Here is a 140,740-nt window from a genome sequence, read left to right as displayed (position 1 = left end):
CTTTTTCAGAAAAAAAGTATTGCTTTCCCAATACAAGATCAATTTCCAAGCCCCACGTTGGAGGCGCCAAAAATTGTAGTGGTTTGAGCCTTAACTGAGAGTTAAAAGCTCAAATGGGGAAAAGGCTGAGAATCTCTTCCCCACTTCCCCCCCACCTCCTCCCTCCAAACAGGGAGAGGAGGGAAAAAAAAAAGGTAAGGAGCAAACCCACTAAGCAACAATCTGGAGTCAGCTTGGAAGTAGAGAGGCAAGTAATTTTTTTTTCCTTATATATATATATATATATAGCAATAACAGGGAAAAAAGGGTTCACAAGGGCAAGGAACAAAAATGGATGGGAGGGGGATAGAAAAAGAATAATACAAAACCAGTCTGTCTCTGAGGAGGCGCAGAGGCAGCAGGGAGAAGGATCAGGTCCGGCCACGTGGCTGAGGATCAGGAGAGCAGCTGCAGTAGCTCTCATCCAGCAGAGGCAGGAGCCAAAAAGGAGATCCAACAGCTATGAGGTCCTGCTTTTTTATACCCTTGCTGGGCAGGGAGGGGGAAGTGGAACAGACTCAGCTTTCCTAGGGGGGAGACGCCCTTCAGGGAGTGTAAAGTACCCGCAAGCCCTCCACCCTGCTTTCTTCTTTTGTTTTCAGAAAAAGGTGTTAACCCACCACAACCACAAACAGAGACAGACAAAGCTTCCTTTTCTCCAATAGTTCCAGGAAGATTTCTGGCACTCCTAGGCAAACACCGACAGAGTGACGGCTGTGAGGTGACATCAGCCTGGCACTGGAGCTGGGCATTCTGAGCAGATGAGGAACCCTGGGCAACACCTGCAGAGAAATCTTGGTTCCTCTGCAGAGAAGCACTGGCCTTAGAGACAAAGCTGTCTTTGATCTGGGCACCAGCTGCAGCCCAGAGTTCCAGGTATCTCTGGGTACAGTTGAGGCAGCAGCCGCCACCCCCACAGAGCCCCGCCAGCCGAACCCAGACACCCCCCGCCGGCCGCCACCTCCCCAAAGCCCCGCGCTGCCCCGCTGGCAGCCACCCCCAAAGCCCCGCGCAGCTCCAGCGGCTGCTATAGAGAAACCCCACAAAGCAGCAGAGACTAGCACTGACCTGGGACACAGAGGAGGAGCTCCGACCTCTACCAGCCACAACCCTGCACTGAGCCGTTTTAAAGCATCCGGCGCCATGTTGTTGAGGGCGGTGCTGCCACGCTGGGGGGGGCGGTGCCTGCGTTGTCACCTCACGCTCAGCTTTCCATGAGTTTTATTCCCCGCCAAGGCAACATGTTGAGTTCTGAGCACCTGAGGAGCCCTGGGGAACACCTCTACAGAAATGTTCCTCCAAGAGCTGTCAGAAAAACGTTCGTTCCCCCAGCAGGCAGCTCTGGCTTCAGAGAAAAAGCCTTCTGTGATCATTCTGTTTAGCTCAGCACCAGCTGCAGCCGTCAGTATTACCAAACTACACAGTAATGGCCTCCTCCCGGTGCCCTCCCGGTCCCAACAGTTTCCTCCCACCAAAGGACTGGGAGAGAACTGGAAGCGACTGGGAAGAAACTGGGAGGGACTGGGAGGGCACGAGGTGGAATCTGGGAGGGAAGGAGGAGGAAACTGTCAGAGACTGAAAGAAAACTGGGAGGAAACTGGTAGAGACTAAGAGGTAGTGGAGGCTCAAGTGGGAGGCACTGGGGAGAACTGTGAGAGAGCTCCGAGGGAACTGGAAGGGACTGGGAACAACTGGGGAAAAAGTCCCAAAGAGGATCCTAAATGGGCCCAAATGGCCCCAAAGTAAACAGAGCCCAAACTGGGGCGATCTGGACCAATGGAGCCAGTGGAAGCACTTCCCACCTAAACTGTACTGACCAAAGAGAGCGCGGCTCTGCTTTCCCACTCCGGGAAATCTGCCACGCTGCAAGATGAGAAGGAGACTGGGAGGGATTGAGAGGAACTGGGAAAGGACTAGGAGAGACTGGGAGGGGACTGGGAGTGACGGGGATGGGACTGGGAGGAGACTGGGAGAGGATTGGGAGGAATGGGAATGGGGATGGGGATGGGGACAGGACTGAGAAGGGACTGGAAGAGACTTGGAAGGGACTGGAAGGAGATTGGGAAGGACCGGGAGGGACTGTGAGGAATTCCAAAGGGAATGGGAGGGAATGGGAAGGAAACGGGAGGAACTGGGATGGAAATTGGAAGGACTAGGGGTGACTGAGAAGGACTGGGAAAGAACTGGGAGGGACTGAGATACCACTGGGACCCTCAGAAGTCTATGGCACCAGATGGGATCCATCCCAGGGCAGAGAGCTCTGGCAGATGAGCACCTAGCCACTGTCCAACATTTGCCACCAGTCCTGCCCTAAAGGCTCGGGCCTTTGATCTAATCCTCAACAGCCACCAGTGACACCAGAATGGGGAGAAATGCCATTTCCCCAATAGATGGAGTCACCTGCTCAGACAGCAAAAAGCAGTCTCGGGGACAGGAGGCTCTTGGCAACAGCCAGCCTGCTCTTCTGACCCGAGTGCCACAGAAGGGTATAAGAGTAGATCACCTTGAAGGCCACCGCACGGACCGCAGAGGACATTCAGGTGCTCGTGCCTAACAGAAAAGATGTGTGAAAAGCAGGTGTTGCATCACTAACCTAATGTCCCTCTGTGACCAGGGGACCTTCATCCCAATCCCATCATGGGGTGGAAAAGATTTCCTGCTGGTCGCTGTAAGGCAGGACTTTAACGCTTTCCCTAGCAAGTTTCTCTGAAAAGAAAATGGGGAATGAGACTTGAAGGAGTAAGGAGGAGATGAAGAAGATGGACTGTAGCACAGGCCATCTCACCAGCTACAGACATTTTCCCCTGCCCATGTGCTCTGTGGACTAAGAAGAGTTCCCTTCTTTTGGCGTGAAAGCACTGGCTTCAATGAAAGAGCTGGCTCCTCCTGAAGGGCAAGTATGAATGGAGCTCTCAAAGTACCACACTTCAGAGCCTCCTACTTGCTAGCACTAAGACAACTGTTCATGTAGAACGACTGGCCACTCACTTCAACAAACCCCACAGAACTGGCTCCTATCAACTCTCCAGAAGACACTGCTGCACTAGCTTGGCTGCCTGACCGGCTCAGTTCAGGTGGCTTAGGATCTCACAGGGAGTACCACAAGAACTGAGTGCCGCAAGAAGGGGCCGCTTATTCGACCAATTTGATCAGCGGAATCCAACTTTATTGAGCATCAGACACATCTTATATACAGTCTGCTATAATTATGCCCACTTGGCAACATACCATTGGTTGCTCTCTAAAAGGTTACATCATTGTTTTCACAACTCGGTGGAATTCTTCTATCCGGTCTAATTGCTCTCTTCCCCAGATCTCGCCTCCTCCTTATCTTGCTTGCCTCCCATCTCAGAGGCAGCTGGACTTCAGCATACCAAGCAATCAGCACTTTCTCACATCTCTTACTCCGCCACTATATTATCACAGAGAATTCTTCAAGGCCTGAATTGCACAGGCGTTCCTGGGACCCAAGGCCCCTCTTGCTCAAAACAATCCTCAACAACTGAGGGGACTGCAATCTTTGCAGCTTCAACTTTCCTTCTCTGCTACTTCTTTTTTCAGATGGATTTTTTTTCAAAGGGACTGCTGGACAGCAGAACACGATGGATGGCTGGGCCCCAAGAGCAGTGGGGAACAGAGTTAAACCCAGCTGGTGGCTGGCCCGGCAGAAGTGGTGTTCCCCAGCACACAGAGGTGAGAGAGTGTCCCCAGAGAAGGGCCACAAAGCTGGTGAAGGGTCTGGATAACAAGTCTTATGAGGAGTGGCTGAAGGAACTGGGACTGTTTAATCTGCAGAAGAGGAAGCTGAGGGAATTAAGGTGTGGTCTGGCTTCAGCTCTCAACTAGTTCCACGTTGAACAAGAACAGCTTGTACTCACAGAAGGCACTGGCTGCTTGGGTTCAAGGTTCCTGTAGAGCTCAGGCTATCTCTCTTCTTTAGTGAGGTCATTCTCTCACCTAGGCAGAGAGAAGAAAATGCAGCTATAAAATTAGACCACTGGAATCGTGAGACTCGTTCTGTGTGCGACTCCAGGAGAATCCAAACCTAACCTTGGAGCTGCCCTTAAGAGCTCCTCTTTAGAAAACTCTCGCTGCCGGGCCCCACAAACCCCACACCCTCTGTCAGCAAACCGGATGTACAAGCTGAAGAGTGTCAACAGAAACTGTACGTGGACAGCTCAGGAAAATCCTACCAGTCCCAGCACACCAGACCTGGAATGACCAAAGAAAGTCTGTTAACAACTGTCTGTGTGTCTGCTCATAGCTTGAGGAGTAACAGAGCAGGAACAATTCTCAAAAGGTTTTCACTGCATTCCTAGGGCACTTGAAGGATTGCCCTGGCTGTAGTTAATACCTAGAAATTCCTATCAAAATCTTTGCAGCACAGCAAGGAAACTAAAACAACCAACAAAGCACAGACTGCTTTATATTATCAAGCAGGAACTTGAAATCCTACTGGAATTGTGGGGTTTTTATGACAAATTGTGATGAATATACTGGTGATCTATGTTTAAAATTATAAGACTTAGAGTGCCCTGGGATTAAGGGTCAGGATCTTGTGAGGCCTGTTTTGAGAGCAAAGGGAAAGAAACATATCTTGCAGACTTGCAAGGATACTGTCTGGTTAGTTGGAGACATCACGGCTGAGGCGGAGCTTATCTTAAAGATAAACATTCAGACCTAGGAATTTGTTTTCTTCAGATAAGAAGCCTGCAAAATTGTGCACGTGAGAAAATGGATACATTGACCCTTACCACCCGAATGTGGGGAGAAGGGATTTGACCGCCTACTCTACGACTCATTATCACATGCCTGCCTTCTGTTTAGCATAAGTTTGCTTATGTAGATGATGTAACTATAGAAGATGAAGAAAACTATTGTAAGGCTGCTGTGGAGGTGGAGTTTTGTCCCCTCTCAAGCCCAGTGCGCTGCTTTGCTTGCCTTTTATTGCACTTTATTCCCTTTTTATGATCTTTTAGTGCCAATAAAACTGTTACCAAAAACTTTTACCTGGAGTCATCTATAACGCAAATTATTCCTGTTCTTTTTTCCTTCTTTTGGTGTCGTACCACCTAGTACACATTCACCACCTAACCGAACGTCACAGTTGTGATTCAAAGCCAAGCAAGACAAAGTGTATCGAGGGAAAGAAAAGAGAGAGAAAGCTAAAGAGTTCTCCTCCTCTTCACTTTTCCCCTTGAGAGATCCAACACTACAGGAAGGCAGGCCTGAATTTCATGAGCTCTGGGATTCAGATGAGCTCGGGAAATCATTTGGTTTGCACTTCACGGCTGTACACACACAGCTGTGTTCAGCTGTAGAATGACCTCCTTGCAACATGAAATACAGGCTTCCGAAACTGGAGCGTCTGTCCCACTGAGACTTCCACGACCCTGTGTCCAAACCCTACTGACATGTCAATTCAATTGTTCACAGCTTTTACCACAGGTCACTCTTAGCACCTGAGTTTCTGAGCCTAGATGAGACATCCTGCTGTCTGGCTCTGAGCTCAGGAGAACATGCCAAGCTGCTGGCTACCTGCAGACATCACATTGCTAGGACTGAATTGGCTCACCTTTATCTTTCCAACAGGCAGCGCCTCTCTGAATGCTGGATTCACATGAGTGTGCCTAAGGCAGATGACACAAGCAGGCTCTGTGGCCGGCACAGCCCTGAGGGCACTCGCCAGCTAGCAAACAAGCATCACACAGCAGGATGGGGGGGGAAGACAACTGGAAGGGGGAAAGTGAGAAAACTCAGGGGTAGGAATAATAGTAATACCAATAATAAGAGCAATAATAACAATAGCAGAAGTCCTAAGGAGGATAAGGAATGGAAATTAAGGCTATTGCTCACCATCAGCTGAGTGAGGTCAATCCAGTCCTGGAGAGTAGTCCACCGGCCAACCTGCCCTCCAGTCTTCTGGCTGAGCATGTGACATAGCCTTGCTAAATTAGAAAATCCTTGCTGAATATGCAATGTGCTCAGTGGGAATTAAAACGTCCCTGCATTATCAACGCTGTTTGCAGCACAAACCCAAACCCAAACCCACCCCGAGACACCCCCAGCTCCCACGGGAGCCTGCAGAGACCTCCCAAAGGGTCCGTCGGAGGTGCCCAGCTGCCTCTCCACGACCCTTGACCCTTTCAGATGGCCCCACCAGAACTTTACATATCCCCAGACCCTTTTAGGTGCCCCCAGACCTCCTCCGTCACCCCCAAAAGCCCTGCCGATGGCCCCAGACCACCTTCAGACGCCGGAAGGAACACACCTGGGAGTCCCAGGCCGGCAGCGACACCGGAAACCGCACTGCAAGCTCCCCGAATGCACCAGGACCCCTTGCCCCGCCAAAGGACGGCGGTTCGCAGGCACCCTGGGGCACAGAACGGCATCATGCACCGAATCAGGGCTCTCCGCGACCGGTCCGGCTCCAAAGCTGCTCTGCACGGCGCCCGCCCCCCCCGGCCAGAAAAGCGGGGCGCAGCCCGCGAGGAGGGCGCGTGCGCGGGACCGGACCCGCTGCGGCACAGGCGCCGTATCCATAGCGACGACCGGGACGCTGCACCTCTGGCGCGAGCAGAGCTGGGCTAGGGCGCAGGCGCCGTATCCATAGCGACCACCGGGACGCTGCCCCCCTGGCGCGAGCAGAGCCGGGCTAGGGCGTAGGCGCTGGATCCATAGCGACGCTCGAGTCAAGCTCTCCGCTCTCCGCTCTTCCCCTAAGAATTTTCGAGCATTCAGCGCAGTTAGGCTGCAGAAATTAGCTCCCCCGGGGCGGCACACGCCGCGGCACGGCTGCACTGCCGGCCATTACACACCAGGTGGCAGCATTGAGATCCCCCGGGGCGGCACACGCCGCGGCACGGCAGCACTGGCCTTAGAGACAAAGCTGTCTTTGATCTGGGTACCAGCTGCAGCTCTCAGCAGTGCCTAGCTGCAGAGCAATGGCCTGCACCTTCATCCTGATCCAGGTGGAGAGAGAACTGCCAGGAACACAGCTTCTCTGCTCCGGTTGCAGCATCCCCAGGGGCCGAGCGCAGCCTTGCTGTTAGTGAGGAACACAGCCCCTGTGAGAAGCTTCTGGGGTCAGGGGACAAACAAGGGGTTTTCCACACTGGAAACAAGGGAAGTCTCTTTGCCACCCCCTTTGCCACCACCCCTAACCCTAACCCCCTAACCCCAACCCCCTAACCCTACGTCTGCCGGCCCCTGCACCCTCACCCTGGTGCTGTCCACGACGCAAACCCTAAACCCCCTGACCACCACACTATCGTTAACCCCGACCCCAAACGCAATCCTCACCCGGACCCTAAGTTGCCCATCCGCCCCTTTGCCCATCCGCCCCTTCCCCTAATCTCTGCCTGAATAATCTCTCCTCCCTACCTCCATACTCACAAATGCTATTACTGGGCATTTAGAAAGCTTTAGCTAGCACCCCTGTCCTTCTCCTCACTTACCTGCAAAGGCTTCTAGCATGTAAAAACAAATTGCACATACTACAACACACAGTTTAGAAATATGCCATGTTCTTCCCTTAGGCAGGGGACCTTCCTTCATTTCTTTTCAGAAGGATGTTGCTACTTCCTTGCCCTGCTTTTGTTTCTTAGTTTATTAGTACTAGAAACCATATACGCATCCTACACCAAACCACAATGAAGTGCAACAAGGACTAATGCTGCAGATTCCGTGACTGGCCGTGCTCCCATTGACACCTTTCGCTTCGTCCGTCTCTGGCCACGCTCCTTGCGAAGACGTGGAACCGCAGATCGGGACTCCCGCTTGCTTTGTAGCTACTTTCAACGTCTCAGTCGTGCCCGCTCTCACTCGCACGCTCAAAGCATCAACAGAGTGTCAAACATAGGAGGAACCTCCCCTGCCTCCACACAAGCCATCCTACAATTCATTACGTCCCTAAGGGACACAGGGTTTAGGACCAACACAGTCAGTTTACAAGGTTCAGTGGCAACACTGTCAGTTCACAGGGTTCAACAGCAACACCATGAGTTTACAGGTTTCAGCAGCAACACAGACCGTTTACAGAGTTCAGCGGCAACACTTTCACTTTACAGAGTACAACGGCAACACAGTCTGTTTACACAGTTCAGCGGCGACACTGTCAGTTTACACAGTTCAGCGGCGACACTGTCAGTTTACAGAGTTCAGCGGCGACACTGTCAGTTTACAGAGTTCAACCGCCACACAGTCCACTTACAGAGTTTGGCGGCAACACAGTCCGCTTACAGAGTTCAACAGCAACACTGTCCGCTTACAGAGTTCGGCAGCAACACTTTCAGCTTACAGAGTTCAGCGGCAACACAGTAGACTTACAGAGTTCGGCGGCAGCACAGTCCGCTTACAGAGTTCAGCGGCAACGCTTTCAGTTTACAGAGTTCGGCAGCAACACAGTAGACTTACAGAGTTCGGCGGCAACGCTTTCAGTTTACAGAGTTCGGCGGCAACACGGTTTGTTACCGCTGAGCGTGGGAAGGAGCTTAGCCAGCTTCTGTTCAGATGGCTTTCCATTCTAATAAAAGACAGAAAACCAGACACGCCCAAGTCAGTGAATACTTAAAAACCCTACAACGCATGCAAAGGAAAAAGCGTTCCTTGCATATTAGACAGACACGCTGCAAGCTTACGTATTCTGCAACCCCGTGGAGCTCGTTTCAAAGCCCCTTTTCGGGCAGATGAATACCACAATTCCACACCTCTTAAACAAGAGGGCCTTGGAGTTGGAGGAGAGGGGTCAGGGTTAGCTGGCCTACTAGAGGTCATAATCCCCTCCAAGAACATACAGGCATTTCAAACCTTCTAGGTTGATACAGAAGAACCCCAGAGAGCAGAAGAGGCTTGGACTTACCTGGAGGGGAACCCAAGGACATCCAAAAAGCCGAGCAGAGAGCCGACCTCAACGGAGCCGCCGAGGGGAACTGAGCCCGGCCGAGCCCAGTCTAAAGTAGCCGGGCTTGACGGAGCTGACATCCTTCTAGGGAAAGAAAATGCTCTCTCTTTACTGACCAGTCCTACACATACAATTACTAGCCACACACCCATTCACAACTTTCGCTTCATCCGTCTCTGGCCACGCTCCTCACGAAGACGTGGAACTGCAGATCGGGACTCCCGCTCACTTCGTAGCTATTTTCTATGTCTCAGTCTTGCACACGCTCCCATTGACAACTTTCGCTTCGTCCGTCTCTGGCCACGCTCCTCGCAAAGACGTGGAACCGCAGATCGGGACTCCCGCTCGCTTCGTAGCTACTTTCTACGTCTCTGCCGTGCCTGCTCTCACCCACACGCTCAAATATCAACAGGGTGTCAAACATAGGAGGAACCTCCCCTGCCTCCACACAAGCCATCCTACAATTCATTACATCCCTAAGGGACACAGCGTTCGGCAGCCCCACAGTTTGTTAGCTTACAGCGTTCGGCAGCCCCACAGTGAGTTTACAGCGTTCGGCAGCAACACAGTTTGTTACCGCTGTGCATGGGGAGGAGCTCAGACAGCTTCTGTTCGGAAGGCTTTCCAGTCTAATAAAAGAAAGAAAAACAGACACGCCCAAATCAGTAAATATTTAATAACCCTACAACACACGCAAAGGAAAAAGCACTCATTGTGTATGACACGGACACGCTGTAAGCTTACGTATTCCAGAACCCCGTGTAGCTCATTTCAAAGCCTCTTTTCAGACACATGAATACCACACTTCTACACCTCGTTAAACAAGAGAGCTAGAGAGTTGGAGGAGAGGGGTCAGGGTGAGCTGGCCTCCTAGGGGTCTTAATCCCCTCCAAGACCATGCAGGCATTTCAAACATTCCAGGTTGATACAGAAGAACCCCAGAGAGCAGCAGAGGCATGGACTTACCTGGAGGGGAACCCAAGGACATCAAAAAAGCTGAGCAAAGAGCCAACCTTGGCAGAGCTTGGCACCACCAAGCCCCACGAGCCCGGTCTAAAGTAGCCAGGCTTGACGGAGCCACCATCCTTCTAGGGAAAGAAAATTGTCTCTCTTTACTGACCGGTCCTACACATACAATTACTAGCCACACGCCCGTTGACAACTTTTGCTTCGTCCATCTCTGGCCACGCTCCTCGTGAAGACGTGGAACCCACAGATCAGGACTCCCGCTCGCTTCGTAGCTATTTTCTACGTCTCAGTCGTGCCCGCTCTCACTCACACGCTCAAAGCATCAACAGGGTGTCAACCATAGCAGGAACCTCCACTGCCTCCACACAAGCCATCCTACAATTCATTACGTCCCTAAGGGACACAGGGTTTAGGACCAACACAGTCAGTTTACAAGGTTCAGCGGCAACACTGTCAGTTCACAGGGTTCAACAGCAACACCATGAGTTTACAGGTTTCAGCAGCAACACAGACCGTTTACAGAGTTCAGCGGCAACACTTTCACTTTACAGAGTACAACGGCAACACAGTCTGTTTACACAGTTCAGCGGCGACACTGTCTGTTTACAGAGTTCAGCGGCGACACTGTCAGTTTACAGAGTTCAGCGGCGACACTGTCAGTTTACAGAGTTCAACTGCCACACAGTCCACTTACAGAGTTGGCGGCAACACAGTCCACTTACAGAGTTCAACCAGCAACGCTGTCCGCTTACAGAGGTTCGGCAGCAACACTTTCAGCTTACAGAGTTCGGCAGCAACACATTAGACTTACAGAGTTCGGCGGGCAGCACAGTCCGCTTACAGAGTTCAGCGGCAACGCTTTCAGTTTACAGAGTTCGGCGGTAACACGGTTTGTTACCGCTGAGCGTGGGAAGGAGCTTAGCCAGCTTCTGTTCAGAAGGCTTTCCATTCTAATAAAAGACAGAAAACCAGACACGCCCAAGTCAGTGAATACTTAAAAACCCTACAACGCACGCAAAGGAAAAAGCGTTCCTTGCATATTAGACAGACACGCTGCAAGCTTACGTATTCCGCAACCCCGTGGAGCTCGTTTCAAAGCCCCTTTTCGGGCAGATGAATACCACACTTCCACACCTCTTAAACAAGATGGGCCGTGGAGCTGGAGGAGAGGGGTCAGGGTTAGCTGGCCTACTAGGGGTCATAATCCCCTCCAAGACATACAGGCATTTCAAACCTTCTAGGTTGATACAGAAGAACCCAGAGAGCAGAAGAGGCTTGGACTTACCTGGAGGGGAACCCAAGGACATCCAAAAAGCCGAGCAGAGATCCAACCTCAACGGAGCCGCCGAGGGGAACTGAGCCCGCCGAGCCCAGTCTAAAGTAGCCGGGCTTGACGGAGCCGACATCTGTCTAGGGAAAGAAAATGCTCTCTCTTTACTGACCAGTCCTACACATACAATTACTAGCCACACACCCATTCACAAATTTCGCTTCGTCCGTCTCTGGCCACACTCCTCGCGAAGACGTGGAACTGCAGATCGGGACTCCCGCTCGCTTCGTATCTACTTTCTACGTCTCTGCCGTGCCTGCTCTCACCCACACGCTCAAACATCAACAGGGTGTCAAACATAGGAGGAACCTCCCCTGCCTCCACACAAGCCATCCTACAATTCATTACATCCCTAAGGGACACAGCGTTCGGCAGCCCCGCAGTTTGTTAGCTTACAGCGTTCAGCAGCCCCACAGTTTGTTAGCTTACAGCGTTTGGCAGCCCCACAGTGAGTTTACAGCGTTCGGCAGCAACACAGTTTGTTACCGCTGTGCATGGGAAGGAGCTCAGACAGCTTCTGTTCGGGAAGGCTTTCCAGTCTAATAAAAGAAAGAAAAACAGACACGCCCAAATCAGTAAATATTTAATAACCCTACAACACACGCAAAGAAAAAAGCACTCCTTGTGTATGACACGGACACGCTGTAAGCTTACGTATTCCAGAACCCCATGTAGCTCATTTCAAAGCCTCTTTTCAGACACATGAATACCACACTTCTACACCTCGTTAAACAAGAGAGCTAGAGAGTTGGAGGAGAGGGGTCAGGGTGAGCTGGCCTCCTAGGGGTCTTAATCCCCTCCAAGACCATGCAGGCATTTCAAACATTCCAGGTTGATACAGAAGAACCCCAGAGAGCAGCAGAGGCATGGACTTACCTGGAGGGGAACCCAAGGACATCAAAAAAGCTGAGCAAAGAGCCAACCTTGGCAGAGCTTGGCACCACCAAGCCCCACCGAGCCCGGTCTAAAGTAGCCAGGCTTGACGGAGCCACCATCCTTCTAGGGAAAGAAAATTGTCTCTCTTTACTGACCGGTCCTACACATACAATTACTAGCCACACGCCCGTTGACAACTTTCGCTTCGTCCGTCTCTGGCCACGCTCCTCGCGAAGACATGGAACCACAGATCGGGACTCCCGCTCGCTTCGTAGCTATTTTCTACGTCTCAGTCGTGCCCGCTCTCACCCGCACGCTCAAAGCATCAACAGGGTGTCAAACATAGGAGGAACCTCCCCTGCTTCCACACAAGCCATCCCACAATTCATTACGTCCCTAAGGGACACAGGGTTTAGGACCAACACTGTCAGTTTACAAGGTTCAGCGGCAACACTGTCAGATCACAGGGTTCAACAGCAACACCATGAGTTTACAGGTTTCAGCAGCAACACAGACCGTTTACAGAGCTCAGCGGCGACACTGTCAGTTTACAGAGTTCAACTGCCACACAGTCCACTTACAGAGTTTGGCGGCAACACAGTCCACTTACAGAGTTCAACAGCAACACTTTCAGCTTACAGAGTTCAGCGGCAACACAGTAGACTTACAGAGTCCGGCGGCAGCACAGTCCGCTTACAGAGTTCAGCGGCAACGCTTTCAGTTTACAGAGTTCGGCGGCAACACGGTTTGTTACCGCTGAGCGTGGGAAGGAGCTTAGCCAGCTTCTGTTCAGAAGGCTTTCCATTCTAATAAAAGACAGAAAACCAGACACGCCCAAGTCAGTGAATACTTAAAAACCCTACAACGCACGCAAAGGAAAAAGCGTTCCTTGCATATTAGACAGACACGCTGCAAGCTTACGTATTCCGCAACCCCGTGGAGCTCGTTTCAAAGCCCCTTTTCGGGCAGATGAATACCACACTTCCACACCTCTTAAACAAGAGGGCCGTGGAGTTGGAGGAGAGGGGTCAGGGTTAGCTGGCCTACTAGGGGTCATAATCCCCTCCAAGAACATACAGGCATTTCAAACCTTCTAGGTTGATACAGAAGAACCCCAGAGAGCAGAAGAGGCTTGGACTTACCTGGAGGGGAACCCAAGGACATCCAAAAAGCCGAGCAGAGAGCCGACCTCAACGGAGCCGCCGAGGGGAACTGAGCCCGGCCGAGCCCAGTCTAAAGTAGCCGGGCTTGACGGAGCCGACATCCTTCTAGGGAAAGAAAATGCTCTCTCTTTACTGACCGGTCCTACACATACAATTACTAGCCACACGCCCGTTGACAACTTTCGCTTCGTCCGTCTCTGGCCACGCTCCTCGCAAAGACGTGGAACCGCAGATCGGGACTCCCGCTCGCTTCGTAGGTATTTCCTACGTCTCAGTCTTGCACACGCTCCCATTCACAACTTTCACTTCGTCCGTCTCTGGCCACGCTCCTCACGAAGACGTGGAACCGCAGATCAGGACTCCCACTCGCTTCATAGGTATTTCCTACGTCTCTGCCGTGCCCGCTCTCACCCACACACTCAAACATCAACAGGGTGTCAAACATAGGAGGAACCTCCCCTGCCTCCACACAAGCCATCCTACAATTCATTACGTCCTTAAGGGACACAGAGTTCAGCAGCCGCACAGCTTGATAGCTTACAGAGTTCAGCAGCCGCACAGTTTGTTAGTTTACAGAGTTCGGCAGCCGCACAGTTTGATAGTTTACAGAGTTCGGCAGCCGCACAGTTTGTTTGTTTACAGAGTTCGGCAGCAGCACAGTTTGTTTGTTTACAGAGTTCGGCAGCAGCACAGTGAGTTTACAGAGTTCGGCAGCAGCACAGTGAGTTTACAGCGTTCGGCAGCAACACAGTTTGTTACCGCTGTGCATGGGAAGGAGCTCAGACAGCTTCTGTTCGGAAGGCTTTCCATTCTAATAAAAGAAAGAAAAACAGACACGCCCAAATCAGTAAATATTTAATAACCCTACAACACACGCAAAGGAAAAAGCACTCCTTGTGTATGACACAGACACGCTGTAAGCTTACGTATTCCAGAACCCCGTGTAGCTCATTTCAAAGCCTCTTTTCAGACACATGAATACCACACTTCTACACCTCGTTAAACAAGAGAGCTAGGGAGTTGGAGGAGAGGGGTCAGGGTGAGCTGGCCTCCTAGGGGTCTTAATCCCCTCCAAGACCATGCAGGCATTTCAAACATTCCAGGTTGATACAGAAGAACCCCAGAGTGCAGCAGAGGCTTGGACTTACCTGGAGGGGAACCCAAGGACATCAAAAAAGCTGAGCAAAGAGCCAACCTTGGCAGAGCCTGGCACCACCAAGAGGAGCTGAGCCCCACCGAGCCCGGTCTAAAGCAGCCAGGCTTGATGGAGCCACCATCCTTCTAGGGAAAGAAAAATGTCTCTCTTTACTGACCGGTCCTACACATACAATTATTAGCGACACACCCGTTGACAACTTTCGCTTCGTCCTTCTCTGGCCACGCTCCTCACAAAGACGTGGAACCGCAGATCGGTACTCCTGCTCGCTTCGTAGCTATTTTCTACGTCTCGGTCTTGCACACGCTCCCCGCACGCTCATAACATCAGTGTCAAACATTTAAAGTACTCTGAGGAACTTCCCCTGATTCCACACAAACCATCCTACAATTCATTAAGATCTCAAGGGATCCATTTCACAGAGCGCACCATTGTTTCACAGAGCGCACCATTGTTTCACAGAGCGCACCATTGTTTCACAGAGCGCACCATTGTTTCACAGAGCGCACCATTGTTTCACAGAGCGCACCATTGTTTCACAGAGCGCACCATTGTTTCACAGAGCGCACCATTGTTTCACAGAGCGCACCGTATGAGCCGCCACAGGGAACCGAGACACGCTGCCCTCTAAGACAAAAAATCAAAGTGAAAAAAAAAAGCCCTCTCTTTATAGATAGTCAAGAATGGTATTAATTGCTATGACAAAAGGCTTTGAAATCACCCCCACTGGATCTCTTCCATTAGATGCAAAAACTTCTAGAGTTGTAGAAGCACATTCTAAGTAGAACAAAACGGATATTGCAGACATACCTATAAAAGGTGTATGAATTAAAAACCAGGGACCTTCCCTTGTGTGTAATCAGGAAGGCATTTGTCTTTTTTTTTTTTAATTTGTCGTGGACTTACTTGCTCTTTTGTTTTTACTTTGAACGCAAAGCCCTCTGAACAGAGCCCAGCAAAGCTGCTTCCCCATGCACGAAGGCAGGAGAAGCCCCTAACTGGGCTGCCACAATACCTTTCAAGGGGTTCTGATGGCATCTGAGATAGCGCCGAGGAGCCGAGCCGCCGAGCCGAGGAGCCGAGCCGAGCCGAGCCCAGCCGAGGAGCCGAGCCGAGCCCCGCACCATTTCACTTCAGAGGGCCCCGCACCATTTCACTTCAGAGGGCCCCGTACCATTTCATTTCACATCAGCATTGCAGTGCTTCATCATTTCAGAGAGCCCCACACCATTTCATTTCAGGTCAGCATTGCAGCATTTCACCTCTTTTCAGTTCAGAGAGCCCCACACCCTTTCATTTCAGGTCAGCATTGCAGTATTTCAGCATTTCATTTCACAGAGCCCCACACCATTTCATTTCACTTCAGCATTGCAGCATTTCATTTCACAGAGCCCCACACCATTTCATTTCACGTCAGCATTGCAGCATTTCATTTCAGAGAGCCCACCGTTTCATTTCAGGACATCGTTTCATCATTTCATTTCACAGAGCCCCACATCATTTCATTTCACATCAGCACTGCAGCGCTTCATCATTTCAGAGAGCCCCACACCATTTCATTTCACGTCAGCATTGCACCATTTCACCTCTTTTCATTTCAGAGAGCCCCACACCGTTTCCTTTCAGGTCAGCATTGCACCATTTCATTTCAGAGAGCCCACCATTTCATTTCAGGTCATCGTTTCATCATTTCATTTCACAGGGCCCCACACCCTTTCATTTCAGGTCAGCATTGCAGTATTTCAGCATTTCATTTCACAGAGCCCCACACCATTTCATTTCACTTCAGCATTGCAGCATTTCATTTCACAGAGCCCCACACCATTTCATTTCACATCAGCATTGCAGTGCTTCATCATTGCAGAGAGCCCCACACCCTTTCATTTCAGGTCAGCATTGCAGTATTTCAGCATTTCATTTCACAGAGCCCCACACCATTTCATTTCACTTCAGCATTGCAGCATTTCATTTCACAGAGCCCCACACCATTTCATTTCATGTCAGCATTGCACCATTTCATTTCAGAGAGCCCACCGTTTCATTTCAGGACATCGTTACATCATTTCATTTCACAGAGCCCCACACCATTTCATTTCACATCAGCATTGCAGCGCTTCATCATTGCAGAGAGCCCCACACCATTTCATTTCACTTCAGCATTGCACCATTTCATTTCAGAGAGCCCACCGTTTCATTTCAGGTCATCGTTTCATCATTTCATTTCACAGGGCCCCACACCATTTCACTTCAGGTCACCATTGCAGCATTTCACCTCTTTTCAGTTCAGAGAGCCCCACACCATTTCATTTCAGGACAGCATTGCAGCATTTCATTTCACAGAGCCCCACACCATTTCATTTCACGTCAGCATTGCAGCATTTCATTTCAGAGAGCCCACCGTTTCATTTCAGGACATCGTTTCATCATTTCATTTCACAGAGCCCCACATCATTTCATTTCACATCAGCACTGCAGCGCTTCATCATTTCAGAGAGCCCCACACCATTTCATTTCACGTCAGCATTGCACCATTTCACCTCTTTTCATTTCAGAGAGCCCCACACCGTTTCCTTTCAGGTCAGCATTGCACCATTTCATTTCAGAGAGCCCACCGTTTCATTTCAGGTCATCGTTTCATCATTTCATTTCACAGGGCCCCACACCCTTTCATTTCAGGTCACCATTGCAGTATTTCAGCATTTCATTTCACAGAGCCCCACACCATTTCATTTCACTTCAGCATTGCAGCATTTCATTTCACAGAGCCCCACACCATTTCATTTCACGTCAGCATTGCAGCATTTCATTTCAGAGAGCCCACTGTTTCATTTCAGGACATCGTTTCATCATTTCATTTCACAGAGCCCCACATCATTTCATTTCACATCAGCACTGCAGCGCTTCATCATTTCAGAGAGCCCCACACCATTTCATTTCAGGTCACCATTGCAGCATTTCACCTCTTTTCATTTCAGAGAGCCCCACACCGTTTCCTTTCAGGTCAGCATTGCACCATTTCATTTCAGAGAGCCCACCGTTTCATTTCAGGACATCGTTACATCATTTCATTTCACAGAGCCCCACACCATTTCATTTCACATCAGCATTGCAGCGCTTCATCATTGCAGAGAGCCCCACACCATTTCATTTCACTTCAGCATTGCACCATTTCATTTCAGAGAGCCCACCGTTTCATTTCAGGTCATCGTTTCATCATTTCATTTCACAGGGCCCCACACCATTTCACTTCAGGTCACCATTGCAGCATTTCACCTCTTTTCAGTTCAGAGAGCCCCACACCATTTCATTTCAGGACAGCATTGCAGCATTTCATTTCACAGAGCCCCACACCATTTCATTTCACGTCAGCATTGCAGCATTTCATTTCAGAGAGCCCACCGTTTCATTTCAGGACATCGTTTCATCATTTCATTTCACAGAGCCCCACATCATTTCATTTCACATCAGCACTGCAGCGCTTCATCATTTCAGAGAGCCCCACACCATTTCATTTCACGTCAGCATTGCACCATTTCACCTCTTTTCATTTCAGAGAGCCCCACACCGTTTCCTTTCAGGTCAGCATTGCACCATTTCATTTCAGAGAGCCCACCGTTTCATTTCAGGTCATCGTTTCATCATTTCATTTCACAGGGCCCCACACCCTTTCATTTCAGGTCACCATTGCAGTATTTCAGCATTTCATTTCACAGAGCCCCACACCATTTCATTTCACTTCAGCATTGCAGCATTTCATTTCACAGAGCCCCACACCATTTCATTTCACGTCAGCATTGCAGCATTTCATTTCAGAGAGCCCACTGTTTCATTTCAGGACATCGTTTCATCATTTCATTTCACAGAGCCCCACATCATTTCATTTCACATCAGCACTGCAGCGCTTCATCATTTCAGAGAGCCCCACACCATTTCATTTCAGGTCACCATTGCAGCATTTCACCTCTTTTCATTTCAGAGAGCCCCACACCGTTTCCTTTCAGGTCAGCATTGCACCATTTCATTTCAGAGAGCCCACCGTTTCATTTCAGGTCATTGTTTCATCATTTCATTTCACAGGGCCCCACACCCTTTCATTTCAGGTCAGCATTGCAGTATTTCAGCATTTCATTTCACAGAGCCCCACACCATTTCATTTCACTTCAGCATTGCACCATTTCATTTCAGAAAGCCCACCGTTTCATTTCAGGACATCGTTTCATCATTTCATTTCACAGAGCCCCACACCATTTCATTTCACATCAGCATTGCAGCACTTCATCATTTCAGAGAGCCCCACACCATTTCATTTCAGGTCACCATTGCAGCATTTCACCTCTTTTCAGTTCAGAGAGCCCCACACCCTTTCATTTCAGGTCATCGTTTCATCTCGTGACGTCCCACACCTGAGCCGCCGCATGTCGTCTGTTTCTTAGTTTTTAAATAGAAACCCTTTTCCCCTCCAAACGCACACCAAAACCAAATAAAACAACAATGACCGGTCCCAAACACACAAATAGTGGCCACGCTCCCATTCACAAGTTTCACTTTTAGGTTCTTTTAGCAACTTCCCCTGCTTCCCCACAGGCAATCCTACAATACATTACGTTGTTACGGGATCCCCCGATCCCACACGCTTTACCCTTATTCCTCTTTTCTGCCGAGGGGAGCCGAGCCGCCTCTCGCGTCTCTCACAGCGCTGAGGCAACTCACCCCAAGACTAAAAATCGAACTGAAAATCTCTCCCCTTTATATTGATAGACAATAATGGTATTAATTGCTATTTGAAAAGGTTTTGAAGTCATCCCCACTGGACCTCCTCTATTAGATGCAAATGCTTCTGGAATGCAGAAGCAAATTCTAAAGTAGAGCAAAACAAATGTTGAGAACATACCTACAAAAGGTGTATCAATTAAAAACAGGGGACCTTCCTTTGTGTGTATCAAGGGACATCTGTCTTTATTATTTCTTGTTTTATTTGTTGTGGAATTATTTGTTCTTTGTTTTTAATTTGAATGGAAAGCCCTCTGAACAGAGCTTAGCAAAACTCCTTCCCCCATACACAAGGGCAACAGAGGCCCCTAAGTGGGCTGTTAACACGCCTTTTAAGGGGTTCTGATGGCAACTGGGGTGGGTCTGAGGGTATCACTGGAGAATTTGGGGCCATATGGAGGGATGTGGGGAGCCTCCAGAAGGCTCCAAGAGAATCTTTTAGTCGGACCTTTAGGGTTACTTGCCGACAGCCAACCACAACAACCAGAACAGCTACTACTACTACGGTGCCTGCCACCAGACAACCACAATCACGACAACGACCACCACCACCACAACAAATACTATGGCACCTGCCGCCAGCCAACCACAACCACCGCAACGGTGCCTGCCGCCAGCCAACCACAACCACGACAACCGCCAGAAAAACAGCAACTGCTACAGCGCCTGCCGCCAGCCAACCACAGCAACCACCAGAAAAACAGCAACTACTACGGCGCCTGCCACCAGCCAACCACAACCACGACAAATACCAGAACAACGACGACTACTACGGCGCTTGCCGCCAGCCAACCACAACTAGCCCTAACCATCCCACTAGAATACCCACTGGAGACCCTCCATTGGCATCCACACGCCCCTAAATTCCCTTTGGGTAGCCCCACACCCACCACAGATGCACAGAGACCCCCTTAGGAGAGGTGGCAACACTGACCAGTTAGGGGGCTATCTCATGCTGCTGTGCATGGGAAGCGCCTCAGCCGGCCTCTGTTCAGAAGGTTTTTCATTCAAATTAAAAAAAAAAAAAAAAAAAAACACACACAAACAAAAAAAACCACAAACAACCAAGCCAATGAATATTTAAAAATCCTAGAACACACACAAAGGAAAATCCATTCTTTGTGTATTATAGATATACACTGCAAGTTTACGTAACACAGAACCCCATGTAGCTCATTTCAAAGCCTCTTTTGAGACTAATTCTGTATTTCTACACCTCGTTAAACAGGACAGCTATGGAGTTGGAGGAGGGTCAGGGTTAGCTGGCCGCTTAGGGGTTTTAATCCCCTCCAAGAACATGCAGGCATTTCAAATGTTCCAGGCTGATACAGAAGAGCCCCAGAGAGCAGAGGAGGTTGACACTTACCTGGAGGAGAGCCCAAGGAAGCCAGAAAAAAGCTGAGCAAAGAGCCATCCTCAGCAGAGCCGGGCACCACCGAGGGGAGCTGAGTCCCACTGGGCTCAGTCTGAAGTAGCCAGGCTTGCAGAGCCACCATCCTTTCAGGGAAAGAAAATGCTCTCGTTTTGCTGAAAGGTCCTAAACATACAATTACTGGCCACGCTCACATTTAAAATTTTCACTTCGTGTGTCTCTGGCCATGCTTATCACAGAACTGCAGGTCAGGACTCCAACTCGCTTTGAAGATTTTTTTCTACATCTCAACCGTGCCCACGCTCAGCTGCACGCTCCACACAAACTACGTTTCTAACATTTTAAGGTCTTTTAGGAACTTCCCCTGGTTCCACGCAGATAACACTACGATACCTTAAGTTCTCAGGGGATCCCCCTGTTCCCATATGCTTGGCCCCAGCTTCCATTTTGTATAATGCAACACAGTACCACCTTTTCAGCATAGAAAATAAGCAAAAAGCCCTATTATACACACAAAAGAAAATCCACTCTGTATTACGGAAGCACACTGTATACTTATATATTTCAGAACCCCATGTAGCTCATTTCAAAGCCTCCTTTCATACAAATCAATACTATTCTTCTACATCTACTTGAACAGGAGAGCTATGGAGTTGGATGGATTGAGACTCCCTCTCGTTTCATAGTTTTTTGGGTTTTTTTTCCTTCTGTGTCTCGATCGTGCACACTCAGCCACACGCTCTAAACAAGGTTTCTAACATTAAGTTCCTTAGGGAACTATCCCTGCTTCCCCACGGACAATGTCTACAATACTTTAAGTTCTTAGAGGATCTGCCGACCCCATACACTTAACATCTGTAATACTTCAAGTTAAGCAGTACCTGTAATAAAAGAATAACAGAAACAATGCTTATACTACTTTTGGAACTCCCTGGTTCTGACCCAAGAGCTCTTTTACCTCGGACAGCAGTTTGCCTCTCCCGTGTAAGGGGTCCCGTTACAGCTTATGCATTGCCCCTTTCCCTTCAAAGCATACGTTTTTCTGCCTGGTGGCCCTTGTCCGTTCCTGCGCTGACCTGAGAGAGTTTAAGGAGCTCTGCCCGAGAAGCCTCGGAGGGGGCACCCGGAGAGATCCCGTTCCTCGGCAGGTCCCGCTGCGGTGGCAAGAAAATGATCTGTGGAAAAAGACAAACTCCACAACTCAAATAAGTTGGAGTTTTACATGCTTTATTACAGTGCTGGACAGACGTGGGATCTCTCCTGAAGCCATGTGCCAAACAACTTCACATGCTCAGGTTATTTCTATAATACAGGAAGTGGTAGTGTTTCAGTGCCAGAAATCTACTGCCTTTTTTTGTGTTTTCTGTGGGTTACTGCGTATGTTTTTCATCTTTTTTTTAAAATCAGTCACTTAACTATCCCTTGTTGTTATTTTGCTCCTTTGATGCTCACAGTTTACCATTCTTATTTCATATAAAAGGTTAATCTTTTCCCATGTTAATTCTTATTTTATACAAAAAGGTTAATTTTTCTTATCAGGCTCAGCCAGCCTCCGTTCAGAGGGTTTTCCTTTCACATAAAAAACAATCGACAACAAAATCGATACGTTTTAAAAAGCCACTCTTTGCATATTATAGATACACACTGCACATTTATATATTTGAGAACCCCACGTACCCCATTTCAAAGCCTCCTTTCTTACAAATTAACACTGTAGTATAGATGTTTTACTTACTTTGAGCAGTGCTTTCTGGGCCAGATGTAAGCAGCTGAAGACATTTATTACATTATACAGCAAAGTTATATAGTCTAATCAGAAGGCACACGTGGCACATCTCAGTTGGGCATTTTCTACTGGCGTACGTGTAATTAAGGCATACAGTAGGTCGTAACAACAAAACTATTTTAACACGTCCAACCAAACTCTGCCCAGTTTCTCTCCTTCGGTTCCAAAGTGTTTACATTACTCTCAGAGTCAAAGGCAAAACATAGCTTTCTCTGACTCGAGCAAAGGCAAATCTTCCCCGTAGTCTTCCAAAGCTATCCCAAAACATCTTCCCACATCATACTATTCTTCTACATCCACTTAAACAGGAGAGCTTCTGGAATGTAAAAGCAAATTCTAGGGAGAGCAAAAGAGGGTTTCAAAGCATAAATATAACATGTGTATCACATAAAAACAGTAGACCTTCCTTTTTGTCTGTCACGGGAGGGGGGGTTGCCCTTCTTTGTTCCTTTGGGGTTTTTTTCTTTTTGTTTCTTAGTTTTCAATACAAATGGAAAAACCTTCAAAGAGGGCCGCACTCAGCTGCTCCCCACACACAGGGGCAAGAGAAGCCCCTAACTGGTCAGTGTTGCCACCCCTCTTAAGGGGATCGGTTGGCACCTAAGGTGCACCTGGGGGTATCAAAGGGGAAGTTGGGGGCACATAGAGGGATCAGGAGGGCCTCTGGAGAATCTCCCAAAGGATTAGTTGGATATTTAGGGTTATTTGGACCCCCGCCACAAAGGCCACTACTGCAAAGCTTTCCCCCCACCACCACAACTAACCCTAACCATCCGACTAAAATACCCACAGGAGACCTTCCATTGGTCCCCACATGCCTCTATATTCCCCTTGACTTCCCATTCAAATTAAGAAACTAAAAATAAAACCAGTGATGTTTCTTTTGTGTGTCTTGTGGGGTTTTTTAGTTTGCAAATAAGAGTCATTTCAAAGCCTTTTTGCATCCACATTACAACTGTTCTGCAATCTCTCGATTAAGAGCACAGCTTTTTCTCTGCTGGAATACCTCAGACTAACATTTTTTTCATGGGTTTTCATCCCCTCTGAGAGCATTCAGGCAGCTTTTTTGGGCAGCATCCCCCGCCCCTCACTCACCTGCTCCTCTCCTGCATCAGCACCCACCCCCATGTGGTATCATGGAAGGAAAGAGAGACAGCTGAGGGGCTGCCCCGCTTTTTATCACCCCGACCCACGGATGCCCTTGTCAGTAGGATTTGCACCTTCAGCACACAGCTGAGTTTTTGCTGCGCTTCCCTCCTCTGTGACAGCTGCTGCGCAGGTCTGCATCTCCAAGCATGTCACACCTTCTGGGATTTACTACCCCATAGTCACCTTGCAGTTGGTGCATTTCTTGCTGGCAATCAACCCATCTCTTCCATCTGTTGCTCTCATTGTTTTGTTTCAGCTTTCTGAGCCTGTGTCGGTACAAGTCCTTCTCAGGGCACCGCAAACAGAGACAGACAAAGCTTCCTTTTCTCCAATAGTTCCAGGAAGATTTCCGGCACTTCTAGGCAAGCACCGACAGAGTGACGGCTGTGAGGGGACATCAGCCTGGCACTGGAGCTGGGCATTCTGAGCAGATGAGGAACCCTGGGCAACACCTACAGAGAAATCTTGGTTTCTCTGCAGAGAAGCACTGGCCTTAGAGACAAAGCTGTCTTTGATCTGGGCACCAGCTGCAGCTCCCAGCGGTGCCTAGCTGCAGAGCAATGGCCTGCACCTTCATCCTGATCCAGGTGGAGAGAGAACTGCCAGGAGCACAACTTCTCTGCTACGGTTGCAGCATCCCCAGGGGCCGAGCGCAGCCTTGCTGTTAGTGAGGAACACAGCCCCTGTGAAAAGCTCCTGCGGTCAGGGGACAAACAAGAGGTTGTCCACACTGGAAACAAGGGAAGTCTCTTTGCCACTCCCATTATACCCATCAGAGGACTTCTGCTTGCTTACCTACCTGCTCGGTTGGAGTCTACACTGGAAGAAGTTTCAGCTCCTCGGTAAAAGCGTGGACTGAGCAGTTTCTTTTTCAGCCTTTCCTTCCTGACTGACAGATCAAACCCTACCTGGAGCCCACACAAGCCAAGCAGGAGATCCCCTACTAGGCTGGCAGGGCGAGGCTGTACCGTCGCAGCAGCCGTAGCCCTTGTGCCGACCGTGTCGCTGCTGCACGTCTTGCTTGCTCGGTTAATGAAGTGGAAAGCAAAGAGTCAATCTGTAAAGAATAAAGCAAAAAGCAAAGAACAGATCTCAGTTACTCACATTGTAAAGCTGTGAGGAGGTTAGCATGCATTCAATAAAAATACCACAAAATCATTTGTTCTCCCTTCAGCGTTCATTTAACTCACAGAGCTGTGAACTGATGCTGTCCCAAAACACACACTCAGCATCTGGTGGTACTTGGAGCACCAAGAAGAGAGTTTGGCATGCTGGGAGAACACTTCCCCACTGAGGGAAGATCTGGGGCCCCACTGGGAGACTTGGGAAGGCACTGGGAGCACTAGAAAAGGATTTTGGAGTTACTGGGAAGAAGAGGGAGAACACAGGGGCCATGCTGGGAGCAATCGGGAAAGCAGAATAGAATACAGACTTAACCAGGTTGGAAAAGACCTTCCAGAACACTGAGTCCAACCTATCACCCACCACCATCTAGTCAACCAAACCATGGTACTCAGTGCCTCATCCAGTCTTACTTTAAACACTTGCAGTGATGGTGACTCCATCACCTCCCAGGGCAGCTCATTCCTCATGAGTGCAACACAAAGCAGACTTACTTGTGGTCTTGTTCTCCAAAGCACAACGTATAGACTGCTCCTGATGTAGACATACACACACACCCCACATGTGGAGAACAGCAAGAGTCCTGCAGACAAGACTCCTAACAGGAGTGGGGAAACACTGGGTGTACAAGAAAAGAAAAAGAGATAAAGGGCCAATTCTGTTATCACTTACAGCTCCACACTTCCGTCATTATTGCATGCACTAGAAGCACAGAGTTACAGGTATCTCTAGGTACAGTTGAGGCAGCAGCCGCCACCCCCCCAAAGCCCCGCGCTGCCCCGCCGGCCGCCGCCGCCGTGGCCAGCCCCCGAAGCCTCGTGCAGCCCCGCCGGCGGCCACCCCCCCAAGCCCCGTGCAGCACCGCCTGTGGCCACCCCCCAAAGCCCCCCGCAGCACCGCCGGCGGCCACCCCCCCAAGCCCCGCGCAGCTCCAGCGGCTGCTATAGAGAAACCCCACAAAGCAGCAGAGACTAGCACTGACCTGGGACACAGCAGAAGAGCTCCAACCTCTACCAGCCACGACCCTGCACTGAGCCGTTTTAAAGCATCCGGCGCCATGTTGTTGAGGGCGGTGCCACGCTGGGGGGTGGGGTTCAGGCTGGGGGGGGGGTGATGTACTCTGAGGGGGCGGTGCCACGCTGGGGGGCGGTGCCACATGGGTGGAGGCAGTGCCACGCTGGGGGGCGGTGCCGCGCTGGGGGAGGCGGTGCCACCCTGGGGGGCGGTGCCGCGCTGGGGGAGGCGGTGCCACCCTGGGAAGGGCGGTGCCACCCTGGGGGGGGGCGGTGCCACCCTGGGGGGGGGCGGTGCCTGCTTTGTCACTTCACGCTCAGCTTTCCATGGGTTTTATTCCCCTCCAAGATTGTTGAGTTATGAGCAGCCGAGGAGCCCTGGGGAACACCTGTACAGAAATGTTCTTCCAAGAGCTGTCAGAAAAATGTGACTGAGAAGGACTGGGAAAGAACTGGGAGGGACTGGGATACCACTGGGACCCTCACAAGTCTATGGCACCAGATGGGATCCATCCCAGGGCAGAGAGCTCTGGCAGATGAGCTCCAAGCCACTGTCCAACATTTGCCACCAGTCCTGCATGACCACAGAGGTCCCAGGTGGCTGGAAGCTGCCAGTGTGATGCCATTCACGAGAAGGGCTGGAGGGAAGAATCTGGGAACTCCAGGCCTGTAAGCCTGACCTCAGTGCCTGGCAAGACTATGGAGGAGATCGTCCTGGGGGCAATCACAGCAAACCTGCAGGACGGGCAAGGGCTCAGGCCCAGCCAGCAAAGATTTGGTGGGAGGGGCAGGTCCTGCCTCACCAACCTGATCTCCTTCTATGCCCAGGTGACTGCCTGGTAGGTGTGGGGAAGGCTGTGGATGTAGTCTGCCCGGACTTCAGCAAGGCCTTTGACACTGTCTGCCACAACAACCACCTGGCCGAGCTGACAGCCCACATCCTGGACAGGAGCACTCTGTGCTGGGTTAGGAACTGGCTGGAGTCCTGGGCCCAGAGAGTGGTGGTGAATGGTGCCACATGCAGCTGGCAGCCGGGCACTAGTGGTGTCCCCCAGGGATCAGTGCTGCGTCCCATCCTGTTCGATATCTGTATTGATGATCTGGATGAGGGGAGCGAGTCCATCATCAATAACTTTGCAGATGACACCAAGCTGGGGGCAGGAGTTGATCTGCTGGAAGGTAGGAGAGCTCAGCAGAGGGACCCTGACAGGCTGGACAGATGGGCAGAGTTTGGAAAGCATGCATGGACTCCCTGGTTGGTGAAGCAGCAATTGTTTAGTGGTACAGAACAAGCAGTGTATGTAGGAAAAACCAAGCAGGCTAAGCAATTCCCTGGCATTCTTGCACCACTGCTGCTAATTGAGTTTTCTCCTTTGATATGCAGCTCTCCATTATTATCTTCATCCCATATCAGGTTGAGCTTCTCCGGCACGGAGGCGAGCATCCTTCTGTCTCGCGCTTCAGGCTGTTTACTGCAGTCAGCTCTTCTTTATCATCAGACCGTTCTTCCGTCGTCAGCAGCCTGTTGTTCTTTCCTGTCCTGAAACCTTCCATACAGACTTTCTGCTTTCCTCCAGGCAGAGTCCAAGGGCATGATATTGAACACATCCAAGTGCCAGGTTCTACACATTACCACAACAACCCCAGGCATTGCTACAGGCTGGGGTCAGACTAGCTGGAGAGGAACCAGGCTGGAAAGGGAGCGGTAAGGGAGTGGCAAAGGGCTGGGAGGGGCTCAGGACAGTACTGGGAGGTACTGGGAGGCTGTGGAAGGACTCTGAGGGGGAGGGTTACTGGGGGGGAGTGAGGAGGCACTGGGAAAATTCTAAGGGTTAACTGGGAGGTACTGGGAAGGGCTCTGAATGGCACTGGGAAGAACTCAGAGACTGTGGAAAGACTCTGGGGCAGTGTGGAGGGGCTGAGGGGGGCACTTGGGGTTATGAGGAGATACTCACATTGCTCCCAGTACTCTCCCAGTTGTCTCCCAGTTGTCTCCCAGTTGGGTTCCTGCTGCTTCCAGTTGTCTCCCATGGCTCCAGAACTGACTTCAGCTGCTGCAGGTATGGCTCCCAGTCCCTCCCAGTGCCTCTCAGCCCCTACCAGCTTCCTCCCAGACTGGGAAAGGACTGGGAGGCACTGGGAGGGGTTCAGGACAGTACTGGAAGGTACTGGGAGGCTGTGGAAGACCTCTGGTGGGGGGAAGGTTATGGGGGGGAGAGTAAGGGGACACTGGGAAAATTCTAAGGGTTAACTGGGAGGTACTGGGAAGGGCTCTACATGGCACTGGGAAGAACTCAGAGACTGTGGAAAGACTTTGGGGCGGTCTGGAGGGGCTCAGGGGGGCACTGGGGGTCATGGGGAGATACTCCCAGTGCTCCCCCAGTTGTCTCCCAGTTCCTCCCAGGGACCCCTAGTGCTCCCAGTTGGGTTCCTGCTGCTTCCAGTTGTGTCCCAGGGCTCCAGCAATGCCTCCAGCTGGTCCAGGCATGTCTCCCAGTGCCTCCTGGTCCCTACTGGTCTCCTCCCATACTGGGATAGGACTAGAAGGGATTGGGAGGTACTGGGAGAGACAGGAATAAACAGGGAGGGACTGGGAGGGGACTGGGAAGGGAGTGGGACAGTGTGGGAGGGGACTTGGAGGGACAGGGAGGGGACATAGTGGGAATGGACTGGGAGGCTGTAAAGGGCTGTGGGAGGGAAATGGGGGACTGAGGGGGGGTACTGGGAATTCCTGGGTCATGCTCCCAGTGCTCCCAGTTGTTTCTCAGTTGTCTCCCAGTGTTCCCAGTGGGGATGCTACTGTTTCCAATTGTCCACCAGGGCTCTTGCCAGGTAGTGCATGTATGACTGGGAGGGAACTGGAAAGGGATGGGGAAGGGACTGGTTGGGGACTGTGAAGGGACTTGAAGAGGACTGGGAGGGGCACTGGGAGGGGAGTGGGAGGGCCACTGGGCAGGACTGGGAGGGACTGGGGAGGAACTGGCAGGGACTGGCAAGGACTGGGAAGGGACTGAGAAAGGATTGGGAGGAAATGGGTTGAATGGGAGGGGATTGGGAAGGACTGGGGAAAACTAGGAAGGGACTAGTAGAGGACATGGAAGGGACTGGGATGGAATGGGAGGAACTGGGATGGACTGGGAGGGGCTGGGTTGGACTGGGGGGGCACTGAGAAGAGACTGGGATGGGAGTGGGAAAGGACAGGGAGGAACTGGGTGTACTGGGATGGGAGTGGGAGGGAACCGGGAGAGACTGGGAAGGACTGGGAATGCAGTGCGACGGGACTGGGAGGGGAGTGGCAAGTGACTGGGAGGGGAGTGGGGAGCCAGTGGGAGGGAAATGGGAGGGAATTAAGAAGGGAATGGGAAGGGAAAAAAGTTGGAAGGGACTGGGAATGGAATGGGTAGGGAGTGTGAAGGGAGTGGGAAGGAACAGGGAGGGCACCGGGACAAACTGGGAGGGGACTGGCAATGGCACTGGGAGGACCTGAGTGAAATGGGAGGGGACTGAGAGGGAATGGGAGGAACTGGGAAGGATGGGGAGGGAACTGAGGGGAATGGGAATGGACTGGGACAAACTGGGAGGGGACTGGTTGGGAACTGGATGAACTGTGAAGGGACTGGGAAGTGACAGTGAAGGGACAGGAAGGGACTGGGAAGGGACAGGGAGGGCACTGGGACAAACTGGGAAGGGACTGGGGGGGGGACTGGGAGGGGACTGCTTAGGCACTGGGATGGGAATGTAAAAGGGACAGGGAAAAGAGTTGGAAGGGACTGAGAAGGGACAGTGCGGGGAGTTTGAGGGACAGGGTGGACCAGGAGGGAATGGAAGGGACTGGGAGGGTACTGGGAAGGGTCTGGAAAAAGCCTGGGAGAAACTGGGAGGGGACTTGGAGGGAACTGGGAGTGGACTGGGAGGGAATGGGAGGGCACTGGGAAGGACTGGGCGGACTGGGAGGGGACCGGGAGGGAATGGGTGGAACTGGGATGGAGTGGGAGGGAACTGGGAGGGCCTGGGAAGGGACAAGGAAGGGGAGTGGGAAGAGATTGGCACAAACTGGGAGGGGACTGGGAGGGAACTGGGAAGGGAAAAGGAGAGCAGTGCAAAGGGACTGGGAAGGGACAGGAAGGGACTGGGACGGGACTGGGAAGGGCCTGGGACAAATTGGGAGGGGACTTGGAGGGAACTGGGAGGACCCAGGAAGGGACAGGGAGGGGAGTGAGAGGAAGTGGGAGGGAGTGGGAGGGAACTGAGAAGGGAATGGGACGGGCCTGGAACTAACTGGGAGGGGACTTGGAGGACCTGGGAGGGCACTTGGAAGGACTGGGAGGGCACCGGGAGGGAGTGGGAGGAAACTGGGAGTGCCTGGGAATGGACTGGAAAGGGCCTGGGACAAATTGGAGGGGACTGGGATGGAACTGGGAAGGAAAAAGGAAGGGACATGGAAGGGACAAGAAGGGTAGAAGGAGGGGACAAGGAGGGGACTGGGAGGGGAGTGGGAGGACAAGGAGGGTACTGAGAAGGAACAGGGACAAACTAGGAAGGGCCTGGAACGAAGTGGGAGGGGACTTGGAGGACCTGGGAGGGCACTTGGAAGGAATGGGAGGGGACCGGGAGGGAGTGGGAGGAAACTTGGAGGGCCTGGGAAGGGACTGGAAAGGGCCTGGGACAAACTGGGAGGGGACTGGGATGGAACTGGGAAGGGAAAAGGAAGGGACAGGGAGGGGACAAGGAGGGGACAAGGAGGGGAGTGAGAAGGGACTGGGAGGGGAGTGAGAAGGGACTGGGAGGGGAGTGAGAAGGGACTGGGAGGGGAGTGAGAAGGGACTGGGAGGGGAGTGAGAAGGGACTGGGAGGGGAGTGAGAAGGGACTGGGAGGGGAGTGAGAAGGGACTGGGAGGGGAGTGAGAAGGGACTGGGAGGGGAGTGAGAAGGGACTGGGAGGGGAGTGAGAAGGGACTGGGAGGGGAGTGAGAAGGGACTGGGAGGGGAGTGAGAAGGGACTGGGAGGGGAGTGAGAAGGGACTGGGAGGGGAGTGAGAAGGGACTGGGAGGGGAGTGAGAAGGGCCTGGAACTAAGTGGGAGGGGACTTGGAGGGAACTGGGAGGGAATGGGAGGGCCTGGGAAGGAACTGGAAAGGGCCTGGGAGGGACTGAGAAGGGACTGGGTAGGTCCTGGGACAAACTGGGAGGGAACTGGGAATGCACAAGGAAGGGCAGTGGGAAGGGACTGGGAGGGACCTGAGAAGGGACTGGGACAAACTGGGAAGGGACTGGGAAGGCCCTGGAACTAAGTGGGAGGGGACTTGGAGGGAACTGGGAGGACCTAGGAGGGCACTGGGAAGGACCGGAAAGGAATGGGAGGGGGTGGGATGGAGTGGGAGGAAACTTGGAGGGCCTGGGAAGGGACTGGAAGAAACTGGGTGGACTGGGAGGGGACTGGAAGGGGACTGGGAAGGTCCTGGGACAAACTGGGAGGGGACAGGGATGGAACAAGGAAGGGACAAGGAAGCAACACGGAGGCGACAAGAAAGGGACAAGGAAGCGACACGGAGGCGACAAGGAAGGGACAGGGAGGGGAGTGGGAAGGGACAGGGAGGGGAGTGGGAGGGAACTGAGAAGGGACAGGGAAGGGCCTGGAACTAAGTGGGAGGGGACTTGGAGGAACTGGGAGGGCACTTGGAAGGACTGGGAGGGGACCGGGAGGGCCTAGGAAGGGACTGGAAAGGGACTGGGAGGAAATGGGTGGACTGGGAGGGGACTGGGAAGGGACAAGGAGGAGACAAGGAGGGAATTGGGGAGGGACGGAGGGGAGTAGGAAGGGACTGGGAAGGGACTGGGACAAACTGGGAAGAGACTGGGACAAACTGGAAGGGGACTGGGAGGGAAGTGGGAGGGAACTGGAAGGGTAATGCAAAGGGACTGGGAGGGGAGTGGGAGAGACTGGGTGGAGTGGGATGGACTGGGATGGAACTGAGTAGGCACTGGGATAAACTTTGAAGGGACTGGGAAGGGCCTGGAACTAACTGGGAGGGGACTTGGAGGGAACTGGGAAGACCTGGGAGGGAATGGGAGGGAACGGGAAGGACTGGGAAGGGACGGGAAAGGGCCTGGGAGGAACTGGGTGGACTGGGAGGGGACTGGGACAAACTGGGAGGGGACTGGAAGGGAACTGGAAAGTAACAAGGAATGGACAGGGAGGGGAGTGGGAAGGGACTGGGACACACTGGGAGCGGACTTGGAGGGAAGTGGGAGGACCCAAGCGAAATGGGAGGGCACTGGGAGGGACTGGGAGGGCACTGGGAAAGACTGGGTGACCACTGGAAAGGGAATGGGAAGAGACTGGGAGGGGCCTGGGAGGAACTGGGTGGACAGGGAGGGGACCGGGAGGGAATGGGAGGGACTGGTAGGAAACTGGGAGGGCCAGGAAAGGGACTGGGACAAACTGGGAGGCGACTGGGAGGGCACTGGAAGGCTAATGGAAAGGGAGCGAGAGGGGAGTGAGAGGGTATTGGAAAGGGACTGGGAAGGGAGTGGGGGAGAGTGGGAGGGAATGGGTGGACTGGGTCAAACTGGGAAGGGACTGGGAAGGCCCTGGAACTAAGTGGGAGGGGACTTGGAGGGAACTGGGAGGGAATGGGAGGAGTCTGGGAGGGCCTGGGAATGGACTGGAGGAAGTGGGTGGACTGGAGGGGAATGGGAGGGACTGGGATGGAGTGGGAGGACACTGGGAACGGCCTGGAACTAAAGGGGGAGGGGACTTGGAGGGAACTGGGAGGGAATGGGAGGGCCTGGGAAGGAACTGGAAAGGGCCTGGGAGGGACTGAGAAGGGACTGGGTAGGTCCTGGGACAAACTGGGAGGGAACTGGGAATGCACAAGGAAGGGCAGTGGGAAGGGACTGGGAGGGGATTGGGATGGGACTGGGAGGGACCTGAGAAGGGACTGGGACAAACTGGGAAGGGACGAGGAAGGGCCTGGAATTAACTGGGAGGGGACTTGGAGGGAACTGGGAGGACCTAGGAGGGCACTGGGAAGGACTGGGAAGGAATGGGAGGGGCTGGGATGGAGTGGGAGCAAACTTGGAGGGCCTGGAAGGGGACTGGAAAGGGCCTGGGAGGAACTGGGTGGACTGGGAGGGGACTGGAAGGGAACTGGGAAGGGCCAAGGAATGGACAGGGAGGGGAGTGGGAAGGGACTGGGAGGGGATTGGGAAGGGACTGGGACACACTGGAAGCAGACTTGGAGGGAAGTGGGAGGACCCGAGTGAAATGGGAGGGCACTGGGAGGGACTGGGTGGACTGGGAGGAGACCGGGAGGGAATGGGAGGGACTGGTAGGAAACTGGGAGGACCAGGAAAGGGACTGGGACAAACTGGGAGGCGACTGGGAGGGCACTGGAAGGCTAATGGGAAGGGAGTGGGAGGGGAGTGGGAGGGTAATGGAAAGGGACTGGGAAGGGAGTGGGGGGGAGTGGGAGGGAATGGGTGGACTGGGTCAAACTGGGAAGGGACTGGGAAGGGCCTGGAACTAAGTGGGAGGGGACTTGGAGGGAACTGGGAGGGAATGGGAGGAATCTGGGAGGGCCTGGCAAGGGACTGGATGAAGTGGGTGGACTGGAGGGGAATGGGAGGGAATGGGATGGAGTGGAAGGACACTGGGAACGGCCTGGGAAGGCCCTGGAACTAAGTGGGAGGAGACTTGGAGGGAACTGGGAGGGAATGGGAGGGCCTGGGAAGGAACTGGAAAGGGCCTGGGAGGGACTGAGAAGGGACTGGGTAGGTCCTGGGACAAACTGGGAGGGAACTGGGAATGCACAAGGAAGGGCAGTGGGAAGGGACTGGGAGGGGATTGGGATGGGACTGGGAGGGACCGGAGAAGGGACTGGGACAAACTGGGAAGGGACTGGGAAGGCCCTGGAACTAAGTGGGAGGGGACTTGGAGGGAACTGGGAGGACCTAGGAGGGCACTGGGAAGGACCGGGAAGGAATGGGAGGGGCTGGGATGGAGTGGGAGGAAACTTGGAAGGCCTAGGAAGGGACTGGAAAGGGACTGGGAGAAACTGGGTGGACTGGGAGGGGACTGGAAGGGGACTGGGAAGGTCCTGGGACAAACTGGGAGGGGACTGGGATGGAACAAGGCAGGGACAAGGAAGCAACACGAAGGCGACAAGGAGGCGACAAGAAAGGGACAAGGAAGCGACACGGAGGCAACAAGGAAGGGACAGGGAGGGGAGTGGGAGGGAGTGGGAGGGAGTGGGAGGGAGTGGGAGGGAGTGGGAGGGAGTGGGAGGGAGTGGGAGGGAGTGGGAGGGAGTGGGAGGGAGTGGGAGGGAGTGGGAGGGAGTGGGAGGGAACTGAGAAGGCACAGGGAAGGGCCTGGAACTAAGTGGGAGGGGACTGGGATGGAACTGGGAAGGGAAAAGGAAGGGACATGGAAAGGACAAGGAGAGAAGAAGGAGGGAACAAGGAGAGGACAAGGAGGGGAGTGAGAAGGAACAGGGACAAACTGGGAAGGGCCAAGAACTAAGTGGGAGGGGACTTGGAGGACCTGGGAGGGCACTTGGAAGGACTGGGAGGGGACCGGGAGGGAGTGGGAGGAAACTTGGAGGGCCTGGGAAGGGACTGGAAAGGGACTGGGAGGAAATGGGTGGACTGGGAAGGGAACTGGGAAGGGAACTGGGAAGGGAACTGGGAAGGGAACTGGGAAGGGAACTGGGAAGGGAACTGGGAAGGGAACTGGGAAGGGAACTGGGAAGGGAACTGGGAAGGGAGTGGGAGGGGACTGGGAAGAGACTGGGACAAACTGGAAGGGGACTGGGAGGGAAGTGGGAGGGAACTGGAAGGGTAATGCAAAGGGACTGAGAGGGGAGTGGGAGAGACTGGGTAGAGTGGGATGGACTGGGATGGAACTGAGTAGGCACTGGGATAAACTTTGAAAGGACTGGGAAGGGCCTGTAACAATCTGGGAGGGGACTTGGAGGGCACTAGCAGGGGACTGGGGGGGGACTGGAATGAGACAGAGAGAAACTGGGAGGTGACTGGGAGGGAACTCTGAAGGGACTGGGAACGGACAGTGAGGGCACTGGGACAAACTGGTAGGGGACCGGGAAGGCACTGGGAGGGGACTGGGATGGAACTAAGAAGGGACTGGGAAAGGCCTGGGACAGAGTGGGAGGAGACTGGGAGGGGATTGCGATGGGACTGGGAAGGAACTGGGAGGGGATGGTGTACTCTGCAAAGGGTATGGGAAGAGAGTGGGAGGGCCTGAGTAAAATGGGAGGGGATTGGGAAGGGACTGGGATGGATAGCGAGGGGCTTGTGGGGACTGGGAAGGACTGGGAAAGCACTGGGTGGGGAATGCGAAGGGACTGGCAGGGGACTGGGAAGGGCCTTGGAGGGCACTGGGAAGGGAATGGGAACAGACCAGGAGGGGACTGGGATGGACAGGGAGGGGCTTGGAGGGACTGGAAGAGAATGGGAGGGGTCTGGAAGAGAATGGGAGGGGTCTGGAAGTGCACTGGGAAGGGACTGGGAGGGCACTGGGAAGGGACTGGGAGGGCACAGGGAGGAAAGTGAGAATGGACTGGTAAGGGCCTGGGACAAACTGGGAGGGAACTGGGAGGGGAGTGGGAGGGACTGGGTGGACTGGGAGGGAATTGGGAGGGACAGGGCAGGACTGGGAGCTTGCTGGGAGGGACTGGAAAGGGCCTGGGCGAAACTGGGAGGGAACTGTGAAGAGACTGGGAAGGTATGGGGAGGGCACTGGGACGGATTGGGAGGGAACTGGGAAGGGACAGTGAGGGGAGTGGGAGGGACTGGGTGGAACAGGAGGGAATGGGAGGGACTGGGAGGGAGTGGGAGGGACTGGGAAGGGACAGGGAGGGAACTGGGACAAAGTGGGAGGGGACTGGGAGTGCACTGGGAGGACCAGAGTGAAATGGGAGGGGACAGGGAGGGAATGGGAGGGCACTGGGAATGGACCAGGAGGGGACTGAGAGGGAATGGGAGGAACTGGGAATGACTGGGAGGGCACTGGGCGGACTGGGAGGGGACGGGGAGGGAATGGGAGGGGCTGGGATGGACAGGAATGGGGGGGGAGAGACTGGGAAGGACTGGGACGGAATGGGAGGGAACTGGGAAGGGAATGGGAAGGGACTGGGAGGGCCCGGGATGGAGTGGGATGGACTGGGATAGGACGGGGAAGGGACTGGGTGGGAATGGGATGGACTGGAAAGGATCTGGAGGGGACTGGCAAGGGACTAAGAAGAACTGGGAGGTAGTGGGAGAAATTGGGAGGGACTGGAAGGGAACTGGGAAGGGACTTGGCTGGGAATGGGAGAGTACTGCGAAGGAACTGGGATGCAGTGGGAAAGGACTGGGAATGAAACTGGGAATGGACTGGGAAGGGACTGGGACAGTGTGGGAAGGGACTTGGTAGGAATAGCAAAGCAATTGTTACAGACTGGGAAAAGCTGGGAGGGACAGGGACAAACTGGGAAGGGACTGGGAAATACTGGGGGGGACTGGGAGAACACATTGCAGTACTGGGAGCCCTTGAGGGAGATCTTGGAGTTCCTGGGAGCACTGTTGTTGCTAGGAGATCACCGAGAATGGGATCGGAGAGGTTTTACTGGCAGCACCGCGTGGGACAGGAGGTCACTCACTGTGTTCCTGGGAGGACTGGAGAGGGATTTTGCAGTTCCCGGGAGCACTGGCAGAGACTGGGTGGCGCTGGGTTCACCCTGGGATCGCTGGGCGAGTCTGGGGGCATTGGGGTCAGCCTGCAAGAGCTGGGAGAGACAGGAGAACAGCTCGTGAACTGGGAGCAGACTGCTCCCGACTGCGGCAAATCGACACCCACACCCCCCCCTCGCTGCTGCACACCCCCAGACCCGTGGCAGAGTCCTGCAGCAGGGACAAAACAACTCCAGAGAGCAGCAGAGTCTACACTGAGCTGATGCGGAGCGGAGAAAGCAGAGGGGACGAGGGTTACGCTGGCTAGGTCGGAGCCGAGGGGGCGAGGGCGGCGCCATCTTGGGAAGGGCAGGCGCTGTCACGGGGAGGGCGGCGCCATCTTGGGAAGGGCAGGCGCTGTCACGGGGAGGGCGGCGCCATCTTGGGAAGGGCAGGCGCTGTCACGGGGAGGGCGGCGCCATCTTGGGAAGGGCAGGCGCTGTCACGGGGAGGGCGGCGCCGAAGGGAGCCGAGCCGAGCCGAGGAGCCGAAGGGAGCCGAGCCGAGCCGAGGAGCCGAAGGGAGCCGAGCCGAGCCGAGGAGCCGAAGGGAGCCGAGCCGAGCCGAGGAGCCGAAGGGAGCCGAGCCGAGCCGAGGAGCCGAAGGGAGCCGAGCCGAGCCGAGGAGCCGAAGGGAGCCGAGCCGAGCCGAGGAGCCGAAGGGAGCCGAGCCGAGCCGAGGAGCCGAAGGGAGCCGAGCCGAGCCGAGGAGCCGAAGGGAGCCGAGCCGAGCCGAGGAGCCGAAGGGAGCCGAGCCGAGCCGAGGAGCCGAAGGGAGCCGAGCCGAGCCGAGGAGCCGAAGGGAGCCGAGCCGAGCCGAGGAGCCGAAGGGAGCCGAGCCGAGCCGAGGAGCCGAAGGGAGCCGAGCCGAGCCGAGGAGCCGAAGGGAGCCGAGCCGAGCCGAGGAGCCGAAGGGAGCCGAGCCGAGCCGAGGAGCCGAGCCGAGCCGAGCCGAGCCGAGGAGCCGAGCCGAGCCGAGGAGCCGAAGGGAGCCGAGCCGAGCCGAGGAGCCGAAGGGAGCCGAGCCGAGCCGAGGAGCCGAAGGGAGCCGAGCCGAGCCGAGGAGCCGAAGGGAGCCGAGCCGAGCCGAGGAGCCGAAGGGAGCCGAGCCGAGCCGAGGAGCCGAGCCGAGCCGAGCCGAGCCGAGGAGCCGAGCCGAGCCGAGCCGAGCCGAGGAGCCGAAGGGAGCCGAGCCGAGCCGAGGAGCCGAAGGGAGCCGAGCCGAGCCGAGGAGCCGAAGGGAGCCGAGCCGAGCCGAGGAGCCGAAGGGAGCCGAGCCGAGCCGAGGAGCCGAAGGGAGCCGAGCCGAGCCGAGGAGCCGAAGGGAGCCGAGCCGAGCCGAGGAGCCGAAGGGAGCCGAGCCGAGCCGAGGAGCCGAAGGGAGCCGAGCCGAGCCGAGGAGCCGAAGGGAGCCGAGCCGAGCCGAGGAGCCGAAGGGAGCCGAGCCGAGCCGAGGAGCCGAAGGGAGCCGAGCCGAGCCGAGGAGCCGAAGGGAGCCGAGCCGAGCCGAGGAGCCGAAGGGAGCCGAGCCGAGCCGAGGAGCCGAAGGGAGCCGAGCCGAGGAGCCGAAGGGAGCCGAGCCGAGGAGCCGAAGGGAGCCCAGCCGAGGAGCCGAAGGGAGCCCAGCCGAGCCGAGGAGCCGAAGGGAGCCCAGCCGAGCCGAGGAGCCGAAGGGAGCCCAGCCGAGCCGAGGAGCCGAAGGGAGCCCAGCCGAGCCGAGGAGCCGAAGGGAGCCCAGCCGAGCCGAGGAGCCGAAGGGAGCCCAGCCGAGCCGAGGAGCCGAAGGGAGCCCAGCCGAGCCGAGGAGCCGAAGGGAGCCCAGCCGAGCCGAGGAGCCGAAGGGAGCCGAGCCGAGGAGCCGAAGGGAGCCGAGCCGAGGAGCCGAAGGGAGCCCAGCCGAGGAGCCGAAGGGAGCCCAGCCGAGCCGAGGAGCCGAAGGGAGCCCAGCCGAGCCGAGGAGCCGAAGGGAGCCCAGCCGAGCCGAGGAGCCGAAGGGAGCCCAGCCGAGCCGAGGAGCCGAAGGGAGCCCAGCCGAGCCGAGGAGCCGAAGGGAGCCCAGCCGAGCCGAGGAGCCGAAGGGAGCCCAGCCGAGCCGAGGAGCCGAAGGGAGCCCAGCCGAGCCGAGGAGCCGAAGGGAGCCCAGCCGAGCCGAGGAGCCGAAGGGAGCCCAGCCGAGCCGAGGAGCCGAAGGGAGCCCAGCCGAGCCGAGGAGCCGAAGGGAGCCCAGCCGAGCCGAGGAGCCGAAGGGAGCCCAGCCGAGCCGAGGAGCCGAAGGGAGCCCAGCCGAGCCGCCGAAGGGAGCCGAGCCGAGCCGAGGAGCCGAAGGGAACCGAGCCCAGCCGAGCCGCCGAAGGGAGCCGAGCCGAGCCGAGGAGCCGAAGGGAACCGAGCCCAGCCGAGCCGCCGAAGGGAGCCCAGCCGAGCCGAGCCGCCGAAGGGAGCCGAGCCCAGCCGAGCCGCCGAAGGGAGCCGAGCCCAGCCGAGCCGCCGAAGGGAGCCGAGCCCAGCCGAGCCGCCGAAGGTTAAATAAAAGGTTAATCTTTTCCCATGTTAATTCTTATTTTATACAAAAAGGCTAATTTTTCCTATCAGGCTCAGCCAGCCTCTGTTCAGAGGGTTTTCCATTTACATAAAAAACAACCAATCGACAACAAAATCGATACGTTTTAAAAAGCCACTCTTTGCATATGATAGATACACACTGCACATACCCCATTTCAAAGCCTCCCTTCTTACCAATTAACACTGTAGTATAGAGGTTTTACTTCGAGCAGTGCTTTCTGGGCCAGATGTAAGCAGCTGAAGACATTTATTACATTATACAGCAAAGTCATATAGTCTAATCAGAAGGCACACGTGGCACATCTCAAATGGGCATTTTCTGCTGGCATACGTGTAATTAAGGCATACAATAGGTTGCAATAAAACTATTTTAACACATCCAACCTGTTATAAAATATGCATCTTTTTTTTTTTAATATATATAATCCTTCTCTTAAAACGATTTTGAATACAAAGAAACAAAAATCTCATTCTATAATATCCCTATATCAAACTCTTATCCTAACACCTTAGTACCTTAGTACAATCACTAATTACTTAATACTTATAAATACTAAATACTTACTATTCATTATGCTTACAGGTAAAACAACTATTAAAAACAAAAATAAATCTCTAAAACACATCACAATCAGAAATAATGAAATAATCATTGTTGCTTTAAATCAGAACACAACTTTCATAGACTAGAGAGGTTATCAGAACGGGGGGGAGAAAGGGGGCGGGGGAGGCGGCCGGCTAGCAAAGGCACCATAAGGACAAAGAGGGGGGGGGAAAAGGGGGGTGGGGAGAAAGCCACCGAATTCACACCAGCTGCCCTTCCAGGCAGCCTCGAGGTCAAATGTAGGATTCCCTGAAGGCATGGAGACTTCCATAGGAGGTAATAGCAGCAATTTTGAGCTACACTGATGTTTTTGAGCCTAAAACTCGAGGTGCTTGTAGCAGATGCCACTGTCTCTTCTCACTCCATATTGCTGGATGTCAGTGCATACAACTTACAGCAGCAGTTCCTAAAGTACACAATCAGTGTTTCTTACAGGCTTCTAGGACAGTCATCTTCTCCCAAGTCATGCTTTTTGCCTAAAGTGTCCCTTCTGTCCACAATTAAAACACATGGAAAAAACTTTTAAGAGTTAGTGGGGGGGTGTCCAGCAGCAGGGGGGGAGTGGGCTGCTGGTGCTATTGGCCAGGTGCCAGTGACTGCAGCTCCAGGGGTGCAGGTGAGCTTAGTGGCCATGGTGGGGGAGAGGGGCTGGGGGGCGTAGATGTCAAAGAAGAGCTTTGTTCTGGTGAAATGGCATTACTATTCTAACAGCTTTATAATGCTCTGCTAATTGATCTAAAGAATCTTTAATTAGTCCCTGTGTTGTAAGGGAAGATGTAACAATTTTCTTTACTTTTGTTGCCGCCATCCCTCCCCGCTCCCATGTCTTTTCATTCTACATTGTTGCCCTTTTTTTTCCCTCCAAGATGTAAGTAAATGACTCTGAGTATCAAGTTATCTTCTTTTGTTCTTTGATTACCCATACGTGCGCATCAACAGGAGGCACCGACCCTCAGTTTCCCCAGTCACTTACCTCTGTCCGGGGTGACCATTTGTTGTAGTATTGATGTTTTAGTTACTTCGAGCAGTGCTTTCTGGACCAGATGTAAGCAGCTGAAGACATTTATTACATTATACAGCAAAGTTATATAGTCTAATCAGAAGGCACACGTGGCACATCTCAGTTGGGCATTTTCTACTGGCATACGTGTAATTAAGGCATACAGTAGGTCATAACAACAAAACTATTTTAACACGTCCAACCAAACTCTGCCCAGTTTCTCTCCTTCGGTTCCAAAGTGTTTACATTACTCTCAGAGTCAAAGGCAAAACATAGCTTTCTCTGACTCGAGCAAAGGCAAATCTTCCCCATAGTCTTCCAAAGCTATCCCAAAACATCTTCCCACATCATACTATTCTTCTACATCCACTTAAACAGGAGAGCTTCTGGAATGTAAAAGCAAATTCTAGGGAGAGCAAAACAGGGTTTCAAAGCATAAATATAACATGTGTATCACATAAAAACAGTAGACCTTCCTTTTTGTCTGTCATGGGAGGGGGGGTTGCCCTTCTTTGGTTCTTTGGGTTTTTTTTCTTTTTGTTTCTTAGTTTTCAATACAAATGGAAAAACCTTCAAAGAGGGCCGCACTCAGCTGCTCCCCACACACAGGGGCAAGAGAAGCCCCTAACTGGTCAGTGTTGCCACCCCTCTTAAGGGGATCGGTTGGCACCTAAGGTGCACCTGGGGGTATCAAAGGGGAAGTTGGGGGCACATAGAGGGATGAGGAGGGCCTCTGGAGAGTCTCCCAAATGATTAGTTGGATATTTAGGGTTATTTGGACCCCCGCCACAAAGGCCACTACTGCAAAGCTTTCCCCCCACCACCACAACTAACCCTAACCATCCGACTAAAATACCCACAGGAGACCTTCCATTGGTCCCCACATGCCTCTATATTCCCCTTGACTTCCCATTCAAATTAAGAAACTAAAAATAAAACCAGTGATGTTTCTTTTGTGTGTCTTGTGGGTTTTTTTAGTTTGCAAATAAGAGTCATTTCAAAGCCTTTTTGCATCCACATTACTACTGTTCTGCAATCTCTCGATTAAGAGCACAGCTTTTTCTCTGCTGGAATACCTCACACTAACACATTTTTTTCATGGTTTTCATCCTCTCTGAGAGCATTCAGGCAGCTTTTTTGGGCAGCATCCCCCACCCCTCACTCACCTGCTCCTCTCCTGCATCATGACCCACCCCCATGTGGTATCATGGAAGGAAAGAGAGACAGCTGAGGGGCTGCCCCGCTTTTTATCGCGCTGGGGGAGGCGGCGCCGCGCTGGGGGAGGCGGTGCCGCGCTGGGGGAGGCGGCGCCGCGCTGGGGGAGGCGGTGCCGCGCTGGGGGAGGCGGCGCCGCGCTGGGGGAGGCGGCGCCGCGCTGGGGGAGGCGGCGCCGCGCTGGGGGAGGCGGCGCCGCGCTGGGGGAGGCGGCGCCGCGCTGGGGGAGGCGGCGCCGCGCTGGGGGAGGCGGCGCCGCGCTGGGGGAGGCGGCGCCGCGCTGGGGGAGGCGGCGCCGCGCTGGGGGAGGCGGCGCCGCGCTGGGGGAGGCGGCGCCGCGCTGGGGGAGGCGGCGCCGCGCTGGGGGAGGCGGCGCCGCGCTGGGGGAGGCGGCGCCGCGCTGGGGGAGGCGGCGCCGCGCTGGGGGAGGCGGCGCCGCGCTGGGGGAGGCGGCGCCGCGCTGGGGGAGGCGGCGCCGCGCTGGGGGAGGCGGCGCCGCGCTGGGGGAGGCGGCGCCGCGCTGGGGGAGGCGGCGCCGCGCTGGGGGAGGCGGCGCCGCGCTGGGGGAGGCGGCGCCGCGCTGGGGGAGGCGGCGCCGCGCTGGGGGAGGCGGCGCCGCGCTGGGGGAGGCGGCGCCGCGCTGGGGGAGGCGGCGCCGCGCTGGGGGAGGCGGCGCCGCGCTGGGGGAGGCGGCGCCGCGCTGGGGGAGGCGGCGCCGCGCTGGGGGAGGCGGTGCCTGCTTTGTCACCTCACGCTCAGCTTTCCATGGGTTTTATTCCCCTCCAAGACAACACGTTGAGTTCTGAGCAGCTGAGGAGCCCTGGGGAACACCTGTACAGAAATGTTCCTCCAAGAGCTGTCAGAAAAACGTTCGTTCCGCCAGCAGGCAGCTCTGGCTTCAGAGCAAAAGCCTTCTGTGATCATTCTGTTTAGCTCAGCACCAGCTGCAGCCATCAGTATTACCAAACTACACAGTAATGGCCTCCTCCCGGTGCCCTCCCGGTCCCAACAGTTTCCTCCCACCAAAGGACTGGCAGAGAACTGGAAGTGACTGGGAAGAAACTGGGAGGGACTGGGAGGGCACGAGGTGGAATCTGGGAGGGAAGGAGGAGGAAACTGTCAGAGACTGAAAGAAAACTGGGAGGAAACTGGTAGAGACTAAGAGGTAGTGGAGGCTCAAGTGGGAGGCACTGGGGAGAACTGTGAGAGAGCTCCGAAGGAACTGGAAGGGACTGGGAACAACTGGGAAAAAAAGTCCCAAAGAGGACCCTAAATGGGCCCAAATGGCCCCAAAGTAAACAGAGCCCAAACTGGGGCGATCTGGACCAATGGAGCCAGTGGAAGCACTTCCCACCTAAACTGTACTGACCAAAGAGAGCGCGGCTCTGCTTTCCCACTCCGGGAAATCTGCCACGCTGCAAGATGAGAAGGAGACTGGGAGGGATTGAGAGGAACTGGGAAAGGACTAGGAGAGACTGGGAGGGGACTGGGAGTGACTGGGATGGGACTGGGAGGAGACTGGGAGAGGATTGGGAGGGATGGGGATGGGGACAGGACTGAGAAGGGACTGGGAGAGACTGGGAAGGGACTGGAAGGAGATTGGGAAGGACCGGGAGAGGAATGGGAGGGACTGTGAGGAATTCCAAAGGGAATGGGAGGGAATGGGAAGGAAACGGGAGGAACTGGGATGGAAGTTGGAAGGACTAGGGGTGACTGAGAAGGACTGGGAAAGAACTGGGAGGGACTGGGATACCACTGGGACCCTCACAAGTCTATGGCACCAGATGGGATCCATCCCAGGGCAGAGAGCTCTGGCAGATGAGCTCCAAGCCACTGTCCAACATTTGCCACCAGTCCTGCATGACCACAGAGGTCCCAGGTGGCTGGAAGCTGCCAGTGTGATGCCATTCACAAGAAGGGCTGGAGGGAAGAACCTGGGAACTCCAGGCCTGTAAGCCTGACCTCAGTGCCTGGCAAGACTATGGAGCAGATCGTCCTGGGGGCAATCACAGCAAACCTGCAGGACGGGCAAGGGCTCAGGCCCAGCCAGCAAAGATTTGGTGGGAGGGGCAGGTCCTGCCTCACCAACCTGATCTCCTTCTATGCCCAGGTGACTGCCTGGTAGGTGTGGGGAAGGCTGTGGATGTAGTCTGCCCGGACTTCAGCAAGGCCTTTGACGCTGTCTGCCACAACAAACTCCTGGCCAAGCAGAACAGCCCACATCCTGGACAGGAGCACTCTGTGCTGGGTTAGGAACTGGCTGGAGTCCTGGGCCCAGAGAGTGGTGGTGAATGGTGCCACATGCAGCTGGCAGCCGGGCACTAGTGGTGTCCCCCAGGGATCAGTGCTGGGTCCCATCCTGTTCAATATCTTTATTGATGATCTGGATGAGGGGATCGAGTCCATCATCAGTAACTTTGCAGATGACACCAAGCTGGGGGCAGGAGTTGATCTGCTGGAAGGTAGGAGAGCTCAGCAGAGGGACCCTGACAGGCTGGACAGATGGGCAGAGTTTGGAAAGCATGCATGGACTCCCTGGTTGGTGAAGCAGGAATTGTTTAGTGGTACAGAACAAGCAGTGTATGTAGGAAAAATCAAGCAGGCTAAGCAATTCCCTGGCATTCTTGCACCACTGCTGCTAATTGAGTTTTCTCCTTTGATATGCAGCTCTCCATTATTATCTTCATCCCATATCAGGTTGAGCTTCTCCAGCACGGAGGCGAGCGTCCTTCTGTCTCGCGCTTCAGGCTGTTTACTGCAGTCAGCTCTTCTTTATCATCAGACCGTTCTTCCGTCGTCAGCAGCCTGTTGTTCTTTCCTGTCCTGAAACCTTCCATACATACTTTCTGCTTTCCTCCAGGCAGAGTCCAAGGGCATGATATTGAACACATCCAAGTGCCAGGTTCTACACATTACCACAACAACCCCAGGCATTGCTACAGGCTGGGGTCAGACTAGCTGGAGAGGAACCAGGCTGAAAGGGACCTGAGGGTGCTGGTTGACACCAGCTGAACATGAGCCAGCAGTGGCCAAGAAGGCCAAATACATCCTGGCCTGCATCAGGAACAGTGTGGCCAGCAGGAGCAGGGAGGTCATTCTGCCCTGTGCTCAGCACTGGTCAGGCCACACCTTGAGTTCTGGGTCCAGTTCCTGGGCCCCTCAGTTTAGGAAAGATGTTGAGATGCTGGAAGGTGTCCAGAGAAGGGCAACAAAGCTGGGGAGGGGTCTGGAGCATAGCCCTGTGAGGCAAGGCTGAGGGAGCTGGGGTTGCTTAGCCTGGAGAAGAGGAGGCTCAGGGGAGACCTTCTTGCTCTCTACAACTACCTGAGGGCAGATTGTAGCCAGGTAGGGTTTGGTCTGTTCACCCAGGCACCCAGTACCAGAACAAGAGGACACAGTCTCAGGCTGTGCCAGGGAAGGTTTAAGCTAGAGGTGAGGACAAAGTTCATCCCAGAAAGAGGAACTGGCCATTGGAATGTGCTGCCCAGGGAGGTGGTGGAGTCCCCATCCCTGGAGGTGTTCCAAAAAAGAACTGGATGTGGCACCTGGAGCCACGGTTTAATTGTGAGGAGGGGATAGGGATGCAGACATAGGAGGGAATTGATGAGATCTGAGGTCTCTTCAAACCTGGTTGATTATGTGAGACTGGGAGGTACTAGGAGGAACTGGGGGTTACTGGGAAGTACTAGAAGGTACTGGGAGCCTGTGGAAGGACTCTGGGGGTGGAGAGTTACTGGGGGGGAGTGAGGGGGCACTGGAGAACTATAAGGGTTAACTGGGAGGTACTGGGAAGGGCTCTGAATGGCACTGGGAAAAACTCAGAGACTGTGGAGAGACTTTGGGGCAGTCTGCAGGGGGTGAAGGGGTCACTGGGGGTTATGGGGAGATACTCACAGTGCTCCCAGTGCTCTCCCAGTTGTCTCCCAGTTCCTCCCAGTGCTCCCAGTTAGGTTCCTGATCCTTCCAGTTGTATCCCAGGGCTCCAGAACTGACTCCAGGTGCTGCAGGTATGGCTCCCAGTCCCTCCCAGTCCCTCCCAGTGCCTCTCAGCCCCTGCCAGCCTCCTCCCAGACTGGGAAAGGACTGGGAGGCACTGGGAGGGGCTCAGGACAGTAGTGGGGAGGTACTGGGAGACTGTGGAAGAACTCTGGGGGGGAATTGGGGATGCTCAGTGGGGTACAGAGGGTCACTGGGAGGCTGTGGAAGGACTTCCTCGGTGGAACTGGGAGGGCTCAGGGGGGCACTGGGGGTTACTGGAAGGTACTGGGAGGTAGTGGGGAGTACTGGGAGGCTGTGAAAGGACTCTGGGAGGGGAGGGTTACTGTGGGGGGAGTGAGGGGGCACTGGGGAAGTCTAAGGGTTAACTGGGAGGTACTGGGAAGGGCTCTGAATGGCACTGGGAAGAACTCAGACTGTGGAAAGACTTTGGGGCGGTCTGGAGGGGCTCAGGGGGGCACTGGGGGTCATGGGGAGATACTCCCAGTGCTCTCCCAGTTGTCTCCCAGTTCCTCCCAGGGACCCCTAGTGCTCCCAGTTGGGTTCCCGCTGCTTCCAGTTGTGTCCCAGGGCTCCAGCAATGCCTCCACCTGGTCCAGGTATGCCTCCCAGTGCCTCCTGGTCCCTACTGGTCTCCTCCCATACTGGGATAGGACTAGAAGGGATTGGGAGGTACTGGGAGGGACAGGAATAAACAGGGAGGGACTGGAAGGGAGTGGGACAGTGTGGGAGGGGACGTGGAGGGACAGGGAGGGTACATAGTGGGAATGGACTGGGAGGGACTGGCAGGGACTGGGAGGGGACTTTCACAGCTGTCTCCCACTTTTGTCCCAGTTGGGTTCCTGCTGCTTCCAGTTGTCTCCCAGGGCTCCAGGTCTGACTCCAGGTGCTGCAGGTATGGCTCCCAGACTCTCCCAGAAACTTCCAGCCCCTACCAGTCTCCTCCCAGACTGGGAAAGGTGTAGGAGAAAATGGGATGGACTGGGAGGCTGTAAAGGGCTGTGGGAGGGAAATGGGGGGCTGAGGGGGGTACTGGGAATTCCTGGGTCACGCTCCCAGTGCTCCCAGTTGTTTCCCAGTTGTCTCCCAGTGGGGATGCTACTGCTTCCAATTGTCCACCAGGGCTCTTGCCAGGTAGTGCAGGTAGAACTGGGAGGGGACTGGAAAGGGATGGGGAAGGGACTGGTTGGGGACTGTGAAGGGACTGGGATGGAATGGGAGGAACTGGGAGGGGCTGGGATGGACTAGGGGGGCACTGGGAAGAGACTGGGATGGGAGTGGGGAAGGACAGGGAGGAACTGGGTGTACTGGGATGGGAATGGGAGGGAACTGGGAGAGACTGGGAAGGACTGGGAGTGCACTGCGACGGGACTGGGAGGGGAGTGGGGAGCCAGTGGGAGGGGATTGGGAGGGAACTAAGAAGGGAATGGGAAGGGAAAAGAGTTGGAAGGGACTGGGATAGAGTGGGATGGATCAGGGAGGGAATTGGAAAGGGCTCAGGACAGTACTGTGAAGGACAGGGAGGCTGTTAAGGGCTCTGGGGGGGCACTGGGAGGTACTGGGAGGCTGTGAAAAGATCTGGGGGGGGAGGGTTACTGGGGGGAGTGAGGGGGCGCTGGAGAACTATAAGGGTTAACTGGGAGGTACTGGGAAGGGCTCTGAATGGCACTGGGAAGAACTCAGAGACTGTGGAATGACTCTGGAGGGGGTCTGGAGGAGCTCGGGGGCACTGGGGGTCATGAGGAGATACTCACAGTGCTCCCAGTGCTCTCCCAGTTCCTCCCAGTGCTCCCAGTTGAGTTCCTGCTGCTTCCAGTTGTCTCCCAGGGCTCCAGAACTGACTCCAGGTGCTGCAGGTATGGCTCCCAGTCCTTCCCAGTGCCTCTCAGCCCCTGCCAGCTTCCTCCCAGACTGGGAAAGGACTGGGAGGCACTGGGAGGGTCTCAGGACAGTACTGGGAAGGACTGGGAGGCTGTGGAAGGATCTGGGGCAGGGAGGGTTACTGGGGGAGAGTGAGGGGGCACTGGGAAAATTCTAAGGGTCAACTGGGAGGTACTGGGAAGGGCTCTGAATGGCACTGGGAAGAACTCAGAGACTCTGGAAAGACTTTGGGGAGGTCTGGAGGGGCTGAGGGGGGCACTGGGGGTTATGTGGAGATACTCACAGTGCTCACAGTGCTCTCCCAGTTGTCTCCCAGTTGTTCCCAGTGCTCCCAGTTGAGTTCCTGCTGCTTCCAGTTGTCTCCCAGGGCTCCAGCAATGCCTCCAGCTGGTCCAGGTATGTCTCCCAGTGCCTCCTGGTCCCTACTGGTCTCCTCCCATACTGGGATAGGATTAGAAGGGATTGGGAGGTACTGGGAGGGACAGGAATAAACAGGGAGGGACTGGGAGGGGACTGGGAAGGGAGTGGGACAGTATGGTAGGGGACTTGGAGGGACAGGGAGGGGACATAGTGGGAATGGACTGGGAGGGACTGGCAGGGACTGGGATGGAGTGGGATGGGACAGTAAGGGGATTGGGAAGGGACAGGGAAGGGACAGGGAGGGGATTGGGATGGGACTGAGTGAACTGGGAAGGGAATGAAAGGGACTGGGATGGACTGTTAGGGGCTTGGGTGGACTGGGATTGACAGGGAGGGCAGTGGTAGGGAATGGGAGGGATGGGAGGGGACTGGGAAGGAACTGGGAAGGGCCTGGGTCAAACTGGAAGGGGACTTGGAGGGAACTGGGAGGACCTGAGTGAAATTGGAGGGGACTGGGAGGGAGTGGGAGGAAACTGGGAGGGAATTGGTAGGGAACAGTGAAGGGACTAGGAGGGCACTGGAAGGGTAATGGAAAGGGAGTGGGAAAGGACAAGGAGGAACTGGGTGTAGTGGAATGGGAATGGGAGGGAACTGGGAGAGAATGGGAAGGACTGGGAGTGCACTGCGATGGGACTGGCTGGCCACGCCCCCTCCCAAATAAGGGAGGGAGAGTGAAACGGAGGAGGGCGGCTGGCCACACCCACAAAGGGAGGGCAGTGAAGAAGCGAGGTGGGGGGCTGGCCACGCCCCCCCCCAAATAAGGGAGGGAGGGAGTGAAGTGGAGGCGGGTGGCTGGCCATGCCCCCTCCCCCCACCAAGCTAAAAGGGGGAGGGAGCTTCTGGCGCGGTGCGGCCAATAGGAGGGAGGGGAAAGCGCAAAGGCGGGAAAGGGGTTAGGGGTGCGCGGCAAAAGGGGAGGGGAGGGCGGGAAAGGAATAAGGAAGGGGAAGGGAGGGGAGAGGAAGAGAGGGGGGACCAGTATGTACCAGTATGTACCAGTATGGAGCCAGGGCTAGACCAGTCTGGACCGGTTTGGACCAGTCTGGACTGGTTTGGACCAGTTTGGACCAGTCTGGACCAGTTTGGACCAGTCTGGACCAGTTTGGACCAGTCTGGACCGGTCTGGACCGTTTTGGACCAGTTTGGAACAGTATGGATCAGTTTGGACCAGTGTAGACTGGTTTGGACCGGTTTGGACCAGTCTGGAGTGTTTTGGACCGGTTTGGACCAGTCTGGACCAGTTTCAAGCGGTTTCAACCGGTCCGGACCGGTTTGGACCGGTTTGGACCGGTCTGGACCGGCTTGGACCGGTTTGGACCGGTCTGGACCGGCTTGGACCGGTCTGGACTGGTTTGGACCGGTCTGGACCGGCTTGGACCGGTTTGGACCGGTCTGGACCGGCTTGGACCGGCTTGGACCGGTTTGGACCGGCTTGGACCAGCTTGGACCGGTCTGGACCGGTCTGGACCGGCTTGGACCGGCTTGGACCGGTCTGGACCGGTTTGTTCCGGTTTGGACCGGTTTGGACCGGTCTGGACCGGTTTGGACCGGTTTGGACCGGTCTGGACCGGTCTGGACCGGCTTGGACCGGTCTGGACCGGTTTGGACCGGCTTGGACCGGTCTGGACCGGCTTGGACCGGTCTGGACCGGTTTGGACCGGTTTGGACCGGTCTAGACCGGTCTGGACCGGCTTGGACCGGTTTGGACCGGTCTGGACCGGTCTGGACCGGCTTGGACCGGTCTGGACCGGCTTGGACCGGTTTGGACCGGTCTGGACCGGCTTGGACCAGTCTGGACCGGCTTAGACCGGTTTGGACCGGTCTGGACCGGTCTGGACCAGCTTGGACCGGTTTGGACCGGTCTGGACCGGCTTGGACCGGTCTGGACCGGTTTGGACTGGTTTGGACCAGTCTGGACGAGTCTGGACCAGTATCGAGCTTGGGTGGCCACTAATGAGCTACGGTGGCCACTAATGACCCCCCCCAGCCTCTCCCTCCCTCCCCTCCTCCTCCTCTCCCCTCCCATTCTCCCTTTCCCGCGCTCCCCGTGGCCCACGTGGCGCAGCCGGCCCCACTCCACTCTCTGACATCACCGCGCGGGGCAGCCCTGGTGCCCTCCTCCCCCCTCCCGCCTGGGCGCTCCGCCCCCTTGCTCTGACGTAATCAGCAGCCATCGCCTCTCTGCCCCAGCTGCTCAGGCCACGCCCCCCGTGACATAGTCTGCGCTATTCCCCGCCCCCCCATAGCCATCCTGCTGCCCTCCTCCAGCCCCGCCCCCTCCTATAGCCATCCAATTGTCGCCCTCCAGCCCCGCCTCCAGTCCTCCAGTCCCACCTCCTGCAACCTCCCTCAGCCCTTTCCCCGCCCCCTCCATAGCCATCCTATTTCACTCAAACCCCGCCCCCTTGTGATGCAGATGCCCTCTCGTTCCCGCCCCCTCCCTTAGCCATTCTATTGCCGCCCTCTAGCCCCGCCTCCAGTCCTCCAGCCCCGCCCCCCATAGCCATCCAATTGCCTTCCTCAAGCCCCGCCTCCAGTGACGTAACCTGCACGGTCTTCCCCGCTCCCCCTCCCCTCTAGCTCCCTTCCCACCCTTTCCCTTTCCTATCCCCTCACAGTGCCGCCGCCGCTTTCTCTGCTCCCCGCCCCTCCTTTGCGCGGCCCCTAATCACGTGACGATCGCTGGGCGAATCTCGGTGCTGCGGGGTTCACCCTGGGATCGCTGGGCGAGTCTGGGGGCATTGGGGTCAGCCTGCAAGAGCTGGGAGAGACAGGAGAACAGCTCGTGAACTGGGAGCAGACTGCTCCCGACCGCGGCAAATCGACACCCACCCCCCCTCGCTGCTGGTGTTTCTTGCCCCCCCCCCTCGCTGCTGCCCACCCCCAGACCCGTGGCAGAGTCCTGCAGCAGGGACAAAACAACTCCAGAGAGCAGCAGAGTCTACACTGAGCTGATGCGGAGCGGAGAAAGCAGAGGGGACGATAGTTACGCTGGCTAGGTCGGAGCCGAGAAGGCGAGGGCGGCGCCATCTTGGGAAGGGCAGGCGCTGTCACGGAGAGGGCAACGCCATCTTGGGAAGGGCAGGCGCTGTCACGGGGAGAGCGGTGCCGTCTTGGGAAGGGCAGGCGCTCTCACGGGGAGAGCGGTGCCGTCTTGGTACCCTCACTTCCGTCTACATGCCCCCAGACCTCCTTTCTCACCCTCTAAGGCCCTTGAGGTGCTCGCAGCTCGCCTTGAGATGCCGGGGGAGATGTGGCTGGGGGGTCCTGGGACTGCAGGACACCCAATACCGGAGTGAGACCACCCCAATCCTGCGGGACCCCAAACCCTGGAACCCCCCAGAGACCTCTAACACAACACCACCACTCCCCGCCCCCTCAGCTGCTTCAGGACCCTCCAGAGACCCCCCCGGAGACCCTCCAGAGGCCGCCAGACACCTCTCGATGCCCACAAAGCCCCTCTAGACGCCCCAGAATACCTCTCTGCGCCTCCCTTCAGAGGCCACTCACACCCTTGGCAGCAGGCGACAGCAAGCAGTACCTGGCCGTGCCCACAAGGTGGGAGCAGTGAGCAGAAGAGTCAGGGGCGCTAGGGACACCGAGACTCCAGCAATGCCACACAGCAACCCACACGCTGTGGGGACCTGACACAGAGACCCCGAAACCACACTGAGGCACAGACCCCCCCACTCCTCCGTGACCCTCCAGACATGACCCAGGAGCCCCTCCAGAGGTCCCCAGACACCTCTAGATGCTCCCAGAACCCTTCACATGCCCCCAAATTCCCCTTTCATACCCCCAAGCCCACTTCAGATGACAGCAGACCCTCCTTAACAGGCCCCCAACGCTCAGCAGGTCCGGTGCTGCTGTGCCTCGGGAGCAGATCAGCTGGTCTCCCTGCAGAGCTTTTTCCAGTCAATGAAAAAACAGCACACCACACACACACATGAAAGACAATCCACTGTTTTAATTGAGAGACAGTTGCTATTTCTGTTTCAAACCACACCCCACACCCCCCCGTGGCTCTGCTCAGGATGTGCTTTTCTCCTCTAGAAGCCTTTCTACAGAACAGAGTGGGGGCACGTCAAGGCCTTTCTGCACACAAATCACTGCCCTTCTGCAATCTCTCAATAAGCAGCACCGCTGTTCCTCGGCTGGAACACCTCACACTCACTCTTACACTTTCCCGGGGCTTTCCCTCCCCTCCAAGAACGTCCTGGCATTTCAAACATTTGGCATTTCAGGTCTGCAAGCAGCCTTTGTGGGAGGCTGCCCTCACCCCTCCCTCACTGCTCCTCTGCTGTATCCTCGCCCACCCCCCTGTGGCATCACAGAAGGAAAGACAGCCGAGCGGCTACGCTCCTGTTCTTTTTATCACCCCGAGCCGGGGACAGCCTTCTGGGCAAGGTTTGCAGCTTCAGCACACAGCTGAGCTTTGCTCTCACCCATTAAACCCTTTGGTGGTTTCAGCTTCCCGAGGATGTGTCGGCACAAGTCCTTGTCGGGGCACCGCAAACAGGGAGAGACAAAGCTCCGAGATCCAGGAAGAGGACGGCTGAGCAGACACTTCTAAAGAGAGAAACTTCATCAGCTGAACCTCACACTTCTCCCAGCTTTGCAACAGCAAAGAACTTTGTGAACAACACAGTGGTGCTCCTAAGGAGGTCACCAGCTTGCAAGTTACAGGAGAAATAAAAACCTTTTTATTACAGAAGCACTGGCAAAAATTTACGGACAGGAACAGCAGACGAGGAAATTCTGCAATTGAGCTAACGATAGACATCGGGCCTAGGATCTGGCTACCCTGACAAAGGATGCCAACAGGACAGAGTGAGGCCTCAGCAGCACTCCCAAAAAGCCCCACAGAGAGCCACAGGCTCTGGCCCGTGCCCCACCTACGGGCCGGCCCTCCTGGCAGCAGCGCAACACCACCTCTTCAGGAGCCCAGGGACTGACCTCAGCCCCCTAAGGGCCAGGCAAGGTTGGTTCCTGTTAGCTGCCTAAAGCAGCCTCCCCAGCCCTGCTTACAGGGACCTTGGGCTGCTGCTGGGGACAGAAGGGGGATGGAGGGCTCCACAACTCGTCACACAGACCCCGAGTACAGGGCTGTTAAGCTGACAGGGTGCCAAGGGAACAGGCTGCCATGAAGGCAGAGACCCAGGCCCTGAACTACAGGGTGGGTCACCTTGCCGCAGCAACACGACCCAGCGGCTTCGCTGTGTCCGACGAATAAAAGGAGGAAGTTCCACAGGAACAGAAGGGAAAACCTTTTCACTGTGTGTGCCAGAGCCCTGGAGCAGGCTGCCCAGAGAGTTAGTGGAGTCTCTGGAGACATTCAAAACCTGCCCCAGGTGATCCTGCACTGGCACAGGGGTTGGACCGGATGCTATTTTGGGGTCCCTTCCAACCCCTAACACTCAGTGATTCTGTGATTAGCTATGCTGGTGACAGAGTCTCACTGAGTGCTCTTTAAAATGTTTTTCTTTTCTTTCAGCCTAGGAGTTTCATATTTAAATAGACCTTCTGCTCTGTCTTCCCCCTTCCTTCTTCCATCTTGCGTCTAAAAACTAGGAGAGCTTGATGAGGTGTATCCTGGGCGTCCCAACGTAACACATCTCAATTGCATACATGGATTTTGTAATCTTTTGCCCCATTGCTTGCACAGGGTGGATTAAGTTCATTACTTAGAGCTTGTCAGGACAGCTGTTGAAGTGTCCTGTGCAATGCAGGAGGAGTTGAATCCCATAGGAAACCACATTACTGTGCTTTGTCAGCCTGGTTATGGTCAGAAACCTCCTTCATTTTTTTTTCTCTTAAACAGATATATCACATGAGTCCCCAGAATTAATTTGCCTCTGCTCATAATTATTTCTTTAAAACTGTCTTAGAAGTGTCACTGTCCTTCCCTCTCCCTCTCTCTAGATACTGGCCTCCTGAGCCCATGGCAGACTTGCACAGAGCTACTGCGAGCACCACTCTGCACGGCCTCTGGGGGGCTTTCAAGCACAGGCACCCCTGGAGAATCCAAACCTAACCTTGCAGCTGGCCTTAGAGCTCCTCTTTGGAAAACTGTCGCTGCCAGGGCCCACAAACCCAACATCCTCTGTCAGCAACCTGGATGTAAGAGCTGAAAAGTGTCAACAGAAATTGTACTTGGACAGCTCAGGAAGATCCTTCAATGAAAGAGCTGGCTCCTCCTGAAGGGCAAGTATGAATGGAGCTCTCAAAGTACCACACTTCAGAGCCTCCTGCTTGCTAGCACTAAGACAATTGTTCATGTAGAACGACTGGCCACTCACTTCAACAAACCCCACAGAACTGGCTCCTATCAACTCTCCAGAAGACACTGCTGCACTAGCTTGGCTGCCTGACCGGCTCAGTTCAGGTGGCTTAGGGTCTCACAGAGGGTACCACAAGAACTGAGGGGACTGCAGTCTTTGCAGCTTCAGCTTTCCTTCTCTGCTACTTCTTTTTTCAGATGGATTTTTTTTCAAAGGGACTGCTGGACAGCAGAACAGGATGGATGGCCGGGCCCCAAGAGCGGTGGGGAACAGAGTTAAACCCAGCCGGTGGCCGGCCGGGCACAAGTGGTGTTCCCCAGGACACCCCTTGTGAGAGAGTGAGTCCAGAGAAGGGCCACAAAGCTGGTGAGGGGTCTGGATAACAAGTCTTATGAGGAGTGGCTGAAGGAACTGGGACTGTTTAATCTGCAGAAGAGGAAGCTGAGGGAATTATGGTGTGGTCTGGCTTCAGCTCTCAACTACTTCCACGTTGAGCAAGGACAGCTTGTACTCACAGAAGGCACTGGCTGCTTGGGTCCAAGGTTCCTGTAGAGCTCAGGTCTCTGAGACTTCTGAACAGCTGTGCTTAGCCCAAAATCAGACAGTTTCACATCACCCTGGGAAAAAAAAAAAATCCAAGAAAAGAATTCAGAAAGATTGTGCTTGAGCAAAAGAAAAGGTTTAACCGCCGCACAGCCTCCTGAGCCCATGGCAGGCTTGCAGAGCTACTGTGAGCACCACTCTGCGCGGCCTCTGGGGGGTTTCAAGCACAGGCACTCCAGGAGACTGCAGGCACTCCACAGAGACTCCAAAACCTCACTGAGAACCCCCCAACTCCTTCAGGACCCCCACAGATTCCCCAACTTAGATGCCCACAAAACCCCTTTGGAGGCACCCAAACCCCCCATCTGATACGCCCAGCTCCGTTTTAGGTACCCCCAGACGCTTCTAATGTCCCCAGACCCGCTGGTGGACCAGCCCAGAACCCCCTGACACTATCCCAGACCCTTTCAGGGGGCTCCACACCCCTTCTAGATGCCCACAAATCCCCTTCACACGCCAAAAGAAACCTTTACCTGCCTCCAAACCCCATTTGGGGCCCACTCAGACCCCTTAGCAGCGGGTGGCAGCAACCAAGTCTGTTGCTCTCACCAATTAAACCCTTTGGTGCTCTCAGCTCTCTGACCCTGTGTCAGTGCAAGTCCTTGTCAGCCGGTACCTTTGTCCTGATCCAGGCGGAGAGAGAACTGCCAGGAACACAGCTTCGCCGCTCCGCTTGCGGCACGCCTGCTGCCGAGGGCAGCCTCGTCCGCAGCCTGCCCGAGAGGAACACGGCCCCCGGGGCCGGGGGACAAACAAAAGCCTTCCACAAAGGAAACAAGGGAAGTCTCTTGGCCACTCTTCACGTGCCGAGTGCGATTGTCATGTGGAACACACCGCGGCATCTGGAATGAGTTTAAGTCCAGGTCTATGGCAGCACAGAGGTTCCTGGAATATCCCGGTACATCGATCCACAGGAGGTTGTCTTTCGGTCCCCAGTCTGATGCTTTGCAGCACAGCCATCACATCATTTCTCTCGAGTGCTTTGAACTGACAATTCATACAGGAGAATAAACCCAAACAGGAGTAAGCAGCTTGGAAAAGAACTTTGATCATCACCGGGCCCAGCAAGAGGACACAGTCTCAGGCTGCACCAGGGGAGGTTTAGGCTAGAGGTTAGGAAGAGGTTCTGCACAGAGAGAGTGATGGCCCATTGGAATGGGCTGCCCAGGGAGGTGGTGGAGTCACCATCTTTGGAGGTGTTCAGGAGGAGACTGGATAGGGTGCTTGGTTGCACGGTTTAGTTGATTAGGTGGTGTTGGATGATAGGTTGGACACGATGATCTTGAAGGTCTCTTCCAACTCGGTCTGGTCTATTCTTTTCTATTCCGTTCCATTCCATACCATTCCATTCCAACACCATCTAATCAACTAAACCATGGCACTGAGTGCCTCATCCAGTCTCTTTCTAAACACTTCCAGTGATGGTGACTCCCTGGGCACCACCTCACTGAGCAGCACATTCCAAAGGCCAATCTCTCTTTCAACCTGCTCTATTCTATTCTATGAAGACCTTCTTCCTAACATCCAGCCTAAACCTCCCCTGGCACAGCTTGAGACTGTGTCCTCTTGCTCTGGTGCTGCTTGCCTGGGAGAAGAGACCAACCCCCACCTGGCTACAACCAGAACTGAGGGGACTGCAGTCTTTGCAGCTTCAGCTTTCCTTCTCTGCTACTTCTTTTTTCAGATGGATTTTTTTTCAAAGGGACTGCTGGACAGCAGAACAGGATGGATGGCCGGGCCCCAAGAGCGGTGGGGAACAGAGTTAAACCCAGCCGGTGGCCGGCCGGGCACAAGTGGTGTTCCCCAGGACACCCCTTGTGAGAGAGTGAGTCCAGAGAAGGGCCACAAAGCTGGTGAGGGGTCTGGATAACAAGTCTTATGAGGAGTGGCTGAGGGAACTGGGACTGTTTAATCTGCAGAAGAGGAAGCTGAGGGAATTATGGTGTGGTCTGGCTTCAGCTCTCAACTACTTCCACGTTGAGCAAGGACAGCTTGTACTCACAGAAGGCACTGGCTGCTTGGGTTCAAGGTTCCTGCAGAGCTCAGGCTATCTCTCTTCATTAGTGAGGTCGTCCTGTCACCTAGGCAGAGAGATGAAAATGCAGCTATGAAATTAGACCACTGGAATCGTGAGAGTCGTTCTGTGTGCGACTCCAGGAGAATCCAAACCTAACCTTGGAGCTGCCCTGAAGAGCTCCTCTTTGGAAAGCTCTCGCTGCCGGGCCCCACAAACCCCACACCCTCTGTCAGCAAACCGGATGTACGAGCTGAAGGGTGTCGACAGAAACTGTACATGGACAGCTCAGGAAGATCCTGCCAGTCCCAGCACACCAGACCTGGAATGATCAAAGAAAGTCCGTTAACATCTCTCTGTGTGTCTGCTCATAGCTTGACGAGAACCCCCCAACTCCTTCAGGACCCCCCCAGATTCCCCAACTTAGATGCCCACAAAACCCCTTTGGAGGCACCCAAACCCCCCATCTCATACGCCCAGCTCCGTTTTAGGTACCCCCAGACGCTTCTAATGTCCCCAGACCCGCTGGTAGACCAGCCCAGAACCCCCTGACACTATCCCAGACCCTTTCAGGGGGCTCCACACCCCTTCTAGATGCCCACAAAACCCCTTCACACGCCAAAAGAAACCTTTACCTGCCTCCAAACCCCATTTGGGGGCCACTCAGACCCCTTAGCAGCGGGTGGCAGCAACCAAGTCTGTTGCTCTCACCAATGAAACCAGGATGTTAGGAAGAAGGTCTTCATAGAATAGAATAGAGCAGGTTGAAAGAGAGATTGGCCTTTGGAATGTGCTGCCCAGGGAGGTGGTGGAGTCACCATCACTGGGAGTGTTTAGAAAGAGACTGGATGAGGCACTCAGTGCCATGGTTTAGTTGATTGGAATGGGATGGAATGGACCGGACCAGGTTGGAAGAGACCTTCAAGATCATCGTGTCCAAGCTATCATCCAACACCACCTAATCAACTAAACCATGCAACCAAGCACCCTATCCAGTCTCCTCCTGAACACCTCCAAAGATGGTGACTCCACCACCTCCCTGGGCAGCCCATTCCAATGGGCAATCACTCTCTCTGTGCAGAACCTCTTCCTAACCTCTAGCCTAAACCTCCCCTGGCACAGCTTGAGACTGTGTCCTCTTGTTCTGGTGCTGCTTGCCTGGAAGAAGAGACCAACCCCCACCTGGCTACAACCTCCCTTCAGGGAGTCGTAGAAAGCAAGAAGGTCTCCCCTGAGCCTCCTCTTCTCCAGGCTAAGCAACCCCAGCTCCCTCAGCCTCTCCTCACAGGCCTGTGCTCCAAACCCCTCCCCAGCTTTGTTGCCCTTCTCCGGACACCTTCCAGCAACTCAACGTCTTGCTTAAACGGAGGGGCCCAGAACTGGACACGGGACTCAAGGTGTGCCCTAACCAGTGCCAAGTGCAGGGGCAGAATGACCTCCCTGCTCCTGCTGGCCACTCTGATCCTGATATTGGCCAGGTTGCCAGTGGCCTTCTTGGCCACCCGTGCACGCTGCTGGTCACGACCAGAAGACAGGGATCGGAAGAGTCTTTGGCCAAGCTGTAAGCCTCTTCCTAACATCCAGCCTAAACCTCCCCTGGCACAGCTTGAGACTGTGTCCTCTTGTTCTGGTGCTGCTTGCCTGGGAGAAGAGACCAACCCCCACCCGGCTACAACCAGAACTGAGGGGACTGCAATCTTTGCAGCTTCAGCTTTCCTTCTCTGCTACTTCTTTTTTCAGATGGATTTTTTTTCCATAGCGACCACCGGGACGCTGCCCCCCTGGCGCGAGCAGAGCCGGGCTAGGGCGCAGGCGCCGGATCCATAGCGACCACCGGGACGCTGCCCCTCTGGCGCCAGCAGAGCCGGGCTAGGGCGCAGGCGCCGGATCCATAGCGACACTCGAGTCAAGCTCTCCGCTCTCCGCTCTTCCCTTAAGAATTTTCGAGCATTCGGCGCAGTTAGGCTGCAGAAATTAGCTCCCACGGGGCGGCACACGCCGCGGCACGGCTGCACTGCGGCCATTACACACAGGGTTGAGCACTGAGCTCCCACGGGGCGCTATACGCCGCGGTACGGCTGCACTGCCGGCCATTACACACCGGGTGGCAGCATTGAGCTCCCCCGGGGCGGCACACGCCGCGGCACGGCTGCACTGCCGGCCATTACACACCGGGTGGCAGCATTGAGCTCCCACGGGGCCTCTGGGTACGGTTGAGGCAGCAGCCGCCACCCCCGCAGAGCCCCACCGGTCAAGCCCGGACACGCCCCCCCCCCCCCCCCCCCCAAAAGCCCCGCGCTGCCCCGCCGGTGGCCACCCCCCCAAGCCCCGCGCACCTCCAGCGGCTGCTATAGAGAAACCCCACAAAGCAGCAGAGACTGGCACTGACCTGGGACACAGCAGAAGAGCTGCAACCTCTACCAGCCACAACCCTGAAAGCATCTGGCGCCATGTTGTTGAGGGCGGTGCCATGCTGGGGGGTGGGGTTCAGGCTGGGGGGCGGTGACACGCTGGAGGGGGGGTGGTGACACGCTGGGCGGGGGCGGTGCCACGCTGGGGGGGCGGTGCCACGCGGGGGGGGGCGGTGACACGCTGGAGGGGGGCGGTGACACGCTGGAGGGGGGCGGTGACACGCTGGAGGGGGGCGGTGACACGCTGGAGGGGGGCGGTGACACGCTGGAGGGGGGCGGTGACACGCTGGAGGGGGGCGGTGACACGCTGGAGGGGGGCGGTGACACGCTGGAGGGGGGCGGTGACACGCTGGGGGGGCGGTGACACGCTGGAGGGGGGCGGTGACACGCTGGGGGGGCGGTGACACGCTGGGAGGGGCGGTGACACGCTGGGGGGGGCGGTGCCACGCTGGGGGAGGCGGTGACACGCTGGAGGGGGGCGGTGCCACGCTGGGGGGGCGGTGACACGCTGCGGGGGGCGGTGACACGCTGGGGGAGGCGGTGCCACGCTGGAGGGGGGCGGTGACACGCTGAGGGGGCGGTGCCACGCTGGGGGGGCGGTGCCACGCCGGGGGGGGGCGGTGACACGCTGGAGGGGGGCGGTGACACGCTGGGGGGGCGGTGACACGCTGGGAGGGGCGGTGACACGCTGGGGGGGCGGTGCCACGCTGGGGGAGGCGGTGACACGCTGGAGGGGGGCGGTGACACGCTGGAGGGGGGCGGTGACACGCTGGGGGAGGCGGTGCCACGCCGGGGGGGGCGGTGCCTGCGTTGTCACCTCACTCTCAGCTTTCCATTGGGTTTTATTCCCCTCCAAGACAACACGTTGAGTTCTGAGCAGCTGAGGAGCCCTGGGGAACACCTGTACAGAAATGTTCCTCCAAGAGCTGTCAGAAAAACGTTCGTTCCGCCAGCAGGCAGCTCTGGCTTCAGAGCAAAAGCCTTCTGTGATCATTCTGTTTAGCTCAGCACCAGCTGCAGCCGTCGGTATTACCAAACTACACAGTAATGGCCTCCTCCCGGTGCCCTCCCGGTCCCAACAGTTTCCCCCCACCAAAGGACTGGCAGAGAACTGGAAGCGACTGGGAAGCAGATCCGGGCTAGGGCGCAGGCGCCGGATCCATAGCGACGCTCGAGTCAAGCTCTCCGCTCTCCCCCTAAGAATTTTCGAGCATTCAGCGCAGTTAGGCTGCAGAAATTAGCTCCCCCGGGGCGGCACACGCCGCGGCACGGCTGCACTGCCGGCCAGTACACACCGGGTGGCAGCATTGAGCTCCCCCGGGGCGACACACGCCACGGCACGGCTGCACTGCCGGCCGTTACACACCGGGTGGCAGCACTGAGCACCTCCCTGGGCGTGGGCAGCAGCCGGGCCCCCACGTGGGTTTTATTTTCCAATGCTAAAAGCCTTTTAGAAGCAGAGAGGGCAGACAGGGGTCCTTTCCAAAGCTTTCTTACGCACCAGTCACTCCAAGCCCTCCCTCTCCAGCTGCAAACCAGAGGTTTGCCTCCGCCTCGCCTCACCCCAGTACTTACACTTTTAAAGATAGTGTGGTGCCCTCGGAGAATTTTCAGCACTTTAGGGGGGGGCCCCCAGCCCTCGCTCACCTGCTCCTCTGCTGCAGCAGCCCCCTGCCCCACGTGGCAGAACCAGCCCACCCACAATCCCCCCACTCCCTTTGATTCGCCCCCAGAAAGGCACAAAATAAAGCAAACTGCCCAGCCAGCACCTCCTGCCTTTCACAGCGAGGACTGAACATTGCAGCTTTGGCCAAGACTATCAGCCCAAAGGAAGGCCTGGCCCCTGAGGAGCTAAATGCAAGTGAACTGTCTGACACCACCACAGTCCTGTGAATGTTGCAAAGCAGTAGTGCATGCAGTATAATAATTCGAAAGTTAAGGGCTGCTCAAGCTTTACACAAAGTATCCTATTCAGTTTTGGGTTCCACTTAACACAAAGTAAAAGTGTAAAAGGTCAGAGGGAAAGCCAACTCTACCTCTGAACTACAGCAAGAAATACTGGAATCAAGGGGCCCTTTCTTCTGCTACTAATAGATGAAGAGAACATGAAAACTGATGGGCTAAACCAACAGGGCAAGATTAGAATAACTAGTAGAGAGAACGGAAGATACAAAGCTTCAACTACATCTGTTTAGCAACGACTCCTACCAGATAACTTCCATGCCATAACTTTACTGAATTCAAACAAGCCAGCTGGCGAAGCGTCTCGCTTACAGGCGGCCGACGAGGACACGCGCAGAAGGAAGAGGCGAGGGAACAAGTCCTGAGCTTTGCTGCAGGCTGTCCTGCGGCTTCCCCTACCGACTCTTTCCCGTACACCACCGCAGAATGAGTTGGGTGAATTTTGTCTCAAACCCATTAAACCCTTTGGTGGTTTCAGCTTCCCGAGGATGTGTCGGCACAAGTCCTTGTCGGGGCACCGCAAACAGGGAGAGACAAAGCTCCGAGATCCAGGAAGAGGACGGCTGAGCAGACACTTCTAAAAGAGAGAAACTTCATCAGCTGAACCTCACACTTCTCCCAGCTTTGCAACAGCAAAGAACTTTGTGAACAACACAGTGGTGCTCCTAAGGAGGTCACCAGCTTGCAAGTTACAGGAGAAATAAAAACCTTTTTATTACAGAAGCACTGGCAAAAATTTACGGACAGGAACAGCAGACGAGGAAATTCTGCAATTGAGCTAACGATAGACATCGGGCCTAGGATCTGGCTACCCTGACAAAGGATGCCAACAGGACAGAGTGAGGCCTCAGCAGCACTCCCAAAAAGCCCCACAGAGAGCCACAGGCTCTGGCCCGTGCCCCACCTACGGGCCGGCCCTCCTGGCAGCAGCGCAACACCACCTCTTCAGGAGCCCAGGGACTGACCTCAGCCCCCTAAGGGCCAGGCAAGGTTGGTTCCTGTTAGCTGCCTAAAGCAGCCTCCCCAGCCCTGCTTACAGGGACCTTGGGCTGCTGCTGGGGACAGAAGGGGGAATGGAGGGCTCCACAACTCGTCACACAGACCCCGAGTACAGGGCTGTTAAGCTGACAGGGTGCCAAGGGAACAGGCTGCCATGAAGGCAGAGACCCAGGCCCTGAACTACAGGGTGGGTCACCTTGCCGCAGCAACACGACCCAGCGGCTTCGCTGTGTCCGACGAATAAAAGGAGGAAGTTCCACAGGAACAGAAGGGAAAACCTTTTCACTGTGTGTGCCAGAGCCCTGGAGCAGGCTGCCCAGAGAGTTAGTGGAGTCTCTGGAGACATTCAAAACCTGCCCCAGGTGATCCTGCACTGGCACAGGGGTTGGACCGGATGCTATTTTGGGGTCCCTTCCAACCCCTAACACTCAGTGATTCTGTGATTAGCTATGCTGGTGACAGAGTCTCACTGAGTGCTCTTTAAAATGTTTTTCTTTTCTTTCAGCCTAGGAGTTTCATATTTAAATAGACCTTCTGCTCTGTCTTCCCCCTTCCTTCTTCCATCTTGCGTCTAAAAACTAGGAGAGCTTGATGAGGTGTATCCTGGGCGTCCCAACGTAACACATCTCAATTGCATACATGGATTTTGTAATCTTTTGCCCCATTGCTTGCACAGGGTGGATTAAGTTCATTACTTAGAGCTTGTCAGGACAGCTGTTGAAGTGTCCTGTGCAATGCAGGAGGAGTTGAATCCCATAGGAAACCACATTACTGTGCTTTGTCAGCCTGGTTATGGTCAGAAACCTCCTTCATTTTTTTTTCTCTTAAACAGATATATCACATGAGTCCCCAGAATTAATTTGCCTCTTCTCATAATTATTTCTTTAAAACTGTCTTAGAAGTGTCACTGTCCTTCCCTCTCCCTCTCTCTAGATACTGGCCTCCTGAGCCCATGGCAGACTTGCACAGAGCTACTGCGAGCACCACTCTGCACGGCCTCTGGGGGGCTTTCAAGCACAGGCACCCCTGGAGAATCCAAACCTAACCTTGCAGCTGGCCTTAGAGCTCCTCTTTGGAAAACTGTCGCTGCCAGGGCCCACAAACCCAACATCCTCTGTCAGCAACCTGGATGTAAGAGCTGAAAAGTGTCAACAGAAATTGTACTTGGACAGCTCAGGAAGATCCTTCAATGAAAGAGCTGGCTCCTCCTGAAGGGCAAGTATGAATGGAGCTCTCAAAGTACCACACTTCAGAGCCTCCTGCTTGCTAGCACTAAGACAATTGTTCATGTAGAACGACTGGCCACTCACTTCAACAAACCCCACAGAACTGGCTCCTATCAACTCTCCAGAAGACACTGCTGCACTAGCTTGGCTGCCTGACCGGCTCAGTTCAGGTGGCTTAGGGTCTCACAGAGGGTACCACAAGAACTGAGGGGACTGCAGTCTTTGCAGCTTCAGCTTTCCTTCTCTGCTACTTCTTTTTTCAGATGGATTTTTTTTCAAAGGGACTGCTGGACAGCAGAACAGGATGGATGGCCGGGCCCCAAGAGCGGTGGGGAACAGAGTTAAACCCAGCCGGTGGCCGGCCGGGCACAAGTGGTGTTCCCCAGGACACCCCTTGTGAGAGAGTGAGTCCAGAGAAGGGCCACAAAGCTGGTGAGGGGTCTGGATAACAAGTCTTATGAGGAGTGGCTGAAGGAACTGGGACTGTTTAATCTGCAGAAGAGGAAGCTGAGGGAATTATGGTGTGGTCTGGCTTCAGCTCTCAACTACTTCCACGTTGAGCAAGGACAGCTTGTACTCACAGAAGGCACTGGCTGCTTGGGTCCAAGGTTCCTGTAGAGCTCAGGTCTCTGAGACTTCTGAACAGCTGTGCTTAGCCCAAAATCAGACAGTTTCACATCACCCTGGGAAAAAAAAAAAATCCAAGAAAAGAATTCAGAAAGATTGTGCTTGAGCAAAAGAAAAGGTTTAACCGCCGCACAGCCTCCTGAGCCCATGGCAGGCTTGCAGAGCTACTGTGAGCACCACTCTGCGCGGCCTCTGGGGGGTTTCAAGCACAGGCACTCCAGGAGACTGCAGGCACTCCACAGAGACTCCAAAACCTCACTGAGAACCCCCCAACTCCTTCAGGACCCCCACAGATTCCCCAACTTAGATGCCCACAAAACCCCTTTGGAGGCACCCAAACCCCCCATCTGATACGCCCAGCTCCGTTTTAGGTACCCCCAGACGCTTCTAATGTCCCCAGACCCGCTGGTGGACCAGCCCAGAACCCCCTGACACTATCCCAGACCCTTTCAGGGGGCTCCACACCCCTTCTAGATGCCCACAAATCCCCTTCACACGCCAAAAGAAACCTTTACCTGCCTCCAAACCCCATTTGGGGCCCACTCAGACCCCTTAGCAGCGGGTGGCAGCAACCAAGTCTGTTGCTCTCACCAATTAAACCCTTTGGTGCTCTCAGCTCTCTGACCCTGTGTCAGTGCAAGTCCTTGTCAGCCGGTACCTTTGTCCTGATCCAGGCGGAGAGAGAACTGCCAGGAACACAGCTTCGCCGCTCCGCTTGCGGCACGCCTGCTGCCGAGGGCAGCCTCGTCCGCAGCCTGCCCGAGAGGAACACGGCCCCCGGGGCCGGGGGACAAACAAAAGCCTTCCACAAAGGAAACAAGGGAAGTCTCTTGGCCACTCTTCACGTGCCGAGTGCGATTGTCATGTGGAACACACCGCGGCATCTGGAATGAGTTTAAGTCCAGGTCTATGGCAGCACAGAGGTTCCTGGAATATCCCGGTACATCGATCCACAGGAGGTTGTCTTTCGGTCCCCAGTCTGATGCTTTGCAGCACAGCCATCACATCATTTCTCTCGAGTGCTTTGAACTGACAATTCATACAGGAGAATAAACCCAAACAGGAGTAAGCAGCTTGGAAAAGAACTTTGATCATCACCGGGCCCAGCAAGAGGACACAGTCTCAGGCTGCACCAGGGGAGGTTTAGGCTAGAGGTTAGGAAGAGGTTCTGCACAGAGAGAGTGATGGCCCATTGGAATGGGCTGCCCAGGGAGGTGGTGGAGTCACCATCTTTGGAGGTGTTCAGGAGGAGACTGGATAGGGTGCTTGGTTGCACGGTTTAGTTGATTAGGTGGTGTTGGATGATAGGTTGGACACGATGATCTTGAAGGTCTCTTCCAACTCGGTCTGGTCTATTCTTTTCTATTCCGTTCCATTCCATACCATTCCATTCCAACACCATCTAATCAACTAAACCATGGCACTGAGTGCCTCATCCAGTCTCTTTCTAAACACTTCCAGTGATGGTGACTCCCTGGGCACCACCTCACTGAGCAGCACATTCCAAAGGCCAATCTCTCTTTCAACCTGCTCTATTCTATTCTATGAAGACCTTCTTCCTAACATCCAGCCTAAACCTCCCCTGGCACAGCTTGAGACTGTGTCCTCTTGCTCTGGTGCTGCTTGCCTGGGAGAAGAGACCAACCCCCACCTGGCTACAACCAGAACTGAGGGGACTGCAGTCTTTGCAGCTTCAGCTTTCCTTCTCTGCTACTTCTTTTTTCAGATGGATTTTTTTTCAAAGGGACTGCTGGACAGCAGAACAGGATGGATGGCCGGGCCCCAAGAGCGGTGGGGAACAGAGTTAAACCCAGCCGGTGGCCGGCCGGGCACAAGTGGTGTTCCCCAGGACACCCCTTGTGAGAGAGTGAGTCCAGAGAAGGGCCACAAAGCTGGTGAGGGGTCTGGATAACAAGTCTTATGAGGAGTGGCTGAGGGAACTGGGACTGTTTAATCTGCAGAAGAGGAAGCTGAGGGAATTATGGTGTGGTCTGGCTTCAGCTCTCAACTACTTCCACGTTGAGCAAGGACAGCTTGTACTCACAGAAGGCACTGGCTGCTTGGGTTCAAGGTTCCTGCAGAGCTCAGGCTATCTCTCTTCATTAGTGAGGTCGTCCTGTCACCTAGGCAGAGAGATGAAAATGCAGCTATGAAATTAGACCACTGGAATCGTGAGAGTCGTTCTGTGTGCGACTCCAGGAGAATCCAAACCTAACCTTGGAGCTGCCCTGAAGAGCTCCTCTTTGGAAAGCTCTCGCTGCCGGGCCCCACAAACCCCACACCCTCTGTCAGCAAACCGGATGTACGAGCTGAAGGGTGTCGACAGAAACTGTACATGGACAGCTCAGGAAGATCCTGCCAGTCCCAGCACACCAGACCTGGAATGATCAAAGAAAGTCCGTTAACATCTCTCTGTGTGTCTGCTCATAGCTTGACGAGAACCCCCCAACTCCTTCAGGACCCCCCCAGATTCCCCAACTTAGATGCCCACAAAACCCCTTTGGAGGCACCCAAACCCCCCATCTCATACGCCCAGCTCCGTTTTAGGTACCCCCAGACGCTTCTAATGTCCCCAGACCCGCTGGTAGACCAGCCCAGAACCCCCTGACACTATCCCAGACCCTTTCAGGGGGCTCCACACCCCTTCTAGATGCCCACAAAACCCCTTCACACGCCAAAAGAAACCTTTACCTGCCTCCAAACCCCATTTGGGGGCCACTCAGACCCCTTAGCAGCGGGTGGCAGCAACCAAGTCTGTTGCTCTCACCAATGAAACCAGGATGTTAGGAAGAAGGTCTTCATAGAATAGAATAGAGCAGGTTGAAAGAGAGATTGGCCTTTGGAATGTGCTGCCCAGGGAGGTGGTGGAGTCACCATCACTGGGAGTGTTTAGAAAGAGACTGGATGAGGCACTCAGTGCCATGGTTTAGTTGATTGGAATGGGATGGAATGGACCGGACCAGGTTGGAAGAGACCTTCAAGATCATCGTGTCCAAGCTATCATCCAACACCACCTAATCAACTAAACCATGCAACCAAGCACCCTATCCAGTCTCCTCCTGAACACCTCCAAAGATGGTGACTCCACCACCTCCCTGGGCAGCCCATTCCAATGGGCAATCACTCTCTCTGTGCAGAACCTCTTCCTAACCTCTAGCCTAAACCTCCCCTGGCACAGCTTGAGACTGTGTCCTCTTGTTCTGGTGCTGCTTGCCTGGAAGAAGAGACCAACCCCCACCTGGCTACAACCTCCCTTCAGGGAGTCGTAGAAAGCAAGAAGGTCTCCCCTGAGCCTCCTCTTCTCCAGGCTAAGCAACCCCAGCTCCCTCAGCCTCTCCTCACAGGCCTGTGCTCCAAACCCCTCCCCAGCTTTGTTGCCCTTCTCCGGACACCTTCCAGCAACTCAACGTCTTGCTTAAACGGAGGGGCCCAGAACTGGACACGGGACTCAAGGTGTGCCCTAACCAGTGCCAAGTGCAGGGGCAGAATGACCTCCCTGCTCCTGCTGGCCACTCTGATCCTGATATTGGCCAGGTTGCCAGTGGCCTTCTTGGCCACCCGTGCACGCTGCTGGTCACGACCAGAAGACAGGGATCGGAAGAGTCTTTGGCCAAGCTGTAAGCCTCTTCCTAACATCCAGCCTAAACCTCCCCTGGCACAGCTTGAGACTGTGTCCTCTTGTTCTGGTGCTGCTTGCCTGGGAGAAGAGACCAACCCCCACCCGGCTACAACCAGAACTGAGGGGACTGCAATCTTTGCAGCTTCAGCTTTCCTTCTCTGCTACTTCTTTTTTCAGATGGATTTTTTTTCCATAGCGACCACCGGGACGCTGCCCCCCTGGCGCGAGCAGAGCCGGGCTAGGGCGCAGGCGCCGGATCCATAGCGACCACCGGGACGCTGCCCCTCTGGCGCCAGCAGAGCCGGGCTAGGGCGCAGGCGCCGGATCCATAGCGACACTCGAGTCAAGCTCTCAGCTCTCCGCTCTCCGCTCTTCCCTTAAGAATTTTCGAGCATTCGGCGCAGTTAGGCTGCAGAAATTAGCTCCCACGGGGCGGCACACGCCGCGGCACGGCTGCACTGCGGCCATTACACACAGGGTTGAGCACTGAGCTCCCACGGGGCGCTATACGCCGCGGTACGGCTGCACTGCCGGCCATTACACACCGGGTGGCAGCATTGAGCTCCCCCGGGGCGGCACACGCCGCGGCACGGCTGCACTGCCGGCCATTACACACCGGGTGGCAGCATTGAGCTCCCACGGGGCCTCTGGGTACGGTTGAGGCAGCAGCCGCCACCCCCGCAGAGCCCCACCGGTCAAGCCCGGACACGCCCCCCCCCCCCCCCCCCAAAAGCCCCGCGCTGCCCCGCCGGTGGCCACCCCCCCAAGCCCCGCGCACCTCCAGCGGCTGCTATAGAGAAACCCCACAAAGCAGCAGAGACTGGCACTGACCTGGGACACAGCAGAAGAGCTGCAACCTCTACCAGCCACAACCCTGAAAGCATCTGGCGCCATGTTGTTGAGGGCGGTGCCATGCTGGGGGGTGGGGTTCAGGCTGGGGGGCGGTGACACGCTGGAGGGGGGCGGTGACACGCTGGGCGGGGGCGGTGCCACGCTGGGGGGGCGGTGCCACGCGGGGGGGGCGGTGACACGCTGGAGGGGGGCGGTGACACGCTGGAGGGGGGCGGTGACACGCTGGAGGGGGGCGGTGACACGCTGGAGGGGGGCGGTGACACGCTGGAGGGGGGCGGTGACACGCTGGAGGGGGGCGGTGACACGCTGGAGGGGGGCGGTGACACGCTGGAGGGGGGCGGTGACACGCTGGAGGGGGGCGGTGACACGCTGGAGGGGGGCGGTGACACGCTGGAGGGGGGCGGTGACACGCTGGAGGGGGGCGGTGACACGCTGGAGGGGGGCGGTGACACGCTGGAGGGGGGCGGTGACACGCTGGAGGGGGGCGGTGACACGCTGGAGGGGGGCGGTGACACGCTGGAGGGGGGCGGTGACACGCTGGAGGGGGGCGGTGACACGCTGGAGGGGGGCGGTGACACGCTGGAGGGGGGCGGTGACACGCTGGAGGGGGGCGGTGACACGCTGGAGGGGGGCGGTGACACGCTGGAGGGGGGCGGTGACACGCTGGGGGGGGGCGGTGACACGCTGGGGGGGGCGGTGACACGCTGGGGGGGGCGGTGACACGCTGGGGGAGGCGGTGACACGCTGGAGGGGGGCGGTGACACGCTGGGGGGGGCGGTGACACGCTGGGGGGGGCGGTGACACGCTGGGGGGGCGGTGACACGCTGGGGGGGGCGGTGACACGCTGGGGGGGCGGTGACACGCTGGAGGGGGGCGGTGACACGCTGGGGGGGCGGTGACACGCTGGGGGGGGCGGTGACACGCTGGAGGGGGGCGGTGACACGCTGGGGGGGGCGGTGACACGCTGGGGGGGGCGGTGACACGCTGGGGGGGGCGGTGACACGCTGGGGGGGCGGTGACACGCTGGAGGGGGCGGTGACACGCTGGAGGGGGGCGGTGACACGCTGGAGGGGGGCGGTGACACGCTGGGAGGGGCGGTGACACGCTGGGGGGGGCGGTGCCACGCTGGGGGAGGCGGTGACACGCTGGGGGGGCGGTGACACGCCGGGGGGGGGCGGTGCCTGCGTTGTCACCTCACTCTCAGCTTTCCATTGGGTTTTATTCCCCTCCAAGACAACACGTTGAGTTCTGAGCAGCTGAGGAGCCCTGGGGAACACCTGTACAGAAATGTTCCTCCAAGAGCTGTCAGAAAAACGTTCGTTCCGCCAGCAGGCAGCTCTGGCTTCAGAGCAAAAGCCTTCTGTGATCATTCTGTTTAGCTCAGCACCAGCTGCAGCCGTCGGTATTACCAAACTACACAGTAATGGCCTCCTCCCGGTGCCCTCCCGGTCCCAACAGTTTCCCCCCACCAAAGGACTGGCAGAGAACTGGAAGCGACTGGGAAGCAGATCCGGGCTAGGGCGCAGGCGCCGGATCCATAGCGACGCTCGAGTCAAGCTCTCCGCTCTCCCCCTAAGAATTTTCGAGCATTCAGCGCAGTTAGGCTGCAGAAATTAGCTCCCCCGGGGCGGCACACGCCGCGGCACGGCTGCACTGCCGGCCAGTACACACCGGGTGGCAGCATTGAGCTCCCCCGGGGCGACACACGCCACGGCACGGCTGCACTGCCGGCCGTTACACACCGGGTGGCAGCACTGAGCACCTCCCTGGGCGTGGGCAGCAGCCGGGCCCCCACGTGGGTTTTATTTTCCAATGCTAAAAGCCTTTTAGAAGCAGAGAGGGCAGACAGGGGTCCTTTCCAAAGCTTTCTTACGCACCAGTCACTCCAAGCCCTCCCTCTCCAGCTGCAAACCAGAGGTTTGCCTCCGCCTCGCCTCACCCCAGTACTTACACTTTTAAAGATAGTGTGGTCCCCTCGGAGAATTTTCAGCACTTTAGGGGGGGGCCCCCAGCCCTCGCTCACCTGCTCCTCTGCTGCAGCAGCCCCCTGCCCCACGTGGCAGAACCAGCCCACCCACAATCCCCCCACTCCCTTTGATTCGCCCCCAAAAAGGCACAAAATAAAGCAAACTGCCCAGCCAGCACCTCCTGCCTTTCACAGCGAGGACTGAACATTGCAGCTTTGGCCAAGACTATCAGCCCAAAGGAAGGCCTGGCCCCTGAGGAGCTAAATGCAAGTGAACTGTCTGACACCACCACAGTCCTGTGAATGTTGCAAAGCAGTAGTGCATGCAGTATAATAATTCGAAAGTTAAGGGCTGCTCAAGCTTTACACAAAGTATCCTATTCAGTTTTGGGTTCCACTTAACACAAAGTAAAAGTGTAAAAGGTCAGAGGGAAAGCCAACTCTACCTCTGAACTACAGCAAGAAATACTGGAATCAAGGGGCCCTTTCTTCTGCTACTAATAGATGAAGAGAACATGAAAACTGATGGGCTAAACCAACAGGGCAAGATTAGAATAACTAGTAGAGAGAACGGAAGATACAAAGCTTCAACTACATCTGTTTAGCAACGACTCCTACCAGATAACTTCCATGCCATAACTTTACTGAATTCAAACAAGCCAGCTGGCGAAGCGTCTCGCTTACAGGCGGCCGACGAGGACACGCGCAGAAGGAAGAGGCGAGGGAACAAGTCCTGAGCTTTGCTGCAGGCTGTCCTGCGGCTTCCCCTACCGACTCTTTCCCGTACACCACCGCAGAATGAGTTGGGTGAATTTTGTCTCAAACCCATTAAACCCTTTGGTGGTTTCAGCTTCCCGAGGATGTGTCGGCACAAGTCCTTGTCGGGGCACCGCAAACAGGGAGAGACAAAGCTCCGAGATCCAGGAAGAGGACGGCTGAGCAGACACTTCTAAAAGAGAGAAACTTCATCAGCTGAACCTCACACTTCTCCCAGCTTTGCAACAGCAAAGAACTTTGTGAACAACACAGTGGTGCTCCTAAGGAGGTCACCAGCTTGCAAGTTACAGGGGAAATAAAAACCTTTTTATTACAGAAGCACTGGCAAAAATTTACGGACAGGAACAGCAGACGAGGAAATTCTGCAATTGAGCTAACGATAGACATCGGGCCTAGGATCTGGCTACCCTGACAAAGGATGCCAACAGGACAGAGTGAGGCCTCAGCAGCACCCCCAAAAAGCCCCACAGAGAGCCACAGGCTCTGGCCCGTGCCCCACCTACGGGCCGGCCCTCCTGGCAGCAGCGCAACACCACCTCTTCAGGAGCCCAGGGACTGACCTCAGCCCCCTAAGGGCCAGGCAAGGTTGGTTCCTGTTAGCTGCCTAAAGCAGCCTCCCCAGCCCTGCTTACAGGGACCTTGGGCTGCTGCTGGGGACAGAAGGGGGATGGAGGGCTCCACAACTCGTCACACAGACCCCAAGTACAGGGCTGTTAAGCTGACAGGGTGCCAAGGGAACAGGCTGCCATGAAGGCACAGACCCAGGCCCTGAACTACAGGGTGGGTCACCTTGCCGCAGCAACACGACCCAGCGGCTTCGCTGTGTCCGACGAATAAAAGGAGGAAGTTCCACAGGAACAGAAGGGAAAACCTTTTCACTGTGTGTGCCAGAGCCCTGGAGCAGGCTGCCCAGAGAGTTAGTGGAGTCTCTGGAGACATTCAAAACCTGCCCCAGGTGATCCTGCACTGGCACAGGGGTTGGACCGGATGCTATTTTGGGGTCCCTTCCAACCCCTAACACTCAGTGATTCTGTGATTAGCTATGCTGGTGACAGAGTCTCACTGAGTGCTCTTTAAAATGTTTTTCTTTTCTTTCAGCCTAGGAGTTTCATATTTAAATAGACCTTCTGCTCTGTCTTCCCCCTTCCTTCTTCCATCTTGCGTCTAAACACTAGGAGAGCTCGATGAGGTGTATCCTGGGCGTCCCAACGTAACACATCTCAACTGCATACATGGATTTTGTAATCTTTTGCCCCATTGCTCGCACAGGGTGGATTAAGTTCATTACTTATAGCTCGTCAGGACAGCTGTTGAAGTGTCCTGTGCAATGCAGGAGGAGTTGAATCCCATAGGAAACCACATTACTGTGCTTTGTCAGCCTGGTTATGGTCAGAAACCTCCTTCATTTTTTTTTTTCTCTTAAACAGATATATCACATGAGTCCCCAGAATTAATTTGCCTCTTCTCATAATTATTTCTTTAAAACTGTCTTAGAAGTGTCTCTGTCCTTCCCTCTCTCTAGATACTGGCCTCCTGAGCCCACGGCAGACTTGCACAGAGCTACTGCGAGCACCACTCTGCACGGCCTCTGGGGGGCTTTCAAGCACAGGTACCCCAGGAGAATCCAAACCTAACCTTGCAGCTGGCCTTAGAGCTCCTCTTTGGAAAACTGTCGCTGCCAGGGCCCACAAACCAACGTCCTCTGTCGGCAAACCGGATGTAAGGGCTGAAAAGTGTCAACGGAAACCGTAATCGGATGGCCCAGGAAGATCCTGCCGGTCTGAACACACCAGACCTGGAATGCACAAAGAAACTCTGTTAACAACTGTCTGTGCGTCTGCTCATAGCTTGAGGAGTAACAGAGCAGAACCAATTCCCAAAAGGTTTTCACTGCGTTCCCAGGGCAAGTAGAGGCTTGCTCTGGCTGTAGTTAATACCTAGAAATTCCTATCAAAATCTTTGCAGCACAACAAGAAAAAAACCAAACCAACCAAACCACAAACTGCTTTATATTATTAAGTAGGAACTCGAAAGCTTACAGGAACTGTGGGGATTTTTTTATGACAAATTATTCCTTTTCTTTTTTTCAGTGAGCAATTGGGTTTCCAACAGCTCCACATTCTGACACCAAAGCACCCCGCTCCGTGTCAGGGCTTGTGGCTGAGGCCGAATACAAATCTGCAACTGGTCCTCAGGCAAAGCAGTTAAGCTCCCTGAAAAAAAAGGAAAGAAAGCAAGAGTGAGTCAACCATAAAAACAAGACCTAACCAAACCCCCAAAGCCATTTTGTCAGGAAGTCGCCTCCACTATCACCCGCCACATGCTGAAATTCCCTTCCCCTAGGGCTCCTGCTTGGCCCACAGCTGGGGAACATAAAGCAAGGCACAGCCCTGTGGGTACCTGCTGCCCTGGAGCCACCAAAACCGGAGCACCCAGTCACTACCAATCCCACAGCAGACCCAAGATACAACAGGGACTCCATAGAGACTCCAAAACCTCACTGAGAACCCCCCAACTCCTTCAGGACCCCCCCAGATTCTCCAACTTAGATGCCCACAAAACCCCTTTGGTTGCACCCAAACCCCCCATCTGAAACACCCAGCTCCACTTTAGGTACCCCCAGATGCTTCCAATGTCCCCAGACCCGCTGGTGGACCAGCCCAGAACCCCCTGACACTATCCCAGACCCTTTCAGGGGGCTCCACACCCCTTCTAGATGCCCACAAAACCCCTTCACACGCCAAAAGAAACCTTTACCTGCCTCCAAACCCCATTAGGGGGCCACTTAGCAGCGGGAGGCAGCAACCAAGTCTGTTGCTCTCACCAATTAAACCCTTTGGTGCTCTCAGCTCTCTGACCCTGTGTCAGTGCAAGTCCTTGTCGGCCGGCACCTTCGTCCTGATCCAGGCGGAGAGAGAACTGCCAGGAACACAGCTTCGCCGCTCCGCTTGCGGCACGCCTGCTGCCGAGGGCAGCCTCGTCCTCAGCCTGCCCGAGAGGAACACGGCCCCCGGGGCCGGGGGACACACAAAAGCCTTCCACAAAGGAAACAAGGGAAGTCTCTTGGCCACTCTTCACGTGCCGAGTGCGATTGTCATGTGGAACACACCGCGGCATCTGGAACGAGTTTAAGTCCAGGTCTATGGCAGCACAGAGGTTCCTGGAATATCCCGGTACATCGATCCACAGGAGGTTGTCTTTCGGTCCCCAGTCTGATGCTTTGCAGCACAGCCATCACACCATTTCTCTCGAGTGCTTTGAACTGACAATTCATGCAGGAGAATAAAACCAAACAGGAGTAAGCAGCTTGGAAAAGAACTTTGATCATCACCGGGCCCAACAAGAGGACACAGTCTCAGGCTGCACCAGGGGAGGTTTAGGCTAGACGTTAGGAAGAGGTTCTGCACAGAGAGAGTGATGGCCCATTGGAATGGGCTGCCCAGGGAGGTGGTGGAGTCACCATCTTTGGAGGTGTTCAGGAGGAGACTGGATAGGGTGCTTGGTTGCATGGTTTAGTTGATTAGGTGGTGTTGGATGATAGGTTGGACACGATGATCTTGAAGGTCTCTTCCAACTCGGTCTGGTCTATTCTATTCTATTCCATTCCATTCCATTCCAACACCATCTAATCAACTAAACCATGGCACTGAGTGCCTCATCCAGTCTCTTTCTAAACACTTCCAGTGATGGTGACTCCCTGGGCACCACCTCCCTGAGCAGCACATTCCAAAGGCCAATCTCTCTTTCAACCTGCTCTATTCTATTCTATGAAGACCTTCTTCCTAACATCCAGCCTAAACCTCCCCTGGCACAGCTTGAGACTGTGTCCTCTTGCTCTGGTGCTGCTTGCCTGGGAGAAGGGACCAACCCCCACCTGGCTACAACCAGAACTGAGGGGACTGCAGTCTTTGCAGCTTCAGCTTTCCTTCTCTGCTACTTCTTTTTTCAGATGGATTTTTTTTCAAAGGGACTGCTGGACAGCAGAACAGGATGGATGGCTGGGCCCCAAGAGCGGTGGGGAACAGAGTTAAACCCAGCCGGTGGCCGGCCGGTCACGAGTGGTGTTCCCCAGGACACCCCTTGTGAGAGAGTGAGTCCAGAGAAGGGCCATAAAGCTGGTGAGGGGTCTGTATAACAAGCCTTACGAGGAGTGGCTGAAGGAACTGGGACTGTTTAATCTGCAGAAGAGGAAGCTGAGGGAATTACGGTGTGGTCTGGCTTCAGCTCTCAACTAGTTCCACGTTGAACAAGGACAGCTTGTACTCACAGAAGGCACTGGCTGCTTGGGTTCAAGGTTCCTGCAGAGCTCAGGCTATCTCTCTTCATTAGTGAGGTCGTCCTGTCACCTAGGCAGAGAGAAGAAAATGCAGCTATGAAATTAGACCACTGGAATCGTGAGACTCGTTCTGTGTGCGACTCCAGGAGAATCCAAACCTAACCTTGGAGCTGCCCTGAAGAGCTCCTCTTTGGAAAAGTCTCGCTGCCGGGCCCCACAAACCCCACACCCTCTGTCAGCAAACCGGATGTACGAGCTGAAGAGTGTCGACAGAAACTGTACGTGGACAGCTCAGGAAGGTCCTGCCAGTCCCAGCACACCAGACCTGGAATGATCAAAGAAAGTCCGTTAACAGCTGTCTGTGTGTCTGCTCATAGCTTGAGGAGAACCCCCCAACTCCTTCAGGACCCCCCCAGATTCCCCAACTTAGATGCCCACAAAACCCCTTTGGAGGCACCCAAACCCCCCATCTCATACGCCCAGCTCCGTTTTAGGTACCCCCAGACGCTTCTAATGTCCCCAGACCCGCTGGTAGACCAGCCCAGAACCCCCTGACACTATCCCAGACCCTTTCAGGGGGCTCCACACCCCTTCTAGATGCCCACAAAACCCCTTCTCATGCCAAAAGAAACCTTTTCCTGCCTCCAAACCCCATTTGGGGGCCACTCAGACCCCTTAGCAGCGGGTGGCAGCAACCAAGTCTGTTGCTCTCACCAATGAAACCAGGATGTTAGGAAGAAGGTCTTCATAGAATAGAATAGAGCAGGTTGAAAGAGAAATTGGCCTTTGGAATGTGCTGCCCAGGGAGGTGGTGGAGTCACCATCACTGGAAGTGTTTAGAAAGAGACTGGATGAGGCACTCAGTGCCGTGGTTTAGTTGATTAGATGGTGTTGGAATGGAATGGACCGGAACAGGTTGGAAGAGACCTTCAAGATCATCGTGTCCAACCTATCATCCAACACCACCTAATCAACTAAACCATGCAACCAAGCACCCTATCCAGTCTCCTCCTGAACACCTCCAAAGATGGTGACTCCACCACCTCCCTGGGCAGCCCACTCCAATGGGCAATCACTCTCTCTGTGCAGAACCTCTTCCTAACCTCTAGCCTAAACCTCCCCTGCCACAGCTTGAGACTGTGTCCTCTTGTTCTGGTGCTGCTTGCCTGGAAGAAGAGACCAACCCCCACCTGGCTACAACCTCCCTTCAGGGAGTTGCAGAGAGCAAGAAGGTCTCCCCTGAGCCTCCTCTTCTCCAGGCTAAGCAACCCCAGCTCCCTCAGCCTCTCCTCACAGGCCTGTGCTCCAAACCCCTCCCCAGCTTTGTTGCCCTTCTCCGGACACCTTCCAGCAACTCAACGTCTTGCTTAAACGGAGGGGCCCAGAACTGGACACGGGACTCAAGGTGTGCCCTAACCAGTGCCAAGTGCAGGGGCAGAATGACCTCCCTGCTCCTGCTGGCCACTCTGATCCTGATATTGGCCAGGTTGCCAGTGGCCTTCTTGGCCACCCGTGCACGCTGCTGGTCACGACCAGAAGACAGGGATCAGAAGAGTCTTTGGCCAAGCTGTAAACCTCTTCCTAACATCCAGCCTAAACCTCCCCTGGCACAGCTTGAGACTGTGTCCTCTTGTTCTGGTGCTGCTTGCTTGGGAGAAGAGACCAACCCCCACCTGGCTACAACCAGAACTGAGGGGACTGCAATCTTTGCAGCTTCAGCTTTCCTTCTCTGCTACTTCTTTTTTCAGATGGATTTCTTTTCAAAGGGACTGCTGGACAGCAGAACAGGATGGATGGCTGGGCCCCAAGAGCGGTGGGGAACAGAGTTAAACCCAGCCGGTGGCCGGCCGGGCACGAGTGGTGTTCCCCAGGACACCCCTTGTGAGAGAGTGAGTCCAGAGAAGGGCCACAAAGCTGGTGAGGGGTCTGGATAACAAGCCTTATGAGGAGTGGCTGAAGGAACTGGGACTGTTTAATCTGCAGAAGAGGAAGCTGAGGGAATTATGGTGTGGTCTGGCTTCAGCTCTCAACTACTTCCACGTTGAGCAAGGACAGCTTGTACTCACAGAAGGCACTGGCTGCTTGGGTTCAAGGTTCCTGCAGAGCTCAGGCTATCTCTCTTCATTAGTGAGGTCGTCCTGTCACCTAGGCAGAGAGAAGAAAATGCAGCTATGAAATTAGACCACTGGAATCGTGAGAGTCGTTCTGTGTGAGACTCCAGGAGAATCCAAACCTAACCTTGGAGCTGCCCTGAAGAGCTCCTCATAGCTTGAGGAGTACCAGAGCAGGAACAATTCCCAAAAGGTTTTCACTGCATTCCTAGGGCACTTGAAGGATTGCCCTGGCTGTAGTTAATACCTAGAAATTCCTCTCAAAATCTTTGCAGCACAGCAAGGAAATTGAGGGATGGGAAGGCAATATGTACTTACACGTTAGGCAAGAATTGGCTTTGCAAACTAATCTCTCTAACTGTTGGATATGCACTGAACTTCCTCGAGGCCAAATGAGGACCCCTTTATTTGGGGAAGCCTCAATGAATTGGACTTGGGGGGCATCAGACTGGGTGACTACATCTGAGAGTAACTTCCACAAGTGTCAGCGTGGGAAAGATAGCTCAGAAAGCCTGGGTCCAAAGTTTGCCTTAAGAAAATATAGTATAGGAATATACTGTTGGCTGTGAGAAAGGGGGGAATTGATGAACAGAAAAGTCTCATTAACAGAACCACAGAGTTGATAAGAATTTTCCGCTTGTTAGCTGAAATGCTGGGACGCAGGGAGGGGGAGAGTGGCTGGCAGACAGCCTTTGGATAGAGAAGGAATAACAGGATTTGTCAGTGATTCACTTCTGTTAGTCTTGGACAAGATGCTCTTTTGTATACGATAAAGGACACCTGCATGATATGTGTACTTCTGCTCTTTTAGATAGATAAGCTTTGTATAGATAGGCAGCATCTGGACCTCTGTCATTATAGACAGATAACTTTTTGTATAAAAGTTTGCCCAAACCTCTCTGAAGACACACAGCTCTTTTGAAATGATCCTACCTGTGTCAGGCGCCAGAATAGAAGCACGATACAAGAGACTTACTGAGTCTCTTGTGTGTCTTTCTCTAACTCATTATCAACGCTGTCTGCAGCACAAACCCAAACCCAAACCCACCCCGAGACACCCCCAGCTCCCACGGGAGCCTGCAGAGACCTCCCAAAGGGTCCGTCGGAGGTGCCCAGCTGCCTCTCCACGACCCTTGACCCTTTCCGATGGCCCCACGAGAACTTTACATATCCCCAGATCCTTTTAGGTGTCCCCAAGACCTCCTCCGTCACCCCCAAAAGCCCTGCCGATGGCCCCAGACCACCTTCAGACGCCGGAAGGAACACACCTGGGAGTCCCGGGCCGGCAGCGACACCGGGACCGGACCCGCTGCGGCGCAGGCGCCGTGTCCATAGGGACCACCGGGACGCTGCCCCCCTGGCGCGAGCAGAGCCGGGCTAGGGCGCAGGCGCCGGATCCATAGCGACGCTCGAGTCAAGCCCTCCGCTCTTCCCCTAAGAATTTTCGAGCAGTCAGCGCAGTTAGGCTGCAGAAATTAGCTCCCCCAGGGCGGCACACGCCGCGGCACGTCTGCACTGCCGGCCATTACACACAGGGTTGAGCACTGAGCTCCCACGGGGCGCTATACGCCGCGGTACGGCTGCACTGCCGGCCATTACACACCGGGTGGCAGCATTGAGCTCCCCCGGGGCGGCACACGCCGCGGCACGGCTGCACTGCCTGCCATTACACACAGGGTGGCAGCATTGAGCTCCCACGGGGCCTCTAGGTACGGTTGAGGCAGCAGCCGCCACCCCCGCAGAGCCCCGCCGGCCAAGCCCGGACACGCCCCCCTCCCCCCCCCCAAAAGCCCCGCGCTGCCCCGCCGGTGGCCACCCCCCCAAGCCCCGCGCAGCTCCAGCGGCTGCTATAGAGAAACCCCACAAAGCAGCAGAGACTGGCACTGACCTGGGACACAGCAGAAGAGCTCCAACCTCTACCAGCCACAACCCTGCACTGAGCCACTTTAAAGCATCTGGCGCCATGTTGTTGAGGGCGGTGCCATGCTGGGGGGTGGGGTTCAGGCTGGGGGGCGGTGCCACGCTGGAGGGGGCGGTGCCACGCTGGAGGGGGCGGTGCCACGCTGGGGAGGCGGTGCCACGCTGGGGAGGCGGTGCCACGCTGGGGGGGCGGTGCCACGCTGGGGGGGCGGTGCCACGCTGGGGGGCGGTGCCACGCTGGGGGGCGGTGCCACGCTTGGGGGGCGGTGCCACGCTGGAGGGGGGAGGTGCCACGCTGGGGGGGCGGTGCCACGCAGGAGGGGGGCGGTGCCACGCAGGGGGGGCGGTGCCACGCAGGGGGGCGGTGCCACGCAGGGGGGCGGTGCCACGCAGGGGGGCGGTGCCACGCTGGGGGGGCGGTGCCACGCTGGGGGGGCGGTGCCACGCTGGGGGGGCGGTGCCACGCTGGGGGGGCGGTGACACGCTGGGGGGGGGCGGTGACACGCTGGGGGGGGGCGGTGCCACGCTGGGGGGGCGGTGCCACGCTGGAGGGGGGCGGTGACACGCTGGAGGGGGGCGGTGACACGCTGGAGGGGGGCGGTGACACGCTGGGGGGGGGGGGGTGACACGCTGCGGGGGCGGTGACACGCTGCGGGGGCGGTGACACGCTGCGGGGGCGGTGACACGCTGCGGGGGCGGTGACACGCTGCGGGGGCGGTGACACGCTGCGGGGGCGGTGCCTGCGTTGGCACCTCACTCAGCTTTCCATGGGTTTTATTCCCCTCCGAGGCAGCACGTTGAGTTCTGAGCAGCTGAGGAGCCCTGGGGAACACCTGTACAGAAATGTTCCTCCAAGAGCTGTCAGAAAAACGTTCGTTCCGCCAGCAGGCAGCTCTGGCTTCAGAGCAAAAGCCTTCTGTGATCATTCTGTTTAGCTCAGCACCAGCTGCAGCCGTCGGTATTACCAAACTACACAGTAATGGCCTCCTCCCGGTGCCCTCCCGGTCCCAACAGTTTCCTCCCACCAAAGGACTGGCAGAGAACTGGAAGCGACTGGGAAGAAACTGGGAGGGACTGGGAGGGCACGAGGTGGAATCTGGGAGGGAAGGAGGAGGAAACTGTCAGAGACTGAAAGAAAACTGGGAGGAAACTGGTAGAGACTAAGAGGTAGTGGAGGCTCAAGTGGGAGGCACTGGGGAGAACTGTGAGAGAGCTCCGAAGGAACTGGAAGGGACTGGGAACAACTGGGAAAAAAGTCCCAAAGAGGACCCTAAATGGGCCCAAATGGCCCCAAAGTAAACAGAGCCCAAACTGGGGTGATCTGGACCAATGGAGCCAGTGGAAGCACTTCCCACCTAAACTGCACTGACCAAAGAGAGCGCAGCTCGGCTTTCCCACTCCGGGAAATCTGCCACGCTGCAAGATGAGAAGGAGACTGGGAGGGATTGAGCTTCTCCAGCACGGAGGCGAGCGTCCTTCTGTCTCGCACTTCAGGCTGTTTACTGCAGTCAGCTCTTCTTTATCATCAGACCGTTCTTCCGTCGTCAGCAGCCTGTTGTTCTTTCCTGTCCTGAAACCTTCCATAGATACTTTCTGCTTTCCTCCAGGCAGAGTCCAAGGGCATGATATTGAACACATCCAAGTGCCAGGTTCTACACATTACCACAACAACCCCAGGCATTGCTACAGGCTGGGGTCAGACTAGCTGGAGAGGAACCAGGCTGAAAGGGACCTGAGGGTGCTGGTTGACACCAGCTGAACATGAGCCAGCAGTGTGCCCAGGTGGCCAAGAAGGCTAAATACATCCTGGCCTGCATCAGGAACAGTGTGGCCAGCAGGAGCAGGGAGGTCATTCTGCCCTGTGCTCAGCACTGGTCAGGCCACACCTTGAGTTCTGTGTCCAGTTCCTGGGCCCCTCAGTTTAGGAAAGATGTTGAGATGCTGGAAGGTGTCCAGAGAAGGGCAACAAAGCTGGGGAGGGGTCTGGAGCACAGCCCTGTGAGGCAAGGCTGAGGGAGTTGGGGTTGCTTAGCCTGGAGAAGAGGAGGCTCAGGGGAGACCTTCTTGCTCTCTACAACTACCTGAGGGCAGGTTGTAGCCAGGTGGGGTTTGGTCTGTTCACCCAGGCACCCAGCACCAGAACAAGAGGACACAGTCTCAAGCTGTGCCAGGGGAGGTTTAGGCTGGAGGTGAGGACAGAGTTCATCCCAGAAAGAGGAATTGGCCATTGGAATGTGCTGCCCAGGGAGGTGGTGGAGTCCCCATCCCTGGAGGTGTTCCAAAAAAGAACTGGATGTGGCACCTGGAGCCATGGTTTAATTGTGAGGAGGGGATAGGGATGCAGACATAGGAGGGAATTGATGAGATCTGAGGTCTCTTCAAACCTGGTTGATTATGTGAGACTGGGAGGTACTAGGAGGAACTGGGGGTTACTGGGAAGTACTAGAAGGTACTGGGAGGCTGTGGAAGGACTCTGCGGGGGGAGGGTTACTGGGGGGGAGTGAGGGGCACTGGAGAACTATAAGGGTTAACTGGGAGGTACTGGGAAGGGCTCTGAATGGCACCGGGAAAAACTCAGAGACTGCGGAAAGACTTTGGGGCAGTCTGGAGGGGCTCAGGGGGGCACTGGGAGCTATGGGGACTGTAATGGGTTGGGGCAGGCCCCCCCTCCCCACCACGCGCAGAAATAACGACTCAGACAAACAGATTGCAAAAGTGATGGAAAGTTTAAATAGAACAGTGAGTGCGTGCAGAGAGCTAGAAATACAGTGACAAGAGAAAAGAACCCAAAACAGACCCAGAGAAATCCCATCCCTACCTGAGGGTACACCCGAGACCCCCAGGGCTCCTTCTTCCCCCTCCCACTGCTAGGCTAGTCTCAGCTGGCCAGATCTGAGACTGCCCATCCCCCCGTGGCCTTGGGCCTAGCCAGGCCCAAAGCCAGGAGATCTCTCCCCCAGTTACCGGCTGACGGAGGAGGAAGAAAAGAGCAAGTGCCAGACCCCGCCGTGAAACTTATAGTGGTGCAAGGGATCATGGTAGGAAATAACCTAATTTCCTGTGTCCACCCACTGGGCTGGACTTCTGGACACAGGAAACACCCCTGTAGCAGAGGGCAGCCAGCCCAAACTACGACAGGGACATACTCTCAGTGCTCCCAGTTGGGTTTTTGATGCTTCCAGTTGTCTCCCAGGGCTCCAGAACTGACTCCAGGTGCTGCAGGTATGGCTCCCAGTCCCTCCCAGTGCCTCTCAGTCCCTGCCAGCCTCCTCCCAGACTGGGAAAGGACTGGGAGGCACTGGGAGGGGCTCAGGACAGTACTGGGAGGTACTGGGAGGCTGAGAAAGGATCTGGGGGGGGAAGGTTACTGGGGGGGAGTGAGGGGCACCGGGAAATTCTAAGGGTTAACTGGGAGGTACTGGGAAGGGCTCTACATGGCACTGGGAAGAACTCAGAGACTGTGGAAAGACTTTGGGGGGGTCTGGAGGGGCTCAGGGGGGCACTGGGGGTCATGGGGAGATACTCCCAGTGCTCTCCCAGTTGTCTCCCAGCTCCTCCCAGGGACCCCTAGTGCTCCCAGTTGGGTTCCCACTGCTTCCAGTTGTGTCCCAGGGCTCCAGCAATGCCTCCAGCGGGTCCAGGCATGTCTCCCAGTGCCTCCTGGTCCCTACTGGTCTCCTATACTGGGATAGGAGTAGAAGGGATTGGGAGGCACTGGGAGGGACAGGAATAAACAGGGAGGGACTGGGAGGGGAGTGGGACAGTGTGGGAGGGGACTTGGAGGGACAGGGAGGGGACATAGTGGGAATGGACTGGGAGGCTGTAAAGGGCTGTGGAGGGAAATGGGGGACTGAGGGGGGTACTGGGAATTCCTGGGTCATGCTCCCAGTGCTCCCAGTTGTTTCCCAGTTGTCTCCCACGACCCTTGACCCTTTCAGATGGCCCCACGAGAACTTTACATATCCCCAGACCCTTTTAGGTGTCCCCAGACCTCCTCCGTCACCCCCAAAAGCCCTGCCGATGGCCCCAGACCACCTTCAGACGCCGGAAGGAACACACCTGGGAGTCCCGGGCCGGCAGCGACACCGGAAACCGCACTGCGAGCTCCCCGAATGCGCCAGCACCCCTTGCCCCGGCATAGGACGGCGGTTCGCAGGCACCCTGGGGCACAGAACGGCGTCAGGCGCCGAATCAGGGCTCTCGGCGACCGCTCCGGCTCCAAAGCTGCTCAGCGCGGCGCCCGCCCCCTCGGCCAGAAAAGCGGGGCGCAGCCCGCGAGGAGGGCGCGTGCGCTGGACCGGACCCGCTGCGGCGCAGGCGCCGTATCCATAGCGACCACCGGGACGCTGCCCCCTGGCGCCAGCAGAGCCGGGCTAGGGCGCAGGCGCCGTATCCATAGCGACGACCGGGACGCTGCCCCCTGGCGCGAGCAGAGCCGGGCTAGGGCGCAGGCGCCGTATCCATAGCGACCACCGGGACGCTGCCCCCTGGCGCGAGCAGAGCCGGCCTAGGGCGCAGGCGCCGTATCCATAGCGACCACCGGGACGCTGCCCCCTGGCGCGAGCAGAGCCGGCCTAGGGCGCAGGCGCCGGATCCATAGCGACGCTCGAGTCAAGCTCTCCGCTCTTCCCCTAAAAATTTTCGAGCATTCAGCGCAGTTAGGCTGCAGAAATGAGCTCCCCCGGTGCGGCACACGCCGCGGCACGGCTGCACTGCCGGCCGTTACACACCGGGTGGCAGCACTGAGCTCCCCCGGGGCGGCACACGCCGCGGCACGGCTGCACTGCCGGCCATTACACACCGGATGGCAGCATTGAGCTCCCACGGGGCGGCACACGCCGCGGCACGGCTGCACTGCCGGCCGTTACACACCGGGTGGCAGCACTGAGCACCTCCCTGGGCGTGGGCAGCAGCCGGGCCCCCACGTGGGTTTTATTTTGCAATGCTAAAAGCCTTTTAGAAGCAGAGAGGGCAGACAGGGGTCGTTTCCAAAGCTTTCTTACGCACCAGTCACTCCAAGCCCTCCCTCTCCAGCTGCAAACCAGAGGTTTGGCTCCGCCTCGCCTCACCCCAGTACTTACACTTTTAAAGATATTGTGGTCCCCTCGGAGAATTTTCAGCACTTTAGGGGGGGGCCCCCAGCCCTCGCTCACTTGCTCCTCTACTGCAGCAGCCCCCTGCCCCACGTGGCAGAACCAGCCCACCCACAATCCCCCCCACTCCCTTTGATTCACCCCCAAAAAGGCACAAAATAAAGCAAACTTCCCCAGCCTTCCTGTAGGCCCCCTTCAGATACTGGAAGGACACAATTAGGTCACCTCGGAGCCTTCTCTTCTGCAGACTGAACAGCCCCAACTCCTTCAGTCTGTCCTCATAGGAGAGGTGCTCCAGCCCTCTGATCATCCTTGTGGCCCTTCTCTGGACACGTTCCAGCACCTCCACATCCCTCTTGTAATAGGGGCTCCAGAACTGGACACAGTACTCCAGGTGGGGTCTCACCAGGGCTGAGCAGAGGGGGAGGATCACCTCCCTCGACCTGCTGGCCACACTTCTCCTGATGCAGCCCAGGATCTGATTGGCTTTGCGGGCTGCAAGTGCACATTGAGAGCTCATGTTGAGCTTTTCGTCCACCAGCACCCCCAAGTCTCTCTCCTCAGGGCTGCTTTCCAGCCAGTCCCTGCCCAGCCTGGATTTGTGCCTGGGATTGCCTCGACCCAGATGCAGGACCCTGCACTTGCTCTTATTGAACTTCATGAGGTTGGCCTGTGCCCACCTCTCCAGCCTGTCCAGGTCCCTCTGGATGGCCTCCCTTCCCTCCAGCTGTCTGCTGCACCACACAGCTTGGTGTCATCAGCAAACTTGCTGAGGGTGCACTCAATGCCACTGTCCATGTCCCCCACAAAGATGTTGAACAAGACAGGTCCCAGGACTGATCCCTGAGGGACTCTGCTTGTCCCTGGCCTCCACTGGGACATGGAGCCATTGACAGCCACTCTTTGGGTGTGGCCATCAAGCCAGTTCACAGTATCACAGTATCACAGTATCACTTAGGTTGGAAAGGACCTCGAGGATCATCGAGTCCAACCTATCAACACAGACCCCATGACTAGACCATGGCACCAAGTGCCACGTCCAATCTCCCCTTGAACGCCTCCAGGGTTGATGACTCAACCACCTCCCTGGGCAACCGGTTCCAATGCCAAATGACTCGCTCGGTGAAGAATTTCCTCCTCACCTCGAGTCTGAACCTCCCCTGGCACAGCTTGAGACTGTGCCCCCTTTTTTTTTTTTTTTTTTTTTTTTTTTTTAAAGTTTTTTAAATAAAAAAATCTTTTCCAGTCTTTATTCCAACAATCACATCCCGACTTTGGTCACAGCTCTGAGAAGGTCGTGTCTGGTTTTTGGTAGCTGTTGTGGTGCTTGTTGGTTGCTTTGCTTTCTCCTCTCCTCTAACCACCCACACTCCCCCCACCTCCCCTCCCCCCCCCCTTTATGTGACTATTATAAAATGACACAAGTTGCAGTAACCACCAGCTGATAATAAATAGGTTATTTGTTAGTCCACAAAGTTAAAGTGCTTTGAGAAGGGCTGTAAGAAGCTCTATCCTAGACTGAGGGGAGGAGGATCTTGGAAATGTAGTGCAGTAGGAAGCTCTGGCCGGGCACAAGGAGCCCCCCCCCACACCTCGGCCAGGAGAAAATCAAACCACAAAAGAGCCCTCAGGCACAGCCCCAGGAGCCGTGCTGCCACACCAGGTGACTGGAAGCATGAGCCAAGATGCCCACTCCTGAGGCTGGAAGGGTTTGGGCCCCTCCAGAGGGCCGGGCAAGGTTTGGCCGAGGCGTTGGGACCCTCGCCCCTCGCTCGCGGGGAGAACCTCCCCCGCTTTATTTTCACAGTTTAGTCTTGCTGGGAGACCTCCAAGCCCAAGGGGAGCTAAAGCCTGCTCCTCCCCTGCGCCCTCACTGCAAGGGTAGACAGGGGGCAGAGCTGCCCTGGGCGGTGGGGACAGGCTGCCCCCCAGCCCCAAGCCCCTTGGCATTGACCTGAGATCAGCAGCCTGCCGCCTCTTTCCCTGAGGAAGCCAAGTCCCTCTCCCTGAGGAGAGCGCTTTTGGGGAGCAGGGGCTGCCTGCTGCCCCTGGATAAATGCCCTTAGCTGCCTGCAGAGGATTGGTGCGTTTATCCATCTAGTGGTCACCCATCACACCCATGTGTCACCAGTTTGGAGACCAGGCTGTGGTGCGGGACAGTGTCGAAGGCTTTGCTCAGGGTCCAGGTAAATGACATCAGTTGCTCGCCCCTCATCTATTAATTTTGTCACCTGCTCATAGAAGGCCACCAGGTTGGTCAGGCAGGATTTGCCCTTGGCAAAGCCATGCTGACTGTTCCCAATCACCTCTTCACTATTCTTTTGAGCGAGTAGTGACTCCAGGAGGATCTGCTCCATGATCTTTCCAGGCACAGAGGTGAGACTGAGTGGCCTGTAGTTCCCTGGTTCCTCCTTCTTGCCCTTTTTGAAGATGGGGGCAATGTTTACCCTTTTCCAGTCTGTGGGGACTGCCCCAGCTTGCCATGACTTTTGAAATATAATAGAGAGGGGTTTAGCAACCTCCTCTGCCAGTTCTCTCAGCACCCGTGGGTGTATCCCGTCGGGTCCCATGGACTTGAACACTTTCAGGTTCTTCAGATGATCACGAACCTGATCTGCACTTACAATGGGCAGTTCTTCCTCCCCGTCCCTGGCTTTGACTTCCATAACATCAGGAGTGTGGCTAGAGGCCCTTGCAGTGAAGACTGAGGTAAAGAAGTTATTAAGCACCTCAGCCTTTTCCTCATCACTTGTGACCATGTCACCAGTTTCCTTTCTGAGGGGAACCTCCTCAGAAAGGAAACCTCCTGATGAACCTCCTGCCTTTCACAGCAAGGACTGAACATTGCAGCTTTGGCCAAGACTATCAGCCCAAAGGAAGACCTGGCCCCTGAGGAGCTAAATGCAAGTGAACCATCTGACACCACCACAGTCCTGTGAATGTTGCAAAGGAGTAGTGCATGCAGTATAATAATTGGAAAGTTAAGGGCTGCTCAAGCTTTACACAAAGTATCCTATTCAGTTTTGGGTTCCACTTAAAGTAAAAGTATAAAAGGTCAGAGGGAAAGCCAACTCTACCTCTGAACTACAGCAAGAAATACTGGAATCAAGGGGCCCTTTCTTCTGCTACTAATAGATGAAGAGAACATGAAAACTGATGGGCTAAACCAACAGGGCAAGATTAGAATAACTAGTAGAGAGAACGGAAGATACAAAGCTTCAACTACATCTGTTTAGCAACGACTCCTACCAGATAACTTCCATGCCATAACTTTGCTGATTTCAAACAAGCCAGCTGGTGAAGCGTCTCGCTTACAGGCGGCCGACGAGGAGACGTGCAGAAGGCAGAGGCGAGGGAACAAGTCCTGAGCTTTGCTGCAGGCTGTCCTGCGGCTTCCCCTACCGACTCTTTCCCGTACACCACCGCAGAAGGAGTTGGGTGAATTTTGTCTCAAACCCATTAAACCCTTTGGTGGTTTCAGCTTCCCGAGGATGTGTCGGCACAAGTCCTTGTCGGGGCACCGCAAACAGGGAGAGACAAAGCTCCGAGATCCAGGAAGAGGACGGCTGAGCAGACACTCCTAAAGAGAGAAACTTCATCAGCTGAACCTCACACTTCTCCCAGCTTTGCAACAGCAAAGAACTTTGTGAACAACACAGTGGTGCTCCTAAGGAGGTCACCAGCTTGCAAGTTACAGGAGAAATAAAAACCTTTTTATTACAGAAGCACTGGCAAAAATTTACGGACAGGAACAGCAGACGAGGAAATTCTGCAATTGAGCTAACGATAGACATCGGGCCTAGGATCTGGCTACCCTGACAAAGGATGCCAACAGGACAGAGTGAGGCCTCAGCAGCACCCCCAAAAAGCCCCACAGAGAGCCACAGGCTCTGGCCCGTGCCCCACCTACGGGCCGGCCCTCCTGGCAGCAGCGCAACACCACCTCTTCAGGAGCCCAGGGACTGACCTCAGCCCCCTAAGGGCCAGGCAAGGTTGGTTCCTGTTAGCTGCCTAAAGCAGCCTCCCCAGCCCTGCTTACAGGGACCTTGGGCTGCTGCTGGGGACAGAAGGGGGATGGAGGGCTCCACAACTCGTCACACAGACCCCGAGTACAGGGCTGTTAAGCTGACAGGGTGCCAAGGGAACAGGCTGCCATGAAGGCAGAGACCCAGGCCCTGAACTACAGGGTGGGTCACCTTGCCGCAGCAACACGACCCAGCGGCTCCGCTGCGTCCGACGAATAAAAGGAGGAAGTTCCACAGGAACAGAAGGGAAAACCTTTTCACTGTGTGTGCCAGAGCCCTGGAGCAGGCTGCCCAGAGAGTTAGTGGAGTCTCTGGAGACATTCAAAACCTGCCCCAGGTGATCCTGCACTGGCACAGGGGTTGGACCGGATGCTATTTTGGGGTCCCTTCCAACCCCTAACACTCAGTGATTCTGTGATTAGCTATGCTGGTGACAGAGTCTCACTGAGTGCTCTTTAAAATGTTTTTCTTTTCTTTCAGCCTAGGAGTTTCATATTTAAATAGACCTTCTGCTCTGTCTTCCCCCTTCCTTCTTCCATCTTGCGTCTAAAAACTAGGAGAGCTTGATGAGGTGTATCCTGGGCGTCCCAACGTAACACATCTCAATTGCATACATGGATTTTGTAATCTTTTGCCCCATTGCTCGCACAGGGTGGATTAAGTTCATTACTTATAGCTTGTCAGGACAGCTGTTGAAGTGTCCTGTGCAATGCAGGAGGAGTTGAATCCCATAGGAAACCACATTACTGTGCTTTGTCAGCCTGGTTATGGTCAGAAACCTCCTTCATTTTTTTTTCTCTTAAACAGATATATCACATGAGTCCCCAGAATTAATTTGCCTCTGCTCATAATTATTTCTTTAAAACTGTCTTAGAAGTGTCTCTGTCCTTCCCTCTCTCTAGATACTGGCCTCCTGAGCCCATGGCAGACTTGCACAGAGCTACTGCGAGCACCACTCTGCACGGCCTCTGGGGGGCTTTCAAGCACAGGCACCCCAGGAGAATCCAAACCTAACCTTGCAGCTGGCCTTAGAGCTCCTCTTTGGAAAACTGTCGCTGCCAGGGCCCACAAACCCAACATCCTCTGTCAGCAACCTGGATGTAAGAGCTGAAAAGTGTCAACAGAAATTGTACTTGGACACCTCAGGAAGATCCTTCAATGAAAGAGCTGGCTCCTCCTGAAGGGCAAGTATGAATGGAGCTCTCAAAGTACCACACTTCAGAGCCTCCTGCTTGCTAGCACTAAGACAATTGTTCATGTAGAACGACTGGCCACTCACTTCAACAAACCCCACAGAACTGGCTCCTATCAACTCTCCAGAAGACACTGCTGCACTAGCTGGGCTGCCTGACCGGCTCAGTTCAGGTGGCTTAGGATCTCACAGAGGGTACCACAAGAACTGAGGGGACTGCAATCTTTGCAGCTTCAGCTTTCCTTCTCTGCTACTTCTTTTTTCAGATGGATTTTTTTTCAAAGGGACTGCTGGACAGCAGAACAGGATGGATGGCTGGGCCCCAAGAGCGGTGGGGAACAGAGTTAAACCCAGCCGGTGGCCGGCCGGGCACAAGTGGTGTTCCCCAGGACACCCCTTGTGAGAGAGTGAGTCCAGAGAAGGGCCACAAAGCTGGTGAAGGGTCTGTATAACAAGCCTTAGGAGGAGTGGCTGAAGGAACTGGGACTGTTTAATCTGCAGAAGAGGAAGCTGAGGGAATTACGGTGTGGTCTGGCTTCAGCTCTCAACTAGTTCCACGTTGAACAAGGACAGCTTGTACTCACAGAAGGCACTGGCTGCTTGGGTTCAAGGTTCCTGCAGAGCTCAGGCTATCTCTCTTCATTAGTGAGGTCGTCCTGTCACCTAGGCAGAGAGAAGAAAATGCAGCTATGAAATTAGACCACTGGAATCGTGAGACTCGTTCTGTGTGCGACTCCAGGAGAATCCAAACCTAACCTTGGAGCTGCCCTGAAGAGCTCCTCTTTGGAAAAGTCTCGCTGCCGGGCCCCACAAACCCCACACCCTCTGTCAGCAAACCGGATGTACGAGCTGAAGAGTGTCGACAGAAACTGTACGTGGACAGCTCAGGAAGGTCCTGCCAGTCCCAGCACACCAGACCTGGAATGATCAAAGAAAGTCCCTTAACAACTGTCTGTGTGTCTGCTCATAGCTTGAGGAGAACCCCCCAACTCCTTCAGGACCCCCCCAGATTCCCCAACTTAGATGCCCACAAAACCCCTTTGGAGGCACCCACACCCCCCATCTGATACGCCCAGCTCCGTTTTAGGTACCCCCAGACGCTTCTAATGTCCCCAGACCCGCTGGTGGACCAGCCCAGAACCCCCTGACACTATCCCAGACCCTTTCAGGAGGCTCCACACCCCTTCTAGATGCCCACAAAACCCCTTCACATGCCAAAAGAAACCTTTACCTGCCTCCAAACCCCATTTGGGGGCCACTCAGACCCCTTAGCAGCGGGTGGCAGCAACCAAGTCTGTTGCTCTCACCAATTAAACCTGGATGTTAGGAAGAAGGTCTTCATAGAATAGAATAGAGCAGGTTGAAAGAGAAATTGGCCTTTGGAATGTGCTGCCCAGGGAGGTGGTGGAGTCACCATCACTGGAAGTGTTTAGAAAGAGACTGGATGAGGCACTCAGTGCCATGGTTTAGTTGATTGGAATGGAATGGACCGGAACAGGTTGGAAGAGACCTTCAAGATCATCGTGTCCAAGCTATCATCCAACACCACCTAATCAACTAAACCATGCAACCAAGCACCCTATCCAGTCTCCTCCTGAACACCTCCAAAGATGGTGACTCCACCACCTCCCTGGGCAGCCCATTCCAATGGGCAATCACTCTCTCTGTGCAGAACCTCTTCCTAACCTCCAGCCTAAACCTCCCCTGGCACAGCCTCAGACTGTGTCCTCTTGTTCTGGTGCTGCTTGCCTGGAAGAAGAGACCAACCCCCACCTGGCTACAACCTCCCTTCAGGGAGTCGTAGAAAGCAAGAAGGTCTCCCCTGAGCCTCCTCTTCTCCAGGCTAAGCAACCCCAGCTCCCTCAGCCGCTCCTCACAGGCCTGTGCTCCAAACCCCTCCCCAGCTTTGTTGCCCTTCTCCGGACACCTTCCAGCAACTCAACGTCTTGCTTAAACGGAGGGGCCCAGAACTGGACACGGGACTCAAGGTGTGCCCTAACCAGTGCCAAGTGCAGGGGCAGAATGACCTCCCTGCTCCTGCTGGCCACACTGTTCCTGATATTGGCCAGGTTGCCAGTGGCCTTCTTGACCACCCGTGCACGCTGCTGGTCACGACCAGAAGACAGGGATCAGAAGAGTCTTTGGCCAAGCTGTAAACCTCTTCCTAACATTCAGCCTAAACCTCCCCTGGCACAGCTTGAGACTGTGTCCTCTTGTTCTGGTGCTGCTTGCCTGGGAGAAGAGACCAACCCCCACCCGGCTACAACCAGAACTGAGGGGAGTGCAATCTTTGTAGCTTCAGCTTTCCTTCTCTGCTACTTCTTTTTTCAGATGGATTTTTTTTCAAAGGGATTGCTGGACAGCAGAACAGGATGCTGAACTCCAGGTGCTGCAGGTATGGCTCCCAGTCATAGGAGAAACCTTTACCTGCCTCCAAACCCCATTAGGGGGCCACTTAGCAGCGGGTGGCAGCAACCAAGTCTGTTGCTCTCACCAATTAAACCCTTTGGTGCTTTCAGCTCTCTGACCCTGTGTCAGTGCAAGTCCTTGTCGGCCGGCACCTTCGTCCTGATCCACGCGGAGAGAGAACTGCCAGGAACACAGCTTCGCCGCTCTGCTTGCGGCACGCCTGCTGCCGAGGGCAGCCTCGTCCTCAGCCTGCCCGAGAGGAACACGGCCCCCGGGGCCGGGGGACACACAAAAGCCTTCCACAAAGGAAACAAGGGAAGTCTCTTGGCCACTCTTCACGTGCCGAGTGCGATTGTCATGTGGAACACACCGCGGCATCTGGAACGAGTTTAAGTCCAGGTCTATGGCAGCACAGAGGTTCCTGGAATATCCCGGTACATCGATCCACAGGAGGTTGTCTTTCGGTCCCCAGTCTGATGCTTTGCAGCACAGCCATCACACCATTTCTCTCGAGTGCTTTGAACTGACAATTCATGCAGGAGAATAAAACCAAACAGGAGTAAGCAGCTTGGAAAAGAACTTTGATCATCACCGGGCCCAACAAGAGGACACAGCCTCAGGCTGCACCAGGGGAGGTTTAGGCTAGAGGTTAGGAAGAGGTTCTGCACAGAGAGAGTGATGGCCCATTGGAATGGGCTGCCCAGGGAGGTGGTGGAGTCACCAACTTTGGAGGTGTTCAGGAGGAGACTGGATAGGGTGCTTGGTTGCATGGTTTAGTTGATTAGGTGGTGTTGGATGATAGGTTGGACACGATGATCTTGAAGGTCTCTTCCAACTCGGTCTGGTCTATTCTATTCTATTCCATTCCATTCCATTCCAACACCATCTAATCAACTAAACCATGGCACTGAGTGCCTCATCCAGTCTCTTTCTAAACACTTCCAGTGATGGTGACTCCCTGGGCACCACCTCCCTGAGCAGCGCATTCCAAAGGCCAATCTCTCTTTCAACCTGCTCTATTCTATTCTATGAAGACCTTCTTCCTAACATCCAGCCTAAACCTCCCCTGGCACAGCTTGAGACTGTGTCCTCTTGTTCTGGTGCTGCTTGCCTGGGAGAAGAGACCAACCCCCACCTGGCTACAACCAGAACTGAGGGGACTGCAATCTTTGCAGCTTCAGCTTTCCTTCTCTGCTACTTCTTTTTTCAGATGGATTTTTTTTCAAAGGGACTGCTGGACAGCAGAACAGGATGGATGGCTGGGCCCCAAGAGCGGTGGGGAACAGAGTTAAACCCAGCCGGTGGCCGGCCGGGCACGAGTGGTGTTCCCCAGGACACCCCTTGTGAGAGAGTGAGTCCAGAGAAGGGCCACAAAGCTGGTGAGGGGTCTGGATAACAAGCCTTACGAGGAGTGGCTGAAGGAACTGGGACTGTTTAATCTGCAGAAGAGGAAGCTGAGGGAATTATGGTGTGGTCTGGCTTCAGCTCTCAACTCGTTCCACGTTGAACAAGGACAGCTTGTACTCACAGAAGGCACTGGCTACTTGGGTTCAAGGTTCCTGCAGAGCTCAGGCTATCTCTCTTCATTAGTGAGGTCGTCCTGTCACCTAGGCAGAGAGAAGAAAATGCAGCTATGAAATTAGACCACTGGAATCGTGAGACTCGTTCTGTGTGCGACTCCAGGAGAATCCAAACCTAACCTTGGAGCTGCCCTGAAGAGCTCCTCTTTGGAAAAGTCTCGCTGCCGGGCCCCACAAACCCCACACCCTCTGTCAGCAAACCGGATGTACGAGCTGAAGAGTGTCGACAGAAACTGTACGTGGACAGCTCAGGAAGGTCCTGCCAGTCCCAGCACACCAGACCTGGAATGATCAAAGAAAGTCCCTTAACAACTGTCTGTGTGTCTGCTCATAGCTTGAGGAGAACCCCCCAACTCCTTCAGGACCCCCCCAGATTCCCCAACTTAGATGCCCACAAAACCCCTTTGGAGGCACCCACACCCCCCATCTGATACGCCCAGCTCCGTTTTAGGTACCCCCAGACGCTTCTAATGTCCCCAGACCCACTGGTAGACCAGCCCAGAACCCCCTGACACTATCCCAGACCCTTTCAGGGGGCTCCACACCCCTTCTAGATGCCCACAAAACCCCTTCACATGCCAAAAGAAACCTTTACCTGCCTCCAAACCCCATTTGGGGGCCACTCAGACCCCTTAGCAGCGGGTGGCAGCAACCAAGTCTGTGGCTCTCACCAATTAAACCTGGATGTTAGGAAGAAGGTCTTCATAGAATAGAATAGAGCAAGTTGAAAGAGAGATTGGCCTTTGGAATGTGCTGCCCAGGGAGGTGGTGGAGTCACCATCACTGGAAGTGTTTAGAAAGAGACTGGATGAGGCACTCAGTGCCGTGGTTTAGTTGATTAGATGGTGTTGGAATGGAATGGACCGGACCAGGTTGGAAGAGACCTTCAAGATCATCGTGTCCAACCTATCATCCAACACCACCTAATCAACTAAACCATGCAACCAAGCACCCTATCCAGTCTCCTCCTGAACACCTCCAAAGATGGTGACTCCACCACCTCCCTGGGCAGCCCACTCCAATGGGCAATCACTCTCTCTGTGCAGAACCTCTTCCTAACCTCCAGCCTAAACCTCCCCTGGCACAGCCTCAGACTGTGTCCTCTTGTTCTGGTGCTGCTTGCCTGGAAGAAGAGACCAACGCCCACCTGGCTACAACCTCCCTTCAGGGAGTTGCAGAGAGCAAGAAGGTCTCCCCTGAGCCTCCTCTTCTCCAGGCTAAGCAACCCCAGCTCCCTCAGCCTCTCCTCACAGGCCTGTGCTCCAAACCCCTCCCCAGCTTTGTTGCCCTTCTCCGGACACCTTCCAGCAACTCAACGTCTTGCTTAAACGGAGGGGCCCAGAACTGGACACGGGACTCAAGGTGTGCCCTAACCAGTGCCAAGTGCAGGGGCAGAATGACCTCCCTGCTCCTGCTGGCCACACTGTTCCTGATATTGGCCAGGTTGCCAGTGGCCTTCTTGGCCACCCGTGCACGCTGCTGGTCACGACCAGAAGACAGGGATCAGAAGAGTCTTTGGCCAAGCTGTAAACCTCTTCCTAACATTCAGCCTAAACCTCCCCTGGCACAGCTTGAGACTGTGTCCTCTTGTTCTGGTGCTGCTTGCCTGGGAGAAGAGACCAACCCCCACCTGGCTACAACCAGAACTGAGGGGACTGCAATCTTTGCAGCTTCAGCTTTCCTTCTCTGCTACTTCTTTTTTCAGATGGATTTTTTTTCAAAGGGACTGCTGGACAGCAGAACAGGATGGATGGCTGGGCCCCAAGAGCGGTGGGGAACAGAGTTAAACCCAGCCGGTGGACGGCCGGGCACGAGTGGTGTTCCCCAGGACACCCCTTGTGAGAGAGTGAGTCCAGAGAAGGGCCACAAAGCTGGTGAGGGGTCTGGATAACAAGCCTTAGGAGGAGTGGCTGAAGGAACTGGGACTGTTTAATCTGCAGAAGAGGAAGCTAAGGGAATTAAGGCGTGGTCTGGCTTCAGCTCTCAACTAGTTCCACGTTGAGCAAGGACAGCTTGTACTCACAGAAGGCACTGGCTGCTTGGGTTCAAGGTTCCTGCAGAGCTCAGGCTATCTCTCTTCATTAGTGAGGTCGTCCTGTCACCTAGGCAGAGAGAAGAAAATGCAGCTATGAAATTAGACCACTGGAATCGTGAGACACGTTCTGTGTGCGACTCCAGGAGAATCCAAACCTAACCTTGGAGCTGCCCTGAAGAGCTCCTCATAGCTTGAGGAGTACCAGAGCAGGAACAATTCCCAAAAGGTTTTCACTGCATTCCTAGGGCACTTGAAGGATTGCCCTGGCTGTAGTTAATACCTAGAAATTCCTCTCAAAATCTTTGCAGCACAGCAAGGAAATTGAGGGATGGGAAGGCAATATGTACTTACACGTTAGGCAAGAATTGGCTTTGCAAACTAATCTCTCTAAGTGTTGGATATGCACTGAACTTCCTCGAGGCCAAATGAGGACCCCTTTATTTGGGGAAGCCTCAATGAATTGGACTTGGGGGGCATCAGACTGGGTGACTACATCTGAGAGTAACTTCCACAATTGTCAGCATGGGAAAGATAGCTCAGAAAGCCTGGGCCCAAAGTTTGCCTTAAGAAAATATAGTATAGGAATATACTGTTGGCTGTGAGAAAGGGGGGAATTGATGAACAGAAAAGTCTCATTAACAGAACCACAGAGTTGATAAGAATTTTCCGCTTGTTAGCTGAAATGCTGGGACGCAGGGAGGAGGAGAGGGGCTGGCAGACAGCCTTTGGATAGAGAAAGAATAACAGGATTTGTCAGTGATTCACTTCTGTTAGTCTTGGACAAGATGCTCTTTTGTATAAGACAAAGGACACCTGCATGATATGTGTACTTCTGCTCTTTTAGATAGATAAGCTTTGTATAGATAGGCAGCATCTGGACCTCTGTCATTATAGACAGATAACTTTTTGTATAAAAGTTCGCCCAAACCTCTCTGAAGACACACAGCTCTTTTGAAATGATCCTACCTGTGTCAGGCGCCAGAATAGAAGCATGATACAAGAGACTTACTGAGTCTCTTGTGTGTCTTTCTCTAAGTCATTATCAACGCTGTTTGCAGCACAAACCCAAACCCAAACCCAAACCCACCCCGAGACACCCCCAGCTCTCACGGGAGCCTGCAGAGACCTCCCAAAGGGTCCGTCGGAGGTGCCCAGCTGCCTCTCCACGACCCTTGACCCTTTCAGATGGCCCCACCAGAACTTTACATATCCCCAGACCCTTTTAGGTGTCCCCAAGACCTCCTCCGTCACCCCCAAAAGCCCTGCCGATGGCCCCAGACCACCTTCAGACGCCGGAAGGAACACACCTGGGAGTCCCGGGCCGGCAGTGACACCGGAAACCGCACTGCAAGCTCCCTGAATGCGCCAGGACCCCTTGCCCCGCCAAAGGACGGCGGTTCGCAGGCACCCTGGGGCACAGAACGGTGTCAGGCGCCGAATCAGGGCTCTCCGCGACCGCTCCGGCTCCAAAGCTGCTCAGCGCGGCGCCCGCCCCCCGGGCCAGAAAAGCGGGGGGCAGCCCGCGAGGAGGGCGCGTGCGCGGGACCGGACCCGCTGCGGCTCGGGCGCCGTATCCATAGCGACCACCGGGACGCTGCCCCTCTGGCGCGAGCAGAGCCGGGCTAGGGCGCAGGCGCCGTATCCATAGCGACCACCAGGACGCTGCTGCCCTGGCGCGAGAAGAGCCGGGCTAGGGCGCAGGCGCCGTATCCATAGCGACCACCGGGACGCTGCCCCTCTGGCGCGAGCAGAGCCGGGCTAGGGCGCAGGCGCCGGATCCATAGCGACGCTCGACTCAAGATCTCCGCTCTTCCCCTAAGAATTTTCGAGCATTCAGCATAGTTAGGCTGCAGAAATTAGCTCCCCAGGGGGCGGCACACGCCGCGGCACGGCTGCACTGCGGGCCATTACACACCGGACGGCAGCATTGAGGCCCCAGGGGGCGGCACACGCCGCGGCACGGCTGCACTGCCGGCCATTACACACCGGGTGGCAGCATTGAGCTCCCCCCGGGCGGCACACGCCGCGGCACGGCTGCACTGCCGGCCATTACACACCGGGTGGCAGCATTGAGCCCCCAGGGGGCGGCACACGCCGCGGCACGGCTGCACTGCCGGCCGTTACACACAGGGTGGCAGCATTGAGCTCCCCCGGGGCGGCACACGCCGCAGCACGGCTGCACTGCCGGCCGTTACACACAGGGTTGAGCACTGAGCTCCCCCGGGGCGGTATACGCCGCGGCACGGCTGCACTGCCGGCCATTACACACAGGGTTGAGCCCTGAGCTCCCACGGGGCGGCACACGCCGCGGCACGGCTGCACTGCCGGCCATTACACACAGGGTGGCAGCATTGAGCTCCCCCGGGGCGGCACACGCCGCGGCACGGCTGCACTGCCGGCCATTACACACCGGGTGGCAGCATTGAGCTCCCATGGGGCCTCTGGGTACGGTTGAGGCAGCAGCCGCCATCCCCGCAGAGCCCGACCGGCCAAGCCCGGACACGCCCCCCCGCCAAAAGCCCCGCGCTGCCCCGCCGGTGGCCACCCCCCCAAGCCCCGCGCAGCTCCAGCGGCTGCTATAGAGAAACCCCACAAAGCAGCAGAGACTGGCACTGACCTGGGACACAGCAGAAGAGCTCCAACCTCTACCAGCCACGACCCTGCACTGAGCCATTTTAAAGCATCTGGCGCCATGTTGTTGAGGGCGGTGCCATGCTGGGGGGTGGGGTTCAGGCTGGGGGGCGGCGCCACGCTGCGGGGGGCGGCGCCACGCTGCGGGGGGCGGCGCGACGCTGGGGGGGCGGCGCGACGCTGGGGGGGCGGCGCGACGCTGCGGGGGGCGGCGCGACGCTGCGGGGGGCGGCGCGACGCTGCGGGGGGCGGCGCGACGCTGCGGGGGGCGGCGCGACGCTGCGGGGGGCGGCGCGACGCTGCGGGGGGCGGCGCGACGCTGCGGGGGGCGGCGCGACGCTGCGGGGGGCGGCGCGACGCTGCGGGGGGCGGCGCGACGCTGCGGGGGGCGGCGCGACGCTGCGGGGGGCGGCGCGACGCTGCGGGGGGCGGCGCGACGCTGCGGGGGGCGGCGCGACGCTGCGGGGGGCGGCGCGACGCTGCGGGGGGCGGCGCCACGCTGCGGGGGGCGGCGCCACGCTGCGGGGGGCGGCGCCACGCTGCGGGGGGCGGCGCCACGCTGCGGGGGGCGGCGCCACGCTGCGGGGGGCGGCGCCACGCTGCGGGGGGCGGCGCCACGCTGCGGGGGGCGGCGCCACGCTGCGGGGGGCGGCGCCACGCTGCGGGGGGCGGCGCCACGCTGCGGGGGGCGGTGCCACGCTGCGGGGGGCGGCGCCACGCTGCGGGGGGCGGCGCCACGCTGCGGGGGGCGGCGCCACGCTGCGGGGGGCGGCGCCACGCTGCGGGGGGCGGCGCCACGCTGCGGGGGGCGGCGCCTGCGTTGTCACCTCACGCTCAGCTTTCCATGGTTTTTATTCCCCTCCAAGACAACACGTTGAGTTCTGAGCAGCTGAGGAGCCCTGGGGAACACCTGTACAGAAATGTTCCTCCAAGAGCTGTCAGAAAAACGTTCGTTCCGCCAGCACTGCCGGCCGTTACACACCGGGTGGCAGCATTGAGCCCCCAGGGGGCGGCACACGCCGCGGCACGGCTGCACTGCCGGCCATTACACACAGGGTGGCAGCATTGAGCCCCCAGGGGGCGGCACACGCCGCGGCACGGCTGCACTGCCGGCCGTTACACACCGGGTGTCAGCATTGAGCTCCCACGGGGCGGCACACGCCGCGGCACGGCTGCACTGCCGGCCGTTACACACCGGGTGGCAGCATTGAGCTCCCACGGGGCGGCACACGCCGCGGCACGGCTGCACTGCCGGCCATTACACACCGGGTGGCAGCATTGAGCTCCCCCGGGGCGACACACGCCGCGGCACGGCTGCACTGCCGGCCGTTACACACCCGGTGGCAGCACTGAGCACCTCCCTGGGCGTGGGCAGCAGCCGGGCCCCCACGTGGGTTTTATTTTCCGACGCTAAAAGCCTTTTAGAAGCAGAGAGGGCAGACAGGGGTCGTTTCCAAAGCTTTCTTACGCACCAGTCACTCCAAGCCCTCCCTCTCCAGCTGCAAACCAGAGGTTTGCCTCCGCCTCGCCTCACCCCAGTACTTACACTTTTACAGATAGTGTGGTCCCCTCGGAGAATTTTCAGCACTTTAGGGGGGGGCCCCCAGCCCTCGCTCACCTGCTCCTCTGCTGCAGCAGCCCCCTGCCCCACGTGGCAGAACCAGCCCACCCACAATCCCCCCACTCCCTTTGATTCACCCCCAAAAAGGCACAAAATAAAGCAAACTGCCCAGCCAGCACCTCCTGCCTTTCACAGCAAGGACTGAACATTGCAGCTTTGGCCAAGACTATCAGCCCAAAGGAAGGCCTGGCCCCTGAGGAGCTAAGTGCAAGTGAACTATCTGACACCACCACAGTCCTGTGAATGTTGCAAAGCAGTAGTGCATGCAGTATAATAATTCGAAAGTTAAGGGCTGCTCAAGCTTTACACAAAGTATCCTATTCAGTTTTGGGTTCCACTTAACACAAAGTAAAAGTGTAAAAGGTCAGAGGGAAAGCCAACTCTACCTCTGAACTACAGCAAGAAATACTGGAATCAAGGGGCCCTTTCTTCTGCTACTAATAGATGAAGAGAACATGAAAACTGATGGGCTAAACCAAGGGGGCAAGATTAGATGGAAAGATGTTGACTTGCTGGAAGGTGCCCAGAGAAGGACAACAAAGCTAATGAGGGGTTTGGACCACAAGTCCTATGAGGAGAGACTGAGGGAGCTGCAGTTGCTTAGCCTAGAGAAGAGGAGGCTCCGGGGAGACCTTATTGCTCTCTACCACTACCTGAAGGGAGGTTGTATACAGGTGGGGGCTGGTCTCTTTTCCCGGGCAACCAGCACCAGAACAAGAGGGCACAGTCTCAAGCTGTGCCAGGGGAGGTTTAGGCTGGAGGTTAAGAAGAAATTCTACACAGAGTGATTGCCTATTGGAATGGGCTGCCCAGGGAGGTGGTGGAGTCACCATCACTGGAGGTGTTCAGGAGGAGACTGGATAGGGTGCTTGGTGCCATGGTTTAGTTGATTAGGTGGTGTTGGATGATAGGTTGGACGCAATGATCTTGAACATCTCTTCCAACCTCGTCTATTCTATTGTACTGTATTCTACTGGAGCCAGGTGAGGTTCGGTCTCTTCTCCCTACTAACATGTGACAGGAGGAGAGGAAACAGCCCCAAGCTGCTCCAGGAGGGGCTTAGGTTGAAAATCAGAAGAAACTTCTTCCCTGCAAGGGTTTTCAGAGCCTGGCACAGGCTGCCCATGGAGGTGGTTGAATCCCCATCCCTGGAGATGTTTCAAAGAGGCAGAGATGTGGTGCTGAGGAGTGCAGTTCAGCAGCAGACCGGGCAGTTGGAGAATGGTTAGACTGGATGGTCTTACAGCTCTTGTCCAACCAAAACAGTTCTATGACTGTATGATCTGAGGGCTGCCTCTGTAGTAGCATTTACCAGTTTTCCATGGTAAAGTGAAGACTTGACAGAGGATTTTTACATTTAGTTATCCAGCAACATGAATAAAAGCCCCAGAAATTGGCCTGGCTGCCTTAAAGTATCTTTATGAGCTCAGTAAATGGCAAAAGACCGTTGGCTTTTCTTACCTGCTGCTACCAAGGCTCACCTGCGGCTCTGTACTCTGCTGTCATCATGAAGACACCCTTATTTTCAGTAAGCTTTATTGATAAAATAAGTTTACTGTACAGTACACAATTCTAGCCACAAATCCTCCTCGAGCCATTTGCATTACAAAAATAACAGATATGCAGTGAAAAATAGACACTCCACACACAGTGAAGGTTCTTTAAAACCCTAGAGTGATCAGGGCAGAGGAATGAAAGGGAGACATATCAAACGTGAGGGCTGGCAGTAGATAAATTAAGTATTTTTTTTTAATTTACAAAAATAAACACCAATCAAGCATTATTTTGTAATAGAGCAACCTGAAAGAGCTGCCACAGACTAGCAACCCTTCTCTGTTGTACAGCTCCAGAGGCTAGATTTGAAAGGTAAACAGACAGTCAGCCATGAAACTGCACTCAGCATTAAATGGATGTAAATGCCTCTGAGATCAGTCTATGGCTGAACAGACACTTCTAAAGAGAGTAACTTCATCACCTGAACCCCACATTTCTTCTAAGTCTGCGGCATCAAAACATTCCATGAAAAACACAGTGGTGCTCCCGAGAAGTCACCAGCTTGCAAGCTACAGTAGAAACACAAAACTCTAATTTCAGAAGCACTGGCAAAGTTTTACAGACAGTAACAGCAGACAAGAGTATTTTGTGATCGAACTGAAATGTTCCCCAAAGAATTCCCACCCTGGATGTTTAGGAGGGTTGCAAATGGTAAAGAAAGTCAAGAAAGTCCTCAATAGATTCTTAAGCCTAGAAACAAGACAGAGTGCTCTGGAAAGAGAAGTAGCAGGTTCTCCATTTCCAAAACATGGTATGGAGCTTTGCAGAGTTTGGTTTGTTGGAGTCTGCTCTCTCACCTGCATTGCCTGTCACATGGACTAACTGAAAACTGGCATTTAGTATCGCTGCTGTTCACTCCTTTCACACCACCACTTCTAATGTTTTTTTCCTTCTTAAAAGCAATATGGCACCAACTAAGAGTAACAGAACAAAAATTCTTCTCTCCCTCAAAGAGGTTCACTGGGAAGGGAAATTCACCCTTAGACCTGTGGTGTGTTCACCCTGAGCCCACAGAAACTATGCTGAGTCAAAACAAGTTGTATTTAAAACTGACACACTAGGAGGTACATGGTGCTTCATTCATTTTGCACTATTGCAAGTGACAATCAAATCTAACCAAATGATGGCTTGTTTCAGAATGGGAGGTCGACTCATTTTGCTAGGTAAACAGACAAAATATTCAGCTGCGGGTGGCCTTTGCAGAACTAGAGTTTGCTGTGGCTGAAGGCGCACTCTGTTTTCCCAGGTGAAGAACATGTAAACATGCTAGACAAGAAGTGATGATACACATCAATACTAGGTTCTTGCTGCCTTGACTAAGAAGTCGTAATCTGACCCAAAAAAAGGCTAAATGTGCTTTTGGCCCCTCTTTGCTGCAAGGCACGCTGCCTGTCCTATCTGTACACGGTGTGAGCTGTGTGATCCAGGAAAGCCAATTCCCTCTGCTTCCCCAAGGACTACAGTGAGCAGCCTGTTTGTCTGAAGCTGTTGAACACTGAAGCTTTCCCTTATGCAAACATTATACATATCTGAAACTGACCTAATAACCTTCCTGATGACTAGTACTAAAGATAGAAAAATTCAGAGAGCATTGATTGCAGGCATGCAGACTGACAACTGTTGTCCTTCCTTCCTGCCTGCCTTTCTGCCCCCCTCCCTCCAACTACCCCTCTGCTGCTGCTCTTTGAGTGCTTTGAAATTGCTAGGTCTCAGTCAGGAATTTTGGGCAGGAAATCAGGGAATAGATGGGATTAATGTGGCTTCTTACTTACAGAGAAGTGAGCCTGATTTTCTCTGGTAAAAGCTAAGGCAGAGTTACACTGTGCTACCTGCGTTCCAGAGAGCAATAAAGTGGGAGCAGTTCTTTCCATGTTTTGAAACTACTCTTAAGTATACATAAATCTAAGAGTCATCTTCAGTTTAAAACCCAAACAACTCCAAATACCAAACAAGTGCAGAAGCATTGCTTATGTGCTGTTTAAACAATCAGCTTTATACAGGACAGAATACACTGTGCCTAAGTAACAGAAACCCTCTAGTTTTATGCCCTCTATGTACCCTTTCCTTTAAACAGCCTTGTTGCAAAATGAGTATCAAAAAACACACTAAAAGAAAAAAAAATTAAACGTGGGTCATGCACAAAGCATAAACATAAGTTACAGCTCATTAGCCAGGGGGGAAGACTTTAAATTTCACCTTTATATTACAGGTGCACTAAAATTTTGTATGAGCAACAATTTATGTAAATAACAGGAAATCTTGTCTTTTGTCTGTAAAATTACCTCATGTAAAAATAACTTTGGTAAGTGCATTAATCCATTTCCAACTGAATTTAGATCTATGGCAATTAATCTGTCACTAAAGTTTTTGTAGAAGACCAGTTTTATTTTACAGAGTATAAAAGCCACTAAACTGGAGCTTAAGATGCATGAGCTTGCTGGTGCCCTATTCAGTAACAAGTGCTTGACAAGTGACCCCTGAAACTCCATTTGTGAAGTGTGCAATTGACTTCCATAGTCTTCAGCTTTTCCTCAGGCTCAGATCACTGCTCGTTACTAACCCTGACAGAGATGTGGTCTCTGATGCGTCCTCTTTCTTGAGGTTCAGGAATGATTCTCTAGTTATCTGAAGAATTTCTCTCAAGCCTTTGTTTTCCTGCTGTAACCAAAGAAAGAAAAAGGTATATAACAGAACTCCGGAAAGAAGTCAGGATGACTGCATTGACAGCCTCCCCTCTGCTCCAAAGAGATGGCTAAGGGAAAACTCACTGATTTGCACTCAGGTAGTGTCATGCTGTCTTGTAAAACCAAAAAGCAGCTTCATGCTCACCTGGCCACCAAGCATCAATAAAAATACTCAAACCACAAAGACAGGTAAGAAGAGGGTAATTAAGTTCAAATGCTGCATTTCATAAAATCTCCTCCTCCTTCCACACACCCTGTCCCATAATGAATTGCTTTGATTGCACTTCAAGAGCAATAGTGCTGTTTCTCCAATGCCAAGCAACTGAAAAAAAATCACCCTAAAGGCAAACCAGAAGTATAAAAATTAATGATGTTTAAAAGGCAAAGGTATGGGTAGTATTATTTGCATCCTAGAGTCTTACTAGGATGAATTTGTCTTATTTCCTAGATTTTTGCTACACTCACAGAACCTTCAAAAGAGAAAGCTTAAGGCAGTATATAAATGCAAATCCCTGATTTCTGGTGATCCAAGCCTTGAGAGCAAGCTACAGTGGGAAAAATAGTAGAGACCTCCAAGGAGGAAAGCGTAAGAGAACACCAGTGGGAGTGCCTTATACCGTAACCGAGCAGAGGCAGCTGCGGTAACATTTGCTCCCTTGCTGTTTGTGCCATTGCTGGGCTGACTGTGCACTTACCTCCAGCTGAAGGATGCGCTCCTGCTCCTTGCAGCCATGCTTGTCGTCGATTTCAATGGCTTTTCTCATTACTGCTGCCATTTCTGTGATTTGGTCCACATGCACTTGCAGCTCCTAAGACACAGAAATGAAATGAGGGCAGCTTAAGTTAATAGATTTTCTGCATTATTAAAAACACACGAAGCATTGGAACTGCTGTGCCACTGAAAAATCATAAATCATAGAATTGTCAGGGTTGGAAGGGACCTCAAGGATCATCTGGTTCCAACCTCCCTGCCACAGGCAGGGACACCTCACACTAGAGCAGGTTGCCCACAGCCACATCCAGCCTGGCCTTCACCACCTCCCTGGGCAACCTGTGCCAGTATCTCACCCCCCCCATCGGGAAGAACTTCTTCCTAACATCCAATCTGAATCTCCCCACTTCTAGTTTTGCTCCATCCCCCCGGTCCTATCACTCCCTGACACCCTAAAAAGTAACCCCCAGCTTTCTTGTAGCCCCCTTCAGATACTGGAAGGCCACAATTAGGTCTCCTCAGAGCCTTCTCTTCTCCAGACTGTAGAGCGCGAACTCTCTCAGTCTGTCTTCAGAGCAGAGGTGCTCCAGCCCTCTGATCATCCTCATGGCCCTTCTCTGGGCACCTTCCAGCACCACAGATCCTTCCTGTAACAGAGGCTCCAGAACTGGACACAGAGCTCCAGGTGGGGTCTCACCAGAGTGGAACAGAGCGGGAGAATCACCTCCCTTGACCTGCTGGCTATGCTTCTCTTGATGCAGCCCAGGATGTGATTTGTTTTCTGGGCTGCAAGTGCACATTGAGAGCTCATTTTGAGCTTCTCCTCCACCAGCAGCCCCAGATCCTTTTCTTCAGGGCTGCTCTCCAGCCAGTCCCTGCCCAGCCTATATCAGTGCTTGGGATTGCCCCAACCCAGAACCTTGCATTTGGTCTTGCTAAACCTCATGAGGTTGTCATGGGCCCAGCTCTGCAGCCTGTCCAGGTCCCTCTGGATGGATCCCTTCCCTCCAGCATGTCCACTGCACCACACAGCTTGGTGTCGTCAGCAAACTTGCTGAGGGTGCCTCAATGCCACTGTCCATGGCACCCACAAAGATGTTCCCAGGACTGATCCCTGAGGGACTCCACTTGTCACTGGCCTCCATGGACAGCCACTCTCTGGGTACAGCCATCAAGCCAGTTCTGTATCCACTGAGCATTCTATCCATGGAACCCATCCTGCACCAGCTTGGAGACCGGGATGTGGTGCAGGACAGGCTTTGCTCAGGTCCAGGTCAATGGCATCAGTTGCTCAGCCTTCATCTATTGGTGTTGTGACCTCGTCGCAGAAGGCCACCAGGTTTCTCAGGCAGGATTTGCCCTTGGTAAACCTGTGCTGATTGTGCCAAATCACCTCTTCGTTATTCTTCTGCCCCAGCAGTGCCTCCCTGGAGGATCTGCTCCATGATCTTACCAGGCACAGAGGTGAGACTGACTGGCCTATAATTCCCTGGGTCATCCCATTTTCTCTTCTTGAAAATGTGAACACACACCCAAATTCCAGCAAACAATCAGAGAATGGTTTGGGTTGGAAGGGAGCTCCAAAGGTCATCTAGTCCAACACCCCTGCAATGAGCAGGGACAGCCTCCACTAGATCAGGTTGCCCTCTCTAGAGCTTTACAGCATGAGCAGCCACTATTGTCCTGTGCAGTGCAATAAACCTGGGTTGCCATACAGCTGTCTTTTTTATTTGAATTTTACATCAAAAGATGCTAATATTACTGCCCTCCTTGTTCTGCAAACAGCTGCAAGTTAGCCATGTGCTTGCTCTGGCAAGACCTTGCTGTGCTTCAGGAACTGATGTGTATCATCTTGGGTATCAGAAAGACTAAATAGCAGGGAATGTGACATTCTTCCCATTTGTTTCAAAGCTGTACCAGCACATGGCAGGCATTTATCTCCTGAAAAAAAACAGGTAAAGTGGTCATCCTTGCTATGTCATCTCTGATGTCACTTACATGTCTGTCCCTTGCTCTTTTTTAGATACTTCTGTGTGACAGGTTAGCCTGTGCCTTTAAGAAAGATAGCTGCAGAGTTCTCTAGCTGAATGTTTTGGTGTAAAAAGGAAAACGAAGAGAAGTCTAAAGGAATTTCATTGGTCAGATGCGAGACTACCATAGCAATATATCCCTCACATTCCTTTCTCTCAGTTAGTTCTGTTTCTTAGTTAGTGTCTTTCTCTCATTCTTGGCCAGCCTGCATGCAACTGACCTAGGAGTGAAACTGATAAGAAAACTAACTTTCTTAACAACTGCTTTGAACTAGCATTTTTTCCCTTAATACCCTTTTCTTTCTCTTTCTCCTTTTCCACCCAATTAACTAGTAGGCGAAAGGGGAGGAAGTGGGAGAGGGGTTCTGGGGGGAACCCAAGGCGGGATTCTCCTCAGGAGGGTTTTTCTGTGTTGCATTCTTTCCTGTATATTTGTGTACAGGCTGTAAATACTGTATATTCTGTATACATTCACTGCATTTCATTCTGCTTGTAAAATACAGCTTCTCATTCACTTCTCCGACTGAGGTAGCTGTGCTTTATGTGGTGGGAGGATTAAATCTTCACACTACCACATTCTGAATGAATCCACAGCTCATCTGGGGCCTTGACTTCAGAGGTCTTTGTCCTTGTTGAGTTTTAAGAAAAACTTGAGTGTCCTGCCTGACTTCTGTGTGTCCATCACTACAACCAGTAGGATACTTCCATACTATCAATAAATAACCACCGTATCTCGCTGGAAGATTCACAGGGGAAGAAAAAAAAAGAGGAGTTTGGTTTGCTTTTGTTCTGTGCCACTATCAGGGGTGAGATGACACAGGCAAAACAGCCTTTGCAAGGAAGCTGGATTTTGCAGAGAAGTGATCTCCTACCTGGATCTTGTTGGTTCAGGTGATGATTTGTTTTCTCACTGGCCACAGTCCACCAACAGATCAGGAGCCTATGCCTTTAACATGCCTTGCTGTACAGCTAAGCCAAATATTTCCATTGTATTTCCAGAAGCTTTTATTTTTCCATTTCCTCTTCCTCAACATGCCGCTTAATCCAACTCTACTGACACAGCAGCCTATCCAAGTGTGACCTGACCTCTGGACAAAATTCACAATAATTCCTAGCCAATACTGGGGAAAGCAGAATGGTAGGACTGAAACAAAGAACAGTAAGGACTAAAGTTAAATCCTACCTTTAAACAGTGAGTTTGCCTCAAGGTTCATACATCTAACAGGCCTTAAACTACCAGATATTATTAAGCCACCATAAAGAACTGCCTCACTTGGAATGACAAATGTTATTTGACCCAAACAAATATTCTTTACTAAAGCAACATCAGCCATTTCCATCCTTTCCCCTTTGACATTTGCCAAAGCTATGGCTCAGCAAGAGGGTGGTGAGGTGTGGTGGGTTTGAGAGAGAAGGGCCTAGCCTTCTCCCCCCCCCCCAAAAAAAAAAGAGGACGGAAAAAAACCCACAGCTAGCCAGCCGGAGAAGCAAAAGGAGAATGCTATATTTACATGCAATTTTGGGGAATGCAGGATATACACACAATTTACAGTATTTACAATATATACACAGAAATATACAGCAAAGTAAACAAAAAACCCACAATAATACAGGAACGAAATTCCCTCCAGAGGAGGAGGGTTCCCCCCCTGTACCCCCTTTCTCTCCCCTTTTTCCCCAAAGAGGGTTAGAAGGAGAGAAAGAGCAGTAATTAATAAAGCAGAATATTAGTAGACCTTAGTTGCTTATCTGTTCAAGGTCACTCTGGCAGGGAGCCCAGAAGCAGACAAGCTGGAAAGGGAGAAGGAAAGGAGCAAACTGAGGAAAGTCCCAGCTGCACCTAAACTTAACACTGCATTCTACCAATCCACCAATGAAATTAGTTTAGAATATCTGATTGTTTTCATTAATATTCCAAAACATCCAGCCACAGTGTCCCAGCACTGTCTCTTTTCTTAAAGGCACAGCCTCAAACGGTCACATGAGGGTAGAACTTAGAATCACAGAATTGTTTTGGTTGGAAAAGCCACACGCTTTCAGCCCCTGTTTCAGCAGAACAATTCAAATGCCACACTTAGAAGAGGGCCATTACTATGAACACACACTTTTCTCTTGCATAAAACACTGCTAAACAGCATTGCCTTTTTTGTTGGTTGTTTTTTTTTTAAAGTAGATGCCTATTGATCTGCAGAGATCAATTATTTTGTAATAACCTATTGTAAACAGGCAATTAGGTTAATAGCTTTCACTTGAGAAAACAGCAATTACAATGACAGATGAATTCCTTAGTTGTGATGGATTTGTTAGTCAATGAGAGAAGGATTTAGAAACTGCTTCAAGACTGTTCTATCTTACTGCATGTGAAGGCTAATGATAAGAATAAATAATGAAATTCCAGAAATTGTAAATGCCAGGTGATAAATCCTCTTCATCATGCATTCCTGTGGGATCAGATTTAACCAAAACACTGAAGCCTTAAACCAGTATTATTTAAACAGCAGATTATTTATTTGTCTATTTATTTTTACCTCAAACTTCTAATTCCTAGAAGTGTTCCTAAAGGAAATTTCAAAGGTCATGTCAGGACGGCTATAACTTTATTCTCTCCTCTTGGTTCTCCCAAGGCTGTAAGACATGTTGTACTACAAGCTAAGGTAAGCTCTTTTGAGAAGGATACAGCCCTGAGTTTATGTTAAAGATGTAGTTCTCATCCAACAAACTTTCTTTTACTCATCTGAGTAATGCCATTGATTCCAACAGCTCTAACTACGTGATTTCGCAGAGGTAAGTAAGCATCGAGTTCTTCAACAGCATTTTCTCAGTATGCAGCCCCAATCTCTGCTGTGCTGGCTTAGTTTGTCCAGGTCAAAGATTATTAAACACTTCAAAGTAATGCTTATCTACACAGTTACACTGCTCTCTGGTGATTATGTTTCATTTAAAATGTAGTATAACAGTTGATCAGAAAGCTCCTGTTTAGGTCTGTTAGTGACCTAGAACGGAATTTCCCTGAAAATACATAAAACACACTAAACTATGCATTATAACTGAAAAAATATGTACTATTCTTTCAATGAAGTTGCCAATTACTCACATATACCTTGCTCACAACAGTTCACAAAAATGTTGCTTAATGGCACTTTGTTTTTCTAGTTTCCAAAACACTTTGAGCATCTCAGGCTGCTCAGCAATCTCACTTGGTACAGAAAAAGAATCAAGGGCCAAAGCAGGAAAAGTGTATGTTCAGATGTTCAGAATTCAAAAAGGCTTTTAAAATATTCTTTTTAATTTACAATAGTAAAGGGACAAAGCCATATTTGCATATTGAATTTTAAAAGCTTACTCTTCCTACTTTCCCCAGTGAGCACAGGTTCACTATTTTTTGGGGTCACTAGCGCAAGTTAAAGCCAGCAGACACGTCTGAACATCACTAAGATCTGTAGCATCTCAAATGTAAAGGGGGAGTTGTCTTAAAGACTGCAGCAAAACAAAAGTAACCTAAGTAGACAGACCAATGGAAATGCCACTTGTTGAAGGATTAAATAAATTAGAAGCTAGTCAGGTTGACTTGCTCCACTGATCAAGCTGTCTGCTTGTGTTTCATGGGCTGGATTATAAAAATTAGGACTCGTTAGTACAGTGATATAGAAACTGAGACAAAGTAAGCTTTGAACTGATCTGCTACAAAGTAACTTAATTGTTAACTAAAAACCACAAAGGCAAAATAAAAGTGAAGTTATTACCTCAGAATGTTGCTCTTTTAACTTCATTATGATACTTGGATCGTCCTTTTTGCTCGCCATAAGCAATCTAAACATCTGCTCTCTGTACTTGCTCATTATGAGTTCCAAAGCAGACTGATGCTCTTCAAGAGATGTTCTTAGTTCTAGCAACATAATTTCAAGCTCAGTTAACAGAAAAGAACTGAAACAAAATGCAAAAGCTCTTCATTTTGAGAAAACCAAAATAAGCCCTTAATTGAACATCCCCTTCTCCTTGCACCATAAAATCTCCATAGGATCTGCAAATGTCTTCAGTGGTGACTGCCCTGGGAAAATTCTCATTCAGTGAGAAGGGGCTTTTGTTAACCTGACTTCCTGTTCAGTCCCTTTAGCCGATATAATCCATTCTGAGTGTAGCTGAGGAGCTACAGTATAAGCAACACTGTACAAAAGCCAGAAAGAAGTTTACACATCTGGTTTAATCTGCAGTAAATAGTGGTAATGTAAGAGTTAACACACTTGTGTTCAAAATATACTAAGTCAAAGGACAAATAACTTGAGGTAAAACACAAATCAATCAGGATCATGGAATCCTTTGCCGAATACAAGCGTTAGAATAGCTAAGACATTCCAGGAGGAGCAGTGTATTCTTGGTGTACAGAATTCCAGAAGGAATTCAATCACTGCACTTGTATTACAACCTGTCCTGACTATTCCTAAATGAGTTATTTTTAGCAGTGGGAAAACACATTTCCAAATAAGATACATACATTGCAGAATGAAGTTCTGTTTCTCTCCTCACCTGCGCTGGTGAGGACTATGAAAGCAACTTTCTGCAACTCCATTTCTGTTAGTCCCGGTGGCTGGACATTAGGGCTCTTTATTAGACTGCACTATGATCAGTTAAACTAACAAATCCAGGTAAGAAAAATATTCCTTCTACAGCAATTTTTTGAGACTAGATCAACGGTAAAAAACATCTCACTGATTCCAGCAGCGCATGCAGGAACTTTCCAAGGACAGACTGATCACGTTTTACCTTTATTTTCCTGTTGCAATTCTCTAATCTGTCTGTTTTCTTGTTGAATACCCATCACTAAAGTAGACCGAGGGCGATGTCTCGCTACTTCATTGAGCTCCTGAATTTCTTCTTGGTACTACGGAAAAGCACAGAACCGCAACAATATTTGAGTAACTAAAAGCAAGCATTACTCAGCAAGTAACCAAGGACCAGCTCTACAGTCAGTCCAAGTCTGTAACCAACAAGCTAATGCTTGCTTTCAAATAATAGTATGAAAAAAACAAAACCACTGCTAAAGGTGTTGCTAACATGCTTCCCTTCAGAGAGACAAAAGCATCACGTTTGTTTCAAAAACATTCATGCCTCAGATGTGGGTAGTGGGCATTATCTAATCTTCAATTAATGAAAGCCAAATTCACATCAAGTCATTTAAAGCTGATACATGTGGTAAAGACAAACCATGAGGTATTAACCTCTAGATATTAACAGTGGCTTCCCAATACCTTAAGCCACAAGGCTGTAGGGGTGTCACACGGACCTGAATGAATGGATCCTGACTCTCAACAAATGCTCTTGACTTGGAGTTCTGAAGCCCCTGCGTAATTCATTTTACAGGGCTGAAGCACACATCGGGGGTTGTTATTTTACAGGTCCATTAACATGTCCTATTTTCAATTAAAATGACAGGATGAACTCTCACATGGAAAGTCAGTAGTCAGCTTTACATTTTTTCAGAACTTCTCTAAAGTCACACACAACATGCCTTGAATAAAGCTTAATGTCAGAATGGAAATAATCACAAAGAAGTCTGAGAGCATGCTTTGACAGAAAAAGAGACAGTGAAAGATAAAGTATTCTGAACAGAAGAAGGAATGGCAGGGCCTCTGCGTGATTAAATGTGAATGTTGAAATTAACAATACAAGGAGCACTTCACAGAAGAGCAACAGATAACACCACACAGCAGTTGGGAACACAATACCCCAATTTCTACCAGGGTCCATCAAATAAATGCTAGTTCTCAATATTTTGCTACAGTAACAGAGAAAACATCTTCACAGGATCAAACCAAATATATAAACAACCTATTCGGAGATCATTACAAAACCTATAATGAAAACACGTAGTATGGTAATAAAGTATTAACTGAATAACATAGCAATTCCACATTGTACAGGAGCACGCAAAAACTATTGTAAATTACACGTTTCTGAGCTGTTCTTTTAACGAAGTACACAAAGCTGGAAAACAAACCTGTTTCATTGCTTCAACCCGCTTGTTAAGAGCTGTGGTCTGCTCAATAAGCGCTTCCGCTGCGTTGTCGTGTTCCCTTAGCCGCTCCACCAGTGCTTTTGCGTCTGCCAAGGCCTTTTCAATTGTGCAACTCATTTCTGAAGAGGAGACATTCATTATTATTTTTTCAGTCTAAAGCAGCTGAATACAACCTTTCCCTCAGAAACATCCAGGCATTTTGTTGTCTTTCAGGAGCAGAAAAAAAATATATCTGTATTTTAAGAGTCTCTTCAGGTCTGCACTTCCTGTCCTTATAACTGCTGTTGAGACCACATATCAGAGCAAGAAAATGAAAGCAGACTGTGTTGTAAGGAGAGTACCTATAGACTAGTGCAAAAGGAGGACTATGGAGCGCAGGGGAATCAAGCAGTGCATGTCCTTCTGTAAGCAGCAGAGGGGAAAAAAAGACCACAAAATAACATATTTCAAAATATTTGAGAAGTATATATCTAGCAAAAAAGAGAATGCCACAGGACTACAGTAGGCTCAAGGATTTTGAGTAAGACAGTAGAGAAGGAAAAACTCTCGCTGATGGAGTAGAGAAAACTCCTCAGGGAAAATTCATAAAACTAAAGCCGCATGTTTCACTTTGTGCCGATAAATGAACACAAAACAGCACTGCATGCGATGCAATGCTGTAATCTTCAGCAGAACAGAGAAAGGCAGCAACATAGAGGAAAAAAAGAACAGACTGGAAAGTTAAAACACAGCAATTATTAGCAGAAACTACCTACTGCTAGAATCGCTGAACTTGCAAAATGCTTGTATGTACCGGCATTTGCAAAACACTGGCCTTTACACTGACTATCTTCATACTTGGGTTTGACAGAATTTCAATATCCAGATTTTCAGTCCCAGGTTTTTATTTTTTCAACAAACTTTCCATTTTTTCTACTGAAATCTACTTAAATCCTTTGGACAATTCTTCAGCAATCAAACAGCAACAATAGAGGTTCATGAGAATGATGGGCCTTATCGATAGAAGGCTTCATATTTGTTTCAGCAAACTTTCTAAGGTACTAAAAGAATCAACTAAATCCATTTTGTAGCCAAATAATATTCTCTGTAAGCATCACAGGTCAGTGAGCCTTTCCTGAGCTACAGGGGAAAACCCCATTTGTTTCTATTTGATGTTCTGACTTTCCCAGGCACCTTTACAAATCATAGCCTAGAATCTTTCAGAAAATTGAAAAGAAACCCTCATATTTTCCTCAACTCACCTTTTCCCACTGTCCTAGGTAGAAGCACAAGTAAGGATATTTCAAACACCAGAAATTCCACCATCCCCCTCAAAAGATTTACAAACATAGCAGGAGTATCTTGCTCTCATCCATTAAGGTACAGGAACACTAAGCAAGACAGTTTGTGGTGTTCTCTCCAAAGAGCTCTTGTGCATCCAGAACATCATTCAAGATCTAGCCCTCTCGACAGGCTTTCAATTTGGCAATTTCATTAGCTGCTCCCGCTGCTCTGAGAAAACCAAAACTTTTGTCTCATCCCAAAACAGCTCTAAATCTGTGAGTTGAACGGGATATTAAGGAGGGAAAGCCAAGTGAATCAAATATATTTGATTTAAAAGAACTCTTATAGAATGTAAGAATAGCCCTGGACCAGGTTGCCCCGAGAAGTTGTGGAGGCATTCCAAACCCATACGGATGTGTTCCTCTGGAATTTACTCTAGGTGATCCTGCTCTAGCAACAGGGTTTGACTGGATGATCTGCAAAGCTCCCTTCCAACCCCTGCCATTCTGTGATTTTTTTTTAACGAGAATGAAGACTGCAGTAGGAAAGCTTTGTGATTCCTGAACTCCAGCCTGTAAGAGCTGGCCAGCAGCAAATCTATTTGCTAGTCTGCAATATTAACAACAGGGTCAACAGGCAGCAAGCGCAACAACTCCACCAACAATGCAACGTTACTGCGACATATTCGCTTCCTGTCACTTCCTGCTATTTACTAATTGCTCTCATTATCAAATTTGGGTGTCCTTGAAAATAAACAAGCACAAAAAATGATTTTTCCCCAATTACAGCCTTCCTCTAGTTTTCTCTCTCTCTTACATCCCTACTGAGAACCACATTTCCGTGTAACTCAGTGCTTCGGTTTTTTCCTCTCCACAGTTAACTCCTTTGCGAGGAGAGGAAGGTAGCAGGGAACGGCGGAAGCTCCCCCGAGTGAGAGCTGCCTCCTCACCCTCGCCACCGCGACAACGGATGCTGGGGCACGCCAGTCAGATCTGTCGCGACACTGACACCTGCCGTAACACAGGAGGCACCTGCGGGCAGGACTTGCCCTGGCTCACGGCAGCCAGGAGCACTTTGTGGAGGTATGGGGGCCGGACGATTCCTCTTCCCTCGCACCCCCTCGTCACGACCCAGGGGTTCCCCGCGCGTCTCTTGGGCGCCCGGCAGCAACGACACCCGCGCGTCCTCTGCCTCCTCCCCCCCGCGCCGACCGCTAACACCCCTTTATCCCCTCACCCCACTCACTCATATCCGGCAGCGCCGGGGTGGGGGGGTAAAGCCCCGACCAGCCTGCCCCACTGGCAAACGGCGGCGGCCCGGTAAACGGAAGCGGAGAAGGGACGGGGCAGGTGTGTCCCCACCAACCGACAGGACAGGGCAGCTACAAAGCGACAGCGCCTGCGCTACATACCGGCGGCACCGGGCGAAAGCCCGCTGCTCTCGCGAGAAGACACTTTTACCACCCCCCCACCCGGCCTCTCCCGGCTCTCGCGATAGGACACCGTGCACGCGACCGCCGCCGCTCCTACCTATAGCGAGAAAGGTGTCTCCGCTTCTTGCTGCTTCTCGCTTCCCTACTGGTCATCTTCCCTGTAAATCACCGCCCCTTCCGCTTACTCCTTGCATATTACGAGGCTCTCGTTTTCTCGCGAGGCTTGTTGGGTTCAGGGTCTTCCTCTACGGCTCAGGGAAGTGTGGCGAGACCACGGGAACGTTTCTCTGTGGGGTGGGGCGGCCCGCGCTCAGGCGGAGGGCCGAGCGGTGCGTTCGGGACGCGGGCATGGGGAGGAAGTGATCCCAGCCATCCGCTGGGGTTCCGGGGGCTGTTGCGGCCGGGTGCGTTAAGGGGGAGGAGGGGAGAGGCGCTCCCCCTGCCAGTGCTGGGGGAGCCGTTCTGCCAGCGGCGTAAGTGGCCGGGCGGGGGTCTCGGGGCCTTAGGGGTGGGCGGAGCGGGGGGGGCTTCGGCCGCTTCTCCCACCCCCGCGGGCGCCGGGCGCGAAGGCAGGAGCTGGGTCCCGAGCTCGCTGCGGAGCCAGCGGCAGAGGAGGCGAGTGGAGGGACATGGAGGTCGCCCGGCCGAAGGCGCCCGCGCCTGACCCTGTCTAGGGTGACCCGCGGGCTTCATCTATCTTCCTCGGAGCGAGGCCGCGGCCGGGCCCGGGCCCGGCGCGGAGCAGGATCGGGACTTCTGCATCAGAGGAGGAGCCGGCCAAGGTAAGAAACGGCTTCTGGGAGGGCGGAAACCGACGTCTTCTCCTCCAGACCCTCCAGTCTGCACCTGTGTGTTGCTCTTCCCTGCCCTCTCTCCCTGCCTTCCAGGAGCCATCGCGGCTTCCCTGGCCCTCAGGCTCTCCGCCAGACCAAGGGTAGGATGCAGGTTCTTGGGCTTGGCCAGCCTGGGCTGCGGCCAGACTTAGCATCTTCCGAAAGTGGATAGCGTGCTGCTGCAGCTGCGATTAAAGGCAGGTGCAAAACCTGCATCGCGAGCAAGGTGCTGCCTGCAGTCTGATTTGTGTATATCCTCGTTATTTTAACGTTATGGTGTTTTTACTGAGGTTCTGTGTGGTTTTGGTGTATTCTGTGATTCAACAGCGTAGGACTAGATGGTCTTTGGAACTCCCTTTCAACCCCTACTATTCTGTGATTCTGGCTTTTTTTTTGTGGACAAAATAGATTTTTTACACTGGAAACGTTATGGAAACGTCTGGAAGTTAAATCCTTTTGGTGAGCATTTGGTCTAAGGTTAGCTGCTGAAGTAGCACTAGTCTAAGATCAATTGTTATGTGTAGTTTGGGGCTTGAGGTTATGACGTCTGCTCTAACGCAAGGATCTGATGCTGTAGCTGCCTCAAAAGTATTTCTTTCAGTGATGCTATAGGAGAGGGAAGCCCAGTCTGCTGGTGTGGAACAGGAGAATGAACCTCATATCATTGTGGAGTTGTCAGGCTTTGTAGTAGGGAAGTATACGAGGAGTGCTGATTTGAGCTTTCTTGGAGTGTTGGTCAGTGAGAGATGCCTATATTAACTTTACATTAGAAGGGTGTACCTAGCAAAGTGAAGGCTGAAAACCTCTAAAGTTTCATATTTGTTGTGCTTCAGGGTGTCTGTTGCCTAATCATAAGTAACTTTTTCCTGTGCTGCTTATTTTAGGAAATAAGCTTTATATAGGAAGCAGTTTCTGTGTTTTTCTGTAAAAAATTCTTTTGATTAGAAAAATGGGGTGGCTAATACTGTGCATTGTTGTACTTCCACATTTTCTAAGTGAAATAGTTTCTTCTGATTAGAAATCTAGTATACTAGCTGTGTGAGCTAGTAAGAGTTGTAGAAGGTGGTTGTCTCCACATAAATAGATTAAAATGGAAGTTTTTGTAGGCTTTTTTAAAAAGCTTAATAGTTTTGTAGGAGTTATAATTTGTAAAGTAAGTACTGTATGAGGTAACTTCTTTAAAGCTGGCATATTCTAGTAAGATAATTTTATTGTCTATGAACTGCTCAGAAATCTTGTGTGTTGGGGGTTTGTTGTCTTGTACAATTTCTTTTTGTTTTTTTTTTTATATCTGTTTCTTTTAGGAAGAAAATGAAAATCTTCTCTGAGTCTCATAAAACTGTTTTTGTTGTGGATCACTGCCCATATATGGCAGAGTCCTGCAGACAGCATGTTGAATTCGATATGTTAGTAAAGAACCGGACCCAAGGAATCATCCCTCTAGCACCCATATCAAAATCACTATGGACCTGCTCTGTGGAGTCATCCATGGAGTACTGTAGAATAATGTATGATATTTTCCCTTTCAAGAAGCTGGTAAGTTCTAGTCATGCTGAATATGATCCTTGATGGTATGAGGGCTACTTCCCCATTTTAACAAAATCTTGATATTATTAACTATTGGTTACATGTGAAAAGATAACTCTAATTTGTTCCCTAACAATTTCTTGATGTTACTGATATGCTTCATAGCTATTTAAATAGTGATATACTAATCGCATTTCATACTTATGTTGGGGACCTTTCATTGTCTTAGTGTTGTAAAAGACAAGGAGAGGTGCTTTAAGATAACCGATGGATTCATTATGCTGTTCTCCTGAGCTTTAAGTTTACAAAGACGTGAGCAAGGCTTTCAATTGAGTTTTGGTTTTAAGTGCTTTGTAGCACTTTTTATGGTTTTTGATGTTAACCTGGAAGGAAATTCTGGGCTTTAGGAAGAGGTAGCTTCTGCCTGAAGCTACTAGTCTGAAAAAGACAGTTTCCTGGCATACATCTCTGCGTAGAACAAGAAATTCCTGATGGGTTTTGTAACATCATGCTGAAAATGAAGGTATTTTTTTCTCATTGAGTAAATCATTATGCAGTGTCCTGAAAAGGTTAGTTACCCTTTTTTAAAAAAAGGAAATTAACCTTGTGACAGTGACATTGGTACAAAGTAGTGATGGTGGAAGAGTTGGCTGAACTGGAGCATGTGTGGTATGAGAAACAAACACATGTGGAAAGTGGGCTTCCTCTAGATTTTTTTCTGTCATCTTTGAAATCACATAATCAGTCAGGGTTGGAAGGGACCACAAGGATCATCTAGTTCCAACCCCCCTGCCATGGGCAGGGAAATGTACTTTGCTGTGTAATGCTTTGTGAACCTTGCTAGGTATTCCCCGCTGTGATGTACTGGGACACTCTTTGGAGAATGATTTGCAGCTTTTGAATGGTTTTTTTTTCGTAGCTACTCTACTGAAAATGTTACCTAACTATTAAAATATTTTATCATATCCTGCAGTGCTAATATGATAGAGGTTGAGTTAGCTGCTTAAAAATAGGGATCAAGAAACTGTTAAAGTTAACTAAAGGGGTAGCAGATGCTTTCTGTGTTCGTACTGTTTTCAGTTTGGGCCGTCATTGCACTTACCTGCAGAGTATCAGAAGAAAGATGTCATTTGTTTGATTTGGGGGATTTGTGTGATTGGCTGTTTTCTTACATGTGCTTTTTTCATCCTTTAGGTGAATTTCATTGTGAGTGATTCTGGGGCACATGTCTTGAATTCTTGGACTCAAGAAGATCAGAACTTGCAGGAGGTATGCTTTGGAACTTTCTTTTGTTATGTAAGCCTAGAGTAAGTGCAGTGTAAATAGCAGCTAGTTACTACTTTCCGAATGAAGTAACATTGATTGATTAACGTTAGTGGGTCTGGTCTGAAATGATTGCTTACAGAATCACAGTATCACCAAGGTTGGAAGAGACCTCAAGGATCAAGTCCAACCTATCACCACAGACCTCATGACTGAACCGTGGCACCAGGTGCCACATCCGATCCCCTCTGGAACACCTCCAGGGATGGTGACTCCACCACCTCCCTGGGCAGCACATTCCAATGACGAATGACTCTCTCAGTGAAGAACTTTCTCCTTGAGCCTAAACTTCCCCTGGTGCAACTTGAGGCTGTGTCCTCTTGTTCTGGTGCTGGTTGCTGGAGAGAAGAGACCAGCCCCCTTGTGGCTACAACCACCCTTCAGGTAGTTGTAGACAGCAATAAGGTCCCCCCTGAGCCTTCTCTTCTCCAGGCTAAACAACCCCAGCTCCCTCAGCCTCTCCTTGTAGGGCTTGTGCTCAAGACCTCTCACCAGCCTCGTTGCCCTTCTCTGGACATGTTCAAGTGTCTCGATGTCCTTCTTAAACTGAGGGGCCCAGAACTGGACACATGACTCAAGGTGTGGCCTAATCAGTGCTGAGTACAGGGGCACAATGACCTCCCTGCTCCTGCTGGCCACACTAGTTTAAAGCCCTCTTAATGAGCCCTGCCAACTCTAGTGCTAGTACCCTCTTGCCCTTTCCAGATAATTGCACCCCATCAGGATCCAGTAGGTCAGGCGCAGTAAAAGTTGCCCCATGATCAAAGAACCCAAAATTCCATTGCTGGCACCATCCCCTGAGCCAATTGTTGATGGCATGGGTTCTCCTGTTCTTCCTGTACTCCCCTGCCACTGAGGGAACTGAGCAGAACACCACTTGCACTCCTTAACGGCACTTGAAGTAGCCTGCGAGGCTGGACTGTTCTGCAGGCAGCTTTGCACAGTTTAAAAAGAATCAAGTAGCTCTGAGTAGAGAGTTATATGTCAAAATAAATCTTAGCTGTGTATAAAGGCTTTGTGTTTCTCCTGGAATTCAGTGATACTTCTTGAATTTTTAGATTTGTGGTTTTTTATGTTTGTGTGACAGACTGAAATCAGCACTCTAGGAAAACAAAATTGTAAATACTTTATTTCTTTTCTTGTTCCATACTGAACGGGCTTGTCCTCTGAAACATTTGTTTGGAGGAGGAGCTGAATTTCCGCATTCTCAGGAAATAAAAGCAGATGGCAATTGATAATGTTAGCATTTCTCTCCGGTATTTGGTACAACTTGTTGCAGCCAGCTATTTTTCTGTAGTGAGAGTATTACATTCTCAAGGTTTAGTTAACAATTAAATGAACTGCCAAGGACAGGTCAATGACAAATGTTTCCCAGAAGGCAGTCTTTGGTTTTCTCCCAACACTGTTAATGTGTGTGTAAAATAAGTTGCAACGATGAGCTTTTCCTGAACTGGTAATTTTAACCAATGGCTGGAAAGTCATTTTCAGTAACAATTCCATTTTCCAACCAGTTAATGGCAGCATTAGCAGCTGTTGGGCCACCTAATCCTCGGGCAGATCCAGAGTGCTGCAGCATACTTCATGGTCTGGTGGCAGCAGTTGAAGCGCTCTGCAAAATAACAGAATACCAGCACGAAGCTCGAACCATGCTCATGGAGAATGCAGAGCGTGTTGGAAACAGAGGAAGAATCATCTGTATTACTAATGCAAAAAGGTATGTATGATCATGTGCTTCTACTATGCAGAAAAAATTATTTCATATTTTTCTGTGATTGTCATGAGTTAGCACCCCAAGTAGCTAGCTTCTTTCTGTTCCTCCTTAAAGCCTTTCTTGCCTTATTAGATGTTATTTTTGAGGTTTATTACAGTAGCCACCTAAAAATGTCTCACTGGAAATAGGAGAGCGTTTAGTGGCATGTTGCTTTGAACAGGAGGATTGATTGTCCTGCATAAAAATGTTTTTCTAGTGACAGCCATGTTCGAATGCTGGAGGATTGCGTTCAGGAAACCATTCATGAGCACAACAAGCTTGCAGCTAATTCAGATCAGTGAGTACGCTTCTTGCAAACTTTGTTCCTCTCATTCTGCATGTGCTGGCTGTATCCTCTCTTAATGCAGACGTATTCTTGTCACTTAAAGCTTACTCTAATGGGCTATTAGAATGCCCGTGTGAAAGCATAGAATCATGGGATGCTCTGGGTCCAAAAGTCATCCAGTCCAACCTCTGCAGCCAGCAGGGACATGCTCATCTAGATTGGGCTGCCCAGAACTCGGTTGAGCCTCACCTTGAATATCTCCAGGGATGGGGTCTCAACTACCTCCCCAGGCAGTGTTCCAGTGCTCCACCACCCTCATAGTAAAGAACCTGTTCCTAACAGCCAATCTAAATCTGCTCTACTCTGGGTTGAAGCCATTGCCCTTTGACCTGTCCCTGCAGGCCTTTGTAAACGGTTTTTCTGCAGCCTTCTTGTAGCCCACTTCATGTACCGGAAGCTTGCTGTTAGGTCTCCCTGGAGCCTCCTCTTTTCCAGGCTGAACAGCCCCAACTCCCTCAGCCTGTCTTTGTAGTAGGGCTGGTAGGGCTGCTCCACCCCCCTGATCACTTTCATGGCCCTCTGGACCCACTCCATCAGCTCCATGTATTTCCTATATTGAGGGCTCCAGACCTGGACACAGTACTACAGGCAAGGCCTCACCAGAACAGAGTGAAGTGGCAGAAGCACCTCTCTGGATCTGCTGGCAGTGCATCTTTTGATGCAGCCCAGGATTTGATTGGTCTTCTGGGCTGCAAGCTCACACTGTGTGCTCATGTCCAGCTTCTTATCCATCAGCACCCTGACGTCCTTTTCCTCAGGGCTGCTTTCTGTCACTTCATTCCCCTAGTCTGTATTGGTAGTGAGAATTGTTCTGGCCCATGTGCAGAACCCTGCACTTGGCCTTGTTGAACCTCATGACGTTCACCTGTGCTACCTCTCCAGCCTGTACAGGTCCCTCTGGATACCACCCTGTCCCTCTGGCATATTGGCAACACCGCTCAGCTCGGTGTCATCTGCGCACTGCTGATGGTGCACTCAACCCCACTGTCTTTATAATTTCTTTTTCTTTGACTGAAATAACCAGCTCCATTGGAAGTAATTTTTTATTTCTAATTACTGTGTCTGACACTTTTTCCTTCAGGAAAAGGAACCTCTTGAAATGCAGGTTGCATCTCCCAGAATTTCTTTTTCCACCCTGTTTTGTATAACCAGTGAAGTTTTTGGCTGAGAGACTGTGTATAGCCTTGCTAAGTGTGGAGCAGGTTGAGATCCTCTTCTTGATTTCTCCTTAGGCACTTAAGTAGCAGAGGCAGGAGTCTCCTGGTTTTCTGCTGCAGTTTCAGCTTCTTGTGTGTATAAAGGATACTGCCCCAGGGCACCTGGTTCTAAGTCCACTGTATGTACAGAAAAGCAATCTCCTTTGTGTAGGTAGAGATGTGGAACAAGGCTCTGATCTGCTGATGTCCAGCTGCATCAGGAGACAAGCATGCTGTTTGGGTAGTTCTTAGGTTTGCTGAAACCCCCTTATTAACACCTGTGCAGACACTTGGAGACAGATCTTCTGTAGTGTCGGTTTTCAGTTGAAGCTCAACAGGTGAAGGTTCTAATCCACTGATCTGTCCAAAAAGAAGCAGTGCTGTAACATCTGAAGAGCTAGAAATGTATGGTTTTTATTCTCCTAAAAACTTTGTTTGGAGTATGTGCATTTTAAAATGTAACCTGATTTCCACAGAATGCTTTCAGAAACAGAATGTTTTGATACATTTTGAAGATTGTGTTCTGGAAAGCAGGTGAATCTTGAAAGAAATGGTTTAACTTCAGGAGAATCTCTGCCACACCATAGGCTAAATAGAATGTTTTTGTTTTTAAGTCTAATGCAGATTCAAAAATGTGAATTGGTCTTAATCCACACTTACCCAGTTGGTGAAGAGAGCCTTGTTTCAGATCGTCCTAAAAAAGAGGTAAGGATCTTAAAATAACATTAATCTATGGGTTAGGAGCCGTATCAGACTCAAAACAGTGCAAATTAAGTTTTGAGCCTCTCTTGCCTGGTGAGGTGTAGGGGGAAGTACAGAACTCTTTGAAAAGACAGCCTGCATGTTGCTGTCTGAGATGTATGCTGTCTCCTTTAGTTTCTTTACTCGGGTTTCTTGCATTAGTTCATGATTCATTGTTTGTGAAATAAGCTGTTAATGCTGTAGAGTAAAGGTCTTGTGTGTGCTTTTGAGGCTGAAGTGCACATTTAGGATCCTAGTGGAAAACCATTAACTTCTTGGTGTGTCATGTTAGCTGAGGAATCTTTCTGCTCTTTAAGCATAAGCTGTCAGCACCAGCTCTCTTTTGTCAGATATGTTACTGAATGATGTGGACTTTGTTGAGCAGTGTTCCATGTTACCTAGACTAACAAGTTAGCAGTGTTGATTGATTTGGTTTTCTCATTAAACCAAAATAAGACTCTGTCTGAATTATGTTCCATTGTTAGCAAGCTGAATATCTCTTAAATGAAAAGCATTAAGAAACATCTGCTTCCAAGTGAAAGTGTGATATATTGTTGGAATGTACAGTGTGGTTGAAGTTCATTGAGTGTGTGGAGTACCCTACAGTTGAACAGGTGAAAGGATGCATCTGAGAAATTAGTCTAACTTCTCAGCCAAGTAATGAAGGAGTGTGTGCGCTCTATGGACTTGTGTAGAGATGTGTTTGCAAGCAGGTACATGCAAAATGTCATTTCTTCTGCTCTTCTGGATGTCTTATTGTCTTCTCTAAGAAAGCAAAAAGGCTAAGTTGTGCTCTTAACAGGCAAAGCATCTAGTTCAGCATATAATTTCATAACTAAAAGGACTGTGATAGCTACCTTCCTGAGATTCTTTCCTACAAGACTCTCTTGTAGTTGTGCTTAAATAAAATGCAAATGAGAACAAATGTACTGCTACTTTTCTCTAAGGCACTGGTCTTAGTATTTGGTTTTTTTCCAAAGCCTCATACCAAAGTCCTTGCTGGCTAGGGAAAAATCAAATGTATCTTATGGCTTGTTTCACCTGCGTAGGTATGGCACACATGCAGCTAGGTATATGCCATTTACTTTGTTCCTGTTACTCAGGTAGAGAGAGAGAAAAGAGAGGCTCAGAGCTGTCATTAAGAGTATTTCGTCCCCATGTTGTGCTATTAACATTTGGCTTGAATTGGTTTTAGCACAATTCTAATTTTTTGACAAACTGTAGCAACTGTGACTATAATAATTGGCCAAACTTAAAAAGATCTGAATGTGAATTCTTCCTTAATCTACCGTGGTGTGGGGAATTGTGGGTTTTTTTTCTCTGCTTAGTCAAGGTTAGTGATACTTATTTTGGACTCTCGTGTGAATAAGCCTTTGTACTACAGCCCAATTCATGAATCCTGTGTGTTCTGTCAATTTATTTTAGCTTTCACCTGTTCTAACCAGCGAAGTGCACAGCGTCCGTGCAGGTCGGCATCTGGCTACAAAGCTGAATGTTTTAGTACAACAGCACTTTGATCTGGCCTCAACCACAATAACTAACATCCCTATGAAGGTAATGCTGTGTCAAGAGCTTTGCATTAACTAGCTGCATCACTTCTAAATTTGTTTGAAAACTTCTAATGTTTATTTTAATTGAACTTTTGCATTGTTTTTCTCTCCATATCGTATTTTCTGTTCTTTTTTTTTTTATTAGCCCACATTCAATGTCTGTGAGCAGGTTAGTAAAAATGAAGGGGGGGAAGAAAGTAAAGGATCACAGAACATAATGTTGTATTGCTGAATCTCAATTTTTGAGGTAGCAATACAAGTGTTACTGTAGGTCTGTCTGTATTTGATATAAATACAATCTTATTTACCTCAGATTACTCTCTGTGATTCTTCTGTTCTTTTCTAGTTGTGTTTAGGTATTCTTGACCCTTGTGCATTATAGTGGCATAGTGAGTCTCTCTTTCCTCTGTTTCATTATCATGCCCACCCAACATAAAGGTGTTTGTAACTAGTAGCTGATTTTTGACGAAAGATTTTCCATTAGTATTTCCGGTTTTTGAAGATCCATAAACCAGAAATGGGGACAGGGAATATGTCTAATTGAAAGATACTAACTTAAACTTATCTTCTGTTCAAATTTGTTTAGGTCCCTATTTTTACTTTTTTGTTTATTTCTACTGGGAGGAAAGTCAGTGCATTAAGAATTTCAGGTATTAAGTTCACAGTAATTTTCAGATCAGGCAGCAAGAGAATTGAAACTAAAGTGTCTGTATTCAAACAAATGGCAGGGGCAGGTAAATTTTCCTGATTTCTAAAAAATTTGTCAAGGTCTATTACTGTCAGTTATTACTTGCATCTTTTAAAACTAGCAACATGAATTTTTTAAATTAAAGCACAAAATTAAAGATTTTCTTGGAGCTTTTAGTCAGACATGGGTCATGGCTGAAGTGTGACTTAAGTTTGCAAATACCTTGTCTGTAACTTTCTGACCTGTGTGCTGCTGGTATGCCTCTCCCTTCTGCCTTTCTCCATGTAGTAATAGACTCTGTTGGGTTCTCATGGGTTTTGTTTTTGTTTGTTTTTTAATTTGGAATAAATTGCCAGAGTTACTGATTTTTGCTAGTCCTCTGTAGCTGTTTAAAGATGCAGTGTCGTCTTTACAAGCATCCCTGTTTTTAAATCAAGCATGCAGCTGCCAGTACAGTTCTGACATCCTAAATGCCGGGAAATGGTAACAAGTTCAAAAAGTGTAGGGGCTTTTGTTTGATTTCCTGTAATTTTTAGTTATGAAATGTGATTGGCAAACTATTCTGCAGTGACCATTTGTTGCTGCTGAGTTGCAACTGGTAGTGGTGTTCAATGTGTCATAGCCTTAACTTGATTCATTTGGACAAAAGTAGTTAAACCTATTTTTAACCTCTATTTTGCACTGCACCCTGTCATGACATTTGTGTAAAGAGGAAACCATGGAATAAAAAAAAAGCTAAAAAGAAAAGCAGCACATGGTTGCATCTTCAAACAGGTCAGAGAGCAAAGTTTTCCTCAGCACTGCAGTGTCCTGTATTTGTCTGATGCTCTTTGGAGACTTTGGAATGAAAGGTAAATGTAGAATCATTAACTAATGAAAACAGTGACCTCCAGCTACATTAACTATTGCTGTTCTCTGCCTTTGTCTTTTGAAGGAAGAGCAACACGCTAACACATCAGCTAACTACGATGTGGAGCTGCTCCATCACAAAGAGGCACATGTTGACTTTTTGAAGAGTGGTAAGTGGAAATAGTCCTTGAAAAGTAGGCTCTGATCAGCCCGCTGGAAGTAAAGCTTGTGAGCTTCAAATTGATGTTTCACATGTAATTAGTATTGGAATCTTACTCATTAAGAGCACATTTTAATAATGAAAGATATAACACTAAAAAAAATGCTTAATTGATCAGTTGTGGTTTCAGACATTCAGGATATTTGTGAGATCTGGGGGGAACACATTAACTTCTTACTGAGATAAAAATATGAGAGAGCAGATGTGCAATGCTTTTACAAAAGAAAGTGCCTCTTATGGTTGTGTGGAAAATTATTCGTTGCATGATTTTTGATCTGTGTAGTAGTAACTGACATCACTTAGATTTCATAAACCTGTTTATGGCAGCAGTTGCTTTGGAAAAGGTAATTGTTGTTCAGCTTTTGTGTTGTTTGAAATGCCTAGTATCCTTTTTGTAAACTTGTAATTATGTGGTATTACTCTGGGGTGAATTTCTGATAACTCAGCTGAAGTTAGGAAGCGTAAGAGTAGGCCTTGTGCAAAACTATTTTGGTCAAGAAACAGTGCTTGATGAAAAATCTTTGGCGTATAAATAAAGATTGAGGGGAAAAAAATAGAATGTTGTAGTAATGTATTCAGTCACCTGAGCTTGTTTCCATGTTGAAGGTATAAAACTTTATTGTAAGGGCTCAGAAATAGTCTGTAAGACCTTTTGGCTCAAGGGATAAATCTGCCAGTAAAAGCCAATAACAAGCTCCAACTGCAATTCCTCTTCAGTTTATGGTTGGTTGTTTTTTTCCCCCATCAGGACCTTGGGAGGGACAAGTTCTTAGATCCTGTACAGTTTGGTTTATTTTACTTGTTTTTAAATAAATCTTGTAGCTGTTAATAACTGATCCTAGGAAAGTAGGAATTTAGTTACATTGATCTTATTTCTGTGAAATGTAAGTGGCTTGATTTGTGCTTATTTATCATGCAGGTAGGTCATTTGTGAGTAATGTCTTAGGTAGGAAATAAATCTTCTAACATGAAAGATTAGGCTAAACCCTAAGGTGAAATATGGTGTTGCATGTTGATGTCTTGCTCCTCCCAGTTGCCCTGGATTTGAACGTGCTAAGTGAAACTTATTTCTGAAACTTAATGTAAAACTCCGCCGATCATGAGGCACAAAACTTGCTAGTAGCAGCACTATATGTTTTAAAACCTTCAGGTAGTTTTTGTCAGACCAGTTATCAGTGAGGTATTTCATGAAAGTATTTTAATGGTAAAAGATGTAGGGCCACAGAAACTTGCTCAGAGATGCTCAAATTGAGTCTGACACAGCAAAGATACTGGCTGATGAGACCAAATACTGCTTTCCTCCAGAAGCCCAACTTGTGAAATATGCCTTTAGGTCAGTATTGGCTCTGTCATTGTTGAAGGGCTCTGATTTGTGTGGAAAACTGAAAATACGTTGTCTTGAAGACCTAAGCATTTGAGATGAAAAAGATTGCCTGTAACAGATAAAACATAGAATTTTGTGGTGGTTGAATCATGCCTGTGGAACATACTCTGGAGCTGCAGTGTTTTGTTTGCTGAATTACTTTAAGATGAGCAATGGCTGATGACTTCAGAAGGATACTTTTGCAGCTGTCACTGCTAATGACTTCTTTGCTCAAGCTGACTTGGTAAAATTAGGTTATTTTGCATATGCTCATATTAGAAGTATTTTGTAACTTTTGAAAGTGCAGCATTTTATACCATAATAGAGGAAATCTGGTTGATCACATGGTTGTTTTGACTTTTATGGCAGGTGATAATCATACAGGTGGCAACAGCAGAGAAGGCACGTTTAAAGAAACTGTGACATTGAAATGGTGTACTCCTCGAACAAATAGTGTGGGTAGGTAAAATGAGAGCTTACAGAACTGATGCTCTAATTGTTGAGCACTGTTCTCTATGCTGATAAGAAACTGAACAAGGAGATCATTGGCTTCTTGTTACTGCTGGGGTTTGCCTTTTGTTCAATAAACCTTGCTGCTGACTGCACCCTACTAATGGTCATAAAATGCTTTGCTGATCTTGGCTAGTCAGGGGGTTGTATAAGAGATGAGAGTAGTAATGGTTTTATTGGTGGCTTTTTTCAGTCTCCTCTGAAATATCATGAGGCTGTTCATTGACTCCCGTGTGCAGTAATTATTTGCCACTCCCACACCTCGTCAGTTTGGCAGTGGTGGTATTTCAGCGTCGCGCCTTTGAGACACTGAATGTGTTCCAGTTTTAGAGGGGAGGGTAGTCAAAAATAGTTTCTTAGTGTAATTGATGGTGTTAAGAAGCTTTGGAAGATGATGAAATGGATGCAGTATTATGCATAGACTAGTCCCTCAATATTAACTTTCTGATCTGAGCAAGGGAGGGATCTCTATCCAAATCGGAGCAAAGGAAGATTTGGGGTAACATAGGAGCCCCCTGGCCATTCAGCTCATGTACCTTTTTAGACTACCAGCAAGACCTGTTGACTATTTGAGCAAGCAGATCAAAAATTTCTATGTAAGAGAAATTTAGAGGAGTCTGACACAGTGAAATAATTGGAGATGAACTGGAAATCCTGCTGGAAATACGGCTTGGGATTGCATTAGGGTCTGAGCTGAAGGTACTGGAATGATTGTGAGGAGATGGTGAAAGGAGCAGACTTGATGAAGAAACAGCTGGTTTTTCTTCTGCTTTTTGGAACAACCTCTTCCATTCTTCTATGAGGTGATTTTTTTTATTCTTTTGTTTTGTTTTGCTTCTGTGTGGAATAACGCTCAACTTTTCTACTCATGTATCTTTCAGAATTGCATTATTGCACTGGAGCATACAGAATTTCACCAGTAGATGTAAACAGCCGACCTTCCTCATGCCTTACTAACTTTCTTCTTAATGGTAAATTTGTCTTTGACTTACTTTGTTGGAATTGTTAATATTGTGAGCAGAGCACTTGCCATGATTTTAGTTTGTACAGCAGTAAACATCTGTTTATTCAAATGCATCAAATAAGAGAGGGAAGGTGTTAGATGTACTCAAAGACAAGTGGAATATGTTTTGAAACTTGAGGGTGGGACAAAAGGAGCAGGTGTCAGATTGTTAGTTCCTTTCTGAATCCAAATGTAGAGTACTGTTCATGCTGTTTAGTAGGAAACACAACCCTCATTAGGTGACAGTGTGCTCAGTCACGAGGCTTATCTGACTATTGCAAAATGCTAGCAAGTTAGGTCTCTACCTGAGTTTTAGCAGATGCTGGGCAGCCTCGGAAAGCCTTTAACTGGATTATGACCACCTAAGTATGTTGGTCAGTTGAAGAGCAGACATACCTACGTGTGCTGGAATCGCCCCAAAAGTAGGTTAGATTTAGTAACCAGTTTTGCTTGTCTGCAAGATCTTGACCCTGGTCCTGAAAAATCTTCTCTAAGAGGTTATCATTTAAGTGCATGTGAAAACCCTAAGCCAAAGCTGCTTGTTCTGAACAAATGGTAGTAGGCAATGTTAATTCATGTGGGGGGTTTACGGTTTATCAACACAGTTGTACTGCAACCATCCTTTAAATGGATGGTTGATCTTCAAGTCCTTCGAATATCTAAATACATGTGCAGTAGTTTTATTAAACAGTTTTTGTGTGTTTTTCTCTAAAGATTCTATACTAGCAAAGTACTTTGATTTAATGAAAATGGTTGGAACCAAAATGAATAGCTGATTTCAGACAACCACTCTTCTGATCTTAGAGTTTTGCTTCCTGATTTCAGACAACTCATTTTGAGAAGGCACGCTTTCATGCTTAGTGTGTTTTACTATGAATAAGACAGTTTTACTTCTCTGTCAGAAAAAGGTATCTGTTCTAAACATTAACAAATAGTATCAACTGATACCTTTATACTCCAGTAGACTATTTCGTTACTTTTAAAAAGAAGTTGAATTTATTAAGGAAAAATTCTGTGGTAGGGCCAAATAAGTTTAGTATCCAAAAGAATCTGTGATAATTAAAAATAGCAAATAATCCTTAATTATAAGGAAAAAAATAACCCTTACAAAATACACTAGTTTGATGTCTTACAAATACATTTTTCCTAAGAAGGATATCCTGCAGAGAAGTGATTGGTCCAGGAGAGAGGCTTTTTTGATCTTCCTGTGCAAAGAGCATATGACACTGCACTCTGTGTAAAGACATGGAGAAAATGCCCCAAGGAGAACTAGCTGAAAGCACAGCTTTAGTGGATCCAGAGCCTGTATAGGCTAGGTACAAACCTGTATCGTGTATCTGTAGGTTGTAAAGTACAATTGCAGCACACTGATGAAACTGATCTTGTCTCCAACAGGTCGTTCTGTTCTCTTGGAGCAGCCACGCAAGTCTGGATCGAAAGTTATTAGTCACATGCTCAGCAGCCATGGAGGAGAAATTTTTCTGCATGTATTAAGCAGTTCAAGATCAATTCTAGAGGATCCCCCGTCAATTAGTGAAGGGTGTGGTGGAAGAGTCACTGACTACCGGATTACAGTAAGAATCTCCTTTTTCTTTGTTTTCCTTCTCTAAGTTGTTGCTTATCTCAGATGAGAAGGGAACATGCTGCCATAGATGTGTCAAGGAAATATTGGTACCCTCTCTGGAGTGGACTTGCATAGTCAGACTGTTTTTGTTTGCATTGCTGACATGTTTAGTTCTGCATAGTACATCTGCTATTGCTTCCTAGACTCCTTTCTGTGTCAAGGGAGTGACTCCTCATGCACTGCAAGTATTTAAAGCTTATTCTGATTCTGGAATGAGTTTTTGGCAAGTTTTTTCTGCTTGTTGTCATGAGGATAGGTTGCCCGTGAATAGTTTGTACAATAAATAGAAAAGGTGAAGTTACCATCTTTGAACCCTGGGTATAAGCAATCAGCTGGCATTCATTTTCTCGTGTTCCACAACGCATCGTTTGTATCTGTGAATGAGCAGAATGGCTTCCAGAGCAGACTGTAACAGACCTCTTGCCATATGTCAAACACCTTGCAGATCCAGAAGCCATCCTCATCCAAAACTTTGCATCCATTTTTAACAATTTTTTTTTGTACATTTTTTTTTGTGTTCACCTCATATAATGTGTATCTGAAAGCTAGGAGCAGGGCTATGGTTGTTAGAGCCAAATTTATCAGTGTGGGTGGTACTGAGGTAGTAATAAGCAGGACTGTGCTGTTCTGCCCATTCAGTGAAAGTTACTTTGTTAGAGAAATGCCTAATTGTGTCTTGTTTGGTTATTAGGATTTTGGTGAATTTATGAGGGAAAACAGATTAACTCCTTTTCTAGAGCCCAGATACAAGCTTGATGGAAGTCTTGAAATTCCTTTGGAACGTGCTAAAGATCAGTTAGAAAAACATACTCGTTACTGGCCTATGATTATTTCTCAGACTACTATCTTCAACATGCAAGCTGTAAGTAACCCAGGGTTTGTAATCTTCCATTTAAGTTTCATCTTGCTACATGATGAAATAGTCTATTTTATGATATATCACTTGCCACAAAATCTGTTTGTTTTCAGTTTGGGTTTTTTTTCCACTTAAGTGAAACTCACACTCTGTATTCAATGTCAATAGATTAATGAAATGCCAGCTAAGTGGAATGGGAGTTATTGAACCTGACAGCTACAGTACTGCTGGGTAAAGAATGTGAATCTACCCATAGCTGCTCAGAGTTACTACTGGGTTGAGGATAAGAGGGGTATGTTTTTCTGTGTTGTTCCATTGCCTGAATGACAGAGCTCAGAGGGTGGCAGTCAATGGTACAGGGTTTAATGGGAGGCCTGTAGTTAGCGGTGCTGCCCATGGGTCAGTACTGGGTCCAGTCATGTTCAACATCTTCAACAATCCAGACGATGGGACAGTGTCCCCAGGCAGTTCACTGATGGGACAAACTGGGGGGAGTGGCTGACGGGCTGTCAGGCGGTGCTGCTATCTAGTGACACCTGGAGAGCTGGGCAGGGGAAACTTCATGAAATTCAACAGGGGCAAGCAGAGTCCTGCCCTTGAGGAGTAATAACTCCCTGTACCAGTACAGGTGAGGGGTTGACCTGATGGGAAGCAGCTCTGTGGAGAATGACCTGGGATTACTGGTGGACAAGAAGTTCACCAGGAGCCAGTTATGTGCCCTTGAGCCCAAAAATGCCAATGGTCTCCTGGGATGCATGAAAGAGTATGGCCAGGAGGTTGAAGGAGGTCCTCCACTGCTTCTGGTGAGGCCACATCTGGAGTATTGTGTCCCGTTCTGGGCTCCCCAGTTCAAGAGGGACAAGGAACTACTGGAGAGAATCCAGTGGATGGTCACAGAAATGAGGGGACTGGAGCATTTCTCTTATGAGGAGAGGCTAAGACACCTGAGGCTGTTTAGCCTGGAGAAGAGCAGCCTGAAAGGGGATCTAATCGATGCTGGTCAATATTATAAAGGTTGGAGGTCAAGAGGATGGGGCTGAGTTCTTTTCAGTTGTGCCTGGTGATAGGCCAAGGGGCAATGGGCACAAACTGCAACGCAGCAGGCTTCACTGAACATGAAGAAAAACTTCCTGTGAGGGTGCTGGAGCTGTGGAGCAGGCTACACTTTGTCTGCAGACTTTCAAAACCCACCTGGATGCATTCCTGTGCAACCTGATCTAGGTGCATCGATGTTAGCTGGGGGGTTTGGACTAGATGATCTGCAGAGGCCTCTTCCAGCCCCTACTGTTATGTGATTCTGCCTCTCCTGCAGCATACCCATGTTCTTGTTGTGGTGGTTGTTTTGTCTCACAGGTGGTGCCCTTAGCCAGTGTGATTGTAAAAGAAGCAATGACCGATGAGGATGTTCTGAACTGTCAAAAAACAATATACAATTTGGTAGACATGGAGAGGAAAAATGATCCCCTGCCTATTTCAACAGTTGGGACAAGAGGAAAGGGCCCAAAAAGGTGACTGCATATCTCCTTTTGTTGAGGGTGGACATCTGTCAGAAATAGTCTCTGGACACGATGTTCTAAGATCTGGTCGGAGGTGGTGCGTAGTGAAGTAAATGCTGTACAGACAGGAAGCAAATGCTGGGAATGTTTTGCCTGCACCTTCAGGGACTATTGCAGCACTCATACTGCTGTGTTAGAGAAAAATATATTGTTTTACTGCTGAAGGATTGAGAGCATGCTAAAAATACAGAAGCGAAGATTGTCGTCAGGAAGGGTGAGGGATCGATACAAGCTAGGAGAGAGGAAGTGGAATAACTTCAAATTAATAAAGGAAAAGTGAAGCGTATCAGAAACAAATAATGCTTTAAAACGGAGTTCTGTTAGAAGAGTCAGATCTTTTGAAACAGTTAATGGACATGCAGGCTACACTGTCCTGGTATCTGGGACCAGTCTTGTTCAACATCTTTGTGGGTGCTGTGGACAGTGGCATTGAGCGCACCCTCAGCAAGTTTGCTGATAATACTGAGCTGTGTGGTGCAGCAGACATGCTGGAGGGAAGGGAGGCCATCCAGAGGGACCTGGACAGGCTGGAGAGGTGGGCACAAGCCAGCCTCAGGAGGTTCAACAAGACCAAGGGCAGGGTCCTGCATCTGGGTCAAGGCAATCCCAGGCACAAACACAGGCTGGGCAGTGACTGGCTGGAAAGCAGCCCTGAGGAGTGAGACTTGGGGGTGCTGGTGGACAAGAAGCTCAACAGGAGCTCTCAATGTGCACTTGTAGCCCAGAAAGCCAATCAGTTCCTGGGCTGCACCAAGAGAAGTGTGGCCAGCAGGGCAAGGCAGGTGATTCTCCCCCTCTGCTCAGCTCTGGTGAGACCCCACCTGGAGTACTGCCTCCAGTTCTGGAGCCACTATTACAAGAGGGATCTGGAGGTGCTGGAAGGTGTCCAGAGAAGGGCCATGAGGATGATCAAAGGGCTGGAGCACCTCTCCTGTGAGGACAGACTGAAGGAGTTGGGGCTGTTCAGTCTGCAGAAGAGAAGGCTCCGAGGTGACCTCATTGTGGCCTTCCAGGATCTGAAGGGGGCTACAGGAAGGCTGGGGAAGGACTTCTCAGGATCTCAGGTAGTGATAGGACTAGGGGGAATGGAATGAAGCTGGAGGTGGGGAGATTCAGGCTGGATGTGAGGAGGAGGTTCTTCACCATGAGAGTGGTGAAGCCCGGGAATGGGTTGTCCAGGGAAGTGGTAGAGGCCCTGTCCCTGGAGGTGTTTAAGCCCAGGCTGGATGAAGCTCTGGCCAGGCTGATCTAGTGTGGGGTGTCCCTGCCCATGGCAGGGGGGTTGGAACTAGATGATCCATGTGGTCCCTTCCAACCCTGACTGATACTATGATACTATCTCTCACTCATTGCATGTACTTCCAAGAACTGTCTCAAAATTCTGCTCTAGATTTTCCCATATGTCTGGAAGTTTTCAGTAGCCTGGTGCAGCCCTTCCTAATTTTTCTTTTAGTCTGGAGAATTAAATAGTAAATAGCTTGTATGTCGAGGCACAAGCGACTCTGCACACCCTGCCGCCGCATAGTTAGCGAGCAGCCGAGAGGATACAGAATGCCTTTTGACAGTCAGATCTTGTGGAAGTAAAGAATTTGATTTCTGTGGACACAGTTTATTTGGATTAAAATTTAATTCTGATTCTTAATTGGGAAATGTTACATGAATTGGGAAATGTGATGTGGCTTCGAGTTTCAAGGATGGTGTAATCTCAGGTGGATAGACCTCCAGTACAAGAGGATGGAGACTGGAGTTTTTTGTGTTTGGGGTTTCTTTGTTTCTTGGTCTGTTTTTTAATCTTAATTTGCTCCATGGTGCAGTGACCTAGGCACGTAATAACTGTTTCCTGGCCCTGTTCAGGGATGAGCAGTACCGGATTATGTGGAATGAACTGGAGACCCTAGTGCGAGCACACATAAACAACTCTGACAAACACCAGCGTGTTTTGGAGTGCTTGATGGCTTGCAGGAGCAAACCCCCCGAAGAAGAGGAGCGCAAGAAACGTGGTAGAAAGAGAGAAGACAAAGAAGACAAGTCAGAGAAGCTGGGCAAAGACTATGAGTCAGATAAGCCATGGCAAGAATCAGAAAGGTAAGTTTGCTGAAGTGAAATGAAGTTGGAATGTAATTTTTGTCTGGCCTCACTTGAAAGGGGTAGGGAACTGTGGTGACAGTTGCAGGTTTCAATTGGATGTATTTGTGCTTGTAACCTTGGTGTGCACTCCTACCGAGTGTAGATCCCTAGGATTTTTGGATCAGAGACCATTGCCAAACTTGGGAAATACCATCTTACTGTGGTGCAATTCATGTATTTTACAAGCAGTCTGGTTCTTGGACAAATTAACTACTTTAGCATGGCTTTGCAACTTGGGAGTTGCTGCTGTTGGATTTTATCATAACAGCACCTGTTAAGCACAATTGCTTTTTACAGATACAAAGTATGACTGAAAACTGAAGACAAGCAGCTTGTTTCTCTCGAGCTGTAGGTAGTTTAGTGTTCAGGTAGATAATCCAGATGTATTTGGCTCTTCTCTTTGGTTCAGATAATCCTTTAGTCAGGATTGATTGCCTGTATACCTACTGTCTACTATTCTTCTTGTCACTGTAGTTTGTGTAAATGGTAAGCATCTCTCAAGTCTCTTATGTCTTTCAAACTACGAAGGAGATCAAAAGCTGCCTGTGGTGCTAACCTTAATTTGGGTGCTGTGTGCGTGCTTCGATTATTTAGGCTAGGGAGGGCCTTTTTGCCTGTGGTGTTGTCATTGGGCTCAGTGACATCCTATGCCTTTGTGTGATCAAATCCATTCCTATAACTGCTTGTACTTCCATGTGGGGAACAAAAATGGGGGCTGAAATAAAAGGGATTTGGTATAGAACAGGTCTGAATTCAGAGAAAAGGTAGTAGGAAATGGTGTGGCACTTTTCTAGATGGTTACAAAACTGAGAATGCTCAGCTGTCACAACTACAACACAAATGCTGTTAAGTGGAATGACACTTTAAGTAATTTTTCCTGGAGGATCACTCGCCTGGTCTTCTCTCTTGTTTTGTCACCTGTTCCAAGGGTCCAGAGGGAGTATTCTCATGGTACAAGTAATGTATAACTCTGAGGAATCATCTGCTACTCTTGCAAATTTTGATTCACTGTTTTCCTTCCCTCTCTAAAAGATTGAAAGGTCTCTTGGATCGTGAAAAAGAAGAACTAGCAGAAGCTGAAGTTATCAAAGATTCCCCTGATTCTCCTGAGCCACCCAACAAAAAGCCACTTATTACCATGGATGAAATGCCTGCAGCTGAAAAAGCGAAAGGTAAGCCAGAATTACAACATCATCTCTTTTAAAGATAGGTTGTTATCAGTCTGTATTTTCTGAGGTAATTAGATTAATCTTCTTGGAGTTAAAGCTCTCAGTGAGGATAGTCTTTAATTAAACTCACATTGTTGAGAAATCCTTGTAAGTTAACCTCAACAGGCCTATATAAAAAGAGAGGTAACCAAGATACTGTGTGGGTCTGCTGGCATACACTTGGGGTGACAGAGCAGGTTGGACAAACTTCTGCTGGTGCTCTCTGAGCTACTGTATGTCAGAAATGCTAGGGACAGGCAGCAATCATCATCATCTCCTGACTAATAACCATGGGCCTAAGCAGTGTAGTTGTCAGAATGGGCAGTTCTGAATGATCTCTCTTCCTTGGTGAGAGCTATTACCTGCCATGATAGTTGAACTGATGTCCAGATTCTGCATTTAAAGCAAAATCCATTTCATGTGAAGCAGCTGTTACTACTTTGCATTTATTTAGCCTCTCTTGCAAGGTGGTCGAAAATTAGGAGGTTTAATATGTTGTGCTACCATGAGCTGTGGTTTCGTCTAAGCCTTTAAAATGATACGGTGCTGAAGAGTTCAAGAACTAAATCCTTTAGACTCTTTCTACTTGGAATTCTAGGGCCAATGTCCTTGCTGTCTTTGTGGAGCAACAGGATTAATACTGCGAACTCTAGGAAACATCAGGAATTTCTTGGTCGTTTGAACTCTGTCAACAATAAAGCTGAACTGTATCAACATCTGAAAGAAGAAAATGGGTTTGTATCAGTAAATTCATCACTGCAATTTTCTTAGCAATAGTCAATGTGCAGGATGGAGGAACACTTCAGTTATAGCATTGAAAGGACTTCTTTGAGATGAGAATACACTAATGCATTCCTCTGTAACCTGATATTGATGGAGAACTACAGCTTTGCAGTTTGCATCTGTACTGAGCAAGGCTGAATACCGATGCATTCCCTGATCTCACCTTTGTAGCAAAACTCTTATAAACTTCAGAGCTAGCTAAATTGAGATTTCTTGTCCCAGCCTGTTGCATGCTTGAGCTTCCAAAGACATGGGTAATACAAAAATATGTTTTGAGTGGCTGAATCTTGAGCTGATGGTAGTCCATGTCCTGCCACAAAATAGTGGAAAACCAACCTCCTCCTGAATAAGAAGAAAAAGACCTTTTTGAACTGTCAAAAGCCCAGATTTTTATAAATAGTCACATGAATATGGGCTTGTGCCTTTTGGTGAGCTTCATAGTGCATAGCTTTTTATTTGCAGAAGCCTCTACTGGTTATTGCCTGCAATACGAAGAGCAGATAAGGGTCTGTGTGTTTGAGGCAGGGAGGGACAGGATGGTTAGTGAAGTAAAAACATATTTTAAAATATTTAAATGGGAATTTCTTTTTTCCTTAATCTGATTTGTTTCCATCACCAATCCTGACCAGCTGCTGTCTTGCATTTCAGAATGGAAGTGACAGAAAACGGAAAATCAGGCCGGCAGTGATGGTTTTGCTTCCTCACACAGAGCCCAACCCAACTGCAGAAGTGCCGAATGCTGGGATGGATGTTGGTACCACCTCAGTACAGTTGTGTAGATCTGTTCTGGCTGGCTTTCACATTTTTCTATTCTTATTTTTGCTATGAAATATCAAGCCCACGTGTCCTATTAAAAGAACAGTGTGCAAATAGGAGCTGTACTGAGGTATTGTACAGGTTGTGTTTGTAGGATGGAGAAAACCTGAGCTGCCATGGACCGAATCAAGTCATTGGGAGTGCTTGCAGAGTTTAAAGTCCTCTCCCATAAGTAACACTTTTACTATTTCAAAATCAGTGATGACTGTTTAAAAAAAGAAAAACAGTCAAGAAGTTGATAATTAACTGATAATATTGTTAATTTTGATTCATCAATATATTTATATGAAACTTGCTCAGGAGTCCAGAGTTACAGAAAAGGCCACACACTGAGTATCTAGTCACTGAGCTAAGGAAATGTCAGCCTTGGTTTTCACATGAGGGGTGGGAAAGTGAATGGCTTTAACAGGTGAAGGACTTTTTTATTTGACTAGAAATGTACTTTAGAAATCAAAGCCTTTCAGGTTGTGCTGGAGTTAATCCTTTGTAAGCAAAAGTAAAATAAAATTTTTGGTAATCATTAAATTATTTTTGATGAAATTTACCCTCTAAGATAGCTGTGCTTTTAGATCTAAGCTTACAGATGCTCCTTGTATGACATCTTCCAAACCCCTCCCCAGCCTTGCTGCTCTTCTCTGGATGCGCTCCAGCACCCTGTGGCACCCAGAACTGAACCCCGTGCTCAAGCTGCGCCCTCACCAGGGCTGAGTACAGGGGCACCATTGCTGCGCTATTCCTGCTGAACACACTGGTTTTGATCCAGGCCAGGATGCTGCTGGCCTTGGCCACCTGTGCACACTGCTAGCTCATGTTCAGCTGGCTGGTCTTCCACTGCTGGGCTGCCTTCCAGCCACTCTGCCCCAAGCCTGTGGTGTTGCTTGAGGTGGCTGTGACCAAAGCACCATACTTGGCACTCAGTCTTGTTAAACCTCGTTGCTTTGTCACTGGTCTGAGGCTCTTGGGTGATCCACCTTCTCCCCTATGTCCTGTGGCAGTTCTGGGAAGGGCCACAGTGTGTGTCTCCTTTCCTTTCTATGTGGTGGTACTGACTGTCCTTTGGGCTTACTTCCCACTCTACTTCCAAGGAAGATTCTCTCAGGTTACAGATGACTTAATCCATACCTTCCAATTGTAGTTTAATCCATAACTTGATTATGGGTTCAATTTTCTTTGTGAAACAATTTTAAAATATTTGAGAAGCTTTTTGGAAAACCTCTTCCTCCTTATGGTCCTTGAAGTGTCTTGGGTGGAAGCAGACAAAAGCCAGTTTTACTGTAAGAAAGCAAGCCTGGAACTTCAAAATGTCTTTTTTTAAAGAATGTTGCACACCTACAGGAAGAGCTGTGTGTTAAATAGCTACAGTTGCCTTTAAACACTACAGTAATGTATTTAATAGACTCAAGTATCAAAGATTGAGGACAGACAGTGGTGCCCATGAGAAAGGAACAATTACTGGGTGTGTTTGGTTTTGTTTTTTTGGAAGTGCTACTCTCATACTCCCAAGGTGATGTGGAGACTCAAGAGTTATCGCGCCTTTGAACTTTAATGGAGACATCCTGTTCTGTGGAGGTCCTTCTGACAGTTCTGCCTCATACAAAATGTCTGTTTATGAATTAGAGTCGTCATGAAGCTGGCTTTACTGGCTGTGACCTCTCGTTCCCACCAGCAGCAGCTTGGCAGCCATTCCCCTATTTTGTTCTAGTACTTCATTTCAGGGTTCCAACTTTGTTGCTCTGTTGATCAGGCATTGGTTAAGTGTGTTCTAATTTAAATTGAAAAATGATAAAAATTACTGACTGCTTATGCCTTTTTCTGGAGTAGAAGGGACAGTACCTTCTAGTACAAACTGCCTTTTGTAGATTCGCTCTTAACGCTTACAAGAGCTTCAGTCTGTGGCT

General features: G+C 52.0%; 2 protein-coding genes and 4 long non-coding RNA genes across 15 annotated transcripts; 1 reads left to right on the top strand and 5 right to left on the bottom strand.

The window, feature by feature from the left end:
* Positions 1-50,669: 50,669 nt before the first annotated feature.
* LOC137443292 (uncharacterized) lies at positions 50,670-59,422 on the bottom strand. Of its 5 annotated transcripts, none has more exons than XR_010987850.1 (7): positions 57,114-57,339; positions 56,942-57,020; positions 55,556-55,926; positions 54,852-54,953; positions 51,257-52,624; positions 51,046-51,143; positions 50,670-50,816 (listed from the first exon to the last, which is right to left on the bottom strand). It is a non-coding gene; the product is annotated as an uncharacterized lncRNA (long non-coding RNA). The 5 variants fall into 5 exon arrangements; XR_010987849.1 differs by having other exon boundaries at positions 51,046-51,328; positions 51,852-52,624; XR_010987852.1 differs by having other exon boundaries at positions 51,046-51,184; positions 51,852-52,624.
* Positions 59,423-61,257: 1,835 nt separating this feature from the next.
* Positions 61,258-79,720, bottom strand: LOC137443291 (uncharacterized). Its single transcript, XR_010987847.1, has 10 exons — positions 79,668-79,720; positions 79,048-79,213; positions 77,735-77,813; positions 75,832-75,993; positions 75,660-75,738; positions 66,395-66,556; positions 66,223-66,301; positions 64,837-65,207; positions 64,133-64,234; positions 61,258-61,903 (listed from the first exon to the last, which is right to left on the bottom strand). It is a non-coding gene; the product is annotated as an uncharacterized lncRNA (long non-coding RNA).
* On the bottom strand, positions 70,919-73,425 carry LOC137443293 (uncharacterized). Its single transcript, XR_010987853.1, has 2 exons — positions 73,028-73,425; positions 70,919-71,564 (listed from the first exon to the last, which is right to left on the bottom strand). It is a non-coding gene; the product is annotated as an uncharacterized lncRNA (long non-coding RNA).
* A 6,251-nt stretch (positions 79,721-85,971) lies between the features above and the next one.
* Positions 85,972-96,283, bottom strand: LOC137443289 (uncharacterized). 3 transcript variants are annotated; one of them, XR_010987846.1, is made up of 5 exons: positions 96,194-96,281; positions 96,022-96,100; positions 94,119-94,280; positions 93,947-94,025; positions 85,972-88,372 (listed from the first exon to the last, which is right to left on the bottom strand). It is a non-coding gene; the product is annotated as an uncharacterized lncRNA (long non-coding RNA). The 3 variants fall into 3 exon arrangements; XR_010987844.1 differs by having other exon boundaries at positions 96,022-96,283; XR_010987845.1 differs by lacking the exon at positions 85,972-88,372 and adding an exon at positions 92,446-92,941 and having other exon boundaries at positions 96,022-96,283.
* Positions 96,284-101,804: 5,521 nt separating this feature from the next.
* On the bottom strand, positions 101,805-116,000 carry FGFR1OP2 (FGFR1 oncogene partner 2). 3 transcript variants are annotated; one of them, XM_068142885.1, is made up of 6 exons: positions 115,953-116,000; positions 113,261-113,397; positions 112,027-112,144; positions 111,009-111,151; positions 105,219-105,332; positions 101,805-104,497 (listed from the first exon to the last, which is right to left on the bottom strand). In XM_068142885.1, the coding sequence occupies exons 2-6, from the start codon at positions 113,393-113,395 to the stop codon at positions 104,360-104,362; spliced, it is 648 nt and encodes a 215-aa protein (XP_067998986.1). In that variant the 5' UTR covers positions 113,396-113,397; positions 115,953-116,000; the 3' UTR covers positions 101,805-104,359. The 3 variants fall into 3 exon arrangements, with proteins under 3 accessions (XP_067998986.1, XP_067998985.1, XP_067998984.1); XM_068142884.1 differs by lacking the exon at positions 115,953-116,000 and adding an exon at positions 115,787-115,945 and having other exon boundaries at positions 101,805-104,494; XM_068142883.1 differs by lacking the exon at positions 115,953-116,000 and adding an exon at positions 115,787-115,944.
* A 180-nt stretch (positions 116,001-116,180) lies between these two features.
* INTS13 (integrator complex subunit 13) lies at positions 116,181-139,386 on the top strand. 2 transcript variants are annotated; one of them, XM_068142881.1, is made up of 18 exons: positions 116,181-116,755; positions 118,111-118,342; positions 119,528-119,602; positions 121,168-121,370; positions 121,624-121,704; positions 123,563-123,653; positions 125,115-125,243; positions 125,385-125,408; positions 126,862-126,946; positions 128,729-128,818; positions 129,751-129,840; positions 131,268-131,446; positions 132,188-132,358; positions 133,706-133,860; positions 135,763-135,993; positions 137,068-137,207; positions 137,842-137,977; positions 138,675-139,386. In XM_068142881.1, exons 2-18 carry the CDS (start codon positions 118,118-118,120, stop codon positions 138,712-138,714), a joined length of 2,145 nt encoding a protein of 714 aa, XP_067998982.1. In that variant the 5' UTR covers positions 116,181-116,755; positions 118,111-118,117; the 3' UTR covers positions 138,715-139,386. The 2 variants fall into 2 exon arrangements, with proteins under 2 accessions (XP_067998982.1, XP_067998983.1); XM_068142882.1 differs by lacking the exon at positions 125,385-125,408.
* The last annotated feature ends 1,354 nt before the right edge of the window (positions 139,387-140,740 follow it).

The sequence above is a fragment of the Melanerpes formicivorus genome, unplaced genomic scaffold (assembly GCF_026170545.1).
Source record: "Melanerpes formicivorus ecotype bairdi unplaced genomic scaffold, bMelFor1.0.p_v2 SCAF_8, whole genome shotgun sequence".
Classification (NCBI taxonomy): Eukaryota; Metazoa; Chordata; class Aves; order Piciformes; family Picidae; genus Melanerpes; species Melanerpes formicivorus.
The sequence above is the reverse complement of the archived record's forward strand: the minus strand, read 5'-3'. Positions and strand labels throughout refer to the sequence as shown.

Coding starts and splice junctions, on each gene's coding strand:
- INTS13 (XM_068142881.1), top strand. CDS start 118,118: ATGAAAATCTTCTCTGAGTCTCATAAAACTGTTTTTGTTGTGGATCAC. Junction 121,371..121,623: donor TGTATTACTAATGCAAAAAG/GTATGTATGATC, acceptor ATGTTTTTCTAG/TGACAGCCATGTTCGAATGC. Junction 126,947..128,728: donor TGTTGACTTTTTGAAGAGTG/GTAAGTGGAAAT, acceptor CTTTTATGGCAG/GTGATAATCATACAGGTGGC.
- FGFR1OP2 (XM_068142883.1), bottom strand. Junction 111,152..112,026: donor ATTGCAACAGGAAAATAAAG/GTAAAACGTGAT, acceptor TTATGTTGCTAG/AACTAAGAACATCTCTTGAA. Junction 104,498..105,218: donor AGCGCATCCTTCAGCTGGAG/GTAAGTGCACAG, acceptor CTTTGGTTACAG/CAGGAAAACAAAGGCTTGAG.